The 143,290-nt window shown below is 40.8% G+C and overlaps 8 protein-coding genes across 8 annotated transcripts in view; 3 read left to right on the top strand and 5 right to left on the bottom strand.

The window, feature by feature from the left end:
* nell2a (neural EGFL like 2a) overlaps positions 1-19,707 on the top strand; it is a 97,987-nt gene extending 78,280 nt beyond the window's left edge. The window contains exons 16-20 of the mRNA XM_088006476.1: positions 4,034-4,174; positions 6,617-6,810; positions 11,675-11,851; positions 16,739-16,963; positions 18,868-19,707. Of these exons, the coding sequence (XP_087862602.1) occupies positions 4,034-4,174; positions 6,617-6,810; positions 11,675-11,851; positions 16,739-16,963; positions 18,868-18,909 (779 nt within the window). The 3' untranslated portion in view covers positions 18,910-19,707. The remainder of the gene's footprint in view (positions 1-4,033; positions 4,175-6,616; positions 6,811-11,674; positions 11,852-16,738; positions 16,964-18,867) is intronic.
* Positions 19,708-29,665: 9,958 nt separating this feature from the next.
* Positions 29,666-42,774, bottom strand: LOC106933745 (transmembrane protein 117). Its single transcript, XM_015013208.2, has 5 exons — positions 42,543-42,774; positions 40,232-40,329; positions 37,197-37,356; positions 32,745-32,874; positions 29,666-31,291 (listed from the first exon to the last, which is right to left on the bottom strand). The coding sequence occupies exons 1-5, from the start codon at positions 42,678-42,680 to the stop codon at positions 30,630-30,632; spliced, it is 1,188 nt and encodes a 395-aa protein (XP_014868694.2). The 5' UTR covers positions 42,681-42,774; the 3' UTR covers positions 29,666-30,629.
* A 15,843-nt stretch (positions 42,775-58,617) lies between these two features.
* On the bottom strand, positions 58,618-76,305 carry LOC148158711 (transmembrane protein 117-like). Its single transcript, XM_088006475.1, has 2 exons — positions 75,289-76,305; positions 58,618-59,246 (listed from the first exon to the last, which is right to left on the bottom strand). Exons 1-2 carry the CDS (start codon positions 75,566-75,568, stop codon positions 59,110-59,112), a joined length of 417 nt encoding a protein of 138 aa, XP_087862601.1. The 5' UTR covers positions 75,569-76,305; the 3' UTR covers positions 58,618-59,109.
* Positions 65,383-67,517, top strand: LOC106933746 (lysophosphatidic acid receptor 6-like). The gene is made up of 2 exons (XM_088006784.1): positions 65,383-66,099; positions 66,183-67,517. The coding sequence occupies exons 1-2, from the start codon at positions 66,012-66,014 to the stop codon at positions 67,172-67,174; spliced, it is 1,080 nt and encodes a 359-aa protein (XP_087862910.1). The 5' UTR covers positions 65,383-66,011; the 3' UTR covers positions 67,175-67,517.
* Positions 76,306-84,546: 8,241 nt separating the features above from the next.
* Positions 84,547-96,532, top strand: twf1a (twinfilin actin-binding protein 1a). The gene is made up of 9 exons (XM_015013212.2): positions 84,547-84,680; positions 86,390-86,470; positions 86,635-86,813; positions 88,992-89,087; positions 89,188-89,292; positions 91,304-91,429; positions 93,891-94,041; positions 94,133-94,254; positions 95,246-96,532. The coding sequence occupies exons 1-9, from the start codon at positions 84,656-84,658 to the stop codon at positions 95,411-95,413; spliced, it is 1,053 nt and encodes a 350-aa protein (XP_014868698.1). The 5' UTR covers positions 84,547-84,655; the 3' UTR covers positions 95,414-96,532.
* irak4 (interleukin-1 receptor-associated kinase 4) lies at positions 96,533-103,216 on the bottom strand. Its single transcript, XM_014976275.2, has 11 exons — positions 102,619-103,216; positions 102,400-102,545; positions 102,009-102,173; positions 100,390-100,550; positions 100,255-100,319; positions 100,045-100,159; positions 99,839-99,948; positions 99,221-99,407; positions 97,951-98,013; positions 97,678-97,842; positions 96,533-97,025 (listed from the first exon to the last, which is right to left on the bottom strand). The coding sequence occupies exons 1-11, from the start codon at positions 102,777-102,779 to the stop codon at positions 96,975-96,977; spliced, it is 1,389 nt and encodes a 462-aa protein (XP_014831761.2). The 5' UTR covers positions 102,780-103,216; the 3' UTR covers positions 96,533-96,974.
* A 26,283-nt stretch (positions 103,217-129,499) lies between these two features.
* LOC106909803 (uncharacterized) lies at positions 129,500-132,920 on the bottom strand. The gene is made up of 6 exons (XM_014976272.2): positions 132,217-132,920; positions 131,818-132,132; positions 131,335-131,658; positions 130,950-131,237; positions 130,738-130,846; positions 129,500-130,634 (listed from the first exon to the last, which is right to left on the bottom strand). The coding sequence occupies exons 1-6, from the start codon at positions 132,287-132,289 to the stop codon at positions 130,526-130,528; spliced, it is 1,218 nt and encodes a 405-aa protein (XP_014831758.2). The 5' UTR covers positions 132,290-132,920; the 3' UTR covers positions 129,500-130,525.
* A 3,365-nt stretch (positions 132,921-136,285) lies between these two features.
* On the bottom strand, positions 136,286-139,507 carry LOC106904342 (uncharacterized). The gene is made up of 7 exons (XM_088006474.1): positions 139,428-139,507; positions 139,213-139,304; positions 138,807-139,121; positions 137,580-137,879; positions 137,195-137,482; positions 136,983-137,085; positions 136,286-136,876 (listed from the first exon to the last, which is right to left on the bottom strand). Exons 2-7 carry the CDS (start codon positions 139,283-139,285, stop codon positions 136,753-136,755), a joined length of 1,203 nt encoding a protein of 400 aa, XP_087862600.1. The 5' UTR covers positions 139,286-139,304; positions 139,428-139,507; the 3' UTR covers positions 136,286-136,752.
* Positions 139,508-143,290: the final 3,783 nt, after the last annotated feature.

Below are 143,290 nucleotides of genomic sequence, written 5' to 3'. Positions count from 1 at the left end.
TAATTGCAGTCTATCTCGTACTCACTTGTTCTCTCTTTCTTTACCTCCTCCTCCTTCCTTTTTCCCTTCCGTCTTCCTTGACCTCCTCACGCTTCTCTGTCTACACGTACACAAGGTATTTCAGTCATTTTCATGTCTTCCCCATCACCAGGGCAACGGCGGTGTCTTAGCTTCTGACCTTTCCAGTGGAAGAGAAACAGGCCAATTTCATTTTTTTGTTTGTGTAGTCGTTTCGTTTTCCCGGGGAGGAGAGCGGCATCGTTTAACGAGTGAAACTACCCAGCCGTCCCCGTGTATGATTGAACAAAAGGCAAAAAGCGTCTCGATTCTACGGGGACGGCGTCTCTCTGCAGCGGCCTTGTCTGACTGTCATTGTTGATGATTTAATTGCTACGATCTTCCCTTCTCATTTAGAAAGAAAAAAAGATAAAAAAAAACAAAACAGAGAAGGCGCTCTATCCCAGCTGTGCCTCCATGTAACCGTGTCAGAAGTGCGGCTGAGTTTCTCCGTCCTGAAAGCGCGGCGGCACTTGAAAAGTTGATTTGACAGCGGCGCGGCGGCATAATTGCGGCTGACAGGTTTGCGTAGATAAAAGAGGAAAGCGACAAATCTTTTGTAGAGGGTGTAAGCCTCTGTTGTTATCGCCAGACAGCGGAGCGTTTTAAATACCTGAATGAAACCGGCTGAAAATAACCCATTTTGCATATTTTTAGACATTCGCTTCATCATCGCCCTCCTGGTATAAATAGCATCTGACGGGCACAGTTGTACTTTAAACTGCTTCGTGCAGCAGGAAATGCGGAGGCTGAATTTCAGCTTGAAATTTTCCATATACTGGCAATGCACTTTTTTTCCCCTCCCTTTTTTTTTTTTTTTTTTTTTAAAGGTTCTTTTTTTTTATCATCCTGACATTCAGAGGCGGAAATAAAGTATCGGATAATTCTCTTCAGAGCTGGGGAGAATGCAGCGTAATTTTGAATGATTGGAGTGAAATACTGTTTGCTGTGGACTTTATGAAGCTGTGTGCCTGAAACCGGCTCTAAGAAGAGAAAATGAGCCTCTCTGCTGTCTTCGTGGTGGTGATTAGTGAAATACAAAAGTCATCTAGCAGAGACGGAGCTTTAAACCTGCAGATGACTTGGACTGTCCAAGTCATGTATCAGATAAATACAGAGCATTTCAAAATTGCTCCCCACTTCTTGACATTTCTCACCTTTTTGTCTTGTAAAAGCAGCAAAACATGTTGTATTTTATTGGCTTTTTCTGTCATGGATGAACACAAAACAGAAAGGGATGCATGTTTTGGAAGGTCCTCACAAATAAAGCTCTGAAAGACAAAAAAATAATCTTTGGTCTTTTACAAATCTGACACGTTAGGTTAGTTTTCATTTATAGCTTTAATACTTTGCGATCAAAGCTGGAAGTCTTAGAATGTGGCTTCACCAATCTGCAGACTGAAATTGGCTCGTCTCAAGGTCAGTCAGATTTAAGACGAGATCGTTCGAGAACATCAGCTTTGCCACAGAATCTCAGTAAGATTTAGCTACAGACTTTGACTAGGCCATTATAGCACAATGATGTTAACCCTTTGAAGACGAGGTCTAAATGGCCATCCCGGCGCGCAGTCTCTCTTCTCAGTGCGTCAGCGCTCGCTATGAAGCCATGTAGCGATAGCTAGCAAAACTACTACTAACACTGCACACACCACGAACTCTAACAGCACACTTATAGTCTAAAGCATGGCTGCGCCCTAGTCTCTTGCCATATCCAAGTCCCCCCCCCCGTCTCTCTCTGCGTGTCTCCGTTCTACCTAGCAACAGACCGTCAACACATTTTCATTGGTTGTTTCAAAATGTGGTACATTTAGACCCCACAAAATAAGGCGGAAATTATCAATCTTATTTCTGGCTTTATTTTGAAGTAAATAACCACAAAACCAATATAAAAACACACTTTTATAAAGTTTGAAGTCCGTGCTGTCCAACAGAGTTGAAATGAAAACTCGGTATGCGTCCATGTTATTACGAAGCCTTATAAATGCGTCACATGCTTGTACGCTGCACGGTGGGCAGCGACTACATAGGGTTAAACCATTCCGTTGCAAATGTGGCTGGATTTTCAGAGTCCAAGAAAATGAATTTTTCCATTTTTTGAGTTACAATATTATGAGTTGTTCCACTGGCAGATTGTTTCACTTAGATCTTATACCACTCCATTAATATGAAGGAATTATTGACTTAAAACAAGCTTTTAATATCTGGCTGAAAAGTAAGTTTGTTCTGTCTTATTTCATGTGCACTAAGTTATCTGAACTAGAAATTAAACCAAAAATGCTTGGTAAGATTTTGTTTTTGCAGTTTAGCCTTAAAATTAATATAATTGGCAAAAAAAAAAGAAAGAAAGGAAAAAAAATTACTTCTATGTATTTTAACCGTCACTATTAAATCCGCCGTTCTTCTTTAATATCTGTCTAATCCTGAAACTAGACAAAGATACTTGGTAAGATTTTGTGTTTTTACAGTCTACTGTTTGCAAAGGAGTGTATTTAGAGGTATCAGTGTAAAGGGGAGTGGAAATAAAAAAAAAAAAAATGCAAATCACTGTTACGAATATTTATTTGCAAATCTTTTTAACGAAATACAATAACGTCTGTGACATGACGGGATGCGAACAGGTTGAAGAGGCGCCTTTGCGGGTCACTGTAAAACTTTAATCTGCAGAACATTTTGATCAACAGTTAATCTGCAGCAGAATTTCTATTTAAAGGCCGGGGGCTCATTAGCCAATAGATCTTAATCCTATTACTGGCTGGATGGTGGGGGACCATGAGCCCTTCTGTCAGTCGCTTGAGGGTGTGCGGGCGGCGTGTGTGTGTGTGTGTGTGTGTGTGTGTGTGTGTGGGTAGAGTGGGGGTGGGGGGATACTTTTGCAGTACAGATGTGAAGAAGGTCATACGCGGCACACTGCCATTTTCATAATGAGAGCAAAGCATCATGCATCATGCACAATCATAAAAAAGCCATCACCGGCCAAGCAGACACATTTAATCACGGCACATGTCGGGAGCTAACATATTTAGCCCCGCCGCATAATAACAGGCTTTATTCCCTCCTTCACGTGGGTCTGGCCCCGGGTTTAATTAAATGTTAGCCGAAATATCAGAGTAATCTCTCTCTCTCTGTCTGTCAGTCTGTCTCTGCGTGTGTGCGCATTATGCTCATTGTTAACAGCTGAATAGTTCTCGGATGATGTTTGCAGGGATGCCTGCTGTAATAACGGAGAGGTTTAACGTCGGCCCGTTGTAAGCGGGGAGAAGAGTGAGCGTCTGAAAAGGAGACACAAAGAACAGAGAACAGAGAGACGAACGCAGAACGACGGGGGAGACAAACGCGGGGAGGAGAAAACCCGGAGCACTTAATCTCAGTGTTGCTATAAAGACGAGGAAGCGGAGACGAGGATTTTTTTTTTTTCCCTGAGTGCATCTCTGTGAAAATAAACATAAACTCCATCCACCGACAGCAGCCACCCAACGGCTGAAAGAAACCGTGCCAGAGCCATTTGTTCAGGGTCTTTCTTTTTTTTTTTTTTTCCACGACAGAGTTTTTTTCCCCCCTCAATAAAATAAATCGAGAGTGCACTGACTTTGGAAATAATCTGTTTACCTGCATGTCAATGCATTTTGCTACATCTTTCTGCCGGGGCGTTTTTGTTACGACTCAGTCTTGTTAGAATGCGCTTCTTGTTTCCAGTTAGTTTTCTTTCTTTCTTTCTTTCTTTCTTTCTTTCTTTCTTCTTTTTCATGCCCTGCTATCTTTTATTGATTCAGATGTCATTCTCTGGCTGCGAAATTGTCTGATCAATAAAGCCTTTTGGTCTGGATGCTCTCAAATGCAAGACAAGTTGTTTTATTAATTACGAATCAGTCAGAGTCCAGAACGCCCAAGAGGCGAGAGTGAAAGCGCAATATCTGAGTAAAAGGCTGATTCTGAAGCAAACGTATCGACTGTACGTGTCTTATTGTCTCCTCCTCAGACATTGACGAGTGTGCGGACGGCTTTGTTGAGTGCGATAGTAAATCCACTTGTGTCAACTTGCCCGGCTGGTACCACTGCGAGTGCCGCGACGGCTACCATGACAACGGCTTGTTTTCCGCCAACGGGGAATCGTGCGTAGGTGAGTTGTTCCTTTTCTTTATTAAATATTCAAAAGTTTGGTAGGAGCGAACTCCAGGTGTCCCTTTTTCTTTGACACTTGAAATGAAGAAAATATCAGGCATGGGCTGGTATCCGATTCTCACAGATCTGAATATTATGTTCTGTCAGTCTGCTGTGGAGGGTTAAAGCTCTTCTGCCACCATCAGAACCAGAGACTTGAAAACAACCTGATAAAGAAGGAGATTATCATAAAATCCACAAAATTACAGACAAGCACGAGCCTCCTCTTCATGAGACATACCAACAGAGCGTCTTCAGTCAGAGGCTTCATCAGAGTCTCTGTAGCACAGTCAGCTATAGGAGTTTGTTCTTGCCCACGGCAGTCATTTATGTTCCCTCTGGGATTAATAAAGTATTGTTGAATTGAATTGACTTGAATAGAAATGCTAGTTTTTATGGTGTCTTGGTGTTAACAAGTAACATTTTGTATTAATACAAAAATGGATAATGTTATGTAATTCAAAGAATCTCCATCGTTTTTAGCCCTTAAATAACAATTTGAGAGGAAACTAATCTAAACTAAATAATTATTAAGAGCTAATAAGCTTGAGGTAATTTGTTTTTATCAGAGCTGATAAGGACAAAATAAATAAGAACACAGTAAAATACAAGGTTTTCTGAAAATAGCGTCCAGTTACAGAGCTGTGAGACAATATTATCTCTATTAGCTTCTGTTGTCCCAAACTGTCACAGGTATTTATATAAGAAAAAGATTACATGAGTAAACCTGAGCTCTCCCTTTAACAGGCGCTGTTAAATGCTGAATGATGCTGCAAATATATGAAAAGGAAAAGCTAAATAAACTAAAAAAAATTTTTTTTTTTTAAATAATCAGATGAAAAGCTTGTTTTCAGGATCGTATCAGAGCTGGAAACTGAAGATGAAGCATGTAACAGGCAGATGGGACCATAAGATCTGAACAGATGAAGAAGAGGAGGTTTTTAGATGGTCGTTATTGCAGCTTGGCAAAGTTGAAAGTCAAATTGTGTTACATAAAAGGCAGAAATATTAGAAATGATGCTGGTAAATCAAATACTTGCAGACATAATTCAGCTTAGTGCACAAGTAGCCGTCTGTTGCTGACAAAAAAAAGTTCAAGAAAAAACTTTTTTCTTAAAAGTTTAACTTTGTAACAGGACATTGTGATAATCAAATCTCTCAACAGCCTAAGAATTCAGAAATTAATAAAAACTATTCAATCAGGAGAAAAGAAGAATAAGGTCTCCAAGTGCCACCGAGAGATTATTTTACAACATCATCAAAATAATATTTTCAGTTTGTTCTGTTTTGCATTTACAAAGAAAAAGCTGGTAGTTTCTCATCAGTGAGGGGCAAAAAATAAATCCAACATGGCTGCCGTCTGTTTCAAAACTACGTCATGACTTGCTGTTAAGTGTTTGCTCTACTAAAAGCTTTTATTTTTTTAAATCTTACACATAGTAGTATGTGCATGAAATTCAGTGAAACACATTAGTGTTAGCTTGTCTCTTAGCACAGCAGTCGCTGCGTCTCACTAGTTTTAAGAGTTGGTTGAGTTGGGTTTTGTGTAATTCCCAGATTTTAAATTTCCAGCTTCAAGTAAATAAATACAAATATTTCTCTCCTTAATGTAAACATAAAATAATTTCCGCAGTATTTCTCGTTAAAAATAGAGAAATGCAGCCACAAATTTAACCATTGTGACTGAATTCAGTCCAAAATGTGATCAGTGAATCAAATAATTTTTTTTTTGCTTGCAGGTTTGCTTCATGTCTCAATTTCAGAAATAGAGTTTTGAAATTTAGGAGGCAAAATAGTTTCCCTGACAAGTTCAGTCAGCTTCTATCAAATGTTTTTGATTCAGGGAGATGCATGTCGTATTTAAGTTCTTTTTGCCTCCCTCTTCCCTAAAAAAATGTCTCTTTTCTTTCTGAAGCCTGTTAATTTTAAAAAACAAACATTTTCTTAGCACGTCGGCAGACATGTGGAGGCCGTCGGAAGCGAAACCCTCAATCAACAGAAACACGGAAGAAATGGGCGCAACAATTGAGCTGGTGCTGCTGCTCCATTCTTTGACCCCCATCTTAGCCGTCATCTGGATCTGAAAGGGCCAAGAAAGAACGCGCATTAAAAGCACTCTGAAATAATAATGAAAAAAAAAAAAAAACATAAATGATAACAACCTGTCTGCACCTCTCAAAAGCAGAATTTGGCCAAAGTGGGTTTCTGGGTTACATTGCTGTCTCGCGCTGCAGAATTGACGCGCCTGCATTGCTCTTCTGCATCAAAACCAGACTTAATTTCTTTTTTTTAATGTCCTTTTTTTATTACTATTATTATTATTTCCAAGCAGATCATGCACAGAAACAGCTTTGCCTGCACAGAGCATATGCATGATGTCATTCCTTTGTGCTCCCTGCAGATATTAACGAATGCAAGACGGGGAGGAACACCTGCGCCAACGACACAGTGTGCTTCAACCTGGAGGGAGGCTACGACTGCCGGTGCCCCCACGGGCATAACTGCACCGGCGACTGTATCCATGACAACAAGGTCAAGCACAGCGGGCAGATATGGGTGCTGGACAGCGACAGGTGCTCGGTGTGCTCCTGCCAGGTAATAAACAGGGCAAGATGGAGAACAGAGAGAGCTTAAAGGTAGGGGTGGGTGGAGCTCTGCAGACAGAGGGGCAGATGGCGGAGCGGGACATGTGTTCCCAGCAGGCACCGGGGCGCGGGACGCTACTGTTCCGAGGTTGGGATAACCTTGTATCTAGACAGGCTGATTTCATTTAAAGCAACAAATAAAGCTGCTGTGGCTAATAATAGTGCCCCGTATTGCAGTCGTAATGACTAATTTTATGATAGCCGCGGTTGTAATAATCACTATAATGTTTAGAGGCCACTTGATTTTCATCTACAGATGAAACATAAGGTGCATGAGTGGATACGTACGGGCAAATGAGCTGAGCAGGTCACACTGATTGTTGAGTTTTGTAGAGAATATGAAAAGCAAGATCAAAATCTTCATGCAACAGCAAGTAATGAGATCAAATTTAAAGATGCCTTTCTTTCATACATTTTTTTCAAAATTAATCAGTCACTGTCAGTCAGCAGTTCAACTAAAATAAAACTAAATTATTTGTGGAAATTATGACATTCTGCAGTTGAGTTCATTTGTAAGGTCACATCAGAGTCACTTGTTTCCATATGCATCTCAGTATCTTGCTCATGAAAAGCTGCTTGTTTTACCCACAGACATGTTAAATGTCAACAAACTACTATACATGACCTTATTGGCTTACCCTGACCAGTGACCTTCTCCCTGTCCGTGAACTCACTGAATGTCATCAGTTCGTACTTTTGGGGTGGTAGTTGTTACTCCATAAACATACCAAAGGTTAGCTATTTAGCTATTCTTAGCATTAAGTATGTGTTTAAAAATGAAGTTACTGGAAGAAAAATGTTTAGATATTTATTTTTCAAAGGAAACTTAATTTTCTGTGGATGCACTCCAGCTGTTCGGTCAAATATGTTGACAGGTGCTGGTCATTTTGCCCCTTTGGTACTTTGGTTGCTTTATCTTCTTCTTCGCAGGCACAAAAAAAAGCCCTGTTTGCCACAGCATGTTAATTTGTACCCACCCTAGAGAAATTTCCTCAAATTGGCAAAGTGACCCAAAGCTGACTCCAGCAAATACCACGGAGGCTGAACGTGCTGCAGCAAAGTTCCTCTGTTTGGTCCTTTTGTGAGAGGTCAACCTCTGTCTGTCATGAAACACGCTGGATTTGGAAATGCTTGCAGTAACTACTTGGGTTAAGACAAGGGTCTGGATGCTCCACAGACATGATAAATGTCTGTGCAGCACACAGGCTGCTGCTCACCACACTAACTTTACGATGCGTTGAAACAAAGCATGTCCAATTTACATGTAGTGTTTGCTTTAAATAAGTAGCAAGCATACCCACTTGTCCCTGCAAGGACAAGTGGGTATTTTTTTTCTTTCTTATAAGAGTAAGAAAACTAGTGGAAACCCGCTTTTTCTTCCATGCGACGGAAGCCGTCCCCTACGGGGCTAATCAAATGTCACCTCCGTCCTTCGTAAGGAAGATGTTTTCCTCGCCAACAAATGACATTTGACAATAGACTGTAAAGAGACAGGGAGAGTTGTGTCTTTCTATTTTAATTAATAAAAATATATACTTATTAGCAAAGGAGCAATCATGACACTGTTACGTGAATAATCGTATGGCTCACGGACAGTAAGGCGTTGCTGTTTGTTAACGCTAAAGTGCAAACACGCCGCTGTTGGATCTTCAAAAGAGACAAAGTGAAGTGGATAATGTAAGTTCTTTGCAGCAAATTATACTTCATCTTCTGCCTCTGTGGGGGAAAAAAAAAAGATTTATACTGTAGTTTGCACTCATTCATAGTTAATAATTGAGCAGATAGTGTAACTGCATGTTCATAAAGCGGCACAAATAAATATTTTATATCACCAGTGGGTAAAATGAGTTTTATGTAATGTGTTTGCAGTGACAAACCCACAAAAATTAACAGCTAACTTTTTCCGTTCCACCCCCCCCCGGTACCTGGAGGAACATTCAGCGGCGACGGAAAAGAGGGAAAAACGAAACGCAGAATATGACTAAAATGGCTAAACTAAACTAAACTAAAAAGATAACAGGAATATAACAAATGGTTTGGTTTGAAATTTGAAAAATGCCAAGTGTATGAAGAATTGCAATGTTTAAACCCTCCAGCTAGCGTCAGGTAGCTGGTGCCAGATTATAATTTTCTGTCTCTTCATATAAGCATCAGCAGTCACTAATTAACTAACAGATACGCCAATAGAAAGACCAAATTGTAAAATCGGGCACAAACTTATTCCAGTTTTTTATTAGTTTAACATCAGAATAATCTAAGCTAGTCTGCAGCTTCATCTTTTCCACGTTAGCACATTTACAGTTTGCATTTGTCGCAACGCGTTTGAACCAGTTCATTTAACAGACAAGTCGTGTTATCACTAATCCAAATTGTTGCAATTGAGCTCCGCAATAGCCATTTAATTTGAGTTTGTAACTCCTGTACAGCATGCGTTGTTATAAAATGTCCAAACTGCGTGTGGGACGTGATAACACTCAACTGGTTCTGACAAGTTCAAAGTTAAAATTAATACTCATAAATAATCAGAGCACTTCCTCACATGAACTTCACTTCGGATCAACGCCGTGCAGCAAGTGGAGCGGAAGCCTCGTCTTGCAGATTTCGTGTTGAGGGATGTTTTCTAGGCCGCCGAGCTGCAAAAATGCACATATGAGTTCCTCAAATTTTCACTGGACGTTTTCACTGCACTGCTGCTTCTCTTTTATGCAGTTATTTTTTATTTTTTGTACTTATTTAGAGGTTTGCTTGGATAAAGCTCCCCGTAATGCTTTTGTGTGTGAAAACTTGGTGAACAATGTGGCTTTCAGGCTCTTGCTAGCCTCCTATGTCGTCATCAAAGCAATCGAAAATAACTTTTTATTTCAACTTGTGTTAATTTATCCAATTTCTTTTGATTCTCGGCAAACGAGGGAGATTGACGGGACACGACAGCGACGCTGTTTTGACGGACGAGCAGTATGTGCTGTCGCACTTCTTGAACGTTTTGATTGACTCAAGTTTCTGACGTTGTTGTTTTGATCACTTCCTGGCATCCTGGCGGTGAGACACCTGGGAAGAACGGGTCCGGGAAAAACTCATTCTGTCACCTCAGAGATGTTTTATTTCATTTTTATCGGGTTGCGGCGCCGTCACGCTCCGAATTCGCAGCGTTTTACTCGACCTAATGCCGAGTGTCTGGGAGTAGTGGAAGGCGATTATAGTGGATTAGTGTCGGTGGTGAATGATCAAGCGGCAAATTATTCATTTGATTACAAAGGAGCAGGACAGAAATGGCTCCCTAATTAAATGAGTTGTTTAATTGATTTGAGAGATTGAGGTGCTGCCTGTCAAAATTAGTGGCATTGAGCAGATTAAGAGGCAGGGGAGTAAACATGTTATTGTTTTGGAAGTGGTTGGACCCAGCTGGATATTAAATGGAGCACCGTCACTAAGTGATGGGGGGAAACCAAGGTCAAAGACCCCCAGACAATGGAGAGATAAGAATGTGTCCAGACTGAGCCTGTTCAGTATGCAGTAGACACTCGTTATTGAAAAGGCACGCACAAATGTAAAATACATATGCATTTGAATCAAGGTGTGTTGCAACTATACTGTTGAAGTCAGTGCTATCTTACACTCTCGTCTCATCATTGGTATTAAAGTCATATTCAAATGAGATTTAATGTTTTTATTAACAGATTTTTTTAGTATAGACTGTTAATAGGGAACGTGCATAAATCCGTTGCATATTTTTATTACTCCTAACGTATTTATATACTTTACTGAAGAATCTCAGAACCAGGCAGTCAGCTTTGTTCTTAAAGGGCCGGGCACACTGATTGTATAGGCAGTTTTCTAAATCCATAAAGTAGTTGTTGGTAACTAATCAAATCTGTGATTATATACAGGTTAATTTCTCTTGCACATTTAGACTGTGTATTTTTTTTTAAATATGCTTATTTGACATTTTTTTAAATTAAACTATCACATGTTTTATGTTTTAATCTGGTTTACCATAAACTTGTCTGCGAATGCAGATGAACATTTGACACATTTACATGATTATTTGTGAATCATCGTGTTAATTAATGCAGAATTGTCTGTTTTTTTTTTTTTTTTTTTAATGCAAACAAATATCCAGCCAGAAAGGATACTTATAATTAAAAATCAACATTTGTGAATCCAATCAATGTTGGTTAGTCGTTGCAGTGGCATAAAAAAACTGATTTGCACTTGAAACGCTGAGCTAAAAGCTGTGACATGTGACATTTATGCCCGTTACAAATGTATGTAAACTTCTTACTAAATCTGTACATTTAAAGAAACTTTGCATCTCATGCATGTTTTTTTATTTTTTTCAGTCAATTCATAATTGGCATGTGACAAATATTTGTGACATTTCAAGTGTGGACCTTGAATCTCGATGAAAAGAGCCTTAGAGTTTTGTTCTAGCGAACGGCATTGAATCGGTTGACGAGCTCATTCTTTTCATTGTTTGTCAAAGTCTGCCTGAACGAACGACGCCAAAAAAAACACAAAAAAAAACATTTCCATTTTGCTTTAGAGACATTTCTCTGCGTTTAAAGGGAAGAGGATTATTTGTCCAGAGAAATAAGCTAGAATAATTTAAGCAGTTTGAAGTTCACACTATTGTTTGGCTTTTCCTACAGTTTGGACGGAAACGTCGAAAGGTCCGGGTCTCTTTAACCCTCGCTCCATTATTTATCATGCACATGCATGTTTAATGACTCGACTGCACTAATGGCTCTGTCTTTTGAGCAGCCTGATGGCGTCTGTGTGTTAATGTTTAACGTTTGATTGTGCTCCGCTCTCAGGCCGGCCAAGTGATGTGCCGGCGGATGGTGTGCGACTGCGACAACCCCAACGCCGACCTGTTCTGCTGCCCCGAGTGCGACCCCCGCCTGAGCAGCCAGTGCCTGCACCAGAACGGCCTGCTCACCTACGGCAGCGGCGACACCTGGGTGGAGAACTGCCAGCAGTGCCAGTGCCTGGTGGGTTACAGTTGATGAAATATCCAGCGACGCTTCTCGGGGGTGACGGTGTGTAAAATACAAAATAAAAAATAATTAAAAAAAAAAAACAAGCGTTTCATCGGTGTGCCGCAGCGCCCACGCAAGGAATGCAACAAATACCCCGGTCTCCATGGAAATGCTGATCAAGGAGAGATGTGTGGTGAAGAGAAAGTCAAGGAGAAATATTTTGTTGGAGCAGAGTGATTAAGAGGTGAATAGGAAGGTTGCAGGGAGGAGAAAAGGGAGATTGGTTCTTGTGTGGTGCAAAAGAAAAAAAAAAAAAAGAAAAAGAAGTGATTGCTTTGATTTGTGTGAATACAAAGAGCCATCTTTGGTATAGTCCGCGTTGATGGAATAACACGTTTCACTGAGGCTTCTTCCAAGGTTGAGCATGTGTGGGCTTCCCACTGCTGCGAGTTAACAGGGTGTATGCTCGCGTTGACTCGAGAGTGTTTGCCGAGAGTGACTTCCTCGTATTCTCTGGTGTACTTTGCAGTCTGAGAACCCCTATTCTTCACGCCAAACAAAATAACACTGAAGCTCTCACAGTAAGGCTTACAGTATAGACTATTTATTACTAAGGTCAAGGGTCAAGTGAGTACACGACGGCGATTGACAGCGGTAAGACCCTCCTTCTGACTCTGATTGGTTGTTTCTGATGAACAAATGTATTTTTTTCACATGACGGTAGGTCTACAGGGAGAAGGAAGAGGAACTCGGGGTTTTTTTCACAGATTATCTGTCATGCTGCCCCAACATAGTGATAGTTTTAACATGTAAAAAAAAAAAAAACGGAGCTGGGAATCTCTGCTCCCAGAGGCTCCAGATTTTCTGTGGAGCCTCGATGAAAACCGTCCATCATTTTCCTTCTGCTTTACGGTCGTACCGCTACTTTGCATTGATCTATCACATAAAACCCCAATTAAACAAATTGAAGTCTGTGGAACGTGACTGCCGCTGCATGAAGGAACGGTGAATATACGACTCTTCTTCTGCTGAGTTCATCTCTACTTCGAAGCACTCTTGCTTTTTTTTCTCTCTCCCTCTCTCCTTCTTTCTCTCTCTCTCTTTCTCATTCACTCTTAGCTGCCTTTTAATAACAACCGTGCTTGTAGCTTAGATACTGTGACGTCTTCCCCATTCTGACAGATTTACCCTGTGACCAGCCCTGGCAATAACCACCCCCCTACGCCCCCACTAACTCCACCCCACCTCAGCCACCTTCCCTCCCAAGTGCTCTCCTGTATTGTGCTGTTGTCCTGCTGCCTGAACCCCGGGTCCGCTCTTTGGATTTCTTGCAGCGCACCATTACAGGAGTGCCTGAAAATCACAGCTCAGCTGAGAGGCAGCGGGGAAGCACTCTCGGCTGAAAATGAGATCGCTCTGCTTCACTCTCGCCGCAGCCGTGCTCACCGCAGGCACTTGTACGTGTTGACACAAACACATTTGAGAAGGCCGGACTTGCCTGCCACAACAGCGGCGCTCACGCGGGCGCACACACACACACACACACACACACACGGGGAGTGTAAACACCAGAACATACACATGTTTGGAAATGTCGCCACGTCCGCACACGGCCCGCAGATGTCCAGGTGTCGAGATCGCAGACGTTAAAGTCGGCCGATTAAAAGTTCCGCGCGTTTCCAGCTCTTGAAGGAGAAGGCAGCCGCCCTCTCGCCCCACCCGGTACCGTGGGGTGCAGTAGCGTGACGGGGACGTGAAATGAACCTTGAATGCTGCTACACTTAGGAGAGCAATGGCTGTCCAAACTCAGCGGGGACCTTAAAATACACAGCGACTGGAGCAGATGGGCGAAACATGTTTGCAGGACCGAGATGTGAAACCATCTCGCCTAAGCACATGCAATCATTGCGAAACCAGGAATAATGGCCTCTGCAGGCAAATCCATTACTGGAGACAAGGTTTTGACTTCTTGCAACATTTCTAATGTTTTTTGTTTTTTTTTCATTTAACAATTTATTTTTTTTTATCTATGTATCCAAATACAAAAAGCTGCTCTCTATTGATGATTTGATTTGTAAAATTTACAATCCAAACCAGTCAGGCTCTATGTGAAAATAAAATCATCTCATTGCTAGGTTATATATCACACATGATTAAGCACACATTTTTATTTAGTTTCACTTCTATCCACACTCCTAACCTGATCTCTGCCACATGTACCAAGCAAAAAACTTCTAAAGGAACTGTTTGACAATATGCAAAGATGAAAATATATTAAAAAAAACAATTCATTATTGTCTCATTCTACAGAAATTAGAGAACAGAAAACATTGGCATCAATTTGCTTCCATCTAAACCAATGGTGTGATATTATGTCAGTAAGTGTGGCCCTCAGAAGATTCTCAAAGTGTCTTTGCACCAACACAGCTCATTTCTAAAGCTTTAGGATCCCAGTGAACAACAATAAAAACTATTATCCATGAAAGATGGTGGCCAACCTACCAAAGTCACTCGGCGAGCGCACTGACAACTCATTTAAGAGGACACAAAGGAACCCGGAACAACATCTGAGTCACCGGAGACCTCGACAGTCTCAGTTAGGGTCAGTGTTCATGTGTCTACAATGAGAAGACCTGGCAAAAAAAAAAAGGCATCCATGGAAGAGTTTCACGGTCTAAACCTTGGCTAACATGTTGCTTTTGATACAAAAACAGCTCGATGATCCCCAAGATTTTGAGAAAAATATTCCACAGACTGAAGAGACAAAAGCGGAACTGCATTGTATGGTGTGTGTGTGTGTGTGTGTGTGTGTGTGTGTGTGGTGTGTGTGTGTGTGTGCGTTTGTTTGTAATACCTTGTGGGGACGATTTTCCTGACATATACTACGTTGTGGGGACCAATTGCTCCTTGTGGGGACCGGAGCCTGGTCCCCACGAGGGGAAACCCTGTTTTTGGGTCAGGGGTCAGAGTTAGGACTAAGGTATGAATTGAGTTTTGGGTAGGGTTAGGTATGTGATGGTTAGGGTTAGGAAAAGGGTAAAGGTAAGGTTTAGGCTGTAGAAATGAATGGAAGTCAATGGAAAGTCCCCACAAAGATAGCAACACAAACGTGTGTGTGTGTGTGTGTGTGTGTGTGTGTGTGTGTGTGTGTGTGTGTGTGTGTCCCGATAGATCTGGTCCAGAACTAACCCAGCACTTCAGAAAGAGAAGAAGAAATAATGGTGGTAGTGTGATGGTGTGGAGCTGCTTTGCTGCTTCACAACCTGGACAATTTTCATCAGCAGATGAAGCTATTCTGCTCTCTGGTAGAAAGTCCGGAAGCAGGGACCTTGAGCTAAATCGCACTACGGTTATCCAGAAGGACAATCGATGGTCAACAGGCGACCAGCAACTCTTCCTCTGAGAGTTTTAAAATAAATAAATAAATGTTTTGGAGTGGCCATTTGCAATTCTGCAAAGAAGAGTGGCCCAAAAATCCCTCCACGATCTTGTGATAGACTCATGGCTAGTTTCTGTAAACACCTAGAATTTGGGATATTTTGATAACTTTTTCTCTTATAAATAGAATCAGGAACTCCTAACTACATTTTCCATGTGCTAAGGTTATCTTGGTGTGATATTAACATGCGTTTTATGATCCAAGACACTGAAATGTGTCGGGAGACCGAAAAGTAGAAGCAGTCTGTAAGCAGTCTTTGGAGTGGGAGGGGAGAGAAGTTACGATTTTCCACCCTGTTAGAATCAAGAGAGCATTAATTTCCATTAACATGCATGTGAGCTGTACTTAAGGTCAAAGCACATAAAAAAAAAAAGCAAACATGATTGTTTGAGCCTAATTTCCAGCCGGAGATAAATGTCACCAGTTCTAATCTCCTCGGAGACATTTATTAGTATTCACTCTTGCAAACCGCTGAATGGTCCCGTGTAAGAAAGAGGAGATAAAATCACGACGAGACACAAAGAACGGCGAATGAAACGGCCTGTAGAAATAACAGAGACACCGAAGCCCTGTCCGCTGCGTCAGCTTGATCAAGTTTCCACGCCGTGACGACTCATTACTCATTTGCTTCCCAAATCTCAGCGAAGGGGCTGCCAGTCAGGGGGTGGATCTCCCACTTTGGAGTGTTTTCACAGACACGAGGCGTGGGCATCTGCACTGTGGGAGTCTGTGTTCTTTACAGATAAACTATTTTTTCCAGCAACTTCTTGTAGAACGCTGATCCGAGCGATTTTCAGTGATATTAAATAACCCCCGGTGGGACGCTTGAATCGAGCTTCGAACTAAGTGTCCGTGCTAGCATCTCCTGGCTTCTGCTGGGTTTTTCTCTCGTTTTTTGAACAACATGACTAATAAATGGCTACGGGACATGCCACGGATGTCAATGTGGGGCAGAAGTAGGTCAGGCCACGGTGATAAAAAAAAAAAAAAAAAAAGCACGAAGGTGCGGGGCGTGGGGGCGAAGGTTTGCGAAAGACAGAATAAATGATGTGTTTTTTCAGGCCAGTCGAAAAATCCAATACGACGTTCCCGGCTCAAAGTTTGCCGTGAGATTAATACGGGAACAACAATGAGACAATTAGAAAGCTGCAGCGTTTACTTCCCCAGTCTGCAAAAAAGTGCTGACTTTGTTGGAAGATTGCTTTGCTCATCTATTTTTTTTTTTTCCTTGGTGCCTTAACAACTCCCCCCCTCCCCCCTCAATCAAGTGATGATGTTCCCTCTGGCATGCTAATGCACAATGTCAGGAGAAATATGTATATTTGAATTAATGACTTGTTTAGGTGAAGAAAAAATATACATATTTTAGAAAAATATGTATTTGCTGAGATTTTTATTTATTTATTTTCTGACTCTTTCTCTAAATGGTGTGACATTTCCTCCCTCTCGCCCCCCCGCAGCAGGGGCAGGTGGACTGCTGGCCTCTGCCATGCCCGCCCGTGGACTGCGAGTTCACCATGGTGCCGGAGGGCGAGTGCTGCCCCCGCTGTGTCACTGACCCCTGCCAGGCCGACACCATCCGCAACGACATCACCAAGACGTGCACGGACGAGCACAACATCTCACGCTTCAGCGGCTCCTCCTGGATCAAACACGGCACGGAGTGCACCCTGTGCCAGTGCAAGGTGAGGCGCCCGGAGTCGAGGCCGCGAGCTGGGGCGAGTCGCTTGCTTCTGACTGAAAAGGCGGCATGCTGCGATGCAGATTTCACGCCACAGAGGCAGTTTGAGCGTTTCTATGGCCTCACTGCAGCATTTCATAGACCAACACTTACAGTTGGGGTATATTTTGGGTACTTTCCAAAGGTTTTTGCACCTTACCTAATTTTATTATTGATTTCCAAGGAGTCAGACCTTTCTGTGTTGGATAAAGCCTTGCTAGCTTTTTAGCTTAGCATAAAGCTATTACAGGATTAGGTAACACTTAAGTTGGAGTGTGCATAAGACTGACATGACACCTAAACGCATCTTTAAAACACCAAGTTTAAGTTTTATCTTGTAGCCTATGTGCCCTTGAATATGGTTGTCTAAATAATTGACATTTTGTTATAATCTATAAAATAAAAGAATGTGCTCCTTAAATGTACTAATTTAGATCAATTTTAATACATTGTAGCGCCTGGTTCACACGACAAGAGTTTAAAATTGTCGCATGTTTTTGGGTTTTATTCCGATTATTCATATTTCACATGAGAACTATCGCAAAAACCTCTAGAGGCCAAACGTGAGTTCAGAGTAAACAAATGTAGCCGACTTGGAAGAAACAATGGCGATAGTTTGTGAACTACATTTAAAGTGAAACTCACCCCCAAAATCAACTTTTTTTTTTCTGATAAACTCTCTACATGGGTTATGTAGGGTTCTGTCTTTATGTTTCTGCATGACTTCTTGTGCAGTTCTTTTAGTTCGGCATTATTTTTCCTAAAACCGCCTCACCGCCAGCCTTTTGGTGACACGGCGAACACGTCCACTGAAAAGTTGTTGCAACTGGCGTCGTTGGCAGGGATCTGAATTGGTTCAAAGTCTGCACTTAAAACATGTCATTCTGCTGCGGATACAAGACAACAGAAACGCTCACAAGCAGACGGCTCCGTCTTTTATTAAATGGAGGTGACGAGAGCACTCCTCTGTTCAGCAGTAACAGAATTATCGACTGATGCGACTAATAAGAAAATGAGTAAACATGACTATCGGTGAGCTCAAGCTGCCAGGTAGAGTAGAAACTAGTCGGAACCTTCAGCGTCGGTGTCGAGTTTAACGCGATCATGATCGTGTTCTTTCAGTCAGGACTCCTGACGCCTCAATGAGCCCTTTTCTAAAATACTAAAAGGAACCTTTACCTGAAAAAGAGGCATTCAATTTTATTTTTTTTATTGTAAAAAACAGAAACCTATTCAAAAAGAACGGCTGTTGACCTCTCACCTGTAGCCTCCGGCTCAGCCGCGGCGTCGATCCTCTTCTGCGCTGCATTAAATGAGCAGACGTCTTTACACAATTCAATACTCCGAGTGGTAGTTGTAGCATCTTATGAGAAACTGCGGCAAATAACATTAGGACGGTAAGTCAAGCTGCTCTCCGTGTTGTTGGACTGAACAGGTGATATTGTAACGTGGACGTAAATTGTTTGCCGTAGCTTTAAAGCTAATCCACTCATTCCTCCTACTTAGCCGGCAGCGAGCCTCTTATCGGAAACAAAAGGAATGTGGCAGTATTTCACAAGCAGAGCTTTACACCCTACTGACAGTCTTTTTTTTTTTTTTTTTTTGCACATAGCTTTGAACTGACATGCAGTTTTGTTTCGGCCATGATGATGGCGATCCGTGACCCGGTGGGCTTTCACATTTAAATCCCGGCTATAAAATTCCCTCGGGTCGGCCGGTGGTAAAAAAAAAAATGACAAGCCGAGAAGCTCCAAATGTCAGCTTCTGCATCATGGGAAATTAGCAGCCACTGCGTCTCAAAAAGACTTTGCCTGTAGGGTTCAAGTGTGACTGTGACCTTCCCTTCTCCCTCTTTTCTCTCATTTGCAGAACGGACACATCTGTTGCTCAGTGGACCCGATGTGCCTTTAGTCCCTGGCAGATCTGAAGGCACCTGTACAGAGTTCTCCGTGTACAAAGAGAAAAAAGAAAAAAGAAAAAAAAAAAGTAACACGGCCCCCTGTGTCTCCTCACCGTCCTCTTCACGGGGCCTGGGTCAAATAGTGTTTGCACTGTTCGGCTTGGTTTTGACCTGCTGAGCCAGATGATTGGAGGTTACAATTCAGGTCACAGATAATTGTACATCTTTGACATTCAGGTTTTGTCTCCTCTGGTTTATCCTTTTTTTTTTTTTTTTTTTTTTTTTCCTTTTTCCCCAGTTTAAAGCTTTTATTGTACATTGCATACATCACCTCCACCCATCTGGTACTTTGTGCACGTTAGGTGTTTAAAAGCAACCTGCGAACAGTCTGTGACCCACACCTGTATCCTCAGATCCTTTATACCAAATGCCAAACGGACGACGGACTACAAGTTCCCTCTGACCCGCGTCGCGCCTGCCCAAAGCGAAGCCTTTGAGCGTCGCCGATTACCCACTCCAAAGCATTGCTACATGAATCTGTAAGATATTACTATTACTGGCATGACTGTGCTTGATGTCCAGACATTTTTGCTGATTTCTATAATAACAATGATTATGAAAAATGATACCTTAGATAGTGAAAACCATTAGCATAAGGTTCTGTTGCCACTTTTAACAGTTGTCTGTATGATGTGGTGCTCTGTAGCATTTTGTTTGATTTGATCTTTTTTTTTTTTTTGTATTTTTTTCTTTTTTCCCAAGCTTGTTACAGTGTTATGGTGAAATAAAGTATTTCCATTTCCATTTAAGTTCTGGGTTGGACTTCTGTGTATGTGTGTGTCATTAGTTTTTATTGCGTGTCAAACAGATCACTTGTTAATATTATAGTATTTCTGATATTCAATACGTCTTTTCTTTCTGTTCTAGAGCGACACTTTAACATTCTCTGTTGTAATACATCAATAATCTCCTAATGTGAATGTTTAATTATTGAAACGAAATGATATAAAAAGACTTTTGCTCAGAAAAGTTTGAGCAAACTAGTTTCCCCATCTCTACTACAATTATAGTGATTAAGTATGTTGGAAAATAGCTGCGCAAAAATTTGCATCTGTCAATTTTTCTTTGATTATTATTTTTGGTTCGCTGCACCATGATGCAGATGACCTGTCTGACGGGGGTTTTTTTATTTTATTTTTTTATATATATAAAATTATCTTCTATTATCACCATTTCAGTTAGGGATAAGCAGTCTTATCTGTTATATTCTTAACATTTTTTTCTAAATTTTCTTAAACTGTCTGGCTCTGTTAGAGGTCTGGTAAGATACGATAGCAGAGGGCCACATAAGAAGCAATGGCAGGCCACATTTGGCCCCCGGGCCTTGAGTTTGACACCGTGGCTCAGGGCATAATAAACAATGCTGCAAAACCGGCCTGGTGAGCTAATTTGATAAACACCATTATGTAGCTAAATTTAACCTTTCAACCATACTTAGATTCAATTTAGCCCGAGGAGAAGGACTTGATCGATGGAACATAAAGCCACAAGCTAGCAAAAAATATTGCTTGTTTTTTTATTCTTTAGCAAAGAAAGGACACCAACTTTGACACAACTTACATTTTCAATTACATTTAAAAAAAGTATCAAGTAACAGTAATGGTGTTTGTGCTTTGCAGAGTCTCCACGCAGTGTCGATTACACCTGAACTCCTAAAGCCTTAATGAGCATTTTCCCAAAATACTGAATTAATCCTTCTCATAAAAACGAGGCGTGAATCTGGGAAAAACAGAAAGCTGTTCGGAGCGAGCAGCTGTTGACCTCACATCTGGCAGCTTCTGGCACAGCTACAGCGCTAATTCTCCTCTGCACTGTTAAATGAGCAGACATGTTTGCACAAAGCAGGCGTAGCAGCATTTAAAGCCTCTCTGACTACCTGAAGGGAACTATGCAGGCTGTATTCTCTTGTTAGAAAGCGGTGAGAATGCGAATACTTTATTGGGGCTTTTATTGATGGTTTCATCTGGAAAAATGTACTCAATCTAAAACAATGTATAAACTATTTCGACTGAACTGTCTGGCGAAACTGTTAGCCTAGCTTAGCCTCGGTTTAGCCTCTGCCAGCTAACTTATTAGCAGAAAGGAGGCTAGTTTTGCTTTAAGTGAACAAATTCATTCTCTAGTATTTACGAAAGCCAAATAACAAAACCCATTGGCATTATGTCACAGAATTATTTTATAATTTCTTACATCATCCCGAAACCTGATAAAGCTGTAGTTCACATTGGGTGGTGGTCTGTAAAGAACGATTAGGAACCTTTTCGTCTCTTTTCTACAAATTGGGTCAAAGTTTTCAACGGGATGTTTAGCTAAAACTGCTAAACATCAACCTTTGTCCTAACATTAATATCTCAGCATTTGGGATGAGGAAATATTTTAGCATCTTTTTTTAGTGTAAATATTCCGACTCGGACCACCAGAAGCTAACTTGTAGCCTCAAAGCTACAAATAGCTTAAATCAAAAACTACTTTCGGTTTGGTTGTCGAAGTTAGCAAAGATCTTTGTTCACACACACCCACCGATAAATGAGTTCATCCCGGAGTTGGCTTCTTATCCCCGAGATAAACTCTCATAATAAGACCTATCTATATTCCAACACACTCTCCTATCGTGTGATTTTTTTTTTCTTCTTCTTCTGATCCTGGCCTAAAAACTGTTTATCTCAGTTATTTCGACTCTCAGCTCATCAGAGTTGGATCTTTGGACAGAGGACACAGGCAGTAGAGAGTGTCCACCGAGGCGGCCTGCCTGCTTTGGTCCAACAGCTTCTAGCTGGTGGTGGCAGCAGGCCAGTGGGCACCTGAGTGCTAGAGGAGCAGAAGAGCAGGCCGCTCCTCTAGCTGGCTCCTAAATGTCCAATTTTCCATGGCAGCGCTGAATCGCCCCCTCCGCAACAGATATAGGGGACCCAACAGGGAGTCCACTGCAGCGCCTGTCCTATATTCACATTTAATGACCATACATATAAATATGATTTTGGCAGTGAAACAGTTGAAGGGCCAGTTTTACTTCAGAAAAGAGTTTTAAGCTAGCAACATTCATTTGCAACGCTTTGCAGTGACAATCCCCCCCTCTCCCCACCCGTCCAGAACATGTCGTCTGTTTTTACCCTTTCCGTCGAACTCTCTAATTGGTTTTCAAAAAGTCACCGCTTTGTCGAGGGTGAAAGTGTTATTTTAGCCGTCAAAACGAGAACTGCATCATGCAATTATTTTTTAGTGTTCATCTTTTGTGTTTCATCGATGTCAAATGCTGCGAAAAGATTATCAAACATTCAGAGATGAAAGCGTTTGCCGGAGTGTGGATTTTATTTTATTCTTTTTACAGTCTATGGTTGACTGACTGTTCAGACATGTTAGCCAGAAAATGGGGGAAAACAGCAAGTATATACTTTTACCATAATGACAGCCATTGGTTTGGCTTGGTTTTGGGAGATGAAAGGATGAAAGTGAACTTATCAAATATTGTTAGGGAATGGAGAAATATTTGCCACTTGAACATTTGAAGTAAAAAAAAAAAGATACAAATGCAGTTTTGTCTGCAAATTCCTTCTTGTTTGACGCAGAAGAAGTGCAGTGGACAAGGCAGAAGGTAAAATGAGATGTCTCACTACATTAGCGTAAAACAGAAATTGATTTTAAAAGACGTCATTCGTGGTACTCCTTTTTTTAAATAATGTGCCACTACTGCCTAAACAAAGTGTCCAAGTCTTAAAAGTCAGCAGCAATGTTTATTCATTTAAAGTCTGGACACAGAATAGACGTTACAGAGATGTAACATTACTGCATTTAGGTTTACTCTTCTTCTTCTTCTTACACATTAAACCTAATCCATATCATTGGTTTTACCAAACCTTTCAACTTCTGACCTCCAGATTAGCAGCGTGACAGAATAGGCATTTTCACCTTGGTTTGCTCAGACATTAAAGGTAAGGATATGACTTTTGCATCTCATTGCCAGACTTTCAACTTTTCTCTGCTTCTGTTAGTGATTCGCTTTAGTTATATCGAAACACGTCAGGGTGTTGTTGTCTGTATATAAGGCAGTGCAGTCGTTACTTGACATGGTTTACATGGTGCCTTGTACCTTCAGGCGTCCCTGGAGGCCTTCCTGAGTTGGAGAGCAATCTCAACAGTAGCATCCAGTCTCTTAATGTAAACCACAAAAGCACCGACTATGCGGCATGCTGAACTGCTTTCATGACCAAGTTTTATTGAGCAAAACTTATTTTAAACTTTTATTTTTTAAAGAAATTATCAGTAACATTTTCATACCCCACCGGCAATAACCCGTCTCTCATGCCAATGTTCACTCAACTTTGACTAAGCAGTGGTATAATTACAGCAGTACTAACCACCGATGTATTGTTTTGTGGTTTGTTTGTTTTTTTCCTATCAGTTTTATAAGTTGAACTCTCTTTTTTGGATCTAAACTTAGCACAAAAAAGTCTGTTATTTCTTCCTGTTTATTTCTTCCTTAAATTATGCCGCAATCGTGAGGAAAATCCATTTGTGTTTTGGACAGCAGAGCTGAATACGTGAGATGCAGCCATCACAGACTTGCCAAATCATCTCTGCCAATACCAAAAATCATATTCTTCCTTTGACTCCATTGGTGTTGATTAATGGATTTGATAATTGAGGTTTTGAACACATATGTAAACCTGCTGGGTGAACTCCCATACACCCTATGGGGGGGGGGGGGGGAGCTCTGCTGATAATGATTAATGGGTATGAGTATTTTTTTCTGCATTTCTCCTCGATTTGTCTCCGATTTCATTGAAGAAGTGCTGGACTGCCTCACTGTTTGTTGGCGAACCTTTTTTCAGCAGTGAGCCGTTACATTAGGCAGCTCTACATTTAGTCTCACCGAGGAACAATTAGAGCGTAGTAACCTGCTCCGCTTCTTTCACAGCGAGGGGAAACATCGTGGCAAACCTGTGGCTGGGGCGGTGGGGGGGGAATCGGTCCCCGGAGTGGCTTTTTGGAAGATTTATCCGAGCCACGCGTTCCTCTGTGAGGCATCAGACACCTGCAGAAGGAACCGATGATGAATTCAGTTTCCCCTGTGACCACCAGGGACAGACAGACACCATCTCATGATGGCTAAAGGTGTGTGTGGGGGGAGTGGGGGATGGGGGGAGGGGCTACAAGCTGGCTGGGACTGACTGCACTGATAAATTTCACATTGTCTCTGAGAGTCACAGAGCTGTCAGCGCAGAGTGATGGGCCATGCCAGGACATGATGCACTGATCTAATTGGAGGAGAGCTCAGAGACAGCGGAGGAGATTCCAGCTGATCTGTAGCTGAGGAGCATCTCCTTCGGGGATTTTTCCTGGTTTATATATAGCCGTAGGTGAAACAACAGCACGGTTTCCTTTTGCTAAGCCAAGGTCGGCTCCGGTCTTTCAGATCAGAGAAATCAACTGTGAGTAAGGGTAAAAAAGCAAAAAAAAAACAAAAAAAAAACAATAGAATTATAAAAAAAAAAAAAATTGAATTAGGCTTGAATTTTGGGATCCAATCTGAAAGGGGGACGGGAGGGAAAATAACTAACAATTTATGTTACCAACATAATTACAACCACATTCAGTAGACGGGATGAGTCATGGAAAACATTCCTGAATCTCTAACTTCTGATGTGCTCTGAATTACTACCTGGTCCGCCAAACAAGGAGCAAAAAAAAAAAAAAATCTTAAATCAATATCATATTTCTCAGCCATTTGGCTCACTTAGTGAAGGCCTCACTCAAACAACTAAATCATTCTGGCAGGGAGATTTATTTTCCAAAGCAAACAAAAACCATCAGTAAGACCTCAGGTGTTCATACACCTGCCTGTTTTCACACCACAGTTGTTGTTTTTTTTCTTTCTTTCTTTTTCCCCCTCAGGTTTTCTGAAAACACCATCTGGCTGCGGATCTTATTAGAGATCATTCAAAGTGAGGAGTGAGACAGAGTTGAGTCGGTTGCGTCAGCTACGCTTCAGAGGAAACGCAGACCAATGACTGAAAGGAACGGAGCTCCGACCTGAAAGTTTGTGTTTGTAGGTTAGTCTGTTTAAGTGTTGAAGGGTACAACTTTGACTTGTGATTTACCAAATAAAACCTCATTTATGCCAAGAGTAACTACTATTTGAACTTTAATGTAAGCTGTAACAGGTTTTTTTTTTTTTTCTCAAATATTAAAAGTCTATTCTTATTTTCAAGTCGGCTTGAATCGGTCTAAAATCCTTTTGTCATAACCTTTAGGAAAAATAATTTCCAGTATTACAGTATTTACAATACTTAAACCAAATACATATAACTGTTTTTGATCATATATGAACTTCTTATTTTTAATTTAGTGAATTCTTGTTCTATGAAGATGAGTTTTTTTAAAAAACATACTCAACTTCAGTGTTCCTTTCGTTTCAACAACATAACTTCCCACGACTCTACAGTAACGTGTATTTCTGGACAAAAACACATCGTATTGCCAAAAGTGTTGGGCTACTTGCCTTTCACGACGATCTTTAACGACATCCCATTTTAAGGTTTTATATGGCGTTGACCCACGCTTTGCGACTATAACAGCTTCAACCCTCTTGGGAAGTGTGTGTAAGGTTTACGAGTGTGTTTGTGGGAGTATCTGACAATTCTTCCAGGAGAGCATTTGTGAGGTCAGACGCTGACGTTGGACAAAATGGCCTGCCCCTCAGTCAGCTCTCAGTCATTCAGTAAAGTTGCTCCAAACCAGGTCATCTCATTATTACTGCTCTTGTTTTTGCTCTGAGCAGAGTCGGAGCGGGACCGGGCCGACTCCAAACCATTTCACACAGAGTCGGAAACACAGCATTGTTCAGTCTTTGTTAAGAGCCTCCTTCACTAAAACCCGACTTCTGAGGGAAAAACCCCGTCACCATAATTCAACGCGATGCAAACTTTACACAGTGCGTCGATGCAAACCAAACCAAAGACTCATCAGGCTGGGTTTGGTCAGCCTGAAACCACTGCAGCTGTTGCGTTGCATTGCTTGGCGACGTAAGGTTTGGATGCAGCTGCTTAACCATGAAAACTCATTTCAAGAAGCTCCCTACATGCCGTTCTTGAGTCGGTCTGAAAGCCACGTGAAGCTTGGAGGAATGTACTGTAGTTATCGGCTGCGAAAACACTGCAACCTCCAAGAAAGTGCTGGATGTCATAAACCTGAAATCAATGATGTTTTAGCCAGACAGCCACATTTATGTTCTTTGTAAACTGGGGAATACATTAAAAGGACTTTAAATTCACTGGAAGAATAAGATGAAAGATTTTTTTAGCTGGTTTAAAAAAAAAAAGGAACCTTTTGAAGCTGAAATTGTCGAGTCCGTCCTGTTAGAACAGTAGAAAACCTCCCAAACGTTTTCAAACGTCGTCGGCTTCTTAGCTGGAGATCTCCTTTACCAACCCACATACAAAATATGTAAACATTAAACTTTCTTTTTTTTCCTCACTTTTATTCACTACTCTATAATTATTACTTTCGATTAGCATAAATGCTGCCTCATACCTTCTGATTTTAGTTGTTCATTTGCTCTATGGCGGGGAAATGTTACCAGGTAATATGACTATGATTTTATAAAAATAATATAGTACCTGATCAATTTTACTTCCCCACACAATAAGAAAATGACTTAAGATTTTATTAATCACAAACCCAGCAGGGTGACTGGATGGTTCCTCCAGTCTTTTTCTTCCTTGCTCATTTCATACCTGCTATGCTACCTTGAGGATAGTATAGCAATGCGGCTTGATCAATTTAATTGATAATGTTGTTGAGGCCCCCACTTTGAAAAGCACTGGAATAAGGCAGGGAGAAACAGGATTGATAGAAATATGAAACTAAAGTGTTATAATGGGTCAAATGAACTAAGTTTGATATATTTTGACACGGCCTTGCTTTTCTATCAGCTAGATACATTTGAGATGCTATATTTTGGCATTGAAGGAATCTTTATTATGAATCATAGTGTATATTATAGAACATAACAGCCATGTAAGGATACCCAAGTTAAAATGTTACAAAAAAAAGCGTTCTCGTTGCATTTTTCATATATAAACGTTTCAACACGGCTGAAATCCATAAATAAATCTAACTTGTCCCTTTTAAGTAGACTAACTGGCTGCAAATATAAACTAATCCACAACATTGTAACTTTTTTTTTTTTTTTTTACTTTCAATCCACTAATTGCCTCTCGACTCCATATTCTTCTGGTAGCACCACTTGGACGTTCCTCATCTTGACACGAGAAATCGGGAAGGTCTGCAGGGGATTCGGTTTCCATCGCTTCTGATCAAGTCGCTAACTCATTTGCACACAGACAGAACGTGCTCGTAAACAAACCTCACCGGGGGGAACGAAACACGCAACAGACTGAAATTGTTTCCCGCCGGCATAAATCAAACGGGCCTCGAGGAGGACTTGTTTTAATCTGAGGAGGATGTTGTGTACACAGGTTACATATTCAAGTGTCCTTGTAAAGAGATAGTGCCATAATTTCTGGTGTCGCCCACATTAATTGGGTCAGCAGCTGCAAGGAGCTTGACCTACGCTGTTGCTTGGCAACTATTAGCCGAGCGTATAGAGAAAATGTAAACCAGAACGGTTGTCTCCCCCTGCTCCATCCCCACTTCGCTCCCCATCGCTGGGAATTACTTAAGATTTGAAGCCTTCCTGGAATCTTCAAATCCAGGAAGAAAAATTAAACCAGTCGGGAAAATAGAGTATGTAGAAAAAATAAATAACAGAAAACGATTGATTTATTGGCAGCACAAGACTGGACAGATATACAACACAGCAAAAGCAAGGAAAGGTCCAGTTATTGAAACAAAACACAGAGAAAGGAACAAATCAAGTAAGAACATCAGAAAAATCCAGGGTTCCCCCTCTAAAAAAAAACAACAAAAAACGTTCACCTTCTTTTAGTTAAATGCTGCAATGTGATTTGTGGCTTCTAATGTAAAAAAATAAATAAATAAATAAAAATTACAGAATCAAGAGGTGCAAAGCAATTATACTAAATAAACTGACCTCTTCATAGAATGGCCTCTGTCACCCACAGACACACAATGTGCTCAATTAAACTTCAACACAAAGAGGGACCTCAGCTGTAATGAACTCCAGTATGGAGCGCCTCATCAGTATACACTGTCATAGTACTCTGTGTAATAACCTTTCAGTAAAAAATAAAAACAACAGAAATTAAGCACATATGTTAAATATCATCTAACTGGATGTACTAAATGAATACATTCAGTCAACGTAATCATTTTAAACCACTATTTACCTAACAAAACAAAAATCATTGGCTGTTCTTTTTTTATTTGGGTGTGTTTTGCAAAAAAAAAAGTTTTTATTACTTTTTCTTTTGCTTGTTTGCTTGTTTAAACACATTTTAAGCAAGGCGTTAAGCCGTTATGTGTGTTTGGCCTTTTCTTTCGAAGAGAATCAAGTACATTTCTCGCAGGGTTAAAACACCGGATTATCTGGAATCTTTGGTCGCAAAGTTCTTGCTGAAACGTTTTAGCACACATGCAAAAAAAAAAAAAAAAATCTGTAACTCATTAATAATTTAATTCATATTTGCACTTTAAAGAAAAAAATGTCTAAGGGCACATTTTTGGACCAACTCCCACAGATCTACATTACAAAGAAATAACGTGGAACACGAAAACTCAGAAAAAGACACCTTTAAAGCGACTGTGAAGATAAATACTGCGGCTACAGAATGAGTTCAGAGCAGCAGGATGATGTGCCAACTGAATAATATTCAAAAATATATACCTGCAAAAAACCCGCTTCCAAAACCTTCAAAGATTATTTAGACATAAAGAAGCCCTGAGCTTTAAAGAAAGAAGGAAAAAAGAAAAAAAAAAAGAGAGATACCCCTCCACTTCAATAGCATGTTTATGCCAAGGGCAAAACCAAACTCCCGACTTGGTTGATATTCAGAGAAAGGAGCAGGAGCCACATTTGCAATCATCGAGCGGCTTGTTGCTTTGCTATTTCATCTCTGCTGATTGCATTTATTATCTTCGAGCCTTAATATCGAGTGAGGGGATATGAAAAGGTCATCAACGTAGATTGATGCTGATAATCGCGTCGTTTCGACAAGAGACACAACGTTTGAAACGGATTAAAAGCAACACAAGAGAATAAATTAAAAAACCGGCACAAGCCGACGACCAAATGAGGTAACAATTGTTGGTTTGATATGAGGATATACAGCAGGGATCAGTCGAGCAGGCCATAATTAGGACATCTTCCGTAGCAGTAGGCTGTTAGTATATAAACATATGAAATATCAAGGCACGATTGTAGCTGTAATACTGCTCCGGCTCTGAGTTGCTGAAGCAGAAACACTCCTCAGATATATAGGCACCCATTAGTTTAAACCATGACTGAAGTAAATTAGAAAAATCCAAGCCAGCACCGTGTCAATTAAAAGTTTGCCGACTGTTTTAAAAAGATCTGCTTCATATTAGGCTAGTTGCATCAGAACCGGTGCCAATATGGAGGCTTTTTCAGAGGATATCTTAGAAAAAATGTATGAAAACCACAGAACCTGCTCTCTTAACGTCACTTACCCGAGCACATGTACTCTGTATACTGCATATATATATATATATATATATATATATATATATATATATATATATATATATATATATATATATATATATATATTTTTTTTTTACATTTTTACACAAATTTTTATGTGTTTTAATTGGATTTTATATGGAGACCAAAACAAAGTAAAGTAACTATTAAGGGAAAAACTTAGGATTGTGTTTGCAAATAAAAGGTTTTGCATTTATATTCAGCCCCTTTATTCTGATACCAATAAAAAAAATCAGCTATAAGTCATTAATAATCAACTACCGTCAGTAAGGCCAAAATTATGCCACAAATTACCAGGAGGTGTCCACCTAAACAGGACGGGTCTAGTAAGGAGAGAAGCAGCCAAGAGAAGTTCAAAGGTCAAGTGAGAGTGATGATACGATGGCATTAATCGTGGTCTCTGGAAAAAGTTTATCATTTTATTTCACTGTTGAAATAAAGTAAATGAAGAGTTTTGTTTACAGTAGAAGAGAAAGCAAACATGTGAAAGAAGAAGATATTCTGATCATTTAAGATCAAAACTGGATTTTTGGACCACGTACAAAGTGCTACATGTGGCAGCAAATGACAACAACCCAAACCATACAGACTGGTCTATATCTGAATGGTTCGGATCAAAGCATATTCATGTGTCATAGCGACCTAGTCAAAGTCCAACCTTCAATCCAATTGAGAATCAGTGGTAAAACGTGAAAGTTGATGTTCATGGACACTCTCTGTTTTATCTGATTAAGCTCGAGTTATAATGAAAAAGAAAAATAATATTATTTAAAGTATTGACTCAGAGGGGCTAAATGGAAATGAATGCAACAATTCCCAAGTGATTATTTGAAAAAGATTCTTAAAACCCTGATTTAGTCCTCATCTTTACACTATGTTGTATTGGTCTAGCACATAAAATCCCAATGAAAGACACACAGGTTTGCTTCAGTAATGTGTGTGATAAAGTTTAGCGGGTAAGAAAACCTGCAACAATCTGAAGTCTCGGTAAATTCTTTCTGCTTTGGCGCAGTCGGAAAGTCCACGCGTTCACGGCGAGAGTCTGCGGACGTCAAAAGACACAACGGGCTCATCTTGCACCGCGTTGTCTATCACAATGCTCGGGTGCGTCTCCTGCGTGTCCATCGATATGGTCGAGTTCGTGGAAGGCGTCGCGCCGAAGTGCGGCCCGTCCACCAACAGGAGCATCGGCGTTCCCGACCGCTTCAGGCTGTCGCTCATGGTCAGGTGCGTGTCCTCCGGGGTCGCTCCCATCTCCTTGCTGTACTCCGAAGGCGATTTCCTCTTTATCCTCTCGTACGCCTTGTCTTGGTTTTCCGTGAACGTCTCGCTGTCCTGAAAGCGCCCAAACAGCCAGACGAAGAAGCCGAAGAGGACAAACGCCGCCAAGCTCGGGATGAAGGCCAGGCACTTGATGTCCAAGCTGGCCCCGATGTAACGGCTGTGGAGGAACATGTCCCGCTCCACGTACGTCTTGTTGGTGCTCGGGTTGATGTTGGTGGAGCGCCACTCGTACGTGAGCGTGCTGTGGTTGAAGTCTCTGAGCGTTTCCGGCTCCTCCACCGTGTAGATCTTCTCTCCTGGCCCAACGTACTGACCGTACTCGTAGGGCTTGTAGAAAATCTGGTTCTTCCACATGTTTAAATCCAATATAAGCACAAGGAAGATGATACCATAGTTGAACCACTTACCTTAGGAGAGAGAGAGAGAGGCACATGATTTAGGGCTAGGGTTAGGAAGGGTCAGGGTTGTTGTCCATAATTTGAGGGTGAACTTATCCAAATTAGTACTAATAATTAAATTGATTAATTTAGAAATTTCTCTAATCAACAAAGTGAATTAATTAGAGTCAGATACATGGTGATGTAAAACTAGGTTCTCAATAACCTAAATTCTTCTTGACCATCCCAACCAGTTTGCTCTGTTTTAAAGAGATCAATTGAATCTTGGTTAGATTTGGGTGACACAACAGGGAAAGGACCCTACAAAGGTCAAAACGGGTTTTGGAAAGAACAAAGCAGCCTATCAATAAGTCTCTGAGATGGCCTCAAGATCAACACTGCTGTAAGTAAGTATACTGACATTGCTTTAAAGCCCGGTCTCTGGCAGGAAATCAATGAACCTACCAAACTCTGCCAAGAACATTCAGCCAGATCCCAGCCTGAGTATATTTGAGCCCATATGCATAATTTTAACACTGTCTACATCAAACCCACATCGAGTTCAAACGCTTGGTTTTTAAGTAAACTGAAGTTGGTGATACCCTCCCCCAAGACAAATTCAAATTAAGCTCACACCAATGACGACCTCGTGTACAACTTCTGACCGCTGCTGTCCGGGAAAACGCCATCATCAGAGAGGCATGCTTTCACCGTCGCACATCAGGACTCCCTCTCGCTTTGCATTCAGCTCATGCACCGAGAAAGAGAAATCCATTTACAGGTGCTACTTACAAGATCGCTATATTACCATGAGACAGCCATCTCCTCAGGATGACTGATGGCAGGAACATGTCTCCCCAGGTATACATGAAACCACTCCCTCCCCCAACCACCACCAAAGATGTGATGCTAATAAGCTTTTAGTTAAACCAATCACGTCGCGGTGTAGCCACTTTCATCACGCTTAATGGCTATCCAATGCAACCGGGTTAACAACCTCTCGCAAAAATTACCAGGCGTTTTCAAAGTGTGGCGATTAGCTCAGGAACGTTTGCTTTTTTTTCCCTCTCTCTCTCTTTTTCTCAGCTCTCCACGGGGAAAAAGGTGGGAGGGGAGGGCGCGGTTTTAAAGGAAAAACCGTACACGTTCGCAGAGTGCTCTGGCACAGGAATGATGAAAACATAGCTGTGGCACCTGCGTGACACATCAACTACACATGCATTATAAATGGCTGCTGTGGTTTTAACAAACGAACCCTTCCCAACGGGGAGGGGAACGGGGAAACTGGAGCAGCCACGCCACGTTTTTTTTTTTTTTTTTTTTTTACTCCCAATTTGTTACGAGAAAATGAAAGGCGCTTCTTCCTCATCGACTGCAATGATGTCTTCCAGTTTCCCTGTCATGATTTTTGCCTGTTTGAAAGCTGGAGATCCTCTCCCCTAGAACGATGACACAATCTTTAACCTTTTATTCCTGAATGTACCTGTGATGTGAATGTGGTACTCCTCCTTAAAGATGCGCTTGCAGACAGGAAGCTTGACCTTCACATGTGTTGTTGACATTCCAGGTAAATTCATATCCAGGTCACCCATGAAGTGAGGAAACTCCCAGTCCTGTCAAAAAAACAAAACAAAAAAAAAAAAAAACACAATCGACCATCAATTCAGTTAACTTCAACCAGATGCGGCGGCTCGAGCAGAAAAAAAGAAAAAAAAGAAACACATTCAAATGACAACTTCAGCAGTGAAAAATGTCAACCGTGTATCATCCGTTATTGGATGCTGCACACTTCACCGAAAGTCTCTCATATTAGCTGATATTAAGTCTCGGTGGAGTCTCTTCACACGCCAACTGAGGGTCAAACAAGGTGTCGGCCGCTGCGGCGCGGAGATCACACCGAGTGTTTACAGGCTGGTGGAGTGAACCGGCGTGCGCTGGGATTTCAACATGTCAAAATACATCAACAGGCAGAGCAAAGTGACATTTAGAAGCTGCCGATGCCCTGCAGTGTCACTAAGCTACTTCCCCCACCGCACCCCGCCCCCACCCGCAGTATGAAGCTGGAAACCACAAAAGAAGAGCTGCCGCCGTTCATACCGACATGATTCACAAGTATAAGAAAGAAATCACTCCCTGAATGTTTCAGATGGTGCAGCAGCCAGGAGGGGCTCAATGTGGCAGAGATAACTACTGTAAAATGCCTCTTTTTGGATTGAATAGGGCAGGACAACGTATCGTGATAAAAACATCTCGTATCAGTCAATGTCAATAATTATTCGTTACGTTTTATTTTTGTTGTTTGTTTTAAATATCTGAAAAACTACTGACATGACCTTTTCTGTTTTATACACAGTTTTCACTCCTCTACATTATGAGGCACAGTGGCAAAACCTTAAACTGTTATTGCTGAGAAGCAGGTTGTTGCTAGGTAACCAAAGAGCGGGAGAGTTAGTTGATGCCACCCACCTTGCTTAGCTGGCCGAGTGGTTGAGAGGCTAAAGTCTTTCCTGTGCCTACATCTCCCAGAATGCTGTGCGGTTCTATAATTGTAGTTCAGTGAATTTTGTCGAATTTTCAATCAGATGTATTATCTATTGATGTTAACCACACATCTATTACTATTGATTTAGTACCCAGTCCCACACAGTACATTGAATTAAAACCAGATATCTAAAAATACTGTTTAAAAACAAACTAAGGATGAACTGACAGCCAAGGCCCTTCACCCGTCTCCTCCTGAAACACTTACACAAATGACAACAAGATGTAAATAAACATTGGTTGTTAAGATCAGCCCAGTTTTACTTATAAATAATTATTGAAGTTCATGCAAATATGTATTGTGCATCCCTAAAAGGTTTCTAAATCCTTTTAACCACATTCTTATAGGATAAAGGTGAAAATAGAATTTCTTTAATTACAAATTTTCTTTCCCTTTGCGCATATATATATATATATATATATATATATATATATATATATATATATATATAATCTAAATGAAACAGTCTGCTACAAATAAATTTGTCATTGTTACTTGTATAAGAAACAAAAAAATAACAAAAAATGAAAAGTAAAAACAAAGCAAACAGAAATTATCTTGTTCTGTTATTTGAACAAAGTCTCTGAAAAATAATGTCATGTATCTGAATCCTTTATGTGCTAATGATCTGAGAAGGGCTTTGCCGATATCTATGAACTTATAGGGTTATAGGATATTAAAAACCATCTTCCACCAACTAATGAATTTTTACAAATGAATAAATCTAACAGGGACGTACCACCATGTCCGCCTCCTGTGTAAAAGTGATTACACACCAAATACAAAGAAAATCGACGTTCGGTTGAGGAAACGGCTGGGGAAACACACAGAAATATACACAAACATTCAATTTAAAAAAAAAAAAAAGGTAAAACCCCGCCTGGAGCTAAATCCAGGCAGGACATTAATTGGCCTGAGAACACCTCCATCCATTTTTCTCATGGAGATGAGACATAAGCTTTGACGCAGAGGTGGACAAACCTCTGATGAATTCCTATCGACGGGTACGACGAGGCGACGGCTGCCGGTGCGAGGGTCCCTTACAACCCTCCCCAACCCCGTGATGGGGATAGCTGCTAGCTCACCTCGTAAATTACGGCAGTAAATGTACTTGCTGTACACCATGCAGGAAATAAGAAGGGCTGGTTGTAAGCAGAACGCTGAGAGTGGAGAGTGATGTACAGCCGAGGGCGGAGGACTAAAAACATCCCTGTGAGGGGTATTGTGTAAACTGAGCTGGTTCGTTGCATCTGCATAATCACATTTGTTAAATAAATGTGGGGAAAAAAATCAAAGTGGGAAGTAATTAGTAGCCAGAGCAGCACTTTTTTTAATACATATACACACACACATATATATATATATATATATATATATATAGTTTTTTCAATAAAAGCCGCCTGGAACTCACTTTTGGAGCTGTATTACAGATTAACATGGGAAATATACTGGTGACCTTGCGAGCTTTCTGTGGAGCGCTCCATTTGTAACACTCGGACACGTTCTCCCAAGAAACTGCTTCCTTCTGTAATTAGCACAACAAACAGACCAGGGACATATACTTAAGTAGCAACAAATTTTAGTCAAGCAGCATGTGTGTCTAATGAGTCCATAGCAAATCTCTTCCCTAGGAGTTTGGATGTTCTGTTATGATTTGTGCACCGGATCGCGTAATGATTATACACTGCCTGGTGAAACAATCCACACCACTTGAACAGTTTCACATTTGGTGATGGTGGAACCACAAACTCTAATGTATTTTATCGGGATTTAATGTGGCAGACCAACACAAAGTAGCACATAGCTATGAATCAGAAGGGAAATGACACCGTTTAAAAATTTAAATAAAAGTTATGTGCTGATAAACCTAGACAACATGGAAGGAAATGACACGAAAACCTCCGAAGGCGACACACAGCTCAACTTCCTTCTTCATAAAATGCAAACAAAAACGGAGGAGCGTCAGATATCAGCAGCTGTAGGATTTCTACTTTGTTTTTGACAAATTTCCATGAGGTATTTCTCCTTCTAGCACAAGACACGCACATTTTGTCTGTTCGTATTTACCCAGAATGCTAAGCGCAATAGTCTGCTTCCCGCTTTGCAGCAGTTCGCTTGGCATTCGCACTGCATTCGAACCGCACCAGAGTTCACTTCAACCAAACTGAGACTTAGGTTTTCAGGCGGACCGGTGTCCACTCCTTCCCACTTTTAGTTTGATCAAAGCAAACTAAAAAAAAAAACCTGGTGTGAATTCACCCTTAGTTGTACAGTCTTTCTTTAGCAATTGCTAAAGAAAGATATAAAAACAGCATTCTGAACAAAAAAAAAGTTCTAAAAACCATGTTGGGGACAAAAAACAAACAAAAAAAAATCTGTTCAGATTAAACCATTTGGTCCACATGCAGAAACGCTACGTCAGCTGGAAGACATAACACTGCAGATCACCCTGGACTATGGTACCATTTAATAGCCAGTGCTAGCGAATAAATAAAGAGGATGTACCTTGTTAAAACCAGAAACCTCCATGTTATAATGAGACATAAAAATACATTCCTCTAAAATGTTGTTCAGGTCCTCTTTTACTCTGAGTTTGAGCTGTAATTGCAAAGAGAAGTGGGGGAAAAAGTTTGGTCTCTTAAAGTTCAAAGCATTTAGAGACAAAACTCAAATGACTTGCAGCTTTCACTGCAAAGTACTGACTCTGAAAAGAAAGAAGGAGAGGGAAAGAGAGAAATACAAAAAAGAGAGGAAGAAGGAAATGAAGAAAGACATGAATGATTTGTCATTCACTTTTTTTTGCTATGGTCTCTCACATAAAAGTCAAATAAATACACTGAAGTCCAACATATTGAGGAGGTAAAAATTGGAAAAAAAAAAAAAAGTGAAAAACTCAGAAAAGGTAGCGAGGCACCGTGTCTGTTTGGCATGAAAGAGCGCTTCACTCGCAAGATGCCTTCAGCACAAAAGCATTTGTCGCTTTTTTTAGAGGTCCAGTCAAAACCGCATTCATATTTATGAGACGGTGACATAAATGGAGAACACGGGAGAAAATAATAAAATGGCACAAAAAAAAAAAAAATTGTGACTCATGAGCATTTAGGAACATAAACTATGCTCAGACGTGTTGGATCAGGTGTGGGGAAATCAGAATGGAAGGACCGAAAGGAGAGAAGGAGAGGAGAAAAAGAAAGATTTGTGACCATGCCAGCTGAGAGTGATCAAACACTTTCTCTTTTCCAGAGCTATGTGCCGCAGAGCTCCGTTGATGAATAGGGAAAAATGGGAACTGGCAAGACGGGTAGTGGACTGAGCCAAGAGACGTCCCTGTCCCCCCCACCCCACCCTCTCCTCTCTCTACTTTTTTTAATTGGCCACAAGGGAGCGTTCTACCTGCATAACAATGAGAAGGTCGAAGACCAAGATGAAGGAGGCTAGGAAGGCTCTGGAGACCTCGTCGCTGGGCAGGAAGCCGCGGTTGAGGTTGTCCCAGCTGATCCAGTCGGTGCTGATGACCAGAACCACCACCGAGGTCAAGGAGATGAGCACTGTCCTGCAGGGAAGTGAAGAAAAGTTAGTGCGAAGGGAGGAAGGGTAAGGGGAAAAAAAAGTGTGGCAAAGAGAGACAGAAGGGGGAAGGAAATCTGTGAATGGAACGAAGAGAGTCTTGGGGTGCATTCATACCAGCCTTGTTTCATCTGCTTTAATTGGACTCTAGTTTGTTTTCCTGGAAAGCCTGTTTCATTTGGAGAGGTGTCAATACGGGATGGAGCTCAGCTGCAAAGCAAACTCTTGTCCACCTATAAACCTCTCGGCTCGAATGAAGTGAATTCTGGTGAGATCACTCCAAAAGCAGGAAGCGGACTGTGGCACAGGGCATTCTGGGTAAATACAACCAAAACAAACATGTCTAATGACTGAGGCATAGCGTCAGATATATGCTACAACCACTAATGGGCTCTTTGCACCTAAGGCGTTGACGTCACATCTCCAGGAGCTAATGCGGCTCACTTTTTTCCGCTTTGAGTTACCATGACTGGTAGAAAAGACCAAGTCGTATTTCAGATGCAAAAAAACAATACTATTAACATTGTTGACTTCCTAATATAATGGGCTTTTAAGTTTTCGTTAATTTCCAAGCGATCCTGAATTAAGAAGATGGCTTGTAAATATCTGTCGCTACCAGCTAACGCCGCACAGCAAAGTTTGCAGCCTTCACTTCACTCCGGATCAGCCTAAAACTACCAGGGATACGGATGGTAAATAAAGGAGCCTCCCTGAGTTATTTCCATGGAATCACTTCTATATTCAGCCTGAAAGAGTTTATGGGAACGAGAGAGCAGACCAGAGCCCGACAGCAACTGATCCGCCTGTACATCCTGCTGTAAACACCGTCCTATCTGAGCTCTTCACAAGAAACATGCAAAGGTAATAAAACGAAATAACACGGAGACATGAAGCAACACGGTCATATTTTTCTAAAAGCAGCAACTTTGAACCTGAACAGCTGAACCAGATCTCTGACACCAGAGCTGCGCTACTGTTAAGCTATGAGGCGTAACCGAACCCCGTGAGTCTCTGACACTAACGACAATAAACACACATAATATACTTGAAAATAAGATAAATACATTGTCCGTTAGAATGTTTAGATACTTAAATAGCACATTTTACAAGAACAATGTCCGAGAATATTGCCTACTAGCATAAGCTAACGTTAATGTTAGCCACAAAGTTTAAGTAAAACTCACCTTCATGTCAGTGAATGTATAACGAGGCGAACATCTTAAAACCTTTCTCCAGCTGACTTGTTGGGGCTTCGGATCGATGTACAAAACTTGGCCAAGCCCTGCAAGCAGCTATTGTAAATGATATTTGTATTGGATCGGAAACAATCGAGCCGCTTTACCCCGAACGCGGAAGCTGAGGTGCAAAGAGCCCATATCTGACACTGCTCCATCTTTGTTTACATTTTGTGAAGGGCTTATTTCTTTTTCTGAGGTTTTCGTGTCGTCCTCTAATGCGGTTCTTGTTGCAGCGCCACCACAGGTGAAGGGGGTGAACGGGTTTGTTCAATTAGTTTGTTTCCTTGACACAGTGCAGTGAGGAAGCGAACTTGGTCCCAAATCAAACCGAGCCTACTGCACCATCAGGTGTGAAAACACCCTTAGAATAAGATGTGAATAAACAGAAAAGTCATGCCAAAATAATGTAAATCCAAACTCAACCCCACACAAATTTCCATGCATTTACATGCTTAACACAAAACCGCTCGTAGCGATTGCTGTGTTTTCTTGCATAAGTCAGCTCCATAGTCGCTGTTTCGCTGGAAAAACATCTTCATTCATGTGAAGAGAGACACGCTCTCCTTGTATTATTCTCCACTGGATATTTTCCCTCAATGTCACCCGACCATTATTGTGCTGCTGTGTGCATTTTCGCACCGCACGACGGCTGGTTGCCCTGCAGACACAGGCTGCCAGCTCGTATCCCATTTCAGCAGAGTGGGGCCGGGGGGAGATAAGTTTTAGGAGGAGGTTTTAATATTCCACAGTGGGACTCTTGCTCTCGGAGTGGCCAACCTTTTGGCAGCCGTAGCCGGCTATCCGCCGCAGCGTATCGACGAGCTCCGTCCCGCAGAGCATTTATCAATCACATTTCAAGCTCTGAATCCCAAACGACGGCCTCGTCAAATCCAGCCATCGATTGCGACAGCGCGAGCCGGGGCCGCCTGTCAATAAAGACGAGGAAAGCCGCAGAAGAATTTGTCTGCTCGGATTTCAAATCGCGAGCGAGTCGATTCGACGGAGGGAAATATTGGCGGTGGCGGCCAAACTCCCTTTGATGCGTCTGCATACTTGGCGCCGAGCGTGCGTGTCAACGTTATTTGGTTTCCCCACTTGTCCTTCAATCACTCTGTGACCCGAGAATGAACCGACGGTGAGCACGTTCAGATGTCATATCTGACTGACGGCGATCACGGAGTGAATTAGCGCCTCTGTGGACTGTGCAGCCCGGCGGTTGCATACTTATAAGCACAAATGGGACCCACTAATCCATCCCATAATGGGCGTATAGGACACGGTTTGCTGCATTTGTTTACAGTTTATTTCAGGGTCACAGCTTGTGGTAGGGCTAAGTAAAAGACAGGTTTGTGGCACACCCAGCAACCTTGCAGTGTCCATTGATTTTCACCCTGTTCTTCTAATTAAAGGTGCTGACACTGAATGAGGGCAGATTAACACGGATATTCGCTGCACGCAACCCTGCAACGGGCTGCTGAGACCGTAAGACATGCGTGCGTGCATGCACGCACACACACACACACGCACACACACACACACACACACACACCTTTGCGAAGCATCAGGCGACATGCAAACACATTTAGTTTCACCAAAGATAAAGAAATGCATGCCATAGCATACCAGAAGAGGACGATTCGATTGTTGCCTCGTTTCCAGAACCTTCTTGCAGCTTTGCCCCAATCTGGGTAGTGTTGATCCTGAAGCATCATATCTGTCACCTGAAGTGAATGAACAAAAATTCAAAATAGCAATATGATAAGAAGGGTGATAAATCATTTAGCAACTTTGTAAGACATTTTTACAGACCAATATTATCCAGGCCTGCTTTTTTTTATTTATAAAACCACAACTTACTTTTCTATGAGGAACGATTTTAGTAATTTCCACCAGAGGATTAGACTGAAAAAGGGCAAACAACTTCAGCCATTTTTTGTTTTTTTTAAGTACCTGGAGCCATTGTTTGCTTTTTGGATGATATATTTAACCGCATTATTCAGTGAAAGCAGGTCTTAAAATGTTTTTCTTAACCTCACCAGTTTCTTAACATGACAGCACGAAGGCACAACAAAAGTCCCAACTCAACAAAATCCATTTAACAACAAAAGCTGCAACACAACTAAAAAAATGCACAAAGCAAAAACAAAAAACAGCAGCAAAAGTCAACTAAAAAAAAAACATTTAGTAAAAGCTGCAACACAACTAAAAAAATGCAAAGCAACAACAGAAGACAACAAAACTCACAAATAACTTTGAACAACCTCCCAATGACAGATATTGTTTCCCAGAGTTACTACATGGACGACAGCTGACGGCATCAGTTTACGAGCAGATGGTCGAAAATCCTTTAAATCATAAAATATTTTTATTGGATGGAGCGTTGTCTCAGGATGCTTTTAATACACAAATCAACATTATTCTTTCTGCAGAGCTGCAGCAGTCGAGGTCAACTCAATAAAGCGCCTCACAGCAGATTGTAAAGCTCGTGTTGGAGGAAAGGATTTCAACCAGGGAAACAGGAGGTGATTCTCGCTCTTTGACTCTAGGAGTGAGCGTACTCTGTGGTAGAAACAAAGAGGTCTTGTTCAGAGTGCTTTATTGAGTTAAAAAAAAAAAAATAATAATAAAAAAAAACACTTGGTGAATAATTTCAGGCATCAGCACTTTTGTCGTTGCATAAAATTTTCATCCATCGCACAAAGCTGTGCATCCGTGAATCACCTTCCTCTTCCGTTTCGCCCTTCATCCCCTTTCACCTGTTTCCTCCCTCCTACTCCGACACTCCCTCTCCCTCTGAAGTATGTACCTTGGAATGCTAATGCGACGGGTGAGGGAGGTTGGCAGGTTGTCTCGGCTGCGAGCCCCACTCCTCCCAGCAGAGGAGGCCCACTCCCGCTGGAGCTCCTCTCCTCTTTCATGTTGAATAATGAACAGAGGTGTGTTCCTCCTGCAATGTGCCCCCGTCCCTCCATTGTTTTCCCTGACGCTGCCCCCCTCCTCAGATCTTTGAGATCCTCCAGGGAGTCACAGCCTGGACTAAATTACTGCGGATGCTGTTCGGATGTAGCGGGTACATCCGTCAGAGTTTCTGTTTATAGGCAGTAATCATTCCAAGCCCCACCCGCCAAGTCTGACCATTAATAAAAATATCCGAATACAATCTTGGAATGGTCATTACAAAGAGAACAGCAAATTTACTGAAATTATTTTTGTTTGGGGGGAGTCATAAATTTAAAGGCCAAAGTTTGATTTACTGAAATTAGGGTTTGTGGTGTTGCTAACTGTAGTGAGCACCTTACCTGTGGCAGGACATTTCATCAAAGTGAGCTCAGAGAAAGTCTGATTCTGGAACTATGTTGTGTTTTAATTTATATTGAAAAGCAAGAGGCTCCAAATCATAAAAAAAATAAAAAAAATCAAAAACGACACCCGATGATGATGCTGATGTTAAAATTTAAATTGGAAAGATGACATATCTGAACAAAACCTGGGTTTGGATTCAATTTGACTCCTTCACAGCTGTTTATATGCACTACTAACAGTTCATATTTCAATTAAATAGTACTCAAATGGGAGCAGGACCACAGAATCACAAATACAAGGTTTTCACATTGTTACATCCCTCTTTACGGTACCGTCACTGACAAATGACAAAAAAAATGATTTAAAAAATTACTTTTGAAGATGGAATGACTTCGTAAAGGCACGAGAAAATGACGGGTGCTTAATGATGCTGGGCTGGTGTACCTCAATAAGAAAGAGTGCCAGTGAAACCAGGCAAAAAGTTAATCTGGAGCCATGGAGGAGCTGGTGGAAATGTTGATCAGGACACTCCAGATCACAAAAACTGTTCAGGTTATCCCCACTAACCAATTCAATCCTATAAGATTGTTTAGGTTTTGAATCCCGTAAACCCTAATAACTCCATTCTTACCATCCAGGCCGTCACAAAATCTCCCATCCACGTCCCCACGGCAGCAATCTTCATAAAGCTCTCGTTCCTGATGCCCATATATTCCGTCACCATGTGAGGCCTGCGAGCACAGAAGAAGACGAGACTCAGACAGGACATAATGAATGCTGTGTATTTTTTGGAGCGTAGAAGAAGAGAACACGATGAAGAAGAAGGTAAAAGCACTGTCACAGCAAATGAGAACAAGAAAAATTGTTCTCTGCCTCTAAGTATCATGATGCCGATCGTGATGGTCAATCAATATAAACCTAATCCCGAAGAAAACAATGAGTGCTGGCTCTGCCTCGCACAAAGCCCCCAGGATTGTAAGCAATTTACCTCAATGCGGAGGAATTTATGCTACATTTCTACTCTCGTTTGCTTCTGCGGCCTTTGGCAAATTATTCATCTGTTTGCCGTATTTGTCTCGTGTCTGGTTTATTTTAGATCAACGCCAGGTTAGCGTCCACCGCCGCCGCAGCGGGGCCTGGCGGCGCCATTAGAGAGAACAACCTCCCGTGGCGTGGCGTCCGATTGGGAAACGACACGCTTTCTTCGGAGTTCCCAGCGACTCCTTCAGGTCTGTGCGGCGGGAGAAGACGAGCCGCTTTTTGTTCGGTCTCGCAAAACCCACCCACCCGACGCACACATCCCACGCTACATCACTCCATTTTCTCCAGCTAATAGCTCAGGAGGGAGGGAAAGTGGGTCAGTCACCTTTTCTGTGTGGAACTTGCCAGGGAGAGGAGAAGAGGAGGAGGGATGCGCGGAGGAGGTTTGTGGGGGGGGGGGGGGGTGGACGAGCCCTGTTTGATCTTCTGGCAGCTAGTGTCTTAGAAGCTGAAGGAGAACAGGTGGGCGCCAGCCTAATCAAACCCCACCCCGCTCCTCCCGCCGCCCCAGCAGGTCACAGTCGTGAATATAATAGATGACGATGGATGGAAGCTCGGGCCGTGCTTTCAAGAGGTCATATTTGAAGTCAATGGTTCCATTCATCTTTGTTTTTCGAGGTCATTTTGTGGCCGCGAGCGAACACTGAAATGATTCCTCATTGCACTCGAAGCTTTGGGAAAATCTTGGCTACGATCAGAGCTTATTTCCAGAACTTATGCTTCCACACGATGGTTCTTTCCTGGTTTGTTGTTTTCTTACTCAGCTGCATATATATATATATATATATATATATATATATATATATATATATATATATATATATATATATATATATATATATATATATTCACTGATGAAGCAGAATGAATTAAGTTTTGATTATTATTATTATTATTATTATTAATGCCAGCAGTGCATTATGCAAGTGGCACAGGCAGAATAGAATTATTATAACCAATTCTGGCAAGCTGATGATGCACGGCTGTTCTCACCTGAAATGTGGAGAAAATCTCCTCAGCAAGTAGAAACCTTGTTTTATCTCACAAGGCATCCACTGACAAACCTGTTGACGTTTGTCACATTATGACAAATGTTATCGTATTAATGTGACATATTGTTTTTTGGGGGGGGGGGTTGATTTATTTCAAACAAGTTTTTAAAATAAGAAAACAAGCAATCAGTAGAAGAGAGAAAACACGTGTATGAATTTTCTAAATAATTAGCTTACCACTACTGAAAAAGAGTAGGAAAAAGAGAACACTTGTATTGTTTTTTTTAAGTGATAGACCAAAACAAAGAAGTGTGGGGTTGTGAGGTACAATTTAGCTGAACAAATCTGACCAAGCTTACCACAGCATGACGCCGTCACTACTGTGTTTTACATTATGTTTGCTTGCCACTGCACAAAAGGTTTTAAATGTAGGTCAAAAAAGTTCAATGTTGGTCTCATGATTGGACTTTTTGAGGCTAATTAGCAAACTGCAAATTAGCCTGTAATGATTTTCTTTGCTCCTCGTCTCTCATACACGACCTGCGGAATTCAATGAAAGGCAAGGAGACAAAAAAGTCGGATAGAATTTTAATTTTCTCTCAACTTCAAATGTCACATAAAAGTAAAAAAAAAAAAAAAAAAAGATTGAAATTCAAGTTTTGTTTTGTTTCCTTTTTCCTCATGGGACATTTTTTCTGGAAGAGGAGTATTAAAAAATAGTGATGTGCGAAATTTAATCAACCAACAGAGTGGAAAAGGAAAAAAAAAAAATTAAGTCTTGTTTTTCAGTTGGGCGGCTTGTGAAGGAAATCAACTACACTAGAAAACAAATGCACTTTACAAATTTCCACTAAATCCATTAGGTTTTTAGTTAAGGCTCATGCATTTTCAAATTGTGACACCGCGTCATGATCAGAACTGCTCTGAGTATATCATCATCCTATACTCAAAACATCCCTACAGTTCACCTCAAACATGGGTGGGGGGGGAATCTTCTCCGAAAACATAAATCAAGTGTCATTTCCGCAGCATACGTCGAAGCGTATTTGACAGGATCTCATTGACCAAACTGTGCAGCCCGGCAGGTGACGCATAGCCTCGGTTAAGCCAGCAAATAAAAACGGCCTTGATTGGAATGGCGATTTATATCTGCATTAAGTCGGTTAGACACACAGTGGGTTGGCTCCGCTCCAGTTTCCAAGGAGATCCCGTTGGGAGTCATTTACCCGCAGCAAAATTCTAATCGATACTTCTGAAAATGCTGTCTGGCACCACACGCAAGGGCCTTTAAATCTTTAAAAAATAAAATAAAATAAAAAAAAACTACCCTGCTGCCCCTTCTCGCATATTTAATTGAGCAAATGTTACTCCAAAAGTCAGAGAGGGGTTTTAATATCTTCCCCCCCCCTCTGCTTTTCAGAGCACCTATGATGAGTTTGGGGGGGTGGGGAGGTTTCTTCGTACCGCATGATCAGAGACAGAGCACTTCTGAGTTATTCATGCCGACTGAAAATTTAATGGCCTTTAGAGCTGGATGACCTAATGAGAGATTTCGGTGTCATGAAACATCAGTACAGTAGCACCATGAATAATCAGCTCTAAATGGTTCCCGTGGCCTAATCTCGGAGTCGGTTGCCATGCGGGGGCCCGAGCGGCCGACTCGGGCGGCTCGGACCCCTCTGAGGAATTTTATCAGGTCTCCCACACTTGTTCGGACATTATGTTCAAGGACGCTCGATGCCTTTGTGTCTCGTCCCGTTCTGTCATAAAAGTGAGGACTGACACGATGCAAGAGGACACAGAGTCATGGAGTTTAGAAAGTGACCCCCGACGGATTAGAACTGAAGCGCTTTGATTGGGTTAGAATATCAAAAAAAAAAAAAAAAGATTTACTGCATTTCAGATTAGCTTGGTTGGAAGCGACACAGCTTAGACTGGGATGTGATTAATTCATCTCAGAAAGTTTTTTTAAAAAGATGTACTTCTTGATTTGCTTTGTTTTCACATATTCATAAAATATAAACATTTGAACACAAAATAATTTGAGAAATAACATTATTAAAATCTGCAAAATCCTTTTTCCTTTCCTTTTGTTCAGTTTAATCTACTCAATTCTGTTGAAGATAAACGATTTAAAGTTTAATGCTAAGAGAGCTTTCAATGCTCTGAGTCATAAAATTGCCTTATTATATAAATGTATATTTATAGTTTTTTTTTTTGCTTCCCCCCCACCATCTCTTTGGACATATGTGGCATCCCAGCTTTTATAAACCTGTTTTCTCTGTCAGAGACTGGCAGTGATTTAGTGACTGTAGCGACTGAGTGACCTCCTCTGGCCTGTAAAAAGCTGAACTCATTCAGAACATTAAATTGCGACCTTGGCTGACTCCACATTGAAATGCACTGCCCGTCTCTTTCCTGTGCACCACGGTACCCAACACTGCGAGAATTTTACAACAGTGGTTACCAGGAAACATAAAGCCGCCAATAAAGACCCTTTTTAATATCGCTTTGCCGTCTCTAAAGATGACTTAAAGGCCGATAGCTCCATTTCCCACCCCAGAATCGGCCAAATAAGTTATTAGAACTACTGCTGATCAAGTACATCGCTCCTAAATTTCCTTCAGGGCGGTTTTATATACAACATTATATCAAGCGCTTCCTTTTCCGCTGCTCGTCGTAAGTTTAAAAACCTCCATGCAGCATTCACAACATACTTTTTTTTTTTGCCATATAGAGAATTTCACAAAGGATGCAAAGCATTCAGATGAATTAATTCCACCAAAAGGTTTGCTTCCGAGTTGCTGACCCGCTTTTTTCCTGACGCTAACAGCATTTGGACGTTTTGAGGTTGGAAGGCATCTTTAGCATCACTTCAATCCTTTTTTTTTTCCTTTGAATTGCTTTGTCGAAACCTCGGACAGAATTTGGAGAAAGTTTGCAGATATCTACAAAATACATTAATTACATGCTCTGTGTGCGTTTGTTGTTTATTCAGGTAGAGCTTAAAAACTACAACACAAAAGTGAAATAAAATCTCAAGATGGAATCTGAAACCGAAGCGTCGTTCTCAGCGCGCCAGTATCGATCCACCAGCGATGGTGATGCAGCGCAGGATTATGGGGAGTTGTTTGACTGAAGCAGAGGAGCATGTGGTCGTTGCATTTCTTCAAGGTATTGAAAGGGTAGTGAAATATATATAAACATGAATATCGGTAAACATTACGGTTCCATAACAGCGATATCAATTTTGGATATTTTTACATCTGTGAATCCCTACATTAGACCAGTGAATTTTTTTTATTTTCTTAAATCAAAATCTGTTGTTGTCCAGCGAGCCGGTGTGAGCTGCAGCCTCAGCCCTAGCTGACCCCGGTGTGGTATTATGGTGCTGTAGCACATCTACTTCAAGGTTTGACACGTTGTGCACTCGGAGAAGGCATCCTGCAGATTCCCCGGCTATTTGTGTTGTGCTTTATTTTGAACTGTGGGCTGAAACCTGTATGAGGTGGAGAGGCAAAGGAAACGTTTCGTGAACAAGTTGTTGCATTTTCTTGCATAATGTATGCAATGGTGTGAAAGGTACAGTTTGGGGGACACGCTGAAGGTATTTGTAAAATCTGTGGTGCGGTGTATCCGTCTCGGTCTGAGTCGGACAGGTTCTGGGGGCTTCGGTTTTTCCACTTACCCCGAAGGTCACTCTGTGTTCTGGTGCAATGAGTTTTGTTCTCCGGGTTTGCAATGTTTCTGTTAGTTCATCTCTTAGTTATTCAGTGGGTGTCTCGCTTCTCGCCTTCTTACTGTAGCCCTTGTCAGAAACCGCATGTCCTCAGGTACCCTTGTTTTTCCACTTTCCCATTTCACCACCTGCTCCCTGTTTTTCCCAGCCAGTCTGCCAGCTTGCACTCGACATCAATCCTCTCCTTGGGCCTCGTGGTTATTTCTCACGTCCATTTGTTTACCTGATTATATGGAACCCGGCAGCATGCGCACGTCATCAAAAGTCTCTTTATTAACTTCATTTACATGTGAAATGAATCGATTCCCAACGTCCAGAGTTTAGCTTGGATTTTTAGTTTTGGATTCGAGTTGACACCGGTTTCCGCAAATTACGATTTGAAAACTATAATAACCAGAGTTCAAAGGTTTCAAGGGTTTTTGGCCTCCGTGACGCAAGTGTTCAATATTTATCGATCCACAGAAAGTACAGCGTCGTCTTAAAAAGCTTTTTGCACCTTTTGTGCTTCCTTTGAGTTCGTCTTTTAAGCACTTCACCGATACTGAAAAGCTACTTTTGAGTGTTCATGCTTGTTAGTTAGCACTTAGGTATTTACTGACTGGGAAAAAAAAGATGGAATGCCTCAGATTGGCCAGTCAGGCTGAAAATTGGCCAAATCTACTTTTGCAGGTGTTTTTTTTTCTGTACATTTCTGCTCCTGTGTTGTTTTCTAGCTCCCAACTTTTTGGAACCGTAATGCATTTTCAACTTTCTTGCTCTTGACAGCAGCTTCTAATCTCTCTGCCCAATTACAGTTTGCTTGTACAGATGCTCATATCTGTAACAAAATCCCACACAGGCAATTAATTCTTGCTTTTTAAAAAAAAAAAAAAAAAAAAAAAACTATGCTATGGCATCTAAAAGTTGTTGCCAAACCTTGGATTTTGGTGACAGAACACTTTAAATACACTTTCAGAGTTTGTGAAGTACCCTAAGCAGTTTTTGGTGTGGTTTAAAAAAAAAGGGTTCAGAAATACTAAGAACATTTTGTGCAGGTGTGTGATCATTTCCTGTGACTTTAGCAGGTGCGTGGTCATAACCGTAACACACGCTAAAAGGAACAGAAACCAAAGTGATCGCTGCTAATCTACCTTACAGGTGAACAGTTGAGATCGTCGTGATTTTATTGTTAGTTACACACTTAAGCAACCCTAAATCAGTGACATATATCATATCTATACACAGAAAATCTACAGCGTATCTGTATTTTTTCAGATTTATGTTCTAAAGTTTGTATGGCTGGGCTAATATCTATATCAGGTGTGAATATACAGAGGAATAAGCCGGCCGAACACATCTTAAACATTTTAACTTACCTAATATTTCACTCCAAGCTCTCCTTTGTGGTTGTAATATTCTATGCAATAATATTTTGATTCAGCACTGCCTATTGTCCAGCTCTGTTATTCACTCAAACCTGTAATTTCTCTGGTGTGATGCTGTGAGTTTCAGAAATACTGTAGCAACTTTATTATTAGACTTCACAAAGAAAGTATCCCTGCTAAGGCAACCTTAAGAACCACAGTCTGCCTTACAAAGTCCTTTCAAACATCGATTCTGAAACATTATTTAAAATGTTAGTTCTGCAAATGAACTGAATTTCTCCAGTTCTTTTCAGGCTTTCCAGGCTTTTGTTACAACAACCAATCTCAGCTTTTCCTCCAGTGGTAATAAAACCAACTATCCGATTGTTGGAGTGACTGTTTCATCTCCTAAGATATAATTTCCTCCGAAAAGAAAAAAAAAATCTTAAAAGGTCGTTTGCAAGCAATACATCTTGCATAGGAACATAGGAGCTTTGTGAACAAAAACATAGATTTCCTACAAAAAACGGCGGAGATCAGGTGTGCACCGATAAATCGGTTGGCCGATAAATCAGCTACATCAGATATATCTGCCTTAGCGAAGCTACAGTCCACTTCTGATCTGCCCAGAAGTGAGAAGTGGCCGATTGACAGGTTATGACTGAACATTGACAGGTTATGACTGAACATCCCAAGAGTGGGATTCAAGAGTAATCCCACTCTTGAATGTGTATCGGTCAAAATCTTAATCGGCAGGTCAGGCTTCAGAAAACTCAGTGATGAGACAGAAAACTGCAATCGGTAAAATTGTAATTTAACCAGCATACGCCTAAACTGGTCTACCGGTCACTTTATTTTAAATAGGAAAAAATATATAGATTGTTTTTTTATATTAAGGGGCTTCCACTGTAGCACATTCACCCATGGGGCCTTAAAAGCAATAAGAGTGTGCAGGTGATCGCACCGTTAGGGAAAAAAACAACTCTCTCCCTGCAAGTTTTGCTCTTGTAACACTGCGTTCAACTGCAGTGTACAGGAATGTGATGTACTTGATCTGCATATGGATGGATGTATCCCGTCCAGCTGGCATGGCTCTGTTCAGGCTTGACTGGCAGAGTCCCAACCAGTTTACCAGCTCCCTCCTAAACATCTCTGTTGCCAGGAAGTCCAGCATGGTCAGCAGCTGTATGGCTTTTTGAAGTGTCGAGAACCAAGACCGGCTGGAGATCTGAGCATACATTACTTCCAAAAGATGCCAGTGGCTGATTGCCCGGTCACATAAAAATAGATAGATAGAAGAACATTTGCAATATTTTCTAACATATAAAACCATTGTTCAGAGAGGTATTCTCTGCACTACTTGTCGCATGGTTTAAAGGGGCAGCATTGTGCATTTTCTAGGCACATAGTGCCATTTCATAGCACTATCAAGTAAGGATGTTACCTTCAGTTGTTATAAAAGTGCTGTGTCTATCAAATATGACTTAAAAGAAATTAAATTTTTGCAATTTAATGCCTTGAAACTGGGATTATGTCTCTTTAAAAATATACTCTTTCTGAAATTCCGCCTTCAGGATGTCATCAGAACAGCGTTACTCTATTAACCCTTTAACTTTCTTTCTTTCTTTTTTTTTTTTTACCAGCATTTCACTGAGATATAGCTTGTATAATGAACTAACGAGGTGTTTGCTAATTGCTGCTGGCTAGTCTGAAGGAGCAGAGTGGGGGAGTCATGGGAAAGGGCTGCTCTGTGAGGAGTTTTGCCATGAGAGACTAAGCAATTTCTCAAACATGCACAAAGAATCAAAGCAACACTGCAGGTGTATTTTTGATGAGGTAAAACTCGAAACGTCGATTTTGCGCTTGCCCCTTTAAAATACCTTAATTTCAAAGACATGAATGTAATACTTGCATTTTTTTTCCTCTGCTGCCAAGGTTGTACTTAATATTACAGTGATTCTTGAGAATAGGGACAAAACAGGTCCTACGGATAAAGCACCAAATTTGAATAAAATATACACAAAATATATTTTTTTTCAAATATCTGACTAAACTAACCTGGGTCATGTGAACACAACAATGTATATTTTTCTTGTATTTGTTGAATATTTTTTATTTTAAACATTGTAGTTGGTGGATGATGCCTGTAAAATCCCTTGTCTCGGAGCAGAACTCAATACATTATAATAGTTTAAAAACAATTAAAGAAATACTAAAATTATATATTAAGACAATTAAGTATAAGTAGTCATATAAATAATTATAAAAGTATCGATAAATTGAATTAAAAATAATTTTTAGATTTTTCCAACTCCATTGAAATTTGAAGTTTTTGTCAACACCGTCAGTCATGAAAAGAATGTAAAAAAAAATCAGGCATTATTGGGGGGCACCAGAACTTCTGAGGACCCCATGACCACTTCCTTTCTCTTCCTTTGCTAAGAGGGCTAGTTAGCTCTGGTTAGCTTATGTTATTCTTTAGTTTTTTCTTCTGTTTTATTCCTAAGTTGTTTGTCACAACCATGATGTGTCAACTCCATAACTGACAATTTACAAAACTTTGATGAAATTTTGTGAAATAAAAGCTTAATTTTGGTAAACTGTAAAGATTTCATGGACTTGATGAGCTACAATTTGGCTTCCTTCAAAATAAAATCATATAAATTGAGGTAGTTTGGCTTTTTGTCAACTCCGTCAGAGTTTTTGAGACTCTTTCAGTGAAATTGTTGTCGAATCTCACTTAAATGTGAAATTTCATCATTTTAATGTATTTTACATAAATTGCATTACTTCACATGTATCAAGTTTTTCATTTTACTCACTAGTGTTTGTCACCACCTTCAGTTTTGTGTCAACTCCATCAGATGGACTTTTTGTTGTTTTTTGTTTTAAATAATATTTCTTTTGTTTCTTGAGAAGCATTTGTCTGTAAAATGAGTAAAAATATCACTAATAGGGTATTTTAAAAATCATTTTATATTTATTTTTGTCAGTTGGTGATGACAAAGTTCTGGGTCAGGTTGATTAAAAATTTAATTTTTTTAAAAATGTTGCAACTGGGAGCCTGTACCTTAGCATCTTTACATTTCCTAAACATTATTTGTCATATTTGCATACATAAGGTTGAGAAATAATAATTAATACTTTGTCCCTATTCTCAAGAATCACTGAACAGCGTAAATGCAACTTTCTTTTATAAATCAAGTGGAGGTTGCTCATTTCCATCCCAGGACAAAGCAGGAAAAGCAAGAGGAAAAAGACCGTACCTCCCTGCTTCCCATTTCACTCAAGTCTCTTCCAGTGAAGAGCAAACGACTTCTTTAAGTGGAAGACTTTCGACTAATCCCTCATCAAACGCGGAGGCCACAGTAATGAGTCATTTTCCCACACCGAACGTAACGTGGATGTGTAGGAGTGTAGAAAACAACAAAAAAAAAAAGACAGCAGGACGTGAGAGTAGAGAGAACGCGTGGGCGCGAGCTGTGCTAAAGACGTACTGTGGGTTTGCAACCTGCAATCAATCGGTATCGGTACGACACGGAAATGGGGAAAAAAAAAAAAAAAAAACTCAATTGAGGGGCGCAACTGGTGATTTATTTTTTCTTGTCGCGCTATGATCGTCTGTTTATTTATTTATTTTTTTAATTAATAGAACCGCCCTGCAAAAGGTCAGGACAGACCATCAATATCGCAGCCCGTGCGAACGATTACGAAGCGAGCGAGCGAGCGAGCATTTGTAATGCTTGTAGCGCCGATGATTTATATCTAACACGAACAAGACGCAGAGCGCGAGTGTGGATTTTAGAACTGGAGAAAACAGTTTTCATCCTGGGAGAAGATGTGGAAGCGGTGGAGGACTACAGCTCGCAGCCATCTGTCCAGCAGCAGCATCCGAGACAGCAATGTATTAAAAAGAAGAAGAAGAAAAAAAAAAGAACGACAAGCCAGCCAGCTCTGTGTTGTGATTGTTGCTCAGTAGGCCCTTGAGCTTGTTGCATAAACACAAACATAAAAAAAAACATACTGAACAGACACCATTCACCCTACAGAATAAAGGTTTTCTTTCTTTTTTTTGAACATATGGTGAAACTAACATAACATAAAATAAAAAACAACATACAAAGCCACTGTGGACCTTAGAGCTTAAAGTGGTTCAGCATTTGTAAGATGGTGTAAGAAAGTACACAAAAACGGATCCGAGCAAAGATTCTAACCCATATGACAGCTTGTTTACGACGAGATAAAAGCAGCACAGCAAAAATAACACAAATCTGCCACGTTTCTAAGCTAACGGCCTGTTATTCACCCATTTTTCACACACATACACACACAAAAATAAAAATAAAAATAAAGGGCAGCTCACAGAACTCACTGTTCGAAGCACGTCCCTTGTGGAGGGAGCAGTGCAACAGGAGGCATGTGAATACCGCAACATGCTATTTATTTAACCCTTTGTCCGCGGCATTAGCCCAGCTTAGCGCCAGACAAGCAAACAGACAGACGAGGAGGGACCAGCACACATGCAGCACAAAGGATCATCCAAGCAAAGACAAATACACTTATACAGTGGGGTCTAATCCCGCTCAGGCGAGCACTGCAGTCAAAATGCCACATCCAACACTCTCTGCTCCTCATTAAACGCTTCCACTCTCTGCAGCCCACAATCCATCGTTTAGCTTACAGCTCTTCCCTCCCGCGCTGACAGATCTGCGTTGTGGAAATTAATCGCAAGAAAAATCAAACAGCTTTAGGTATAGTTTGGGATGTCTGAAGTAAGATTCTGTTAAAAGGTTATAACCACTAAACGGAAGCCTTGTTTCTTATAAATCCAGATTAGTTGGACTGAGTATTGCCAACTTCTAAGAAAAGAAAGAAGCTTTTAGGCTGTCAATTCCTGGGGTTTTAATTTTTATTTATTTATTTATTTATTTTTTTGGGTTCATAACCTTGTGGTCCACTTAGAAGTCCAGAAGCACCACAACAATAGCCAGTGGAAATGTGACTGTCTGCAGCTAGGAGGGACTGCTGTGAGAACACTGGTCTACCTGTGAGTGCTTTGGGATGGGGGAGGAGCCAACTGCCACACCTCCTGCTTGTTGAGAAAGGTAGTAAAAAAAAACAACAAAAAAAAAAAAACGTCTATATGCTTACAGGTCAGTTTTCAATTTAATTTCCCTTTGATATTAAGAAGGTATTTCTGAATTTGAATTAAGTTCAACAGAAAAAGTTACCAAATTTGTTGCTAGGTGCTTTTTGAAAAAATAGTAAACGTTGCTAAGCTGCTAACACTAGTAGGACTTAAAGGCTAAAGCTAATTGCTAACCTGAGAGGGGCCAAGACCAAAGTGCATTTCTACTGTTGTAAACAACTCTCTCAAAAACACTGTGGCGGTTTAGCTGATGGACCCTTTAAGGACCTTTCAAATGTCGTCACATTTGTACTGGGTTGCTCTTTGCAAAGAAGTTTATTATTTAAAGCAGAAAATAAAGGCAATTAACACCAATTGTCTTTCTGCGTAAAACATTCAACTACTCTGGTTTATGGTCATCGTCCATTTGGAACACCCTTTGACCCCCAAGATTTACCTTTCTACATCTTGATTCAATATGTCCACATAATGTTCTTTTCTCATAATACCATCTACTTTATGAAGTGCACCATTTCCTCCTGCAGCAACACAACCCCACGACATGATGCAGCCACCCCCGTACTTCACAGCTGGGATGGGGTCCCCGGGCTTACAATCGTCTCGGTTTGTCCTCCAAATGAAACGGTGGTGTTAGTCCCTGTGTGCTTTTGCAAACTGCAGTCTGACTTTTTAAAGTTTCTTTTGGAGTAATGGCTTCATTTTATTGTATTTAAATAAACTTTTACAAATAACTTCAAGTCTGTTTCTGCCGTTTCTTTAAACAGAGTTCATGACCGGTGAATTATTTATTGGGATTCCTAGTTTGTTTCGAGATATTGATAAAATCTTGTCCTGTTCCTGATCACCCGAGGTCACGTTCCGTCTCGTCACATGAGCTGGATGCATGCTTTCAACCTACGACAGAGTCATCTCTGCAGACAAGAAATTAATTGTTCGTAACATTTCAACAGAACATCACTTCAATCGTCCGTGCCCTGCTCCCAAGTCTTCATTAGATCCACTCAAACTTCCCAGCTCCCCTCTCTCCTTCTACGTTCACACACTTTACGTCCTCCTTTCCTCCAAATTAGCCTTGATTAATGTATGCACCACACACAGGGCCACCTTAATTAAATAACACCACCTAATTAGGGGCTGATTTTGGCTGGCAATGGTGCCGTAAGGCGGCGGAATGGGAGCAAGCGGTGTGACGGAACATTCATGAAGCCCCGTCGAACTCCCTGGGCGGTCACACTCCTGCGGTTTCACACAAACAGCGCCCTACTAATCTGACAGTTGCATTAAAATGCAAATAGTCCAGATGTGAGGATTTTGGTAACAAGTGCGGATTACAGTTCCCAGGCCCCGTCACCGAGATCGGACGTCTTTTCCGCCCCCGCAATCCGCAATGACATAAGCCAAGGAGCAGGTAGTTGGTGTTGACCTGGAAGTGGCTGTGCAAATATTGGCCCTACATGTGTGTATAATTACACAGGCTGAAAATCTCTTTGTGCTGAGCGATAACGGCGCCTGATGAATCCTTTTTACATCGCTAAACAGGAATAAATACTTGTCATCCAAAAAGATACACAATCTCTTATCGGTGATTGTTTGCTGCCCCGGTGCCGGCGCGCTTTATCTTGGTTTCCTTGTGCATGTATCTCTGGGTTTAATTAAATCAAGCTCAAGTCCAAATGAAAGGTCAGAGAAAATGAAAGCATATTAATGAGCGCAGGGTGGCCGCTGGGTAGACGGCATCAGGCTCGGGAGACAGAGGGGTTACAGACACAAACCCAATCCAAACTATTCTACCTTGCCACCCACACACAAACATATTCCTGCAACTTGGAGAAAGTGCAAAACAGGAACAGTATGTGTGTGTTGGGGAGAATGTGTGTGCAGCCACCGGGACATCATCCCCCTTGCAGTGCGGCATCATAGATTGATGTCAGAACTTGAAACTCACGCCAAAATACCAACCATTGGCAGCAAAGATAAATAAATACTCCACAATAGATAGATCAATGAGCTCAAGCAGCACTAATTCCCATAGAGGCACTGCTGCAGCAACAAAGGGGGATATTATACTTTTTCTTTGGGCTGTGACAAAAACTACAATGGCTTCGCCTTGGGGTGCGGTGGAAGCCGGCTGGACAAGAGAGGAGAGGGATGCAAATAGGGTTTGGACGCAGATCAAAAGACTTAAGTTTCACTGCATCATCAGAGCTGGAGCCCTTGTTCTCTGTCCCTCCCTCCCTCCCTACCTCCCTTCCTTCCTCCATCACCTTTTAGCTCACTCTGCTGCATTAATGCTGCTGCAGCTTAGAGCCAGTTTTTTCCACAGGCAGCGTCCTGGCAGAGGGTGGACGCTGCTCTTACGTGTCGGTCTTGAACAGAGATGTGAGCGCTAATGGCTTTTGGCAGGGTCCGAGTCCTCGACGGACAATCTGTTGGAGCGGAGCGAGGACGGGCAGGGGGGGGGGGAAGAGGGGAGGGGAACAGGAGGTGGAGGGAGGTGTGGGTGAGAGCACATTGCAGAGATGAGTCCGCTTGCTCCTGGTGGTGGAGCAAGTGTCCTCTTGCTTTACAACAGCGCCATCTGTCTTTGCAAAGAGAGCTACACGGGTGCTGCTGCTGCTCTTAGTGCCTTGTCACTTTACGTTCAACAGTTGGCTCTTGCTGTGTGGTGCCGTCTGTGGCAGACAATGCAACTGGATCATGCAAAACATGCATATCAGAATATTATAAATGAGATTGTTTGCCTTTGAAAGTGTTCAAGAACAGTACCATGCAGAAGTATTCACATCGTGCCACATTACAACCACAAACCTTAATATTTTATTGGGATTTTACGTGATAGAAGAATCATAAAATAAAAGATAAAAGACCAAGGAACACATGAGACAAGTAAGGGATCAAGTGGTGAAGTTTGAAGGAGCATTAAGTTGGTAAATGGCAAACGGCCTGTGCTTGTATAGCGGTTTATCAAGTCCAGAGGACTCTAAGGTGCTTTACACCACATACAGTCATTCACCAATTCACGCACACATTCATACGCTGTAGATGAATATCCCTGACCAAATCACAGAATGGCACTAAATCCATAGACTGAAAACCTGGACGTCATGCTGAGCATCCAAAAGGAGCAACCAGAACAAATGTGCGTACCTATTGCTACTGGACTTTTACAAAACAAAAGACAATATCCTACAACCGCTAAAATCTGACACCTCTCTGTCCTTATTTATATTTTACATTTTATGAAAAAAGAAGCTGCATGCAGTGTCTTCTTCAGAGCTTTTCATGTTGTTTCCTTCAGTGGTTCTTGGCGCAGCGCCACCACAGGAGGGGGAGGAGAGAGAAGGGGTTGCTGAAAGGGTTTGGTTGGTGAAGTGTGAAAGTGAACCGCATCAGCTGAAATTGTAACAAATATTGGTCCCCAATCAGACAGAGTCTACTGGACTATTGGGTGTTAAAGCACCCTTAGTATCAAGTACAGGTGTGTTAAAGTGTCCCAGTCAAAGGCCAGACTTAGTTTTATTTAGAAACTATGGCAAAAGTTGCAAACTGATGTTCAGTAACCCCCTCTCCATTTAAATCTGTCTGTGCTTGAGCAATTTGACAAAGAAAGATGGGCAGAAATGTGAGTCTCTAAGACTTGCAGCTGTAATTGCAGAGGCAGGTGGTTCTGCACAGTAACCGGCTCACATTTTCTGCAATTGCCCAGCAAGATATGTTGAGCTTTGCATTTTCATAGCAACGCATTTCAAACTCTGAAAAGGTTCAGGAGCTGCGACTATTCCTGCAAGACACCGTAAACCTCCGTGTTTAACGGTTCTCTGGGTATCACTGAATAAAACCCTCTTAAAAGAAATGCACCATCAGTCTAAAAGTGGGTCCATTTCTACTTTTTCTTTTTCTTGACATTTCACAGCTGAAATAGGAGTCCGTACCGAGATAAAAAGGAATCCTCTTTGTGACAGAAGCACTAAGTGCAACTGCAAATGTAACTTTTCCCTGAGCGAGCAGCATCCATCGTCCCAGCGGACCTGCCCCTCCCATCCCCCCTCACTTCCCTTTTTCCTGGCCAACTAGAGAGAAAGAATGAGATGGATGCCGGTGTCACGGAGCTGGCCAGAGTGACAGATGGCCTGATTATACAAACTCATCCCTCTGGTCATAGAAAATATATATATATATTTGTAACAAAAACCCGCCTGTAAGGTAACATCCTTCATCTGTCTGTACCTTATAAATATCCGAGGCTTCTTGTTAGTATGGGGAAAGAAATAAAAAAATCACAGAGGTACGGATAGATCCCATTACAGTCCTGGCCGCTGTTGTTTTTTTTTTTGACAGCTTGTACCTGGAGAGACACCTGCCACAATGTTTGGTCCTGGGCTTTTTATGCAACCCAAAGGAGCGAGGCGGTAAATCATCTCGCTCTGACCTTCAGTCTGGCTGGCTGACTTCAAGGGCATGTTTTCTTTCCTTTGGATGGAAAGATGGACACGTTGCAAATGCATAAACGGATTCCTGTCATGAGCCTGATGTGCGGGTGTCAAGCTTCGCTGTGCACATGGCAGTTTCCCAGCAGGTAAAAATCTGGGCCAGCAGGCAACAAAAATTTTCTTTTAAAATCTTCTGAAATACTGTTATGAGCCAGAGAGGTGTCTAAAGAATTAAGTATGATCATTTGAATATAAATACAGGCTCTAGAGGTGATTTTTTTTTTTTTTCCAGGATTAACCAGCCCTGTTTCGCCTATTCCTGCGAGTGATTGAAAGTCTGGGCTGATTAGTGAGACCGATATCGAGTCTCTCTTCGGGCGAGACGTTAAAAAAATCAATCAAGCAACCTGAAAGGAAGCACACGTATCGTCCTAACAAATGAGGAAGAGAGAACTGAGGGAAAAAAATGGGGCAAACGAAAAAACAACAAGAGATTAAAAGGTCTTACTCCATGCTTCCGGCCATCAGCAGGATGAGGTTGTAGATGTGTGAGAAGATGAAGAGGAAGAGGATGGTGCTGAAGAACATGGTCATCCAGGAGCCATGATCCTCGCGGAACATTTTCAGGCGCAGGTATCGACCTAAAGGGAAGCACGACAAGGACAAGGACGCTGTCGTCAGTAAGCAGGTTCAAAGAGCGTGTCAACACGCGACAATGGAGGTCGAGGCAAATGAATTAGTGACGGAAATCAATGATGTCCCTCTCGACTGGGTGGCGGAATTTAGATTATACATGGTGGTGATGTGAAAATGCACAAAAAGATGTCTCCTCAGGCTAATTTTAGTATTTCTTTGTACAGATGGGGTTCACGCCTTGGTAGATCGTGATTTAAGACATTATTTCAGATTCGTGGCATTTCTCCCCAGAGTTCTGCCCTTGAATTTAAATTGTGGGGAAATATCTTTCTGGCAGAGCGTGAGATACTCAGATCTGCAGCCTTCTGCTATGAATATATAATCAAACGAGCAGAGCTCAACATGACAACTGGGTTCGCGGTGCCGCCGCTGTTCGCCAGTTGCCGCGATCTCATCCTTGTGACAAACGGTAAAAGAAGGGATGTCTTTAAATCAAGGTCTCACATTTTGTTCTCTCCTAAATGGAGAGCATAAATCAGTCAAAGATCTGGTAAATGGCAAATGTGGTGCAATTAGACGTGCATAATGTAATCGCACAACAGCTGTCGTGTCCTTGATCAGCCACCCACACGGCTCACAGCACGCGGGCGGACCGACAGTCTACATTTACCACCAACACCAGTCAGACCTGGGTCAAATGACCCCGCTTCGAAAAACAGTGAATGAGAAACGACAGAAGATGAAGGACACGAAACTCAAAGGGGGACTTTTTTTTTTTTTGTTGCAATTCAAAAGATTCACAATAGGACCAGCAGTGTCACTTCAAAAGCTCAAACTCTACGTGTTTTAAATAATGGAAGGAAATGTTGTTTGGGCAAGATTTCATCAGATGCATGAACTCTAGCTATGATGTATTAAGAAGGTCTAAAGCCTTTAAAATTTATTTCCAAGCTTTTCAAGTCATAGCCGCTTTTTAAATCGTCCTTTCACTCCATGATTGACATGTCCGTTACGCCCCGTAATCAACTGAAAGGAGATAAGCAACTAATCAGAAACCGGTAACCACAAATCACAAGGAGCAATACTTAGATTAAGAAATGAGTGTGAACCCATTGTTCTACTTCAAACAAAGGACCTAGGCTTTTGGCTATTGAGAAGCGATTGCTTGCTGGAGGCGTGGACTCTGTTGAAGTTCTGAACTTTATGTAAATGCTCATATCAACGCGCCAGTTCGACGCTATGAAGCTTACCGGAAACTGCGTGCGCTTTAAACAACCATCCAACACGGCAAGTAGAGAAGTGGTGAGGTGAGGTAGATAGGTGTTGATGTTAATTCAATATTTGTACTCATAGCTAGCACGAGCTTCAGGTTTTGTTCCCTTCCTCCGCTGCCATTGCTAAAACTACAGGTGGACTACTATTCTAAAACAGTGCAGAAAGTCACTGCAATCGTTTCCAAAATCTCCTTCTGTTCGTCAACTGACCCGGTTGAAATTCTAATGGAGGAATCGAGCTTATTGGGAGGAAGCCCAGACTGAGTTATGAAGGGAGATGAGAATTGAATAAAATGATGTAAGATAGTAATGGCCAGACTGGGATTTTAGTCAAAGAGATGCTCTTGGACTAGGGCCTATCCATCCTTATGAGCAGGAGAAAAAGGATGAATTGTAACATGGGCTGGTCATCTGTCTACGGCACCCTGAAATTCAACCAATGACCGCTAGAAACAGCTCACAGACAAGTAGGTTTAGACACTGGATGGATGAATAGATATATTTTGAAATTATTTTTCCTGGAATCTAGGCTAATAGATTGTTCTCCAGTTGCTTTACCAGGTTGGTGAAACCTGGTACCTTCAACAAGAGGACCAATCAAATAAGTCATACCTAGCTGCCATGGGTTTGTGGAAAAAATATTTATGTTAAGGCAAACATAAGTTAAAACAAAAAAAAAAACAAAAACATTGCTAGTAGGGAAGCAACTAGCCTTCCCCAAAGACTCTTCCTGCTGTTTGGAACTAAAAAAAATAACATTAGTACTCAAATTTAAACATAACTCATTTAAACAAATTGCACATTATCATGGATGGATGGTCTTTTCCTCAGTTGCTTTCAAAACAATAAAGAAGGAAGTTTATTTTATTTAGACTCTCTGATGGAGGGGGGGGGCAAGAAAAACAAAGAACAATTGAGCTTCAAACTTCAAAGCATTTGACAATCACTTTCGAAAGTTCCGCTTTCATGCAGCGAGGCCTGGTGTTAATTAAAAAACCCCTCTACGCGTTAGCTGGGCTATAGTACATGATTCTATTTCTGCCGCTTATTAGCGTATTGCTCACACAGAAACACGGCGCGCCGCATCTCTGCCAGCTGTGATCCGGTGCCAGGAGCGTCCATTTTCCCAGGAAGAACCCTTTGTTTTTCCTCTCCTCCAGCTCAGTCAGCATCCCTTTCAGTGAAGAGCTCCTCGGAGGAGGAGCGACTGCGCTCGTGTGTGTTTGTGCGCGCAAAACACCGCAGCGCGCCAGAGACAGCAATAGCAGAATGCTCCATTTATTTTCCCATTACAGCCTGGCTGCTTTCCTCTCCAATAGCTTTACATGCTGTTAAGCTTCCACTGGCTTAATGTTAATTGTTTATCTCCCCCCCCCCCATCCTTCGTGCAGATACCTCAGAATAAGGAAATGTCTGCTGAGGTTAAGTGCTCTAGTAATTAGACTATTTTTGGACGACTGATCTGATGTCAAAATTGAAAGTTTACCTGTGCGGCAGACGACTGAATCTGTAATATTTACTTGAACAGCAATGTTTAATTTGAGGATCTTGAGGGTCAGAAATCAAAGAGGCTGAGTTTTAAGCCATGCATACGTCTTGCTCTGTGATTCTCCAGGACTCATCACAGTTGCATAATTGAGTTGACTTGCATGGGTGAACTTAATTGCCTCCACAGCCAATGAGCCATGGCTTAGATGTTGGTGCACACACAATGTGTATCGGCGGATCTGACTTTTAAAGCAGCTACATACCACAATCGACCTGGCCCACACACACACACGTACTCACACTCCTATATGGGCAAGACGTAAACAGAGGTGATTCAAGACCACTCAGCCAAAGCTTGGCTTGAGTCACTGCGCCTCCCTACAGTAAGGCACCCCGATAAGGAATGATTCATGAGTTCAGTCTCACCGCGAAGCTCAGCCCAGATGGGAACAACAGCAGCAGTCACAAGACAAATGGAGTGGACACTGACCCAAACACAACCGGGACACAAAAGGGAAAAGAGGCACTTCTTATCACGCGTTTACTCTCACACAATGCAAACTACAAATATAAAGTCTTGTTATCAAAGGAGCTTGTCACATATTTGCAAAGACTGGGTTTTAGAAATGACTTTCCAGTCTGTCTGAAACGATGCCACCCTTAAGTGGTTGCTAAAGTCAGAGGTGCAGCTATGTCTCCCTCTACTGGTGATACTCTGACACCACAGAGATCGGTTCAGACGCCTCGTTATAAGGCACGTGCTGGGAATAATGGTGACTGATTTTGAATTGAAAAAAAAAAAAAAAAAGGTAGCCAGCTGGAGGTATAGCTAATAATTTCTCCATGTTTAACAGTTAGACTCAGGGATGGGTATTGATTACAAATATTAGGCAATCTTGAATGTTTCTGCCCCACCCTTCAATGTACTTTGCTTGAATCTTACTGGAAACGTCAACACAGTCACACGTAATTGAGAAGTAGACGTGAAGTGAAATATTGTGTTAGATTTATTTACAGTTAGGTCGTGAATGCAAATCCATTTTATTTATAACGAACACTTGAAAAACAACACTGAAACATTTCAAACCTATATATATATATATATATATATATATATATATATATATATATATATATATATATATATATATATATATATATATAAATAAAACATTTTAAACAAAACAATAAAAGCAGAACGAAACCAAAAATTTGAAATGATTAAAGCAAAAGCCAAAATGACAACAAAACGGTGAAATATAAGCTGAAGCGGAGAGGTACCGGAGAGCAAAATCCGGTTAGTTGACGGGCAGAAGCATCTGAATGAGCCGTGAAAGAGTGGCCAGATTGACAGCATAAAGTGAATAAGAATAATTTAGTCAAGCGTGGAGCTCATGTTTTGACGGGACAGACAACCTGACGTAACTGAGAGAAACTTTTCAGCAAAACGCTGCAGAGTTTTTTCTTGAACTTGAGATCCACTCTTGATGCAATTACACAAATCTTTTGCGGTACGTCTCCATCAGAGTAACATATATTTTTTTTGCCACATGATAGTTCAAGTGTAATAAGAACGTATGGAGAGCAAATATCAGTCTTTCAGTGTTGACTCATATTTTCTGTTGACGTCTTTCAGACTTGACTGTCTGAATCAACATAACACATTAATAGGTTTTCCTAAATGATAAACGTTTCCGCTGCATCGTTGGCTGTTGCAATCTTAGTATTGTTGACCTGCTGAAAGCTAAGTAAATTTTATTTATATTTATTTTCTCAGACAGTCACAAAGTGCTTCACAGTGAAAATAATAAAAACTTCAAAAGCAATAAAAACACAAAACAATTATCCTCATACACCTTCCCATCAACTCTGATGAGATTCCCCGTTCAAGAAACGCAGCAGTTTGTACCACAGCAACAGTAAAACAAATGGCTGAATATAAAACGCAGGTTCAGATTTCAATTTAGAAAAACATTTGAAAATGATAATTTTCCTTCCACTTTACATCGCAGCTCTTCTTTTTTGTTGGCGTATCACAAAGAATACCGATAAGACACTAAAATTTGTTAAAATGTGACAAAATGTGAAAACAAGTGGAAGGGTTGTGAACGCACACGATCTGGTTAACAATGGCACACACATGATGAACAAGCAATTATTTAAGTTTGTTTAACCGGTGGGACGGATTAATCCTCTGTTTACTCTTTTGGACCCGCTCAGTCTCTCATACGCACAGGGAGACACAGAGATACGCAAACACACACACACACACGCACACACACACACACACACACACACACACACACACACCACAGTCCCTGCGGTAAAGCTTTACACTGTACAGCTCCAGATTAATGTGAAGCACACAGCCGGTAAAGAAGGACTGAAGGCAGTGTGTGAGATGTGATCGCAGTCTGCGTTCACATCATGACGGAGCTTCTCAGCTGCAACGCGAACGACACATCTGAAAAAGGTCGGTTCGGTTCAGTTCGTACTTCCCTCGATCAGATGCCTGGTTTTGGTACATCTTTAACGAACTACATTGCAGCCTGCTACCGTATGAAAGCCGTGTTTAGACAGGGATGCGTGTTCACTGCCAAAGCCCGTTTCAAGCGCACGCAGACGCGTGCTGTCCGCTAATTAAGTGAAAACAGTAGCTGACATGGATCAGATCAACAGTCCCTCGGGGTTTCAGAGATGCGCGCGGGGGGAGGGGGGTGCGAAAAACCGCGCAATCGCTTCCTGGACACGCCGCTGACGCTCAGAGGCTGTGGAGACGGCTTCTGTAAACACACGACAGAGAGAGAGTGGGTGCACTGGACACGTTTCACAAAACGTACACAGAGAGTTAATAAAACGGACTGAACCAGCGCTCATCTTGGAGCAGTTATATCACATCATAAAATAAACAAGACGAATTACTGGATAGAAGCTCCGTGCGCTGAACGTTGGAGGTTTATGGCTCAGACTGCAGACGATTAAATTTTTTTTTTTTTCCAGCACATTCCTCTGCTTGACATCTTGCCCGTCTGATCCAGGCCATTAGTGGCGAACAATTTGATGCTCCAATTAATCTCCTGCTTAATGAAGGGGGTGATGCGTTACGTTCTGCAGTAGCAATACAATGACTCACTTCTGTTGGATTCTCTAAAATGGGGACATCTTTACCTGACAGACGGAAAGTAAAGTCTGAACCGTCCCCGTTGGACAAACTCCTTAAATCACGTGAGTTAAGGCTACGAGTGACATGTTCAAGGTGTGTGACCTTGAACAAAAATATCACATTCTTACAGCAGCACAGTAGGCGGGTGGTGTGTTGAGGTAAAGCAACAGCTGCTGAAATCTACTGCAACATGTTGACAATTAGATACTTCTATTCATGACACTTCTGTTTAATCAACTTTGTTTTGAAGGTACTGCGTTGCTCTTGACTCCATGTAGGCATACAGGGAGAGCGTCTGTCGTTTTGCTGGTACTCTGGTCAAACGAGAACAAAAGTCACGATTGGACTTTAACAAGAATGTTGTGATTGAACTTTATTTTACGCTGGATTGTCCGTCAATTGCTCCCATAGCTGCTGCAGCGCTAAAATCACATTTAACAATACAGTAGACTGACATTTTCAACTGACTGTAGTCAATACAGCTTTTTCATTGAAACAGCATGATTTCCAACGCGTAGTGCATTAACCAAGCAAATACCATCCGTATGCTTTCCTGATTGGAGAAGCGGTCAATCGTATTTAGGTATGGCTGCATGTGATGCGCCGTAGGGGCAGAATGTGTCAAATTCTTAAAGACAAGCGCCGCTTGGGCAACACAGTTAACAATAAACGGCCCAGTGTCTCCAGAAAGGCGGTAGTCGGGGTTAGCTGCGAGGAAACATTTTTCTCTCTCCGTACGCGACTCCTGCACCTGCTGCTTGTAGCACCTGCTGGTGTTTGCACACAAATACACATTTAGATTTCAGAGAAACGACGACCGAGATCAGACACAAAAGGAGTGCAAAATGCTTAGTCTTGCAGTCGTTAATGGGTGTTACGCGCCAGCCTGTCTGCCGTCTGCTTTGTTCCACCAGTCACTGAAATATAAGGAAGGTTGTACATCCAAAACGTGTGTCTCAGTGTTATCTCTGTTGCATAAATTACTAAACTAGTAACACTAATTTCACTTCTTTCAGTTGAGATTCTTCAGCTCCTGAATCAATCTACAGAAATCTGCTGGCATTTTAAAAATGACCTGTGGTACCGCTACACCCTGTTGTTGCTGTGTACCTTCATCCTTCCTGCGGGGATGCTGGGAAATGTGGCGGTGCTGCTCAGCTTCACCTGCCTAGGAAAAAGCTTTAAACCCAGCCACGTTTTCCTGTTGAACCTGGCTTTATGCGACTCGGCCTGGCTTCTCACTCTGTCTTTGACGGTTTACTTCAGATTCCAAATCTCAAACCTGGACAGTCTGCAGATTTTCGGCAAAATCAAAAGGATCTCCTTCGACGTGAACATCTACGGCAGCATCGTCTTCATCGGTCTGATCAGTTTTGACCGCTACGTGGGCACGGTCCATCCCATCAGCTCTCTTCGCTGGTGGAACGTGGGTAAAGCCAAGATCTGCTCGGCGTTGACATGGCTCGGACTTCTTCTGGGCATCACTCCAGACTTATTTGTAGCCACTTGCGAAAACTCCGACACGTGCACGAGTCGCGTCCACAGTCTTTTCCCTCCATTCAAAATGCTCCTCATTATTAGAACGACGCTGTGCTTTCTGCTCCCCTTCAGTGCCATGCTAGCTTTTTCCACAATGACCATTCGCGTTTTGAGGCGCCGCTCAAGAGGAAGAAGGAACAAGGAACTCCAGCGAGCGAGCAGGAAGCCGCTGCAACTCGTCGCCGCAGCTATCCTCGTCTCTGCAGCCTCTTTTGTGCCTTATCACATCTTGGCCGTCGCTCTGACGTTCATGCCGGCTCGTGGCTTGGTGAAACCGTCCGACTCCAGTTGCCTCTGTGCAGCTGTGGAGCTCTGTGAAGCCCTCTGTGGTTTCAGCAGCTGTCTGGACCCTGTGCTGTACATTCTGGCTAGTGAGCAGTTCAAGAGGAAGATGCAAACCTTCAAAAGAGAGCAGTACAGGAGGCTGTGCTGTAAGGAGGGTAGGAGGGTTGGGGTTATTGACGAATGAGTATTAAATGTTTAGCTTTTCTGGATATTATCCTTTGAGGCAACGCGGTTGTACAATTGTTCCGTTATGTGAAGTAGTAACTGCACACCACAGTCATGTGAAGAAGTATTTGCCACTTTCTTGCTTTTTTTTTTTCGTCGCAAGTAAAGTTTTATGAGTATAAAATGAAAGTTCTTGTCAAGCAAATCGGATAAAAAGGACAGCTTTTCAAATGATTTCATATGCAACCTTTTCCAAAGCAAAATATGTAAAAGAAAAAACCTGGTTAGATCGTGAATTAAGTGTAATCGCCTGATTCCTGCCAGACTTGGAACAAAAATATAAATAAAAATATATTTTTTAATTGGTTTGTCATCTCTTCATTTGATGCTGTTCAAATACACACTATGCATTATTATGTCCTACAACAATATCCTTCTCTACATTTAAAAACTTATCTAATGTCTTATCTAATTCCAGAAGATGTAGAACTGGTCATTGCTTTTAGCGTTTCCGGGTAGCAGGTACGCTACACGCCTAAATGTCGGGTCATCACTCCAAATTATCGATTTGTTCAATTCACTGACAGCTCTATAAAATCCAGCACCTTGGAACGCAGAGTGCTTTCTACTTTAAATTTGCTCCAAAACAATGCGTACACAGAGCTTGATGGAATGGGACTCTGTGACTTAGCAGCTGCAACCAAGCTTTTTGCATCATCCTCTCGACGTTTTTAACGTGGCTTTATGATGGCCCCTACCTATTCCAACATGACTGTGCACCAGTACACAAACCAACACTCATAAGGATGGGAACAAGAGAGTTTTGTGTAGCAGAACTTGACCTGACAGAGCACATTTGGACGAGTTGGAACAGAAAATGAAATCCAGACGGTTTTGTCAAACATCAGTGTTAGAGATTTTTTGGTATTATCATTTTGTTATTACTTTAGTTCATATTCAGTCTCTAATGTTAATCAACATTCAGTATTATTGTGATTTTCAGTTTAAAGTGTTCTCTTCCTTATGTGTGTATAAACTGAGCTGGAGGTCACATCTGCCTGTTCGTCTTCATGTGAAACAGTTATCTGTGTTTTTCCCAGACCTTGAATTATGTTTCCACAGTTGCCTTCTTATCAACCGGAATACTCCTTATTTTAGAAACGGTCTGTGTGCAGTAGTATTTTGTCTCTGCTGTCTTCCTTACCTAACCTCCCTATTTTTACTTGATAATAAAAGACAACCTGTAACCAAGAGTCTTTAGAACGCTCAGTGAACGGCTCGGACGAGCAGTTTGCTGAGACTTCTCCTTTTGCAAAAGCTTGGTCATAAAATTCATATATGTTGTCTGTGGTTCTTTTATGAAGGTTCGAGGAAAATACCTATCAATCAGTGTCCGACCTTATAAAAAACTACATACCTGAGAATGGGATGTAAAGATACAGCAAGACACACATTGCAAACCTTCAACCCAAAGCAGCCTTCACTCCCTACGAGTCCTAGAAATGTAAACACAGATCAACTTTAACTTTTCAGGTGTACTGAATATTGAATAAATCTCAAACAAGGGATGCAAACAAAGCCACTCGCCCCCGTTTAGCAGCTGCCTTTAACATATGGGCCACATCAGAACATCTTCTTAGCCTGCAGAGTCTTCTGCACCCTCTCTCGATTTTAAAAACAACAAAATAACAACTCTGCCTCCTTTGCATCCCCAAGGAGGGCCGGGTCCTTCTTGTGCCTCATTTCTGTCTTTAACTTGGGATGAAAACAACATCCCTATTCATCATGGCGCACATTTACATCACCGCGGGCCAGGGTGGGGCGCGAGGGCTGCTGGCAGACACGACTGATCTCCCCAGAGCTCGACTCCTCTGTTACTAAGTACCTAGATAATAAATCAAAGGTGGAAAGATGACAATGGAGCTCCCTCCACAGGGAGGCTGCTGCCGAGCAAAGATATGACGAGGGGCTACTGGGCCATGGTATCTGTTCCATTAAGAGGTCTGCTGAACTGTTTCATTTTACTTAAGTGTTGACTCCAGGCCAAAAACAGAGACAGGTTCTGGTAAAAATATCATTTTCTTTTTGGCTGCTGTCCACTTTTGCTACTCTTGCAGTCTTTGTATTTGACAGCGTTGCTATGGAAGCCCAAAAGCCACAGCTAAGTACATAAATAAATAAATGTTGCTTCGTTGTACTGTTAATTAATTCATACTATAAAACTAATATAATTAGTTTTATAGTGGAAAAACAACAACAACAATACATGCAATAATTTTAGTGTTACTTCTATGGCGATTTACCAGGTCAAAAGACTTGGAGAGATGGACGGTGGAGGCTGTTCGAATCGCAACCCACTGATTGCTCCGACCTTCTGTTGCCACCGAAGAACCACTTCAAGGTTCTAGGGTGGCCCAGCTCACCTTCGGATCTGAACCTGGTGGAAAATCTTTTAAAAGGGAGCCGACATTGAAACGCAACACAGAAAGTTGAAAGATCTGGTGCACATCTGTATGGATGAAACCTGGTCAAGGACTACAGGAAACGCCTGGCCTCTGGGCTTATAAAGAAAGATTTCTGTACCGAGTTTTATTTTTTCTATTGTATCGAAAATGTATTTCATGCAATAAAATGGAAATTGAAAATCATACAGTGGATTTTTTTTTTTTCGAGGATACAGATCTCACATTTATCCTACAACAACAAAAATTACAGACCTGTTCATTCTTCGGGAAACGTAAAAAATCTTCAGGGCATGAAACACTTATTTTTTCCTCCGCTGTGTACAGGGAAAAAAAACAAACAAATTCTTTAATTTTCTCACCCACACAGCCACCTCAACAAATCAACATATTTTGGCACACAGTTGCTATACATAGATAGGCTTTCACAGCCATGGCTTCCTACATAATACCATATGACAGAACCCAGATGGCTTCCTGTAGGCTACAATCATCAAGACCCCACAGAGGGAAGCAACAACAGGGTCAGCACACTCCAGCACAGCAGAGAACACACACACACACACACACACACACACGCATTCACACAGAGCACCGCAGAACATCCATTTGTTATAGCAGACCTGACCAAACGAAGGAGGCTTTTCACACAACTTTGACCTTTTCTTGTGCTGAACACAGTATGAAGTGACTCATCAAAGAGGAGACAGAGCAGACAGACTGAATGCAAGACTCGGTGAAAGCGAGAATTTAATAAGATTTAGAAAAATATATGTGACACGACTTAAAAATGATCACTCGGTTTACCTTGCAGAATCGCCCGAAGCCTTGGGGAGGCATTAGAGAATACATCATGCCAACGTCTTGGAGACGAGGCAGCACGAGAATCTGTAATGAGAAGGGCTTTCACTTTTCACATGAAGAGGACGAGATAATCGTTTACTGCAAGGCTATACGTGTAACCCAAAACTCTCATGATGAGGTGGCGCATCTTGAAATAATAATAATAATAATAATAAAAAAAACGTATTTATGCTAGATTCGATGTGCAGAAGCCAACGTCGGACATTTGACCGGAGAGTGATTGTCGTAGTCAGAAGTGATGGAGGCGCCCCTTGAGTTTTTATTGGACAAAAAGACAATATGGAGCCAGAAGAGACTTCTGATATTTAATTTAGAATACCATATCTGCCATCTAAACATCTCATTCTCTTAAAAAAAATGACTTTGCTAGATTTTGCCAAATGAAATCATCTCCTATCTTGGGGGGACAAGTTATAGTACAGAGATCTCATGGATGGTTAACATAACATATAATTAGACTCAATGTTTTCTTTGAACTAGGCACTTTTGCAGTTGGCTGTAGCTAATAGTTTCCTTCCTTATTTTTGGAAGATTGCAAACTTTCAGTATGGAGCATCTCTTTACTATACACTGGTAACAGTGAATTGTTTTATGTTTTTATCTACTAGTTCTTGTGTGTAAAATCTCGGCAACCTACCGTCACGTCTTTCACCACTCAAGAAAAGCTCAATCTGAAAACATTGCTAACCTGGACTCATGTAATCTAAGGCTGCAAAGACACAAACGGCACAAATGAAGATAAGCTTCTCACGAAACCGGCGAGTATTAAACCTCAAGACAAATGAGTTGTGACAGCCATACTTCCGCTTTTTTTTTTTTTTTAACCAGAAGTAGTCGGCTAGCGCCCACTCAATAAAGATCACAAATTGCCTTGAGTGGCTGTACGGAAGAGGTCGTCCCTTGAATCTCAAATGTCCTCTCTTTAAATCACAGAATCTGTCACAAGTTATTCATCATCAACAGTTCATTAGATTTTCCTCCACGAGACGCAGCAGCAAAACAATATGGTGAGCGTCTGCCTGCTCTACGGCTGAAAACGACACAGGAATACTAAATCTGGGCATGTTGGAGAAGGAACCTGTATCATTTCTGGCTAAATATTTGCCAGACAAGTATAACTCATCATAACTTTAATTGGGGGTGGGAGATTGCAAACAAATGGTTGCACCATTCAAAAACAATGTTCACCGATGAAGACATGTTCAGTAAATTGGAATATGTGTGTTCAGATGAGGCTTGTTTGTCTGATTAAATGCAGCTAAACACCTTTTAGGGAAACAAATAAACCAAAAGTTATTACTTAGCCACAATGAAATAATTAGCGGAGTGATGCTATCAAAAATAATGATAGTGTATCAACTGTATGGTGGTGGCACCATCATGCTGAGGGTATGCTTCCCTATCAGTATTAGGGGATGGAAGAAATTATTGCATTTTCCCTCAAATTAGCCGCTGGATATTTGAAACTTTGATCAAATTGAGTGCTGGAGAACAACACGCCAACATACATATCAAAACTAGTTATACTGATCACCTCAATCCTACTGAAAATTGGCAGAATGTCCCTGAAAGTTTGGATGGTTGCAGGTGAAACGACGGATTTACATGAGTGAGGTCAATATTCAACCAGAATCCTATCAGAATCTTCCTCCAAAGTTTCTGGTTTCTCTGCAACCTGCAAAAGGACAACACCTTGTAGTTAGAATTTTGACCCAGTCTGGGTTAAATATAATTGTTGTGGTTGTTGCATGTTGCTTCGTCATTCCAGTTTGGAAAAAAGGATGGTTCAAGTGCAAAGAGATTGTGTGAAGATAAGATAAGATAAGATAAGATAAGATAAGATAAGATAAGATAAGATAAGATAAGATAAGATAAGATAAGATAAGATAAGATAAGATAAGATAATTGAGAAGCGTTCGGTAACGAGGTCAAAGATGGCTCATGAGAGCAATCTTGAGTTTACACAGCAGCCACTCAAATGCAAACCCTTGGATTTAATATCTTTAGCAATTTGGTAGCAACTTACGCTACATTGAAGACAATATTTTTCCCTCGTCACCTAAACAGCACAGCTAATTTTCACCTTTAAACGGTGTGTAAACCACAACAGGCTGGCGAAAGCCAAGATGACTAATGGTGAGTCGCCACAGTTGCAGCCAAGATGCACAGTCTTTGGTAAAAAATACACAGCATGAAAGAAAACTGATTTTGAAAAAAGAGGCCCTGAAACTTTTTTTTTTTTTTTTTTTTGTAATTTTAAGCATTGCTCTTTCAAAACATGTAAAATGGGGAGTGGTCAGAGCCTGCAGTAAATACAGTGGAACACATTTGGCTGAAGCACTGGCTGTATAGAGTGCAGCATTCCTGGCTCACCTGGGTTGGCGATTACATAGCTGATGCACCGAAATGTTGCGCAGGACGTCTCTCGTCTCTCCGACTCTCCACGTCTGCCTCTCTGTCTAAGTCTCACTTCACCCATCCTCTCTAAATCCTCACAGGGTGAACACATTCACACACGGCACTGAAGAAATATCTCAGCTCTAATTAATTTTACAAAAGACGCCCACACGTGAAAGCACAAGTTGTCTGACACCAAAAAACATTAAAAAAGGAAAAGCCAGCTGGGGTTTGTTAGGTCTACAACGCAGTTTTGTGTGGTTAAGAAAATGTTCTTTAAAAAGTAGCCTTTTTCTTCTTACTGTGGGTTTTAATATTGCTTTAGCTATCATGTCATTATGCATTGTTGCCTCTCTGTCACGGTCAGAAAAGATTGAAATCCTTCACACAATTACCACTCCCCGTCCTCCAATTATTGTCATTAGTAGTTCATCCAAAGCACCCATTGAGCTCAATAATATTACTGTCTAAGTGAAGCGTGATGTGAGAGTGAACCATGTGAATGAGTTCAATGAGAAGTTAAAAAAAAAATTGCTGTTCAGTTTGAATAAGTGAAGCGCTGCAGAGATTGGAGCCACAGCCTATTTGAGAGGACAGGAGAGGTTTGTGCTGGAAACACAAACTCCTCAGAACTGAAAGTTGGGGGTGAGAGAAAGAAATGACAAGTGGCTAACAACAACAGAGAGGAAATCTGATATAGAGGCGTGAAAGGTGAAGGGAGGGAGCTGGAGGAAAATATCTGGACCGGCTTCAGACTGGCCATAACGACGAAATCTTCGGGTTTAATTTCAAAGAATAGTGAATCAGAAAGATACACAGATTAATCATTTGTCAAGCTTGGGCCAGTTCTAGTCAACTTCAGTTTAATAACTATAATTTAACTATTTTAAAACAAAGACAAAAATTACATGTTGCTGACATGTTAAACTGTCACCAGCATCTTTTATTAGCAGTTAGCACAATTTAGCATGTTTAGCATTAGCAACTTTAAAACATAACATTTTTGTGTGCATTCACCAGGGAACGTAGCCCCTTATTTTAAGAGTGAGATTTAAAAAAGGCTGTCAACGTTTCCAGATATAATATGTTCCAGTGCAGACAGGCATAGTATGTCTGTTAAGTTTGGTGCCAAATCAAGTCCTTTCACAACTCCAACAAAATGACCCAGAGGTGGGTACGAATTCACTTCATCGCTTTTTCATATCCAAAAGCGTTGAGTTTGATACAACCGAAACTGCAAAAGTACCATCTAAATTTTATCCACCTGAATAGGTTTTTGATTTTCTTTCAAAACTTTTACCAACACTTTGAAACAAGCTAACTATGAGGGGGATTTTTTTTGTTCCCTTTAGAACCATTGAATTTGTGAGTTGCCGACCAACTCGTCACCAGTCAAGATGAAGAATCAGCCAATTCAAGTTTCTTAATGCATCTTTACTTTAAGAAAACGTTGATCATAAATGTAAATTTGCTAATTGTATTTCAAAGACATGGTTCAGTGGAAAAAAATGTTGTGCTTCAAAATAATATTTCAGACCACTTTTTTACTTTTCAAGCACGACAAATTTGGACTCCAAACTAAGATTAAAGCATCTGATTTCAAAGATGAAATTAAAAGGTTTGTCTCAAAATGTTCTACATACTTTCTTGCTCTAAAGGAGCGTGCTTAACGGCTTGTCTGGTTTAGTTCCCATCACTGATTGGACCATTTATAAATTACTAAATATTGATAGGTTGTCACCATATGCTGATGACATGAGCCTTTTGTTCCCAGTCTCATTCAGATCAAGTAAAGACAACGCTGGCCTCAAATGCTAAACATGAGGCTTCAAAATGGTGAATGAAGAATAAACAATGGATGAAATAACTCATTTGTACTTCCAGGACAGAAAGCATTGCTGGTTTGTCAAAGCAAGCATTGTCTGAGAGACAATACTGATCCATTGGTGTCGTTGCACTGACCCAAGCCACATTTCTGGCACAGAACAAAGCAAGTTCAAATGTTTTGCTAAAAGGCGATTCTGAATGCAAAGGCCGAATGGCAACTCACAAGTCTGCATTACAAGCGTCTCATAATGTTAGTCCAATTCTCAGTTCGTTTTCATGAAATCATTGATGCTAAGATATCATAAGAGCTTGCTCAAGGCAAACGTTTTTGTGAACTGAACGTGTGGCAAATTACATCACCTACAGGACGTGTGTGAAGATGGGCAGCAATCAGTTTAGCAGATGAGTACAACATTTTATCCGAGACTAGAATATATCTTAAAAACACATGAAAGTACAAGTTGTTGTTTTTTTTTTTTACTGATCAATAGTCACAACGAGAGCAGCCCAGGAAGGATGCTTCCTTTCTATAGTAAAGCCATTACTCTGCACATTCCAGTGCATTACCGAGCGCATGACTTACCAAAGAGCTGGCGGTGGAATATAAACTTCCCGGCTAACAGGCCAGTGATAATGGCCAGGATCCAGCACATTACTTTCAGGATGTTCCACCCGAGGCCCGGGTACTTGTTGAACAGGAAGGAGAAGCAGTTGCCCACCACAATAATGTGAGCCTGCGTCTGGCTGTGGGAGATGGGGTCCTCGGCGAAGATGAGGAAGTTGAAGAAGGTGACGAGGTAGGCCACGATGAGACGCGACCACGGGTGCTGGAAGTAGTAGCGAAAACAGGCATCTATTTCCATCCTGCTGAAGCCCCCTCAGCCGCACAAACACCTAGAGGAACAACAGAGACGGGGGGGGGGGTGCGGGAAAGAAGTGTCTCTTTCAGTCGGATTCAATTACAATCACATCAGCGAGAGCAGATTAAGGAGAAAACACCCCCCAGGTTTTAGTTTAGAGAGCTGAATATCACTGATGGTGTATGTGGATTGGGTTAGCTCTCAGTTCAGATAAATCAGTTTAGCAGCACCATAAATAGTACAGCATCCATGAAAAGAAAAAAAAAAAGAAACCTGCACTATTCTCCTTGTATTAATACAAAAATGTCACAAAGAGATTGGGATCAGACACCTAAGTGACACCATTACCAAATCGTTCAAAGGAGGACTGTACCTTTCTTGGATAAGATGGAATCTGCAGAGCCTTACAAGCTCTCCAAGCTATCAGTCGCAGGTTTTTAAGAGCTTATCCTTTGAGCCTGTCAGATCTGTGCATCGCCGAAAAAACTGTAGCAGCTTTATGCAGAGGCTTTGGAGGGAACACCTGCCAAACACACTCCGAGCGAGCGGCCAGCCGGCCCGCCTGCCCTCTTCTGATTCCAGCTCCTCTCCACTGCAGGAGAACCCGCTCCGAACCGCTTCTCTCTGCAGCCCGCCTTACTGACCTGAATGTTCCAAAGCGAGTTCCCTGCTTTTGACATCTTTTCCTAAAATACCCCTCGCAGCGGAAATTTGGGATGATATCACGGCTCCGGAAATAGAGCTGCCACGGTTTTGAACACCCATGTGGATATTGAATTTCACCGGCACCAAAGTTTGACTCGTCACGAAATGCCAACCCTAAGTGATACTAAGCGGCTGGCGCCCACACTGCAGTGTTCAAGACAACATCCACTGTTGGGGTTTTTTTTCCAACAACAAAAACACAACCGCGTAATAAATATATGTTGAAATGTTATAATTTTCTTTAAGAAGTGAATTATATTCTGCTTTGCATGCATGACATCATAATGACATCAGCTCCAGGATGGATCTATTCAGCTAGCAAACATTATATAGCTAGCAAGGGGGGTTTCTTCAGAAGCTTGCAAGTTTGAGGTAGAGACTGAGACTGATGACCTTCATCCCATGATGCATATGGCCATGACTGACCAATCTGAAATGATGACACTGTTCATCTTCAGAACTTTAGATTGTACAAATCCTAATATTTTTTTTTATTGTTTGAACATATCATACAGGCCATATTGTTTTTTTTTATTTTTGTTATAACAGCTTGGGTGTAAATCACTGCTAAAGATCTTTCAGAATTAAATCTGGCAATTCAGGTCTGCCCTCGTCCTCGATGTACTTTCACGTACTTTTAGGTATGTCAGCAAAATATATGTTTGTTTGTTTTTTTTTAAAGTCAAACTAATTTTAAAAAGCAATAAAGTGAATTGCAACTAACACCAAGATCATGTTGAGTTAGAGCATATTTCTAAAGACAGACAGAATTCTGGAGTAATTTATATCCCTGAATGAACTTCAATACCTCTGGAAAGTTGTGAAATAAAATTCTTGATTTTAACGATATTGGCACGGAAGGTGAAACAATCTGTTATAGTCCTTTTAATCAGTCAAAATCAGTTTGCTACTCTCGAATATGAATGCTTTACAGTGTATAGCCAGTGACAGAGAATATCCGGCCTTAAAACAAAGAGGTCACATTATCAATGTAGCCAACACAGTAAACTCCTGATATTAAGTCAAAACTATTTCCAATTACTGTTGGACACCAGACCATGCACTAGGGGAGGTGGGGTTGAGGGTAATGGCGTAGTTGGAGACGTAATCGCCAAAACAACTTTTCCAAAAAAAAAAAACAACAACAAAAAAAAACAGTCAGCCACAAATTCGCCAATAACAAAATACCTAGAGTTGTATACAGATCACAGATGTACCTCTTGGTTAACTTAAAACAGGAATAAATAGAAAGGGAAACGCCCCTCTCCCCCCACAAATATCAAATTAGTTGCCTTATGTGACGTCATCGGGGGCATGTGCAGGTTTAAAAGTTTGTTTGGGTGGGCTGATTTGTATTTCGACTACATTATGACTTACAGCAAACCGAGGAGAAAAACTGACCATCGCTCGTTTGATAAGTGATGGTCAGTAGAACAAATCATTTAAAGTTATGTTCCCAATCTAAAGCTGTAAGTGAAAAAGGTGGATCCAGACAGGGCACACATTGGTAGATATGGCATGACAGCATACATTGGACAATTGGTAAAGAATAAAAGTAATAAAGAAAATGGGCATGTCATAAGTGAGTTATCCATACATTAAATTGACCGTAAATTGACTGTGATGTGGCAGCAGTCATTTATCATTTTCCTACTTATGATCACTGAATATGATCACATTAGTTCCTTTTTTACTCATGACTGACACTCGGCAGGTGCTGCAGAAAACAGACACTAAATGAGCCATCTTTCTTTCGGCTACCTCTGGTAAATCCTAACTATGTCACATCAGCCACATTTCTCGTTGGAAACGCAACATCCTCATCCAAAATGTATGTGATTACACAACCTAAACGTGTGTGCCTTTGCAAAGATGTGGAATGAGCGAAATTCGGCCAGTCTGAGAGCGCAGTGAGACATCATCTGTTCCCTGAACGCACCTGCACCTCCACGCCGTTCTCCTCTCAGTCGACAGCCAGGACGAGCTGCCCTCCTCCCGCTCGGCTCAGCTGCCACATCAAGCCGACAGCGGCGCTCTAATCACCCAAAACACGGGATGATACGGTGGGTTTGGTTTGGAGAGGGATTATCCATGTGACCTGTTGTCAGCAGCGTACGGTGGAGTCTCCCCCAAATCCTCAAGCCATGGTGCCCCCCGGCCCGTGAATACGCCGGGCGGAGATTCCGCAGCACATCCCCCGCCCGATGGAGCTCTTTAGCGGGCACTCGGTGGGAAGCTGGCGGTGGCGCCGCCGGAGCGTGGATGGAGGAGGTCGGCTCCATACAGCGGACTTAACATTATTTTCCACGCAATGTTATCCACCAGAGTCGAGCTGGAGCCAATACAAACACATCACATCCGTTTACCTCTTTCAAAATAAATGGAAACCAGTATATATTTCTTTTTTTTTTTTTTTTCCTTTCTCAAAACACTTTTGATAAAGACTTGTTTTGACATTTGAAACATCGGGAGGCCAGTACACGAAATTACTTCTTAACAAACGTATACTACAAAACCTATTATCTGTTTCGTATTTAAATGTCAGAAAGTTTATATTTCTTCCGGATTGGTCCAATCACCGTGCATCACTAAGATGCTGGCCGTAGTTCCGATGAGATTTGGCTGATATTGAAAAAAAAATATTAAATGTTTTCAGACAAACGTCGACTAGAAATGAATCTAAAAAATATGGCATTGACCAGAAGAGAAACTGTATTAACAAATAAATAAATAAAAACGTGGACACAAAGTTGAGAAAACTGGTCACTGATGTTGCTTTTGTCCCTCCTTGCCTTGATGTGCTTTTTTTTCTTTGTGATATATAGGCTATATATATATATATATATATATATATATATATATATATATATATATATATATATATATATATATATATGTGTGTGTGTGTGTGTGTGTGTGTGTGTGTGTGTGTGTGTGTAACTCTTCCTACTTGATTGTTAGTCACCTAGTACAGAATGTTAAACTCTTCACAATGTGGCTTCTTTGACTGCTCAAGTGGTCCGACAGGCTCCAGCACTCCTCAGAATTCTTTATTTTTATTTATTTATTTATTTATTTATTTAGATTTGATCGTATAGTTTATACAATAAAATAGTTAACAAATCCTCAAAAACAAAACAAAACATTCTTATTCAATGAATCGTTAAAAAATAACATCCAATAATAGAAACAGTAAAATAACAGACAACTGTTATACCTGTTAACAGTTAAAACATATATATATGTGACCTTGGGTACAGCTTTGGATCCTCTTTTTTACCAGATCACTCAGATAAGTTTGTAAAGATGGACAGAGGCACTGCTGCAGATTACAAACGGTTTATTGAATTCACAAATGTTTCATGTACAATAATAGTCAATTTATTATACCAAATGACCACACTAAAGGTGGAAGTCTATGCTGGCCCTGGGATCCTTAAAGCTGAATAATTAAAACTAGATAAAAATTTGACTGTTTGGGGGAGGAATAATAAGAAAACAAAAATACAACTAAATACACCTAAGTGTTCCCCAACAAAAGCGCACTCACACAAAAATCCCTAGTGAATACAAAGGAAAAGAAAAAAAAGAAACTCCCCTTCCACTAGTCTCCTCAATATAAATAAAACAGCCTAGGACCCAGGGACAGCATAGGTCCCAGTTTAAAACAAGTCAGCGGACTACAATAGAAAGTCTCTTTCCCTAAACAAACCCCCCCCAAAAAAAAGAAAAATTCTTTTTAATCAACAATAAACATCTAAAAATAAGTAAACTGAAACAAAAGAAAAATTGAAATCAAAACAAATCAAAAACTGAAACAGTAGCAGGCCAACCTTCTCTAAAGTGAAACCAGTAAATGTTGCTCTTGACGTCACACTCTAAGGTGCGTTTCCTGTGCACAAGTTCTCAGCCTGCATCTGATCATCTCAGCGATCTACCTGCTTTTAAATGCAAATGCTGATTACCTGTCTCCCTAACAAGCCAGCTGCGCTCTGTCACAGCATCTTCCATATATGGGCAAGAGGAAGAGGGCGCAGCAGCACACATTCAGGGGAAACAATATGCCCCGGCTACATATATATATATAAATTTATTCTTTGAACCCACCTAGTACGATACAGAATAAAAAACTCTTCACAACTCTTCCTGAAAAATAAAAGACACGGTTAGTGTCGTGACTGAGTGATCAGCCACGAACACCAACCGGCGCAGCTCCCACTCATAGGGTCACATTTTTCCAGCCCAACCACAAGAAAACTTTACAACTTATATTTGTAGATGTTAAATATTCTTACAGTATTTTGTTAATTGTTGAACTAGAAAAATATGACCCCAAGTGAAAAAAAAGGAGTGAAGAGCTGCCTTTCTCGCACCTACCTCCACCAGCGCTCCTCAGAATTCTGGAGCGGGAAGCCGCGAGAGTGCCTGAAGGACCCGTTGCATGCGGTCACTCATCACACCACTAGGTGACTCCAAACATATGTGTTGATTCAAAATCTCATGAATACATACAATTATTATAATTATTTTGGTTAAAATTCACATAAAGATACATATAGGCTTTTCTCTCTGTTACACCTAAAAAAAAAATTCCCTTTTCACCCTCCGTGGGTGGTCTCTTTCATCCTCTGAGCTCGGGTCCTCTACCAGAGGCCTGGGAGCTTGAGGGTTCTGCGCAGTATCTTGGCTGTGCCTAGAACTGCACATTTCTGGACTGAGATATCTGATGTTGTTCCTGGGATCTGTTTGAGCCACTGCTCCAGTTGGGGGGTGACTGCCCCGAGGGCCCCGATGACCACAGGCACCACTGTGGTCTTCACCTTCCAGGCCTTCTCCAGTTCCTCTCTGAGGCCCTGGTATTTCTCCAGTTTCTCATGCTCCCTTTTCCTGCTGTTGTAGTCACTTGGTATTGCTACATCCACCACAACGGCTTTCCTCTGTTCTTTATCCACCACCACAATGTCCGGTTGGTTCGCCATTACCATCTTGTCTGTCTGGATCTGGAAGTCCCACAGGATCTTAGCTCGGTCATTCTCCACCACCTTTGGGGGTGTTCCCCACTTTGACCTCGGGGCTTCCAGTCCATATTCTGCACAGATGTTCCTGTACACTATGCCCGCCACTTGGTTATGTCGTTCCATGTACGCTTTCCCTGCCAGCATCTTGCACCCTGCTGTTATGTGCTGGACTGTCTCAGAGGCTTCCTTGCACAACCTACACCTTGGGTCTTGTCTGGTGTGGTAGATCTGAGCCTCTATTGCTCTGGTGTTTAGGGCCTGGTCATGTGCAGCCAGGATGAGGGCCTCTGTGCTGTCCTTGAGTCCAGCTTTTTCCAGCCATTGGCAGGATTTCCTGATATCAGCCACTTCAGTTATTTGTCGGTGGTACATCCCATGTAGGGGCTTGTCCTCCCATGATGGTTCCTCTAGCACCTCGTCCTCTGTTCCCCATTGTCTGAGACATTTGCTGAGCACATCGTCTGTTGAGGCTTTGTCCTTGATGTATTTATGGATCTTGGATGTTTCATCCTGGACAGTGGCTCTCACACTCACTAGCCCTCTGCCTCCTTCTTTACGGCTTGTGTACAGTCTCAGGGTGCTGGATTTGGGGTGGAACCCTCCATGCATGGTTATTTGCTTCTGAGTCTTAACATCCGTGGCCTTTATCTCTTCCATTGGCCAGCTAATTATTCCGACAGGGTCTCTGATTACTGGTAAGGCATAGCTGTTTATTGCACGGATCTTGGTCTTGCCATTGAGCTGGCTTCTCAGGACTTGCCTTATTCGTTGGAGGTATGTGGCTGTGGCTCCTTTCCTTGTGACCTCATCGAGGTTGCCATTTGCTTATGGTATTCCCAGGTACTTGTAACTGTCCTCAATGTCTGCTATTGTTCCTTCTGGGAGTGAGACCCCTTCTGTGCGGACGACCTTCCCTCTCTTTGTAACCATCCGGCCACACTTCTCTAGTCCGAATGACATCCCAATGTCCGTGCTGTAGATCCTGGTGGTGTGGATCAGTGAGTCGATGTCTCGCTCATTCTTGGCGTACAGCTTGATGTTCAGGGTTCAGGCCTATGTAGAACAGCAGTGGGGACACATTTGAAGTTTTATTAGGGGTTTAGATTCGTACTGTTTTTTTGCAGTGGGTTCTTTGCATGTATGGCGTTGACATCACATCCACATGAGCAAAATGTGGCTTTTTTGCTTCCGCTTTGAGTTGCCATGGCGGCTAGAAAAGACAAAGTCGTATTTCAGAAGCAAATAAAGCAATACCATGAACATTATCGTCTTCCAAATATTCCCCCACCAGGCTATGAGTTGTTGTTTTAAAATAGGGATTTTTCTACACCAGTGACAGTAGAGACAGATTAAGCTAAAGGTTTATAGTTGAGACATTGAACTGACTGAGGAGATGTGAACCAATTGTGCCGTCTCATCAGTTGCCCGTTGGCTTCACACACTGTTATTTCTGAGTTTTGATGCCTGATCCTGCACATCAGATTTTCTGTAACTTGACACTTTTGAACCCAAACACGCAGCAGACCACTGATGGACGACCCCAGCAGCTCTTCCACCGGGCTCAGCAGGTTTTCTGGAGGAAACCCTGGAAGCTTTCCCAGGTAACGCTTCCTGATCTTCCTGATCATTCTACGCTTCTGATCATTGACTTGAAACTTTCTTAGCGATCTTTCTTAAGGAATGCTGCAGGTATTTTGCTGTTTATTGAAGTAACATTTAAAAGTGAGTTTTTGAAAAGTGATTTCACTCTTGAGTCGTTAAAGGGTTTGACTTGGAGCCTGCACCTGTCCTGTTGTCGCCTTCCCATCCTCAGTTTCCATTTGCATGATTTGTTTCTCAGTTTCATCCAAAAACCTGGCTGAATAAAGTCTTATATCTGGTGTTTTGTAAACAAAATTGTTCTTTAAAAGAAAGGTTTAGTTGAGACCAGAAACTTCATAATTTCTTTTACTTTGTAGTTTCTGTTTATTTATTTAGGATATTTTAAATGTCTTCCAGTTCCAGTGTTAAATATTCATTAGAATTTAAAGTTTGAGAACAAAGAGGACTTCTTCCCTTCGGTCCTTCACTCAGCAGCTTCTTTCTTCTCAGTTGGGTTTTTATTGTCCATCACAACATAATAAATGTTGATGAAAATAATTCATCTCTGATTTCCTCTTTCTCCTTTTTGTTTGTGTCGAGTACGGAGAATTTCATCCATCCTGGTCCCCTCTCTCCATCCATTCTAGTTTCCTTCATTCATCCATCCATCATCCATCCATCCTGATTCCCTTTCATTCCTGGGAATTATGTGACCATTTTGATTTCTTTACAGTTCTCACAGTCTGTTAAAATAAAAGTGAATAAAACCAGAAAATTCTGGAACAAACTTGGACTAATTACCTTGTTCGTTTGAGAGTATGCTCCATTCACCACAAACATCAAATACGGTAAATATGTTTTATTAAGTACTTAACAAACAAATGGCTTCTACCACAATAATTATGTGAAATTAAATTAATTGTCTAATACTTAAAAAAATAGTTTGGTGCTTTCTGACATCTTGCTTTGAGCTCAGAGTCTGAGAGGCTTTTCCCGCTATCAAACATATTACTTACTTTGGTCTCTTATTTAATGGAAATATTGGTGTTGATGAGACTTTCTCCAAAATGATAACATTTTTCAACCTGTATAGCTCCACTGTTGAAAATGAGGCTCTAACATTCACAAATGAAATTGAAATAAATTCCAGTCCAACATCTGGTTTGAGGTGATTCCTTTGGGACCAGCTGAAGGAAAATTATCCTAACTTCAGAAGATGTGCTTTTAACCTAACAGAGCTCTGTGGTTCCTCTTAGAAGACAAAATGGAAGCTGCAGGATCTTCAGAACAAACAGGTCATGATGCTGCTAGGCTTACTGATTATCCCTCTGTCTGGACACAGGATCAATATAATCACTTTAAAAGCAAAAATGAATGGTTATATGCCAGACATGGAAAACTGGGATGCCATGATGTTCAGAATAGGTTTTATGGTGTATCGAGGTGTCAAAATTGCCACCCAGTAAGGTAAGCTGAGGGAAATACAGCTCTATTTTGTAGCAATTCAAGAGCTACTCAACTTTTATCGCTTCGGAAGAACACTTTTTATTTATCAATTTTCTTTTTTTACTCCAATGTGACCAGGCGGGCTCCGTAAATAAGTTCTTTTTTTATTTCCCATATAAGTAAGTGAGTAAGTATCCTCAAACAGTAGGAAACGGCAAACGGTAGGTCACGTGACTCCTGCAGACTCGGGGCGGGTCTCTCGGCTGTAGTTCACTTCCTGCTTCTTCTCTTCGCTCTCGCCTGGTCAGCTGCTTCATTCCTCTGTCCGACGACAGACACAATGTCACATCAAACGGGCATTCAAGGTAGGGGTTATTTCTAATTTCAGTGCCTCACTTTTGCCTGCTCCGCTGTCTGAATTTGAAGCTGAGCTTCAAGCGCCCGGTGCAGTTTGTTGCAATCAGAAGCTAGCGTCAAGTTAGCTGATCTGTCCCTGCTAGCTAGCCTAGCTAGCTTCAGTGATTTGTGCGACCAGCTGTGCCGCTCTGGACTTTAGGAGGACTTATTTCCGAGCGTTTTGCCTCTCCGTAGCCGTCCCAAAGCATTTTCTTCTCAAAGTATTTCTTGACGCCGCTTTGAGGCAATTCTCTCTCTATTTTTTTTTTAATCAACAAACTGAAACCCTGTGAGGTTAGTTCAGGCTCTGAATCAATGGGCGACGCCTTCATCTAAAGTCACTGCCGGTCTGGCACCTGTCAAGGTTCCAGTTATTATCTGAATTGCACGGATATTATGCAGTGTTGATGGAGACCTTTCAGATTGGGCGTGACCACCTGCTACACAAGATGCCTACGCAGGTAATTTGTTTAGTCTGCATTCACAAATGTATCCACATGAGAGAAAAACGTGTTGTAGACTAGGCAAAGGGGAATATTGCACTTTCTACTGTTTTTATGAACAGCGACTGGCTTATAGAGATGTTCTAATTTATCCAAAGTGAAGCTTATCTACGTCCCCTCTGTTAGGGGAAACCGATTATCTAACCCGTAGAGGGCATAAATATGTGACCCATTCAATAAAGGCATTGATAAAGCACCTGTTGGTGTGTGCAACAGGAAACGGACGTCACACACATTTGTCTGCCAAACGGATTTGTATTGGAAAGAGTTAGTGAATCTGTGTTTCTGCATTAGTTATGTTGTTTGAATAATAATGATGATAAAAAAAAATATCACCAGGATTTGCAGTTAGTCATTGAGAAGCTATTTTACCTGTTGACCTCTGTGCTCGGACATAGGTCAGAGTTGTTAGACTTACAGTAGGCATGAACATCTCGCACAGTACGACTGCATTGTGTAAAATATACCACAATTTCAGGGAATTGGCACAAAAATTAAACCGTGTACAACATGATCTACTTAAACAGAAAAGTAATAATCATAACTAGCACTTCTAAGGTTCTTTACATTATTGGTTACAACATGTCTGATAATATTCCTTATTTTAATACAGAGGACCTTAGTAAAACTATAGAATCACCTGCTAATCTTTGTATTTTTCAAGTAAATGTGCTTATTGTGTAAAATATTGCTGCTCTTAGGGCAACACAAGTATGACAAACTGACATAAGCAGGAAATATCTCCTTGAGTGAAGCTGACCTTTCTTATAAGCAAGGCAAAACTGAACATGAGAAATTTGTGGCATCTGTTTAATCGAAGTTAAAATCAGTACGATAGAAAGTTTTTGCAGTTTTTGTGTACGTTTTAAAGCTATGGAGTGCGTTGATACTGTTAGCTGACCGATGTCTGCTTTTCCGTTTATTGAGCTCCAACATAGATTTGTGTATGAGCAGTCATTCATGGGCCTTCGTGCCCAATAACACTGACTGAAATGAACCGAAATGAGTTTGGTTGCAAACTTTAATGCACTTTAACTGGAGTAATCCGTCATTTGGCTGTTGCTTATACCCGACGGCTCGAATCAGACTTTGAAAACCAACAACCGGACTAGGCTGTCCCTTTCTGCACAGTTTAGCTCTTTTTCTAAACAATATCTTTTCCATCTTGTTCCAAGCGGGGAACGACGTGAAGGAAATCTTTGCCAACGCCAGGAGCGGAGACCAGTATCGAGTCTTGAAGATCGTCATCGAGGATGGTAAGCAGAGAACCTTGTATTTATTTACAACCTTTTGTGCCAAGAAAAGGCTGAACTCACCCCTCTGCCCAAAGGTTGTGTGTCTGTGTGTGTGTCTGTGTGTGTGTGCGTGAAAGAAATCTCTGTGGTGCTTACATTTCGGTCTGCAAACATCTGCCTTCCAGAGCAGCTGACACTGGGCGCCACCAGGAAAGCGTCCAAGAAGTGGGATCAGGAATACGATTCCTTAGTGCTGCCGCTTCTGGAGGATGCCGTGCCATGCTATATTTTGTACCGTCTGGACTCCACTAACAACCAAGGCTACGAATGGATCCTCCTCTCCTGGTCACCAGACCACTCTACTGTAAGACAGCCGCGCCTGCTGCCTTTAATGACTAGCTTTCCATTCTTCACAGCATTTGTTGTGCTCTGCTTTGGGTATAAGAGGGGTGGAGTTGACCGCATCAAAGCAACCAGCCCGTGTTTGATTTCATACCTTCTTAGTCTTAAAAGCTAAATATGGCTTGATTATGGTGTTTTTCTAAATAACAGGCTACTTTGCCTTTTTTTTTTTTTAAGTTATTCTTTCAGTTTTTAGGGTAATGTATGCAGCCCAATGAGGTTTTGGCAACCGACTCAAACATAACAAACTCGTCCCGATTTTGTTTCATTTAGACATCACACGGGAACATTATGTTTCCGTGGCTGTGGAAAGGAACGTTATGCAGCATGAAGATGCAAGGTGCAAATATGTTTGTAGCTCTTTGTTCTGAAACTCCCATCTGGAGTCACAAAGCTGAGCTTTAACATTCCTGTTCCTGAGCATAAAGTGTCAGGTTGAGGCTTGCCTAGAAGTTGCTTAATCTCTTCACAACCTGCATGTGCATGAATGCTGCTGATTTTACTGAGCTGGAATGGTTTGTTTTCACTTTGGGTATATCCATCAGGTCAACCACGTGCATAGAGCTTCAACCCGTTATTTTGATGTCAGAGAAATTTGCCTTTGTAGTTCAAAACTCTTGGCCATTGTTTTTAGTGGCGTCTTCAGGAGTTTCTTGTCTTTTTATTTTCTTTGATTGCAGGAACTGAAGTAGTAAACCAGTTTATAAGGCTGCAAGCAGGATAGCAGTGCTAATTAATAAAACTATTCATGAATGACTTTACTGTAACAAAACAAAAGTGGTAATTTTAGCAATTAGTGCAGTGTCTGTCTGATTTTTAAGGGTGTGTCCAGATTCTTGAAGTAAAGCTCACTCGCCTTAACCTAAACCTGATGTTTGGAATAAATTGCACTGAATAGATCACTGAGTTAATCAGTGTTTACATTTAAGACTCTTAATTTTAAGAGGTCTTGCTACATTTTCCATGGGTCTTCAGTTAAATTTAGTTCTGCTTTTTTTTTGTACTTTTGGCTTTTTATTGTATAATATATTTTATTAGTATTTTTTATTGTAAATATTGGCTTTATTTATATTAAGAAGCTTTCATTTGGCGTAGCTCTCTCTTTAGGCATTAGTTTACGGTGTGATAAAAATTCAAATACTAGACAATTCACCTGAGACTGGCTTCTGTGTAATTTGTGTAAATTAAACTGTAGTTATGCTAATATTTATTATTTATTAAGGTAACAAACCTAAATTGATGTTAGTAGGTCTTAAATTTAAACTATTATAGTTTTTAAAGGTCTTTTAAAAAACTTAGAATGCTTAGAATACAGAAACTGATGAAAATATTTAATCTGTTTAAGTTAATATAAGCTCAGCTTCACTCCTCGATAAATCTAAAGCAAGATGTTCCAGGGTAATTTTATCCTGCAAAATGAACAGCTACAGACAAGTGAACATTACACACACACACACACACACACACACACACACACACACACACACACACACACACACACACACACACACACACACACATGCAATAATAATGCTGCGGTCCCTTCAGACTTCAAGATGCATGAAGGTTGCTTTTATTTTCCAGGTGTGGAAAAAAGAAAATACTTTTAAGTTTCCAGACATTCTTACCATTTTTTCCCAAAGTTTGAACATTTAATGGAAAATAATTGAGTACTGTTTTTTTTTTTTTTTTGATCTAAAAGTTTGTGTTTAACATTTTAGCCACCAGTATTGTGAATTTTAAGAGACGCACCAGTCGACTGGTCAGAGATCCAAAGCTGCCATGTTTCCCTTGATTGGGAGGTGGTTGCTGAATTTGTTTTGGTGTTTTCATAAATGTGTCATTAAATGTATCAATAGCACCAAACTTTATTTTTGATATAAACAATGATGGGAGCGGTAATGTTATAATGTTAGTAGGTCTTAACTTTGTGGATTCCACTCCCATCATTGGTTGGACTTTGTCTTCTATTTAGCTTTTATCAATCAATATACTTTTTCTTTGCTGTTTTATAGCCCTAAGAAAAAAATAGTAATCTGTCACATAAAAAGCAAGCTGAAATTATTTTTGGTCAGAAAAATCCTGATCCGACCCCGACTTTTCATCATAATAAAAACATTTAATGCTTTTATTTTTCCAGGTGCGACACAAAATGTTATATGCTGCTACCAGGGCGACACTGAAGAAAGAGTTTGGAGGAGGGCACATTAAGGACGACATTTTTGGAACCACAAAGGTTTGTCGTTGAACCTCGCATGAAGTTGTTGTTTATTTTATTTCTATTTTTTTTGTTGTTGTTTTTTTTCTGAATCTGTAAATGCGGTTTTTATTTGCAGGAGGATTTGAACTTCAGTGGTTACAAGAAATATCTGACCTCTCAGGCGGCTCCTTTGCCCCTCACTGCTGCAGAAGAGGAACTGAGACAGATCAAACTCAGTGAGGTAAACACCAAGAATCCCAGTTTCACACGCGAACACACAAAATCTTGCCAAGTACTTTTGTTTTTAATCCTAGTGCAAGTATCTTTGTACACTTGAAATGAGACAAAACTGACTTTTCAGCAAGATATAGGAGTCTCAGGGGGAAGGGTGGTCTGGGAGGCTGAAGCTCGGAAACTTTGAAACTGCAGCTCCAGAGGAGGAGCTGCGTTTTAAAGGCGGAGCTAGGTCCACCCAGGCGCTTTACACAGCTGAATGGTTACCGTGGGAGATTAAAAGATTTCTCAAACATGCATGAAAGCATCAAAGCAACACTCCAGGTATGACCTTAATGTGTAAATAACATAATTACCTCATGTAAAGCTAAGAAAAGTTGATTTTCACATAATATTGCCCCATTTAATATTGATGAAAATGTACTAGTTCTACTGGCAGATTATTTCACTCACGTCTTCCAGTGGAAGTAGTACCTTCAAATCAATATTAGCAAATTATTGACTTAACACAAGCTCTTATATGTAGCTGAAAAGTCACTTATTTTAAGTGTGCTAAGATATTTGCACTAGAAACTACACCGAAAATACTTGGTGAAATCTTGTGATTTAAAAAAAAAAAATTTCTTACAAAGCATCTGCTGGACAGCACTTGTATATAAGGACATAATGCAGTTCTCTTGTCCAGACTAGTAGGTGTAGTTTAGGCTGTTCTTTTAAGTCTAAAAGGAAACGCCACTCACTGTATCATCTTCACACTCTAGACTTCAGCAGTTGAAAATAACTGCTTAGCTTCGTGCTCCTCCTCCTCTTCCTCCTAATCACATCTCCTGTGTGATGTGAAACCCCCCCTAAACCAGAACCTGGCTGGGTGAAAGTATCAATGAATGCCTTTCAAGCGCACAAGGTCAGCAGCATTGCAAGTGTGCAGATGCTGGCCTGGCAGTATCAAACATGCTGATGGGCTAGAACAGCAGGATGTTGGCAGAGATCACTCTCATTAAGGCTTTTACAGCTCACACCCTTGTGTCCATTAAAAAAACAACAAAAAAACCCCAGCTCAGATACCCAGTAATAGGGCTTGTTTAGTCGAATCCAAAAAATAAAAAAAAGTGGCTGAAGAAGATGTCGTCGAGAGTTCAAAACTAAATCTGACCTCAAGTATGCAAATGTCCAAGCTCTGCAGTGGAGAGTGATTTCACTCTGGGACACAAGTGAGCTCTGTCGTCGTGCTTTGCCTTTTGTTGTGATAAGAAAGATGAATGCGGTAACGTGATACTGCTGATGTAATTGCCTCTACTTACCTCGCAGACTTGAACCTTCACCGCGTCTACAGGGGGAAGTTTAGGTCAAGTTTTTGACTTGGAGTCATTTTTCCTGAGTTAACAGCATTTTCTAATTGCTGCTCTCCCAGCCTGTCACATAAACAACAGCTCTCTTCCTTACCATATATGGAACTGTTTTTAGTGGCGTAGCCTCTCTTCAGAGCACTGTCAATTTAAAACTGCAACACAAATGGGAAGTGAGGTTTTTGCTGCTGGTCCCGTTTGGCCAGCTGTCGAAGGAAGATGAAATGTCTTTAGTCTGTACCATCCAGATGCAAAAGCTCTAAAAATATTTAGCATCTTGCCTTGACTTTTTACCAGGCAGATGGGTAAAAGAAACACACAGTCGTGTTTGGAATGTGAAGTAGCTGCATTTGTGCTCAGTCATGTCTGCGAGGCTTTCCAATTTATAGGATCAGACCTCTAAAAATAGACGCAATCTATCAGTGTAATCCTTTCTGCATTTTCAAGTTCTCCGTTTGATTTGCTAAAGGCGCCTTGCCACTTCCAATACAGACTCCTCATCTGTTATCAGAGTGCCTCAGCTTTTAAGCAGGACGGCTCAGCAGGTTACTGTGTGTTTGTTTTTTTTAAACCCATCTAATGAGATTGTTCAGTTTTAAAGTGCTTGTTGTAACAATGACTTAGAAATCAAATAGAGGGTGAAGCCTAATAACCGGCAGCTCTTGTGCTCAGGTCCAGACGGACATCAGCGTGGACACCAAGCAGCAGACTCTGCAGGGAGTGGCCTTCCCCATTCACAAAGATGCTGCTGACGCACTGGCACATTTTAAGGAAAAGAGAATCAACTATGTGCAACTGGTGAGTTCCCAACAGAAAACGATGCCCTGCTAAAGTGGTCATTCCTCCCTTTCACATTTTTGTCATGCGATTGTTGTTGTTATTGGACGGTGAGCGTCTGTGAACACGGACCTTCAAGTTTGCCACAGTTATCGCAGACACGATAATTAATATTGCAGGAAGATAAATTATCCCAGTAATTCCTGTGATAAACGATAATGAGGCCATTTTCAGGTATCCTTTTTTTTCTCTCAGACAAATTAATTTGGCAAACAACACTTTACACTGGAACTGGAAGATATTTTAAATATCGAAAAACAACCAAAACCGTAAATGAAATGGATTGTGAGGTCTGTGTGAATAAAGTTACCCTTTAAAAAAATATGATTCATAAGAATGAAAATTCTCCTTCTAATTTTTAATTTACCATGAAATTAACTGATTAATTGCTTATTGCTACATGCTTAGCCACAGACTCTCTGAACTTTGACTAGGCCACTCCAGCACACGACTGTCTTTAAATCTGAACCATTTATTATATTATCTAATTCCACAGCAGCTGTTGCTGTTTAAGAGTCGATGTCCTGATGAAAAGAGAATCCGCCCCTCGGTTGCACTCTCAACAAGTTTTCTTCCATTTTTGCCTTCATTCATTTTACCATGACCTCAACAGCATGATGCTGCCACCACCATGTTTCACTGTGGGGTATATTGTGTTTTAATTTACTGTCATATTTGGCATGTTGGCTAAAAATGTTCGTCGTTCTCTCCTTTAATATAAGGCAGATGCTTCGCTGTTAGCAGTTGTACCAAGCTGTTTTTATTTTCAAACAAGAAATTAACCAGTGCGCTAAGAAATGGTAAAAGCTTGGGGTTTTGATTATTATTTTTTTTGCCTCATCCTGCTTTAAACTACTCAACAACTCTATCCCTGACTGTCTGTCCCTGGGTCTCTGTGAAGCAGTTTGTTTTTCCGTCTCTTACAATGGTTGTATTTCTCATGTTCCTTTTACTTCACAATTATTGCTTGTTTTGGTTCTGGTCTGTCAGAAAAACCCTCACAAATACTTAGATAAGAAGGTGAGAGTTCAACGGTGAGGAACATTTCTGCAAGGCACAGGGAGTGTTACAACAGTGAACTTGCTCCTTAAATACCTCACACTTTTGTTACCTTATAAACAGAAAGAAGCATTGCTGGTCAGGAGCTGCTTTTGCTTTTTTACAAACACAATGAATCAGTCTTTTTTTTTTTTTTTTTGATAAAACAGCCTTTGTTTCATTGCTCATTAAAATTCAGTGTACCCATGGCTCTGATTAGATCAGTCCAAAGAACAAAGGAATAATTGAAGCCTGTTATTCTGCAATCTTCAGAGGCAAACGGATATGTTTTAGATTTTATTTTTTCTTTTTATTATTCCTTTAAAACAATTCTCCTGACCATAATATAGTTAAGTGTTTCACTCCAAAGAAAAGGTTTCATAAGTGGTCTTTAATTGACACTCCTTAGGTTTTAAAATTCAGTTTAATTGGTTCGCTCTGTAGGGAAAATAAACATGAAGTGACGTGAGCAAGCTGTGAGAACTTTCCACCTTGAGTCTGTTTAAAAGTTTTCTTTCATTTTTGACCCACCACAGTTGGTGTGTGAACCTATCCCAGGGCAAGCCCCTTTTTTGTACTCAAACATGTAAGTAAACATGTTTGGTTACACAAACACACACACACACACACACACACACACACACACACACACACACACACACACACTCTGCCCCCCAGATGCTCCTGCAAAAACATTTAATTTCATTTGGCATTCAGGAATAAACTGACTGGGCATGTAAATAAGCAGTAGAAAACCAGTTTGAATGCAAATGACATCTGTGTGTGTGTGTGTGTGCGCACGCGCGTGCGTGCGCGCGCATTCTGCCCCCCTGGATAGGCCACCCAGAACAGAGAGCAGGTTACAGATGGTGATTCTCTCAATATTAAAGTTGTGTGATGAAAAGAGGAAGAGGACGATGAGGAAATGGACTGTAGACGCACAGCAGTCTGAAGACACCTATTTCTTGTTTGTTTTTCTAGTAACCTTGACAACAGAGCTCCGGTTTAGGAAGTTGTTTGCTCATATTTTTTTTTTTGCATAAAATCTTTTACCCTTTGAAAAATTATTTCCCCTTAAAAACGTTGCACATGTGGAAGGAAAATCCAAACTTTTGGAGCTCTGTTCATTAAAAACACTTTGTGTGATGACCTGGGATGGGTTCTCCCTTGCGGGAAAAATGAGACTTGTCGTCATCGGAGACGACCTCAAAGCAGAGAGGTGTCAAAATGAGATTCTGCAGTCAGTGAATCCTTCCTTCCTCCAACACAACCAAACTGGTGAACATCCAGTCCAACTGGCTTCGCCTCAGTCCTGGTTTTCTTTTGGTTACCGTCACTTTTTCTTACACCAACTATAACCCCTTTCACCTTCCTCTGTCAACAGGAAATAGATGCTGAAAAGGAAATGATTCGCTTGTGCAGCACTGAGCCAACCGAGTTGAAAGACCTGCCAAAGAGAGTCCCCAAAGATTCTCCACGTTACCACTTCTTCCTGTACAAACATTCCCATGAAGGCGACTACTTGGAGTCTACAGGTTCGCTGTTCTTTACACGTCGCCGTTGCCGACGCTCCGCTTGGCATCTTTTTTGGCCCTAATCTCTTGTTGTCCTTTTTCTCTTTTGCAGTCTTCATTTATTCTATGCCAGGGTACAAGTGTAGCATCCGAGAGAGGATGCTGTATTCCAGCTGCAAAAATAACCTGATTGACATGGTGGAAACCAAACTGCAGATGGAGATCGAGAAAAAGGTGAGAGATGAAGACGTCGTGATTCACACTTGAGCTAATCTGTGCTTGATTCAGAGGTCCTATGCATTATTAGAGTTGAGCTTCCACACTTTTCTATAAATTCACATTTTCAGTTGTCTCTTTTTTTCTTTTAGCTTATTTAGAAAGAGCAAAAGTATGAATTTATGGCAGATAGTGCTATAGTTGAGCTTTAAATATGGATAAACTACACAAGATGGAAGGATGTCAGATGAATAATAGATGGGATGGAAGAACATGCTGAAAGGTTTTATTTATTTAGCCAGTAGAACAGAGAAATAGTTCTGAAAATCTATTTTTCTATGCTCTATTCTTGCCCAAACTTATCCAGACCTGGAAAATTATTTGACCAAATCTCAGATTTTTTTCAGACTATATCAAAAAACCTGAAAATGGTCGTCATAAAGTAAGAGATTAAGTTTGTCTCTGTATCATAAATTCTACATAAATCAATTAATGGTTTTCTTTTTTTTATAGTTTGATCCTTTATTAGTGAAATAAATATGAAAACTATATTAATACAGTTTTATTAATATAGTTAATATATAATATTAACTATATATACTATAATATCCAACTTCAACTTATGGTTGAAGTTGGATATTTTTTAAATTAACCAATGCAATCGGTGTAGCTGATTAAATCATAATTGAAATGTAAATTTACTTTTAATAATTCAGTCCGAAATGTAAAACTCCGTATAGGTTTATCAGAAGGATCTGACTATTTCAAGCATTCATTTCTTTAATTATGGCTCTCAGCTAAAAATAAATAAGTTAAGTTCACTGCCTCAGAAAATGAGCCATTACCATGAAAATTGATTGAAATAAAAACTTGTAACAAATCAGCATGAGAGCTAAATGACTCCTTTGTTGGATTCTAAACAGCTTGAAATGGCAACTCCACCTTATTTATAGACTGACACTGACTTGCCAGGTATTGTTTGTTTATTTATTTATTTTTCCTTTCACAGTTGGAAATTGAAGACGGGACCGAACTAACAGGCGAGTTCATGTACGCCGAGGTGCATCCCAAGCAGCACGCCTATAAGGAGCGCTTTGCCAAGCCCAAAGGCCCAGCCGGTAAGAGGGGAGGTCGCCGAATCACCCGGCCACCCGGCGAGGGAGAGGAGGAGGATTAAAACACACCTCCACCCCACACACCCTAAATCCTCCACCCCATAACGTGTTCCACAGTGGAACATCCCTGTGATGGGCGACGAAAAAATTGTATTTGACCTTTTTTTGTTGTTGTTGTTATGTTTCTGTTTTCTTTTCCCAAGAACCTCAATTTTTTCTCACCATGTTACCCAACTATGCACGCCAAGGAGAACTGAGCAATGACACCCTTCAGACGTTCCATTTGTAGCTTGCCAAATGGAAACGCGCATCTTAACACACTCACAAGCAGCTTAACTGTAACTCAAGGGGCCCAAATAAAAGTTGAGGTATTTGCTTCGTTGCCAGCTCTAACACTTAGTGGAAAATAAAAACAAAAAAACTTTCAAGCACGACTAATGTGAACTCGCGCCAATATAGAAAAAAATGCTTTTTTTTTTCTTAAAAATTCTTTTGAGTTCATATTCTAATTCCTAAATATCATTCCTTAAGTCTGTGTCAAGAATCGTTTGGGTTTTTTTTGTGTGTGTGTTCGTCTCCTGCTGTTTGCACAACAAGGTGCTCCAAAGCTGAAAAGATCTGAATTATTCCCACGTTGTCGACTCCATTCGTTTTAACAGTGCATTTTTATAAAGACAAAATTCCTTCTTTTTGATATAACTGTGGTTTACATGGGGGAAGAAAAAAAAAAGAAATCATCTGCTGAGAAACTTATTTTTCTATGCAAGTGCTGTAAATGTACATATTGTAGCTGTGTGACGCTCTATGATTAAGAAGCGGTCCGTTTTTGGTGATTGTCGGTGTGGATTTCAGTGGAAAAGACCGGGCTTCCAGAAATATTCCATCTATCTTGTACATCTCGCATTTCACCGAGAGGAAGCGAATAAAAACCTGGTTCCCACGGAGGAAGGAATGCCAAGCTCTTATCGGATAGAAAAGGGAATACTACCTTGACGGAAAAATTGCCTCATCCACTGGTCTACTGATTAATATTTGGCAAACTACTTAGTTCACCTCATGTGAAGGGAGAAAAAAAATCCCTTTATATTCATCGTCATTAGAGAAAACGAATAATGTTTGTTCTTTGTTTTCTTACAAATCTTTCTTTTAAAGATGAAAAATAAAATATTTAAATCAGACAATTTTGGTCCTTTTTTTATTTCTTCAAAAATAAAACGACTTTTTATTTTATAACAAAAATTTAGCTTGGAAATTAAAAAAAAAAGTATTAAAATGTCAGTTTTCTTCCAACTCATATCCTCCAAGTATCTTTAAAAAGTCATGAGTGTGATGCTGTGGATGGGAAGGATCTCCAGTAGCAGTCAGTCTTGCAACAAATCTGGCGATGCCTCTGACTGGAGCTAATGCTGTAAGATGGGCTTATGCCATGCTAATGGCTAAATATCTGTGTAGCAGAGCTCATATGTCCTGTTGGGGCTCCTCTTCAAATTTTCGTGAATATAATTCAAGTAGGGAAATATGTTTTAATGCTAGATTTCTTTCTTACAGTCAAAAGGCAGAAAACTTGTCAGTCTTTACTTTGGAACAGACTCGGTAATGTGAGCCTCTCCTTTCCCTCCATGCCTACGATTCCAACGAGATGCTTTTGACGACGCTGTGAATCTCTGAAACAACCTGCAAAAAAACAAAAAAAAAAACAGAATTTTACTTTAAAAAGCTGCAAACGGCTAAAGCAGCAGAAATGTTTTGCGTTTCATATTCAAAGCTTCACAAAAGTATGCAGACCTTTCTTTACACATTTTGTCACATTGTAAGCATGACCTTTACTGGATTTTGATACTTTATCCAACAAAACAACACATAGTAACACCTTAAGGAGGAAATTATAAAGTTTTCAAAATTCAAAACAAAAATAAATATGAAAATCGTGAAATGGATTTGTATCAATCTCTATTCACTCTGATACTCCTAAAGTAAATCCAGAGGAACCAAATGCCTACCAAACTAGTAAACCAAGTCCCACTGCTTAATTTACTCTCTGCCTCTCCTCCAGAGATGTAGAGATTCGTAGCTCTTCATCTCGTGTAAAGAGTCTGTAAAAGTCTGAATACTGCAGTCAGGGTTCACCTTCCTGAAGAATGACGACCCTAAACGTACAGCGAGGGCGACGGCGAATGGTTTCAGGTGAAAAACAACATGACCACAGGGGAACACGGAGTTGGGAGCAAGATCGGTTTATAATATCGGCTTCACGTGTAAGTATCGGCCGGTCTCCCAAAGTACGGAAACTGGCGCCCATAAATCATTGCGCCTCCACTGACTGTACCTGTTTGATGAACGGCCGCCTGTTTTTCCTGTCGTCCAAGCAGTTGGAAGCCAAGCAGTAGATGCTCTCCACCTGGCTCAGCTCCCAGTCTGTCATCTTCCTGTCCAAAAACTGCTCCAGGGTCAGATCTTCATCTTCATCATCGATGTCGTCCCTGATATCCATCTAAGATGGGGCAAACGGGAAAGGCGGACTGAGTTTTTTTTTTTTTTTTTTTTAATCACTGATAGCAGCTTGTTTCCCGCTAAAGTAAAAGCCTTGTGCGTAGCTTACCAGGAACTGGGGCTCCTTGTTTTCATCAGCTGGCGGAAGTCCAGACAATATTTCTAACAGCACCTGTAGACAGCAGAGCCATGAGGTTAATTACACGGCTCTGGGCAACAGGCAGCCCCTTATTTCCTCTCCATGCGCCCCGCATCTTCAACCACAACAGCCCCACTCCCACAGCTGTTCAGATTAAAAAAAAAAAAAAAAAAAGATGGTGAGCAATACAGCCACTGGCATCCCTCAGAATGAAAAAGGAGGAACTTCTCCAGCAGGAAACTGCATTTTAATGCTGCTGCACATCCACTTTAAATGGAATTGGATTCGCTAACCTGGGAAAGCTGCTTATGGATGTAAACAACCCGCCTTGTAGGCTTTTTTTTTTTCATTACAAACAGAAAGAGCCCTGAGGTACCAGTGGAGAGGATTTAGTAAACCCTGCATATGAACCTGTGCAGAGAGAATCTGTAAATATTATAATAACAAGGGGGGGAAAAGGTAATTTCAGACAGATGCAAGGAAAAACACAATAAGACCACCAGCACAGTACCACCCTGAACTGGAATAAGAGTGAGTCGCAACTTTTTTTGGAGTTCTTTGCTTTCAAGGCATGAAAAAAAAAAAAGATCTGATCTTTACCAGGCTTCAAAATGACTCGGATCTAACAATAATGTCTGGACACAACAAGCTTTGTTTCTGGTAATTAAACAAACAAAAAAAAAAAAGTCACAGATGTAGTTAGTAGTTGATTTGCGGGTTTGTAGATTGTTCCACAATCCATTTGGGCTGAGCTTCAGACTTTGATTGGGAAACTGTAACACCGTGATAGTTTTTGCCTTTTCAGTCACTCTGTTATGGATTTGCTGCTGCTGCGCTCGGGATCGTTGTCTTGCCACTGCTGGACCGACGGCCTCACGTTTGACTCAAGAACTCTGTGCCAGACAGAGGAGTTCATGAAACTCTGAATCAACTGCGTCACCTGGCATACGACTCTCATAAATGTCTTGCATGCCTTTTTAACGCACGCCATTAATGTGACTAGATATCACCACTAAATACTGAGTGAAAAGAATCTGGTCTTGATTATTCAAGCTAAACTAAAGATCTTTGAAGTTTCCAAAAAAGAAAGAAAAAAAAGAGAAAAGAAATAGTGCTTAGTTTGCCAACTCAACAACCTTCGGTCAAGCTTAAAAGTAAGCGGTAAAATGAAGCCGTATTTCCTTTGTGCATGTGTGTGTGTGTGTGTGTGTGTGTGTGTGTGTGTGTGTCCGAAGCGTACCACTCCGAAGCTGAACACGTCAGATTTTGGGGTGATCTCTCCCCTCAGAGCCTCAGCGGCCATGTACGCACGGGTCCCCACGATCCTGTCCGTCCTCATCGTCGTAGACGTGTGCTTGGCCGACGCTCTTGTCAGCCCAAAGTCGGAGATTTTCGCCACAAAGTTCTCATCCAGCAGGATGTTTGCACTAAGAGGGTGAAACAAATAGGAGTCACAACGAGCAAAGGGGAAAAAAAAAACATCTTTGTTTTCGCTCAAGTTGCAGAAAGACGGAACAGATTTGTGACGTTTATTGTGGCGAGTTGAGGGGAAGATGCAGTGGATCGGCAAAGTACTGATGCTATTGGACGTTTTCTGCTATAATGTGTTTCATCAGGATTTCATGTGGCAGACCAAGACAACGTAGTGCATAATTGTGAAGTGGGAAGAAGGTGACATGATCTATGTATTACATTTTACAAATCTTCTGTCATTTGACAAAATGAGTACAAAGAGTTTTAAGCACTGTAGATCTTCAGTCTCAGAATTTGAAGGTTGTGCAACTATTTTTTATTTAAAAAAAAACGAAAACAGCTATCAGAAGAGATGAATATTACACAAAGACTGCAGCCGTCGCACCTTTTAACATCTCTGTGTACGTGATGGTTGCTATGGAGGTACTCCAAACCTCTAGCAGTCCCTTCTGCGATCAAGCACCTCTGTCGCCAGGAAAGAGGAGGACTACCGTCCTATGTGAACGAAAACAAAAGCTAACTCCTCTGCATGGAGGCCAGATCAGCTTTTCTGTATGCGGCGGACGTTTTTTTGTTTTTTTTTTCTTTTACCAAGCAAGCGAGTCGATCCAGCAAAGATCCGTTGGCCATGAAGACGTACACTATACACATCTGCTGCTCGTCGCATGAGAATCCAACCATGTCAACCAAGTTCTCGTGTTTCAACCTGTTAGGAAAACATTTTTATTAAAACAGAACTTTCTTACGTAGACGGAGGAGAACAGAAAGCGTCACATTTTACGCCGACGGACACAAACTCACACTTTCAGAGTCTGAATCTCTTGGTTAAACTGATCTTGCAGCTTGTCCAGAGGCATGTCATCTATCTAGAAGGGACATCATATGTTCAAGCATGTGAAACAGTGTGCCCTCTTCTACGTGGACACTCTGACTTACCAGGTTTAGTTTTTTCACCGCCACAGCTCTGTTGTTCACGAAGCCTTTGTACACGGTGCCGAAGCCCCCCTCTCCGAGTCGGCTGCCGCCGTTTGAGACGGACCGGTCGTCAAAGTTGCCCGTGATCTTCCTCAGCTCACTGTACATAAAACTGGAGACGCCTGACAAGGGATGCACAGAAAGTGGGTCAAAGGAGTCACTGCTGCCACCTGCTGGTCACAAATGTAAAAAACGTACAACGGTTTAAAGTTGCACGGCCAAAGTTTCGAGTGTTTTGTTCCTTTGTTACGTTACATAAACTATAAAACGGGTTCAGTTATAGTTGTGTTGGATAACTACAGACGAAATATTTAAGTGGGGAAATATTCAAAGTACTTCAGTAGAAGTTCCTGGCAACAAAAACCAACAGTTTAAAAACAAAAGACAAAATACACAAAGTAAAAATTTCCATCAAGATAAGAGATGTTTTGATTTAGCTTCACTTTGTGTAATAAGAAGTAAAAATGACAGAATGTTGAAAGTGTTGTTTCTGTTATTGCAATATTTAATTGTTTTTCATGTCAAATTTCATTAACTAAAATAAGCACAAAGATAACAAAAAAGTCGCTCAAACTGTAGTCTGATGCTATAGTGCCTTGTGAAAATATTCACACCTTTAGAACTTACATTTTTGTCTCACAACAACAAACTGTAATATATTTCATTATGTGACAGACCAACACAAAAGTAGGCGGTGATTATGAAATGGAATTAAAGCAACCAGTTAAAAGACAGCGCCCCCACACCACCATACTGCCACCGCCATGTTTTACTCAGTGTTGGCGTCTCGCATGTAGACCAAAACGTTCAACCTTTGGACTCAATCTGACCTGGTCACTTTCTTGTTTGATGTGTCTCCTACATTAGCCTGTGCTAAACTGCTAATGAGATTTCTTATTGCTTTTTTTTTTTTTTCAAAAATGTTGTTTTCTTCATCTTGCTTTTCTAAAACAACAGATTTTTGCAGTTGTCAACTGATTCTTTAAATCTCTGGTACTAGTCCAGATTTACCATTGATGCCTTGGGTTGTTCTCTGAAAAATACCCTTCTTTTAGGTTCACAGCTTGTAGGGTTGCACATGTTGAGCTGAACAGTGAAACGTCCAAAGCTTTGGGTGTTGTTTCTGTAACACTGAACCCTGCTTTAAATTTGTGGGTGACTCGCTCCCTGATCTTTGTGGTGTATTTCTTGGTTTTAATTATGCCTTTTTGTCCTCTAATATTCTCTAACACACCTCTGAGGCTTTCATGGTAACAGCTGTACAGAAATTCAATTACTCATAGCTGGACTTTATGTACTAATTGGATGTTTTCCGAAGGTATCGATGTACATTGGATTTCCTGGAAGGTAAGGTGAAAACAGATATAAAAATACATACAATCCTTTTTAGTTTTATAGTAGTAAAAACATTTGCAAAAGACGTATCCTTCTCGTCCCACTTTGTCAAGTTTGTCTTATCCCAAAAAGTAATAATAATAATTAAAAAAAAACAGAAGTTCAGACTGAATAAATACTTCTGCAAGGCATGCGGGTGTTACGCGTTTACAAGTAAGTGTTTGGGAATAACATTGAGCACACACCTGTGTGTCCCGTTTGGCTGTTTTCGCTCAGTACTTGTGTCTCCGGTGCTGATCCGGCGGGTGGAGGCTGACTCTGGGTCTCACCCAGTGGCCTGGTTGGAGGGTGTCTGTCAGGAGGTAGTGGTAAAGGAAGCAGGTGTGTCTCTGCCGATGAATATTCTTCCCCTGTGTTCAAGAAGATAAATATGGTGCTGTGTAAACAGTCACTGTTAAATTATTATTGTTATTATTATTTTGTAATTACCCAGAAAGAAAATACTGTATGATTTGTTTCCTAATTCTGCACCGAAAGCTTTGATATAATGTAATTTACGGAACAATTTGTAGGGGTTTGTGGTAAAACTTTCAAATGAAGTTCAAAATTATGACATTTACAATAATAACTCATTACAAGGTAGCAGGAGACTGGCAGCAGCCAACAAATTGCGGCTCTTCAAAATATCCACCAGTTCTCCCACTGTGCAGTTGGTGGTTCCCCAGTCATTCAGCAGCTCCACGGTGGGACTCTTCCCCTGCGCCACAAGACCTTCAAACCTCCTAAAAACACACAGCGACAGTGTTTTATATCCCATTTTGAACACGGAACGAACAGTAACGAGAGCTGACGTACCTGACGTGAAGCTGGGAGTACCTCAGCTCCCCACTCGGCTTCCGTATGGACACGATCACATCCTTCCACCTGTCCTGAGGGTCCAGAAAGTCGGACAGCTGGCGGCGTAGACCGTAACTGATGTTGCGAATGTAAGTAGCGGAAGTCAAAGAACTACTCATCCCGACAAAGAGTTTCTGGTGATATCTGATAATTTGATTTTATCTGACCGTCATGTTGACAAAATCCAAAGGTAAAGGAAGTGCGGAGACAGCGCTGCTATAACCAGATAAGCAGCACATTAATATTTGTCCCTTACAGTGAAGGGAAATGTGCCTTTCCAATATTGAGCAACTTCCCCAAACGTAACACAACAGGGCTGGTCCACAAATAGTCCCACCTATAATGCGGAAATACAAAAAAGAACAAAACAAAACAAAAAAAACACTAGTAAAAATTAGACACAGTCTGAGCTGGCTCTTTAAAAGTTATTTATAAAATAACTCCTTCGCTAAATTACTGTTTTTGTTATCGTTTGTAATTAAAGCGGAGAAGAAAGAGAATCGGATACTGTAACGTTTCAAGGCACAGCGTAACAGCGCCCTCTGGTGGGGATTATTTGTAACTTCCCTTTTTTCATGTCAAAATGCATTCAGGCAGCAAGGGGTTTAATATACACTGCTCAAAAAAATAAAGGGAACACTCAAATAACACATCCTAGATCTGAATGAATGAAATATTCTCATTGAATACTTTGTTCTGTACAAAGTTGAATGTGCTGACAACAAAATCACACAAAAATCATCAATGGAAATCAAATTTATTAACCAATGGAGGCCTGGATTTGGAGCCACACACAAAATTAAAGTGAAATGTTCCCTTTATTTTTTGAGCAGTATATAAATACGTCTAATACATCTGTTTTAGAGCACAGAAAAGGGGGGGAAATGGCATATCATTAGAGGAGAGTAAATAAGACATACACAATTTCTATGTACAAATTTTGGTATTTTAAAGACTAAAATAATAATAATAATAATAATAATAATACAAATGCATAATATGATTCCCTGAGCTGCTGCAAGGATTAGTGGGTTTAGAAGTTAAATGGATGGAATATTGTTATTGCAAAAATAAATTGAGGCAGAGGAAATATTTTCCCAAATGTAATTTTATTTCTACATTAATTGAACCCATTTCTTACATTATGCAATGTATAGCTGTTAGAACATAGTAAGAGTTGTATCTTTTATGGATATTTATTTTAAAATAAATTAAAAAAACAGACATTTTTAAACCCATATTTATAGTATTTGGAGAAGCATTCATTCCTATAGCGAAGATTTATTTTCACTGTGGCCCTTTGTAGAAAGATTTGAGTGATTTTATAGCATCAGGTTCCAAAACATTTTTGCAGTCAATTAAGTTGTTTACCAAGCTCCATGACAAGCAGAGGAATGCTGAGATTCAGTTGAAAAACAGTTCACACCAGCTATGAAATGATTTTTTTATTACCCCTACGAGACCACGACACATGCTACGATAGTCATATTTTTATATCATAAGTCTTTTATGTTTACTTTCATGCCAGCAACAATACGGTGTGACAAAGATGGATGATTCGTATAATTCAAGTCCTTTCTGATGAAAGTAACCATAACGGCCTGCTGTATATTATTAAAAAGCAAAAAAAATTTTTTGTCACTAATAGGTTTTCTTTTCCTTTGCTATATAACATGCATAAAAATAGAAACTTCTTCATATTTAAATCAACACGTACCTCCCCAGAGGTTATTACTGATGTGAAAAGAAGTACGGAGGGAGAAGACAAATCATGAGACAAATCGCGTTCTCTGTGTTTCTGTATGGAACTGTACGACACAGGAAATACTCGGATGTGATGGTCTGGGAAGGGAGGACCCCTGCAGTTCAGAAACAAAGGCAAAGGTGGGAGAAGTGCCAGAATGACTCAGTTCAGATGAAAGAAACTCTGCAGGTGGAGGAAGTTAGATTGGTAACTCACATGATGTCCAGGAAAACCCCCAAGGGATTCCTTTGTTGTGTTTTGTCCACTAAGTTTTTGTCTTAAATTAAATCACCTGTTTTTAAGTTTTAGAACAACAAGAACAGATTTTGTACAATAAAAAAAAAATAATTTAGTTACAATCTGTCCAGTATTACAGTATATGAAACCCAGAGAGGTCTTGTCACATGGTTACAGTGGTATGAATTCAAACAAAAGAGGCACTAAGCAATTCCATACTTTAAATTATAAAGCAAAAATAATCTCGTATTATTACTTTCTTGGACATCTGTCTATAAACATTGGTTTTACGTTAGTGTGCCCCCCACGTCCCCCCACAAAAAGAGAAAACATTTAGCGTATATCGTGCAAAACAAAGATACAGCTGCTCTGATTAATTAATAGTCTTGTCGTGAAGTGTAACAGTTCACCCAGGCTCGTGGGAGGTCTCCCGTAGCGGAATCCAAATAAGCAAATGAATGGGAGAACTCTGTTGGGGACAGAGAGGAGCGATGGGGGGTAATGGCACCAAATCGGGGTTCAACAGAAGACCCTGTATGTCCACTGCTGGACACTGAAAGCTCACTGCGGGGAGTCTCTTCTCACACCACATCACAGCTCATCCTCCGCCTCTCCAAGACCAAACTTTGGGAGATCAGCCGCATGTTAATAGCTTCAGGGTAATGTTTCATTGGCTCCATTCCATTTTTTTCACTGAAGTCATAATAACTGATAAATGTTCACATAATAAGCAGGCTGTAATTTTCAATCTGACAGATAGATGGCAGCCTGTAACTGTGCATGTTTGAGCAGAGAACATAGTAGATGTGGATGCCAACATCTCCAAGGCATAAAAAGCAAAATTCTGAACCAACTGTATTTTTATTTAAAGTTTCAAACAGCGTTTCAGATCGTTTGCAGTGATCCTACAGCCCTCCACGCACGAAACACGGGACTCAAAGCAGCATTTACCTTTTGTTTTCTTTGGGAAACATATTTTAAAGATGCGCCAAGCGATCAGAAGAAGGGTTCGTCACAGGAAAAAAAGTTTGCACCAGTCTTTTTTGGCAGTGCTCTTCTTTTCTTGCGTTCTTTGCCTCTCTCTCATACAGATGCGCTCACATTTACCTGAGTATAAATGTAAAGCAAACTTTGCACCAAACATTGACTGCAAATAAACTGTGGCTTTTCTGAAAAGTTTCTGAATGGGATTAAGCAATCTTCTAAGTATCAAAGTTTTTTTTATTTTATTTTTTATTTTATCTGCCCTGAGCAACTAACCTGGCAGCATCTGTGGCGTCTCACTGCTACGCAGCACTAGATGATTCTGACTGTCGAAGGTTGCTCTCTCTCGTGCTTCCTCTGAAATCTCTGGCCAAAAAAAAAAAATCCAAAAATGATTAGTTCAGCTGCATGAGAAAGAAGAGCACAACCTCTCCTGCTTTGCTCACTTCTTGCATCCTTGTTAAATAATTGGACTCTGGGATGTTTGGCAAAATACCCTCAATAGATTAGCTATAATCATGAAAAAGTAATAATTTCCCCAAAATATATAAGCAAAACTTAACAAATTATGGTACCTAATTATGGTAATTATGATAACTCAGTGGGATAGGAATGGCATAGGAAAGGTTAAGCATGTTATATCTGGCTATGCATCCAGATTTGTTGAATCTGTACTTTTTAGCTAGTTTGAGAGTTATATGCTGTCTTAAAATGTCTAGAGTCTCAAATACGTCAGATCATTTAATGCAAATACTATTTTATGAATCATTAGATTCTCATCAATCATACATTGGGAGACTGTTTACAAAAAAACCGATGACTGTGTTCATGTGGTATAATGCTGCGTCCCAGTTACCTAGGAAGTCGGGTTTGATGTCAGACCCGAGGTAACGGCGTTCCAGTTAAAACGTTTGGATTTCAACATGGTGACACCCATATGTACCCCTTACAAACATAATTTTAAGCTTCATTTTCCATACGACAACATCACATTTAATTTGTTCAGTTCAGAGTTACAGGAACTGTATGTAACATTGATTTTATATGCATTTAAACATGTTTCCAACACATTTTGCTACTACTTATGCGAGGGGCGGCCATACTGAAACATCAAGTAGGCCTTGTGACTGGCCAACTGCTGCGGCTCGTTGGAGTCGCTTTCCCATTCTCAGTGGGAAATCCAACTTTGGAGGACGTTGCAGTTGATTTTTCTGACTGAGAAGTCTGAATTTCCCAGTTCGGACTACTGACTGCCAACAGAGCAGAAGACGTAAACCTTTTTCAATCAGAATAACTGTCTGAAGTAATAGATTGTAAAGACCTATGAAATAGGATTCACTTAAACTGTTTCCAGTTCGCTTCTTCCACCATTTTGCTTTTATAACACAGAATTGTATAGAGAGATGCTTTAAATGTTCTCTTCTTTGTGGCGCATAAGCCTCATATCTACTTTAAGCATATAGATAACCTTTGACTTCCATATAAACAACTAACCAATGCCAATCTGATGGCAGTATAAAGAAAAACCCAAGACTCTTAACATTACAGTTGTTTTAAGGTGGAACAAGTTTGCTTATGTCTTTTCAAGAGAGTTATTGTCTGCAAGTAAGAAATAACCTCAAATTGTCATGATCCGTGTTTCTCTGTATTTATTTTTAAGGGTTTTCTGTGTTCAGTTTCTGTCCTGTGAGTCTCTGTTGTCTCTGCGTCTTCCCCGTTGATTGATCACAGGTGTGTCTAGTTACCCGATTACCCTCCCTGTGTATTTAAACCCACCTGTTGTCTTCGTCTCTTGTCGGGTCCTTGTCTATGATAGTTCGGCTGCCGGGACAGTTGAACTGTTAAGTCCTGTGTCGGCTTTAGCTCGTCGCGTCAGTCTTTCAGTTGCTACCGGTGCTGAGGTTCTGTGTTTCCGCTCTGCCGTGCTGCCTGAGATCTGGACTGTTTTTGAGCTACACTCTTCATTAAATTAATCATTTTCTTCTACAACCTGGGTCTCTCCTCACCACCACCAACCACTCTACATGACAGAAGGACCCGACCAGAAACGGTGAGGAACGCGACCAACAACATGGACCCAGCAGACCGTCGTTACCTGTTGAGGGAGATGAGGAAATATGAAGATGAAATTTCTAAACCATATTCACCATTCAGCCGGCTCAACGCCGCCATACATATGGCGACCCAGCTGGACAGGTGGATCCCGCTTCTCCCTCAGCTTGGCTTGGTGGAGTTTTTCAGGGAGGTAGAGCTGGAGTTGCAGTTAAAGCGGTGCTTGGCTGCAAGATCGAAGCCAGCCCCACCGGCTCCAGCGTCTGCCACACCTCCACCAGCTGCAGCCCCTATTCCAGTCCCTGTGCTGGGGTTCGCAGCCCTCACGGCCCCACCTTCCGAGCCTGCCGCTGTTGCGGCGTCTGAGCCGCCAGTTTCCCGTGCCCGCTGCCGCATTGGAGCGGCCTCCCGAGTTTCCCGTGCCCGCTGCCGCATTGGAGCGGCCTCCCGAGTTTCCCGTGCCCGCTGCCGCATTGGAGCGGCCTCCCGAGTTTCCCGTGCCCGCTGCCGCATTGGAGCGGCCTCCCGAGTTTCCCGTGCCCGCTGCCGCATTGGAGCGGCCTCCCGAGTTTCCCGTGCCCGCTGCCGCATTGGAGCGGCCTCCCGAGTTTCCCGTGCCCGCTGCCGGTGAGCAGCCGTCCGAGCCTCCTCCTCCTGAGTTTCCCTTCGCTCCAGCCGGCCACCTCATCTCTGCTTCCTGCTGCGGCGACTGCCGGAACCGCCTCCGGGACTCCGCTTCCTGCGCCGGCGACGCCCGCCGGACCTCTTTTGAGGGGTCTGCCTCCTGGTTCTCCGCCCACTCTGTTGGGTAGTTTTGTTGTGGTCTCTGGCCCTCCTTCCGTCGCCCCTCCACCCGCCCTGGTTGGGTTTTGTTTTTTTTTGGACTCTGCTCAGGTTGGAGGTGAACAGCAACGAAGGCCCTTTGACGTCTCAGTGGCGCTAAAACACAACTCGATGGACAAGCGGCAAAGAAAAAAAAAATACAGCCTGTCTAGAAGAATAATTTTCGCTGTGGTGACGTAGAATAATTGATTGATTTGGCCTTCGTCACGGTTCATGACTCCGACATCTTGCATTCTCTTCTTTCGTTCTTGCATGTGCCAAGCAAGTTTACACAGAAATGCCAAAACACTTGAAAGATATTTTCTTTTTGTCTAAAGACGCGTGGAAGAATTCAACTCCAGGTGGCCAGGGACGTTAATCTGACCTTGTCTAGACGCAAAACAGTTTTTTTCCCCCCCCTCCTCTTTTAAGGTTGACAAAATCCTAATTTAAGATTTGCTGATCTCTTCTTTTCTTTGGTTTTCCCCTCGCATTGTCACCCGGTAAGTCTCTTGAAAACGCAGACCTTTCGTTGGATAAACAACCCAGGGCAAAGTGGAGTGGCGGCTCTGATTACTCACGACGAGCTCCGTGGAAATTTCAAAGCAAGTGTGGGATCCGGCTGCAAGTCCTTGAAGATTTTTCCCAGCTCGTGAACGAAAAGAGACCGCCAGAGGATGTTTATTCTTTAAACTACGAAACAAAAACTCAGTCTTATTTGTTCCTCATTTAGAAGCTGTTGATGGACAAGGTATGAGGGCTACACCGAGAGAAGAGTAAAGAACGGCGTACATGGCGCCATTTACTTTTAACGCTTTTTTTTTTTTTTTTTACGTGTGATGCAACAGTGCAAAACGTTGCCTTAGTATAAAGTGATGCACTAATGTGGAAATTCAAAAATATCTATAGCCGTCTTTATTTCTGCTCTTGGGGTACAGCCAATCACCACCCAGGAAAATAAATTGCCCTCTTTGATTGGCTGCTTTCCAAACCCCAGTCAATAGCATGTGAAGTTGTAATACTCCTCAGCATTTCAGCTTCCAAAGCTGCATTTTCTTTCAAATATTATAGATTTGCTCCATGGGGAAATCTAGCTGGATTTTCTGTGAATAATTTGGAGTTTTGTTCCACAGAAAAAAAACACAAATAAAACTGAAAGTTTACATTTTCTGAAATTAAAGATCACCCACCAAATTGTACCTTTGTTGTCAGAAGAGGTTGCTATAGGATTCTGATCCCGTCCTTTATTCATGGAAGTGTTATTGGGCAGAGCTGTGAGCCCAATGAAGGAGAAGTGACTCTCATACAGATGGGTTTTATCAGGATACTTGTCTGGTGACATAACACAAGATTCATTGTAGCTCTTAGCTTTTCTTTGTGAAATATATTTTCAAAACTCCAAATAGTCTGAAAGACAAGTCATCATGAAAAACAAGTCCTCTCTGTACTATTTCTTTCTGTTCTTGATGTTTTCTGGAAAAAAAAAACTGAATACAGGATAGAAGAACAGCTGTTGGGGGCTGCAAAAGACTTCAGACTCTTTGCTGACTCAACTTCATTCGGCAACAACACAAACGGTAATTACTGCAGATCAAAGCATGCAGCTCTGGAAAAAATTAAGAGAGCACTTAAAATGATCAGTTTTTCTGATTTTACCTTTTATTGGTATGTTAGAGTAAAACAAACTCTTGTCTTGGAAATTCCAAGCAAAAATTTAGCATTTATTTGCAGAAAATGAGGAATGGTCAAAATAACAAAAAAGATGCAGCGCTTTCAGACCTCAAATAATGCAAAGGAAACAAGTTCATATTCATTGCTAATCTTTTAACTCAGGAAGAGTTCAGCAATCAATTTTTGGTGGAATAACCGTGAGGTTTTCAATGGGGTTCAGTGCAGTGGGCTCTTAGTTTTTATTTTGTTTTTTTTTCCAGAGCTGTACTGATGAGTTAAAATGGCCCAGTCAAAGTTGAGACCAAACTCCAAACTCTTAACTGACACAAGACTTTAAAACTGGTGTTCATTGATGTCCTCCATTCAATCTGAGCTGCAAATTGCACTTTTCATATTTTACTTGACATGATTCTTTAGAAAACTCTTATTTTCACACAATTTTACGATTATTTGTTTTACTTGACAAAATGTAAAACTGATAATATGCATTACTCGGGTCACAACATAGGGCAAAAACAATATATTCCAAAGATGAATTGATCCAGTTGTTTAATAGCTTAGCTTAAAACATGTTAAACGGCAAGAAAAAGATGTAACATTTTTTAACCGTACCCTAGTTTCTCAACAAAACGAAAATTGATTTACAAATAAATTAGTACTGAATTCATCCAAAGTTGCTTTTCATGTTGCTTGCAACGTTTTCTTCTAGCGGTCGTTTGGAAAAACTTGTTGCATGCGGCAGGCTGGTAGACACTTCAAACATTCCTGAGTACTTTACTCAGCTGACTTGTAAATTTGAGGGTTGTCATCACAAGCCAAAGTACACATTTCTTTTTTGTTTTTAGTGTCTACATAGCTCAGTGAAGAGTCTACCCTACACATATGGAAAAATGAAATCTCCACTATGTAGTTTAAAGGACAAAAAAAAAAAAAAAAAAGACAATATAGCAAACTTCCTCTCAAAAACCAACTTTTCTAAGAAGTGGCTGCCTGATATGGCCTACTGCAAATTATCAGTGGGAATCCTTTTAACTTCAAGCCCTGTCTTTTGGATGTAGAAGATTGCTACATGGTGTAATTGAAGAGTAGATCAAACGCGGAGGCAGAAGTGGTTGCTTTAGGTGGATGTCAGGTCCTACACACACGCCGTACACCGAGAAGGTTCAGAAAGGAAACAATCCTACAGATTACAGGTTGAAGGGCGTTTCCACACACACATGCACACACATGTTATGTACGAAGTAGGGATGATGGGCCATATGAATTTAAAAGTTCATCTAAATGTGTTGTGGAATTTATCGAGACAAGACTAAAGAGTAACGATAAAAAATATTTTTAAAAATTCCCCTTGCATTGAGAGCCTGTGACTGCATGTCACTGGGGTCAAAGCCCCACAAACACAAAAAGCAAGCAAAAGTAAATCCACAAAGAATAACTCAACAATTATGAAGTAGAAGGCAACTTCAGGAAACCGCTTATATTAAGTGGTGCAATTTTATGGCTAAACAGCGATAACATTTCTGAATTCAATCAGATTTCCCCTCGCGTGGAACCCAACAGGAAAGAATTGTGAAAGTTGCGATCCCAAGAGGATTATAAACTTCTGGTGGATTGCAAATATTGCTGTATAATGATGATTTTCAAGCAAAATTCATTCAGGGAGCTTCACAGAGACTCGGCTGGCATCAGCATAAGCACAGACAAAATCTTACACGTGGGCTACAAATGGCACTTTTCTCATGTCAAGTCACTCCTGTACCAGAGGCAACATCAGACATGTCTTACATGGACTAAGGGGAAAACCTTGTACCTTTCAGTGATGTTGTTCCTATAGGTGCATGATGTTGTTTGTCACTGTGGTTTTTCTGATGTTTCTTCTCTTTCTGCAGGTGTAGAAGCAGACTTCTGGGATGTTATTTTGTATTCTTTCTTTATCCCTACTATAATCTCATCTTCTTTCTCTTTCAACTTTTTCCCCCACATTTCCCTTTTCTTGAGTGCTTTACTGTCAGACAGAGCGCATAAGAAAAAAGAAAAAGTGATAATCAAATCAACTGGAAATGTGACAAAGACAACACAAAGAAGCAAATGATGGAGTAGAAGCAAAAGATCTCAAAAGCGGAGATAGATAATTTATTTTACGGCTTGGGACACACATGAACTGCAACCAGATGAAAGGCAAACAATCCCTTTTCAAAAATATCCCATAAGTTTGTTGCTATTTATTTTTTCTGGGGTTGGGAAATCAAAGATGTCACTCTAAGGAATGAAACGCAACAGAACATAATAGTTCCAGAAGATTCTACATCAATAAAATCTTGCCAAAAATACCCAACATACAACATATCTGTTAAAGAAAGCGTGTTTTAAAATGAACACGTTAGAACAAGAGCACGTTAGGGCCAACATATGTTTTGCAGTTGTTTACACATCAGTCTGAACATGTTTGGCCTAAATTGATGTCTCGTTCATAAAATTTCCACACTGTGGCCAAGCCGAGTTTACGTGCGCTCGTTTCGGTTTCATTCCTGATAGATCGCGTTTGTGTGTTTGTCCTTAAGGTTTACCTTTCTTCGTCCCACCACCAACTGCCCCACACCAGTCATGCACATGTACAAACACCCACATTGATCCCTAACCCTTGAATCCACCCCTACACCCCGTCTGTCATTGATAGAGTACAGATGCTATCAGAAAAGCATGCCGTCAGGTCTGGGGGAATGCGGGATAACACTGTTTGCTCTCTCAAACATTCTGGTCACCGGTTTATTTGCATTTATTCCTTTTTGGGAAGAAGTGGGAAGGGGAGGGAGAGCCCACTGGAGTTAGATGGACCTTTTTTCTGTTTAGGATTATGAGAAAGTGTGGTTCCTTCAAAAGATTAATATAAAGAGATAATGAAGGGTTTGTAAATTTTGAACCTGTTTTTTTCTTGCATGCATTTCTTTTTCTAAAGCAAATCATAGAGAAGTTGGACTTGTCAATATTTCCAATTTGCTATTTTGCCACTATTTGAAATGGAGATAAGCGCTTTATCTTTCTAAAAAACTTTCTTAAAACTGTGCTAGATATGGTCAGATTCTTTTTTTTTTTTTTTTTGAAAGATGCTTTCCTTTCACCTAATTGTACAGTACAAAAGACGATTACGTCTGGTACTCTCTGAATATATGTAAATGTCTGAATTTAAAGAAAGTTACAGAGAAATCGCTCAAAAATGCTAATGCTAGGTTTTAGTTGTTTTTTTTTTGCATTTTGCAAATTTGGTCAAAATTAACTTCAAACAGAGAGGAAACATGTGTGTGACTTTTTATTTGGTATATGAAAACTGGTTTCTACTGTAACAAAGGTATAAAAAAAAAGGAAAAAGATCAGTTAAGCTGCAAAGGACTTATCTTGTCTGGATATGTTGCAGACGCAGCAGGAGTCTCTCTCCACATCTTTTGCAAAGTGATAGCTGTGCAGTGCTAAACCTGGGGATGTGCAATGGCAGCTGGAAAACTATATTCTCACCCCAAGAACGGAGCACCTGCAGAATGAAGAAGACAAATTGAGGCATTTCTGACAGCTGCCAAACTGAGCTAATGTGAATTACGATACTTGCCAGGCCTTTACATGGGTCACATATTTCAAGTTTGGTAGAAGTCACAGGTGTCACGATTGGTGTGGATGAGGACGCAGACAGACCCAGGTTATGCTGAAGATGAAGATGAGTTTAATAACGAAGATGCTCTACAGTATAGTAGTGATGGGCTATCTGAATCCAGGCTTCGAGGCTTGTACCGAGTAAAAAGGGGGGCGTGGCCGATGAAGCCCCGCCTCGAGGCTTGTGTTGTCTTGCTGAAAATCACGTGACTGGCAACAAACTAGGCCTCGCATTGCATGGGTCACGTGACTGCTTCATCTTGCGTGTCGGTTTTCAAAATAAAAGCGCGATGAGCCTTGCTGTGTCATGGGTTGTTCATTTGGTCACGCATCAGAGGATGATATTTGTCTTCAGTGGCCAAATAAAATGAACATTGACCAACATATTCGATGTGTATTGATGGCACTCATCAAAATGTATTGTTTGTTGCTGGTTTTCTCAATTGTAGATCATGTTGTTTTTTTAATAACTACATTTTTGTGATTTTATGATGTAAATCTCTTTGAACTGCATTGCTGCTGAAACGTGCTACACAAATAAACTTGATTGTCTGAAATGGAGCCAGCAAGAGGAAAATCTGACATCTGAGAATACTTTGAGATTATCCTCACAATAAAATTCTTCTTAGATAACAATAAGCAATAACCCGACGAAGAACACAGACAAGAAGTGAGACTAAATACACACGGGGTAATCAAGGGAATGAGACACATCTGGGAGACAATCAATGGGGAGGACAGGACAGAGACTCACAGGGAAACAGAATCACACAGAAAAACTCAAAACTAAATACAGAAACACGGATCATGACAACAAGTAGCATGGAGACTTTAGCATCAGTTTAGCAAAAGTGAAGGATTATGGTTTGAGCGAAATGATTTTTAATTTTTTTTAGTGATGTAGGAGTTGTTAAGAGAGGAAAAATTCTTGAACTTTAAAAACTTTTTGACTTGTTAAATCCTCTCTTACGGCCGGGTTCAGAAAAATGCTGTGCACAAAGACTGAGATCACACAGAGGCCGTCACAATAATCAGCATTTATTCAAGACAGATGCATACTATCACCAGAAAAGCAGATCACATAACATCAGAAACCTCAGAGCACAAACAACACATGAATTTACCTGAGAGAAAAAGACAAAAGATGGAAACGACAAACAAAAAGCAAAGACGTCTCTGGAGGAGTTGCAAGAGCAAAATCTGATTTGTTACTTCTGTGTAGAAAGTTTTATAGTAAAAGGCGTATTCTTATCTTTAATTTATTCAAATAAGGCGTATCTTTGCTCATCCAACCAGGAGCTATCTCTGACCCTTTCTCTAAAGCCAGAAACTCCTACCGTTTTTACGGCCTTTCACAGATGTCTGTGAAAAGCTGGAACTTCTACTGTATTGTTTTCCCACACAGACAAAAGGCAGTTCAAAAGATCCTAGCAAACCATCTGCTGTAACTACAGGTAAATTAAAGGTCAAAAAGTCAGAATACATGACTAATTTCAAAACCACAATTAAGGTATTTGAATCAAGACATGTTAAGTTGTAAAACTAGCTTATTTTAAATTTATTTTCTTAACAGAGTCATCCATTCTGACAAACAAAAAAGCTGGGGTCAAAGGTCTAGGGCTCTGTCTCTGTCTGCATCAGATTAAAGAATCCAACTGCTGTAAATCAGGAGAACAATGGAGTTTGTTTGAAGCATAAGTTAAACAAAATCTTGGCAAAATCACTTAATGCAAATTCGATTTGAGTTTAAAAATAATTCATTTTCAGACTGTCGAGGGCTCTGACCAGTTTGGCTTTGCTGATCAATCTAATATTTACTAATGAGGATAATACATCTTACTTGCATAGCTCTTTCCTAGATATTGTAAGATGTTTTTTTTTTTTTTTTTTACAGAGGGACAGCAATGTAAAACAATGCAAAAAAAAAGACAAAAAATGGTGGGCTTTAACACCAAAAGCTGTTTTAAACAGGTTGGTTTCTTGAAGGTGTGGAGACTGGAGCAAGTGCGGAGCGGTTGAGTTCCAGAGGGTGGAGGTGGTAATGGAGAAGGCTTCAAGTTCGGAGCCTGGTCCTGCAAGGGAGGGACCAAGGTTGGCATCCAAGAGAGCATAGTAGAGCAGGTGGAGCAGGTCAGTAACGTATTGAGGGGTCAAATTATTTTAAATTGAATGTGATGAGGATCTTAAAGTGGATGTGCTGAGTGACGAGGAGTCAGTGGAGGTTCTGCAGGGTGATGTGTTTGCGGGTTTGGGTGAGAAGGCGGCCTGTGGCGTTTTGGCTACTTCTGCAGTAACTGATTGTGGAAGTGACAAAGGCTTGGATTACAGCAGCAGAGAGGGTGAGAGACGGGTGGAGTTGTGCTGTGTTTCTGGGATGGAAGAATGCAGTGGAGGTTATTTGTTTGATGTGTGAAGAGTGGAGCTGACTAAGATTGTGGATGAGTTAGGATGGAGTGGGTGTTGTCAAAGTTGAGGCCGAGGTTTTGAGTAGATTTGGTGAAACTTTTTGGACCAATGAGGATTTTTTTTTTCAGTGAAAATTGTGCCTTCATCCAGATTTTATTGAGACAAGCAACGGGAGAGCACAGTGTGGAAATTGAGGTTTATGGATGTGGTGGAAATGTAAATCTGCATGTCAATGGCGTAGCAGTGGAGCTGGAGGACATGACGACCGATGATGTCAGCAATGGGAAAGATGTAGGACATGAAGAAGAGGGGACCGCGCAGGAAGAAGAGTGACTCAGTGTACCCAAAGCAGCAGCGCGGTCTAGGAGGTGAAGATACCGAGAAGGCCAGAATCGGAGGAAAGGAGCAGATTGTTTGTAGCTTGAAGAAGAGCCACCTCGAAGCTGTGCTTTGAATCTGGACTTGAAAAAGACCAGAAGATGTCCTGTTTTTGTTTTTGGACACTAAACAGGTCACCACAACGTTGATCACTGATGAAAAGTGATCGGGTGGGTCGAACAAATGTGATTAATCATCTTTTTTTTATTTTTCAAACAAAACTAACAACACATTTTTGGTTCACCTAAAGCTAATGTTGATTGCTTTAGTATTTAAAAATTGGCTTTTGCTACACAAATGGGATTTCAGTTACATGAAATTACATATAATCTAATTGCATATAATGCTAAAGGCTTTATTATAAAGGATTCTTGTGTTATTGGGAGAGTTCGCCTTGTTCACTCATGCTGTCATATTTTCTACCTGTAAAGGTTTGCTGATGCCAGGATAAAAATATGTCACCCTTATGTGACATATTTAAATAATTATGTAGGGATTTTAGTGGATCTGTTCTTGTTGCAACTTTCAATAATGTGAAAGTAGCTCATATATTTAGTGCTTCGTTTTCTCAACAACTGAAAAAGCAAGAACAATTTTCCTTGCATGTTAATGAAACACAACTCACTGAAACTAAAGAGGATAAAAGTCCAGTTTTCGCTGCAGTTCAATTGGTGTCACAGTAATACCCATTTAGAATCAACACATTATTAAAACGTTTTACCTTCTCTGCCACAAAAAAAAAAAAAAACTTTCAATGCCTATATATGTCTGCCCTTTGTTTCCGCAGGGAGATGCATGTAGTGTTTCCATTGTCCCTCTTGCGATTTCACGAGTGATGTAATGTGAGCTTGCCACCAGCCTGCATTGGTTTCTCGCTGTTGGTAGAACCGCTCGCAATCTCTTTCTTTGTTTGTTTTTACCTCACATCGGATGAAATTCCTGCCTTATCTTAATCCAATAATTACTCAAACCGGGATGTTTAAGCACTTTCTTTCCTTTATTATCAGAACCCATCAAACAGACAACTGCTCTGTTTGATGCCAGTTGTCACTGGAGAGGAACAAAATCCTAGCCTTGGTTTTTAGATCGACTGAGTTTTCAGGATATGTAAACATGAGAGTAAAGTCTTATCCCAGGGGACAGAATGACTGCGTCTGATCTCAGGATATACTGCTGACTTAACAGGATTAGGCCAGCACTAAACACTAGGGAACTTTCTTTTCATCTAGCCTCAAGATGTTGTGCGTTTGCACTGGAAGCATTTGACATTCATCTATGTCCCATTTGACTCTCGGCAACAAAACGAGTTTGGTTTGCAGTACAAATTAGAGAAGTAGGCTATTGGAAAAAATAGCCTCTTTGTTAGGTGACATTGTCATTAATAGCATTTCCCGTGTCACCATGGTCAATAAAAGGGATGAAAATTGTATTAAAAATCATCTAAAGGCAGTACTTCTCAACAACATGGCTGTAATGTGACTGTGTGTTTATTTTTCTTGTTCAAGCATCTAGCATATCCATATAGGAAAATTTTTTTGTGATATTAGCGCCCCCAAGTGCGGGCAAAAAATATGTTAGGTTGCCTCGAATTCAGTCTTTCAGCACACCGAGTTCAGTTAAATCTTCATCAGCCCAGACGGAGCATCTGCACAGCGTAGCATGAGATTGAGTAATGTTATTATTGGGTCTTTGCTGTGACATTTGAGTGACGCATGTGGAGAGTATGTGTGGTGTCTCACAGCTGCATTGCTCATGCCATATGTTTTTTTTCTTCAGCTTGCATGGCATCTAATTTTGGAACAACCACCCTGATCAGAACAAGTGTTTTTTTGTCTGACACAATTTAGTGGTTGCTGATATGAATGCACACAGTAAGCCAACATAGAATAAAATGTAAACGGAATACAGAAAAAAAAAAAAGAATAAACAAGTGATTCTTTTAGTTTAACACATCCAAATTAGCATAATACAAACTAAACTGCTGAAATGCAGTTTATTTTTTATCCTCTGAGTACCTCAAAGGAAAAAGTTTAATTTTCTGGCAGAGCAGCACAAATTCATGCGGAGCTTTCTTTTTACTCTACAGTGGAGATGAAGGGTCCAGACGATGGCTTTAAAATAAATTTGATGGCCTGTTAAGCCGTCAGAACTAAAGCCTTATCTGCCAAAAGTGCAGCTGCTTTGTTGGAGACACTCAAATAGTTTGAGTTTCTGTCTTTTTATCCTCATGTTTGCAGACTTTTTCCCCCCCTGAGTGATTCTTGTGTGCCTTTGCGGCGTTATCTCGTTTCTCTGCTTGCACATTCTTTTCTCACCTCAGTAACCGTGTGGAAGGAGGTGGAAGTAGTGAGTGTTTTGGGTAATTAGCTAAAAGCCCAAATGAAGGCACAAAACAATGGGTCAAAGGTCATCAGTGTGCAGCTCAACAAAGCCCTGCAGATTCCACAGCCGAGGTGGATTTCAGTGAGTGGAAAGGTAATCTGTGAGTTCACGGTGTGGAGCAGTTTTAAACTTCTTTTAAATCTTTGTTCTAGTGATAGAAAATGTCCTGTGTGCTTTGTTTGATTGCCTTCAATGGCAATTTTATGTTTACATGCACCAAACATTCAGTACTTTGGTCTATATCATAATGAACCCCAATTACTACCGAGATGAAACTTGGAAAATGTTCAAGTTTCATCGGTACAAGGACTTTCATTCGAGTAATTTTCACAATTTCTGTTTTTTACTCTTGTTTGTTGATGAAGGCTGGTTTATCTAACCCCACACACTGTTTCACATCTGGGCCCACCAGGCGTATGAGCTGTGTGTCTTCTGTGACGAGACAGCAGCTCGATTTTTAGAAGCATTTTTTAACCTACAAGACGAAGAAAAACAGCAGGTGAGTTGCTTTGTTCATCTGCAGCCGATAAGAACAATAAATAAATCAAGACATATGTGGTGACTAACATTTGGAACAACCCTGTGTTTTCACTTCATCAACAGGAAGAGGAAAATCCTCGCCTCATGTTGTTGTGATCGGCTGCGTTTATCTACCAGCGAAGAAAATGTGGACTTGGGAAAGAAATCACCGTCTGTACTGTGAGCTGATCAGCCAGGTGTGATCTGAGAATAACGAATAATGTAGTCATGTCCTTTTGTGATTGAGAATAATTTATGAGTACATTACATGTTATGTAATCTTTGACCACTTCCTCAGCTGACAACAGAACATTTCCGCTTAAAAATATTCAAATCCATAAATAATCCACTTTTGAAAAGCTCAGATAACGTCAAATCGAAACCCCTGGTTAATCTCTGTTTTCTATTTACACTTCTTACAGTAGTGAAACAGGAAGTTTTGGTCACTTAACTTCAGGACTGCTGCTTTGCTCTTAGTGAGAGACTCCGCAGGTGTGACTGTTGCGTGAACCTGAGCCGAGTTTCAACGTTCTCTCCAGATTGACTTAAAACGTAAAATTCCAAATAAATCCAAGTTTCCTCTTTCTCCTCTTTCTTTTAATGAACGTTTCTGCCTCACTGTCACGTCCAAATTTTAGTGGTGCAAACGGCACAGTCTAAATTGTGGGAATGCCCAAATCCATTCATGGTTAATGACGGGTGTGGAAATTGGCTTCCTGTTTGAACACGCGATCTAAAAAAAACAAAATGGCCAAGATTTAGGAAGGATGTTTACACACGGCTTTGCAGCTCAGGTTATGAAAATGTATGTGACACGTATTTGGTCGTCAATCAGCGCAGACCCATTGGTGTCTGGCTGTGGCCGACCTGGAACATTACACAAAAGCCGAGCTTTTTCCTTCATTCATTTGCACTTGCACGCCGACTTGTGAAGTCAGAGAATGTACAGTGCTGACATGAAGTTTTTCCACGGCTTTAAAATTCCACCAGATGGGGAGGAGGTAAAGAAAAGTGTATGGAGAGAGAAGAGGGCGTGGGAGGAAGACTCCATTAGCTCCTCAGGGGCTTTCCCTGCACCTCTTCTGCTCTTTGTGCTGCGAATAGCATCACTAAAGTCATTATTGTCTTAATTGGAACAGTTCAGCATGATTCCCAAAGTCAGGTTTACGATTCAGAGGCATAAACACGAACGACTATTGTTTCCGACACGGCCTCGGGGGGCGACAGGGCCTGCACGCCATGTGCAGAGCGGAGTAAACACCTGTTTTCACATTTCCCCAGTTCGCAGCGGCGTGTCCGCTCTTAAAATTTGAACGAGAGTTTATTGTTTTTCACCAGGGGCCCCCGGAGCAAAGCCTAAGAGCCTCTGCCATGTTCGCCCTTTCAGACGTCTCCAAAGACAGCGCAATGTTTTGACTTGATGATGCAGATTATAATTAGGAGGTGCACCAGTGGGACACCATGTTCCCTCAGAAAAGACCTGAAAGAAAGTACATTCCTCCCAGCCGGCTCCTACGGCTTTGACGTAAATTAAAAGTACATGTGAATGAGCAGGCTGATCTGCAAACAGCTGGAGCTTTTCCAGCCTCCGTTGCCTCCGAGCACGATGTTGCTGTACATTGCGACGCAGGATTCCCCTCGTGCTCAATGAGAGATGGAGCTACAGGTCTCAGCTGGGGTCCTATTCCTTTGATTTAGTTGGGAAGAGAAAATGTTAGCAGAATGATAAAAAAACAAAAGAAAAACATTCAGGCCCCCCTCCTCACTTGTCTTGACAAAGACAAATTGTTGGCTTTAGCAGACTTTTAATCAAGGCTGGAGAAAGCCGAATGCAACAAAAGTGTGTGCCAGCAGACCACTTTGGAATATCAACTTGAGGTTTGGATGCTTCCCTCGGATGAAACTGAATGATCCTTTCTGCCAATTTACTGGCTGCTTTCTGCTTTGCGTGATGCTGCGCTCTTAAAAAAACATTGCTTTAAATAGTGACAAACAAATGTCCAAATGGGTTCTGGCACTTCCTTTTGAGCAGCCGAGCTCATTTTAATGTGAATGAAGTCAGCTCCTTGAAGCAGTGGTTCAGCAGACTTGGCTTGGCCACCTGTAGAAGATGAAGACGGCAGAGCACATGGGGAATGGTCGATGTGTCTCCATCTTTTTTTTTTTGTTCTTTTTTTTTTTTTGCTTTGACAGGACGGGGAGCTCCTGCCTGGGCCCACCCCCTCTGACATCAGCCAGGCCCGGCAGTCCTGGGAAGTTGAGCATGTGAGCTTCCCCAGGTCATTAGGGGGAGGCTTGAAAAGACTGTCACCAGGAAGGAGATAAGCCGCGAGGGGCGCAGTAATAAGGCTCCGAATAATGGCTCCTCTGTAGAGAACTGCCGAGGACACAGACCCAGGGATTAAAGCGAGGCTGAAAAGGAGAAAGTCAATGGACCTCCACAAAAATATGAACCACAGCGCTTTGGTGAATAGATGGTGGTGGTGGGGGAGTTATCAGCATTCTGGGGGCTCCTTCCCTGGGCCCCATCCAGCTCAAGGAGAAGGGAGGTCTTCAGTTTGTGGAGTCTGGGACGAGATTTAAAAACAGCGAATTTCTGCTGCGGTTGCGTTTAGCGTTGAAAATGCCAAGATAGACGCAGCGTCACATGAACTTGTTGAACTTTCCTCTATTGGTAGTGCAAGACCATGAATCTTTTATGTACAGGTGAAGCCAGATGTTTACACATTTTTCAAAAACAAATTCAACTGTGGAGCACATAATCCTCCTCCGTCCTGAATATGATGTTCATGTTTACTTGAAATTGTTTGAAAAGATGTGGTACCTACTGACATCTTAAAGTTGCACCCAAAGATAAATATGACTAGTGAAACTCAACAATTACCTTCCTTTGACTTCCTCAAAGTCAATCCAGGAATTATGAAATGACCTTTAAATATTTGCAAAGCTGTGATATTATCAACTTTTCAAAGCTATAATAGAAAATAACTTTTGTCTTTAAAGAAAGCAATAAAAACAATCTCTCCATATTGTAAGATCAGAAAAAGCTTGGTCTTATTCAGAGTAAGACGGTGAGGAAGTGAGGCTTTGTGTGTTTTTCATCCAGATTATGTAAAGATCTGGTTTCAACTGCATGCATACATCGTCTTCCTGTGCGTTTAATCTATTTGCAATTGTTAACGCTGTGAGCGCAGACATGTTCCATCTTGTTTATACTTGCTAAAATGTCAATGAACCTTTCTGTAAACATACAGCCCAAGTAACGTGAAAGTACAGTGTGAACTTTTCACATCAAGACACAGAAAGCAACAAAATCAGTCACACGTTTCTATCCATTGCATAATCACACCTTTCAGTTGTCACGACAGATTTCCAATGATTTCTTGTACTATGCCATTCGGTAAGAATGTATGATGCTACTTCCTTACCTTTGCACTTACTCCTGATCATATAAGCTAGGTCAGATTGCCATTGGCCTGATGCAGCCTCTGTTGCATGATTTCCAGTACAAATGGGCGAGGCATGTTGGCTTCATGCCAGGTGTTGAATGGGCAGAAGTCTTACACAGCCCCCTGATCTGTAAGACGAAATTCAATTTCTGGAGACGTCCAATGACTTTAGGTGAGAAGGCTGCAGGGTAGAGTCTGTTTGATAGTCAGTCTTTAAGTAGTGTAGTCGATGCAAATGTTACATTGCCACAGCTGGGTCAATGGCCCTGAACATACTGCTAAAGGTAGAACGGGACAGCTTAGACAAAAGCATATAAAGATTTGCTTTTGTCTAATGTTTATATGCCTTGACAAAGGCATGTAAACTTTTGTAAAAGCAAAAGTTGGTGACATTTGACATAAACTCATATGTCACAGTCAAATGACTGTGACATATGAGAATGGCACAGTCATAATTTAGACTTAAATCAAGTTAATCATGTGTAGAAAAACTTGAAAATCTGTCTTTCTAGATCCAATATAACTCAGCTGGACAACAAATGGCAAAAGTATAATTCCACAAATCTTGTTGAAACACACCCCAGAATCATGTATCCCTTTCCCTCTTTCACAATTAATATTATGTGCTGCTTTCTGTTGGTTTATCACAACGTAGCTCAATATGATAATGTCATCTGATGCTGTGAAATGAACAAATGCGAAAAAGTTCACGAGGTATAAATGCTCCTTGAAGGCACTGTATCCTTGCATAAATGAAGATGGAGGTGAAACCTGACAAATGGTCTCAGCCCTTAACTGGGTAAATAAGAACTGCCCCGCAAGCAACATTTGCCCCTTTCACTCAAGTCCTTCAGTCCAACAAGTCTGTTAGCAGAGCCTGTAAAAAGTCAACCTTCCTGTTCACCCCGCTGTCACCTCCCACACCGCTGCCTCCTGCATCATTGTCCCCCCATCAACATCAATGTCACTGTCGTCAACACGAGCCCACCCTACCGCTACCCTTTACCCTCACCAAGCCCAGCCCCTGGGGTTTCGGTCGTCGATTGTCCTGGGATCCTGCTGCGGAGCTGAGTGCTGAATCAAAGCCCTGGCTTTCCCGCAGCAGGAGACCCCCTTGACTCTGACTTGCTCTAAAACCCGGCAACAACTGGACTTTATTTCCCCAACACTCTGGTTGGAGTTTTTCCGCCACCCCCTCCGGCCCCCTTCAATTCCTCGGCCCCACTCTGTGGCCAGGAGCAGGCCAGAGGAGACAGGCAGGTCTGTGAATAGGCGCAGGGGCTGAATGGGCATTTCTTCACACTAATGGGTGGTCCCTTTACCTCGGGACTGGAGTGCATGGAAGCACCCCAGTCAAAAGAGCTCTCATGCAATGTCACCTCAAACAATAATCTGTAAAATCTCTCTAGATTTGGGACTTCCTGGGGTTACAGTCTTAAACTCACCTCTGTCAGCTTTTGTCTCTGTTGCCCTTTCTGTTTTGGTCTCCAGTCCTTTCACCAACCACAGTTTGCTTCCTTTTAGGGTAAATGTGTCTGAGTCACACATTGCATCTGAGACGTTCTCACTTGTTCAGTAAGCCTCAGCAAAGAAAAATCCACAGTATTGTCATTATTCCTATAGAGGCATATCCCAGTAAGTTAGAATAGTAAAAACGATGGAATATTTTAGCATTGTCGCATAAAGGGTAAAACTCCAAACACAGAGAACGATATATTGTAAGTGACTATGAGTGTGCATTTTGATTATAAATAAATATTTAAAATTCAAGACTGATTGGTGCTCGTCTCAAATGCCTGATGGGAGATGTTGGATCTGAATAGTTTGATTCCCTTATTGTATGAAATTATCGCTCAAAAACTCAATTATAAATCCAAATTAAATGAAAAGAAAAATAGATGTATGTTCTAAAAGACTTTGAATCGCTGAGCCGCAGTCCAGTTGTTCTGAAGTTTCTGGAGTGGCTTAGCAATCTGGATGTTGTAGCTCGTGTGTCCTGGATATGTTTGTGTGCGTGGCGCCTCTTATGACACTAACTCAGTGATTCTCCTCCAAACTCTTGAGTTTCCTTTCCTTCACAAGGAAGTGAGAACATTTCTGGGAACATTTCTTTAGTAGCTAAGTTAGAAATTAGGTTTTTACTACCTTTAAAAGCTTAATCATTGAAATTAACAGAAATAAATGCTTGAAATATATCCCTCTGTGATGAATATGTGCAATATATGAGTTTTACTCAAAAATTAAAATTGAAGATACGGAAATAAATAACTTTCTGATGATTTTCTAATCTATCGAGGTGCCCCCTATGGATTTGTTTGAAGTGGTCGTTCATTGTGTTAGCAGTTGCTCAGGTGTTTCCCGCCAAGTGTGAGGAGTTCATTTGAGTTACATATAAACTCTGGTGAAGTGTGAGCACATGTCCTAAGGTTTGTGTCGAGCAAACAAGACGCGATCACAATGCAGCAGGACCTCAGAAAGGACCGCGCCAGACAGATGTGTGCTTGTTATCTAACTGCAGGGACACGGCTCAAACAAGGGAGTAGGGCACTTCGCGACACTGACACCGGCTGCAAGGAGAGCTGCCTTTGATCAGCGTTTCTCTCAGATCTTTAGCAGCTTCCCTGGCATTTAGGCTTGTTTACACAACTCCAGACTTCAGTAAGCAGAAAAACAAGACCTGAAACGTCTATTTAAAGGGCCGGGGGGAAACAGGTACATCGAGGGAAATAGGTGCACTGCGCTTCTTTTCGTTTCATCTCCCTCGATGAGTTTTTGTGTACTGCTAAAGTAATAAAAATAAAAAAAAGAGAAAAATACGCTCGTAATTCTACAATGAAACGGTATGCAGGTTATGGTTCCTGTCACGCTTAATTCAACAAATTTCAGAGTTCAAATGGACTGAGCCAAAGTGGTCATAGAAGCTTTAGGACTTAGCGTAGGAGAGAGGAGAACCGGATGGAAGCTGTGACCCCGTGCTGAGCTCCATCAACGGCACAAAGTTCCTCTATGGGGGTAGGTGGATAAATGAAGACCACCTGGACTGGGGTTAATCCGCCACAAACACTATCCCTCTCCTGAGTACTGCTTCATGAACTCATGGCACAGGATTTAAAACAGGCCTGTGACTTTTTTTTTCCCCCAACCTCTTCTGCTCATTGATTGGAGTCTGGATGGAGGAGGAACAGAACTTTTTCTTTTGTGTTTCTGATGTCAAGAAGCATCAAATGGGTCATACCTCACGCGTTCAGGAAGTAGGTTGGAAGTTGTCGGGTTTACATTGATAATATGTTTATATTCTTACATATTCAATTCCCAGAGTCTGTCTCGGATTAGATTCGGGGATCTGGAAAGTTTCTCATACGTAATGGTTTCCTTCACCAATGTAAGGAACTCACCGATGTAGCATGTGCTCAGACAGTTGTGTGGATGAACAAGATAATAGGAAAACGATGCTAACAACAGGATGCAGAAATAGCACACTCACAAAACAATCTGTTAGACTTTATTTAAAGTCATGTTAAAAACGTTCAGAAGTCATAAGTGGCTAAAAGGTTGATTTGGCTGGGTAGCTGAGAGATGGCAGAGTCATTTTTAAACAACTCTGAGACCTGGAAAACTCTGGGATACACCATCTTCCGACAGTCTAATGTAAAACCTACAAAATGTTCTTCACTCTTGGCCGCCCGAGGATGGACTGATGAGTTTCACGCAGACTCGACCGAACGCCAACCTCACATTCGAACACAGAGATAGTACGGCTGAAATAACAGAAACAACTCTAACAACGGTTTCTTTTTAAATTTCTACATGCTGATGATATTCCAACTTGTGTGAGCATTTTTAGTTTGAGTCGATTTAAATGGTTAAAACCAAGTAAAAGCAGACAGTGTACATCTGACTAGCTTGTTAGCGTCTGCCACGCTGAGAGTTTATTTACTTTTCAACAAGCACACAGTCATTTAAAAAGGAACTGTTATGAGTAAATAACTTCACAAAATCTCACTTTAAAACTCTGAATAAACTGCTTAAGGTTAAAATCAAAATTTCTTGCTAGTAAATTTAACATTAGCTTTCGCACTGTCACAAAGATGTAAAAGTTGCATGAGTTTATGCAACAACATCAAAACTTCCTCAATCACAAATCTTATAGCGGTCAGTAAATTTTGCTAACTACCTGCTCCTTTTCAAACAGATAATATAAAATTGCATGTCACTTGGGCGTGACAACTGGTTTTAATTTTTATTTTCTTTTTCTTCTTTCTTGATTTTACTTTTGTCTGTTCAAAATAAATAAATAAATGAAATAACTATATTCATTCATGCCACCCAGACAAAAACTTATATGGCCATAACCCTCCGAATAACAATGAACTGACAAACGTCACACAATACGATAACATGTTTAGTTGAATTCAAATTAAAATGTGCTGGTAATACTTGTTGTTAAAATGAACTAATGTTTCTGGACACTACACTTAGCCTACAAGCCAATGTGCTAAATTAAAAATTTGATAATTTTATTGGACACAATTAAGTATTACCCAAAATATTTTTTTTATTATTTTTTTTTTTTCTCATAAAACATTACTGTTCACCAAAACGATGGGAAGCATATTTCGCAAATGAGTTTACACACAATGAACATTTTTCAAACACATGACGGATCATCCGTTTCAAGTCTTTTAGTTTTGTATGCGATGCTTTAAGGACTCCACACAGTGTACACGAATTACAGTGTGTTCTTTGTCTTGTAAACAGGGCAGTGGGTGTGCAAACTTATCTGATGGTGTTAGAGAGCAATGAATGGATTCTTTCAGTTTGGTAAAGCTGGCGAGGTTATTTTGTGCTGGATAATAACTGTTAAATCTGGGCCTAAGTTGAAAACTGTTCATTTAAGACCATGATAAGTGGGTTGGTTAATCTTTTTTTCTTTTCTTTAGCAGTTGTCAGCGTCCCCCATTCAGCAATTAAGTCTTACTTCTGTACCAGAAATGTTTCTGACTTTCTTTCAAAGATGGCAGCTCTTCTATAGGTGTTAAAATTTGTAGATTGTGCAGCTAATAGCAGGTTCTGTTGACAGATTCTCACACCTGAGCTGTGGATCTCTGCAACTCCTCCAGAGTAACCATGGGCCTCCCGGTTGTTTCTCCGATTAAAGGTTTGTTTTACCCGTCTGTTGGTTTTGGTGTTTGACTATTTGTTGAGCAGATTTTACTTGGGGGGCTGATTTTATAATGAAATGCACAGAGATTTGTGAAAACATGAAAACATTTGAGTGGCTTTAAGCCTGGCAGCACAATAAAATACACAGTCGATTTTGTACATAATGTTGTCGAGTTCAGCTTTTGCTCCTAATATGTCATGCTGTTTCCCCTACATAGAAATACTTTGATTTTCACAAAGCTATCCAAAGTTTCATCAACAAACACAGGACAGACGTAAGCAAAGCCTTCTTCTGCTTTTACCCACGTAGTTTCAGTTTTGTGTTTGGTCAATCCCCACTTTTCCACAACAAGCCATGAAAACAGAAGTGTGAATGAAATCTCAAACTCACCCTTCACCAGGCGCTCGAGGCGACACTAATTTTAGACGTTTCAGTATCTCTGACGCCAAATTATCAGCGAAGACGCCGCCCCTGGACTGCACAGATCTCTCGTTCTTCACTCTGGGACATTCGGGTCTTTGTCACAAGACACCTTGGTTCATTAAAAAGATGCTCAACAGAATCAACAGAACATTGTGGCATGAATGTTTGTACCTAAAAGAAGGACTTCAACTAAGAGCTAGATTGTTTTCACATATCACAAGGCTGTGTTATTGTTTGGGACATTTTACACACGTATTTATGAAACAAACTAAACTGACGAAGGAGCTAGAGAGGCCGTGTTTTGCTTTGTTATTTAACGAACACAGCATTTTCAGTTTTAAGAGTTTATTGATTAGAGATCTGACTGTAAAATCTATTTTGCTCTCTATGAACAAAGGAAAGTGAGAAAGTGTCTTTGTGAATGCATCCGCCTTTTATAGCACGACCCTAATTAATTGGTAAAGGATTGAAATGAGGCGAGGAGCTGAGATAATCCTTGTTGCACGAGGACTATCTCAGCAGCGAGGTCAGTGCGTAGGAAAGAGGACGAGCCACACTTTCAAGCAGACACCAAACCACCAACATGCAGCTATTAATCCCAACTTCCTCTCTGAAAAAGCAGGTGTTTTTCACAGAGAAAGCCTTATTTTTCCTAATAATTATTATTCCGAGAATCGTTTCACTTGAGTTACTGTAACAATTGAAGGTTTGCTAGAGAACATGTCAGTAATAAAGTGAAGGACAAATTTTAAACAGGGAATTTATTAATGATATATGGTGGTGGCAGCATAACGCTGGGGTTATGCTTTCCCTTTTTATGGAGTTTGTTGAAAACCGGGGCAGAGGTTCCTTTTGCGGCAGGGAGACAAATCCAGACACAAATCCAAGTGAGAATTTGTGGCAAAATAGATCAACTGAGCTTGATCTGTCGGTCGATTGCATCATGAAACATCAAAGTCAAAGAAATGTGCTGACACAGCTTTATTCACACCAGATTCACATGGGGTACACTGCAGAGTTTGGGAAGGCCTGATGACAGAAAAGAGTCTTTTTCCAAATTATGGTGCGTTGTCATGAACATCTGATGAATTTTATCGTCTGAATTGCCAAAGCTGTGTTTCATCTTGACATTTAAATTTGGTAATCACTGAGTATTACAGAGAACAAGGAAGCAAGATGGCCAAGCGTTAAAGGTTCAGATATGTGACTTTTAAAAAACGTGTTTCTATGTATTTGTTGAAACTGTCACTATGTCGTGACAGTATAGTGTGAGACAGAAAACTGCCTTCTCCCAGTAAATTAGAAACAACCAATCAGAGCCAGGAGGAGGGTCTAAGCGCTGTCAATCATGGCACGCACACTGCTGTGTTGTATCAGAACCTGGAAATATTTGTCATGTTACAGTGAGTTGTTACTTTGCCGTTAACAGATTTAGCAGCGCTTTCACGAGGTTGAATGACAGCGCTAAGACCCTCCTCCTCCTCCTCCGAGCTCTGATTGGTTGCTTTTTTTTATTATCGGGGGCGCTGCAATTCTTCAGACGGCAATACCAGCGCCGGGAGGAAGTGGAGGAGCCTGGTCTTCTCACCTATTATCTGTCTCGTATTATACTGCCACAACATGGTGACAGTTTCAACAAATATGGAAAAAACAAATAATAATAAAAAAAAGTCATAAAAGTTAAACTCTTGATTCTATTGGTCTGTGTCTGTCTGTCTTTGTAGGTTTGTGGATTCAAGCGTCCTTATCAGATGCCTGACAAAGTTCATCTTCCTCCTTTTTACCTGAATTAGTAGCAGCTCTTTTCGTGGTTCTCGTTAAATGGTTCTCATATTTAAGGCTGTCATAAACATATTTGGCATAATGGGGTATATTGGTCACTAAAACGCATAATTTAAACAGCATTTTTTAAATACATGGCATGTACTTAATAAAATAAAACAAAACATGACATGTTACTTCCTGTTATTTACAGGGCTAAAATTGCATACTTCATTTATTTTGTGGGGAAATAGTGCTGTACGCTTCCTCCATATCTGCTTTTCTCAAAGTCGCGTAGGTGTCTGCTTCTTCACGCGATTCCTTCCGCTGTTTTCTGCTCCTGCAAACACAGAAAAAAAATCTTCATTCTTCACATCCAAAGCTTGCTCTGATAATTCAAGATAGGCAGTTCATTTCTCACTGAAACATATTTCTATCCTTACCTTTGGTAAATACAGATGAAAACAGCGACAAAAACCAGGTTCAGAGCGAAACACACTCCTGTTAGCCCGGGCAGAGCTGAGTGACACCCTTCGCTTGATTCTGGAAAAGCTAAAAAAAAATTATCAAATTGCAGAAGATTAACAATGAAGGTTTTTCTTTTGTACCTACGAACAATAGGGATAAAATGAAAACAAAACTTTTGATTACTCACAGTTCACCCTGGCGGGCTCTGTGACGTTTTGAATCGGGATTGGACTTTCCACCTCACCAAGTTCATTTCTGCTCATGCATTTGACAGTGGCGTTGTGATATTTCGCTGCAGGCATGGTGAGGGTGCTGCTTACTCTCTGAGCGTCACTAAAACTGGTCACCGAGTGATCTGTGAGGGTTCCCAAAGGCCAAAAGACTGGTGGCAGAGGATTGCCCCAGCTGGTGCACACACAGACCAGCAGCTCCCCTTTCACTGTGCAGTGAGAGCTGTTCAGGATTCTGGGTGAGACTGAAGACAGCAGAGGAAGAAACAGAGAAGGGGGAAAAAGAATCTACATATGATTAAACTATGAGCAGAATATTTTATAAAGGCTGTAATCTCTTACATTTCACAGTCAAGGTGACAGTTGTCTCAGCAACTTCGTGACCATATGTTGCCGTACATGTGATGTTGGTGTTGTGATCATCCGCCGTTGGATTGACTAATATATATTTATAATTTTGTTTACGTCGAGATCCAAATCTCATTTGCCACCGCGTGTGATCAGAATCATCAAAGTAACTGTCTTTCCTTCTAGATTGTCCATCAGCATTTGTCCATTTCCAAAACAAAAACACTTCACCAGTGCATGGCATCGGAGCCGAGCAGGTCAGTTGGGTACGTTGTCCTTCCACCATCAGACGAGACACAACAATTGGTGTAGTTAACGCTGCAAACAACAACAACAACAAAAAAACAAATTAGCATTTTGCACATAGGTTGCATTTTTATTGAAGCAAATCATGTCCAAAGTCATCTGAATCAAATGAAAAAGAAAGATCAGAGCAAAGTAAATGTCTTAATCTTTGAGGCAAGAGTAATCACTCACCAGAAACGGAAATGTGAATCCTTTTAGGGAAAACAAACGTCTGATTACATCCCCATTTAAGTTTGACGCCGTACTTGTATTCTCCAGATGGAGGCGTAGTTATTGAGAAAATATCCTTTACATCATGATTCATGTTATTGACAACTTTTGTATCAACAACATTTGATGGATCTCCTTTAAATAACATCTTCTTGTACGGGACTGTGACTTTGTCTCGAGGAAAAGTCACTTCATGTGGGATCCGAATACAGTCAGTAGACTGCACTGTAATGTGCTCGGTTACATTAATGTAAAAATCCGAGTCATCGAGAGTTTCTAAAGAAGACAGAAAGACAATATAAATTATTAATGTTCTGTCAAGTGCTTATTACTTATTTTATTAATTTTGTTTAAACTTACCGGGGATACACTGAAACTGGCAGCTGGTGGTTCTTAGAAGAATCCATAAAATTACAAGAAAGGTCAAAGCCATTTTCCTGTCTTGGTAAAACTGTTGGAAAGTAGTAAAAAAAAAAAAAGTAAAATTAGATCTCCAAAAAATAATTCCAGCTTAAAACGTAGAGATGCAGCATGTAGATCTAATGCACCACAAAGGTCTTAATAAACTCTTAATGAAGACCGTTTTATCTCCTGAAGCCGTATTACTTCAGTGGAAGTGATCTGTTACAATGAGCTGCGAAATATTGGACTGCCTGTATTCATGAAAAAGGGGAAGGTCTTTCTATCGAGAAGAAAAACGCATGTTCTATTTAAGTCATTAAAAAGTTTCAGTTCTTTTCAGTGACTAAAATAAGAATAAAAGAATACCTGTGAAAGCAAATATATAAGAGCTACAATAAAACAGATTTGATCAAAGAAAGTTCATGACATGCTTTAACGGTCCAGTCAAAGTCCAGACCTAAATCTAGCTTTGAGCCTGGGGAAAGACTTGAACATTTTGGCTTGCAGTTATCTCCTCTCAATTCAGCTTGGCTTGAGCTGTTTTTCTAAAGAGGAATGAAAACATAAAAAATCTGTCAGAAAAAAAATGCAACATAAACAAAGAGTCTTACAGTTGCAAGTTCCAATATATGCATGCCACACTTTTCAGTTCTTTCCATGTAAAAAGGCTATGAGTCCTTTTTCTTATACTTTATGTTCATTTATCACATAACCCCTAAAATAAAAGATTTGTGGTTGTATGTTTAAAGTGGTGTGAAAAGCCTGACAGCATCATAGATGAGAAAACTTAAAGAAATGTGCAGACATCCACTTTATTTACAGTAGTTTGCACCAATAAAATTATCTACAGATTACAGGATGAATATTACGCCATAGTTATGTTCAGGGGTGAAAGTAAGGGGGTACAGAGGGGTACTGCATACCCCCAAAAGATTTAGCGGCGGCACGCAGTACCCTCAAGAAAATGGAGCGGCTGTCTGCTGTAAAGAATCAACGGGTGCACGCAGCCGTGAGTGCGTCCGCTGATTAGACATGACTGACTGGTTATTCTAACAATGACCAGTCTAAAACAGTGGGTTTTAACCTTTTTTGACGTACCAAACCCACCAGTTTCATATGCGCATTCACTGAACCCTTCTAATAAGTAAAATATCGCCAGCGCTGCTGGAAACTGAGCCAATCAGTGCTCCTCCGCAGCACTGATTGGCTCAGCAATGTAACGTGATCCTTTGCAGCAAGTGATGGCAAAGCGGGGCGTCATCACGACTTTACACAGGTGTGTCTTTACCTCCGCGGCAGAGGCTCCGCCGAACCCCTGGGGTTCGATCGAACCCAGGCCAAGAACCACTGGTCTAAAACACGACTTAATAAGTTAATAAATAGCTTTTTTCTCACTTCATATTGTTTCTGAACTGTTCGTGATATGCTAGACCCTCAATTCTCCACCTTTTGCCCCCCTCGGAGTTCGAAGCTTTGTCAACTGCCAGCCTTTAAGGTAGTCCGCTACAACATTGTTTGTTACAAAATATCCAAAGTAAAAGCAAAGAGAGATGAACTAATTGTATTTCATGTAATTAGGTTCAATTACAACAACACATCGCAGCTTGAGAACACCGCTATGACCAGAGATTTCATTTAATTTAACATGAGAGTGCTTGCGCGTTTATCTCCAAAACACAGTGGTTGCCAAGGGGATTGGTGCGTTCGATTAAATAGACTGGGTCATTTTGCAAAGGTGGTGCAGTAATACTGAAAACCTCCGCTTGCTTTGGGACAGGACGAACAATAAATCATTTACCATCTACAAACCTTTATATAAAAACCGCGAGAACAACTAAATTGTTAAAAAAATTCAAACGAAATCGAAACTTGACCAGCATGCAGAGAAAAATAACGTCCTTATTCAAAAGAAAAGATAGGGAGACCGGAGCTGAGAAGATACCCGACAAAATAAAAAAAAGCAGCTGATGAAGATTTTGAGCAATCCGAGAGTCAGGGTGAGGAGACGCCACGTCACGAAGATGAAGTGGAACAAACAGGTCATGATGCTAGGCCTACTCATTATCCTTCTGCCTGGACACAGGAACAATAGAACCAGATTAAAATCAGAAATGAATGGTTATATGCCAGAAATGGCAAACTGGGATGCAGTCCATGCCATGATGTTCAAAATACACACACACACACACACACACACACACACACACACATATATATATATATATACAGGTGCTGGTCATAAAATTAGAATATTGTGATAAAGTTCATTATTTTCCATAATGTCATGATAAAAATTAAATTGTCATATATTTTAGATTCATTGCACACCAACTGAAATATTTCAGGTCTTTTATTGTTTTAATTTTGATGATTTTGGCAAACAGCTCATGAAAACCCAAAATCCCTGTCTCAAAAAATTAGAATATTATGAAAAGGTTCTCTGAACGAGCAATAAAAATAATCATCTGAATCAACAAAGTAACTCTAAACACCTGAAAAAGATTCCTGAGGCCTTTAAAAACTCCCAGCCTGGTTCATTACTCAAAACTGCAGTCATGGGTCAGATTGCTGACCTGACTGCTGTCCAGAAGGCCATCACTGACATCCTCAAGCAAGAGGGTGAGAAACAGAAAGAAATTTCTGAACGAATCGGCTGTTTGCAGAGTGTTATATCAAGGCACCTCAGTGGGAAGTCAGTAGGAAGGAAAAAGTGTGGCAGAAAACGCTACACAACGAGAAGAGGTGACCGGACCCTGAGGAAGATTGTGGAGAAGGGCCGATTCCAGACCAAATTAAATTTTCATCTCCATAAAACTTTTCAGCAGATGGAAGCATGAAGTGCTCCAAAATCTTCTGATAGCTGCTGCATTGATCCTGCCCTTGATAAAACACAGTGGACCAACACCAGCAGCTGACATGGCACCCAGACCATCACTGACTGTGGGTACTTGACACTGGACTTCTGGCATTTTGGCATTTCCTTCTCCCCAGTCTTCCTCCAGAGTCTGGCACTTTGATTTCCGAATGACATGCAAAGTTTGCTTTCATCCGAAAAAAGTACTTTGGACCACTGAACAACAGTGGTCCAAAGTGCTGCTTCTCTGTAGCCCAGGTCAGGCGCTTCTGCCGCTGTTTCTGGTTCAAAAGTGGCTTGACCTTTGACCTGGGGAATGCGGCACCTGTAGCCCATTTCCTGCACACGCCTGTGCACGGTGGCTCTGGATGTTTCTACTCCAGACTCAGTCCACTGCTTCCCCCAAGGTCTGGAATCGGCCCTTCTCCACAATCTTCCTCAGGGTCCGGTCACCTCTTCTCGTTGTGCAGCGTTTTCTGCCACACTTTTTCCTTCCTACTGACTTCCCACTGAGGTGCCTTGATATAACACTCTGCAAACAGCCGATTTGTTCAGAAATTTCTTTCCGTTTCTCACCCTCTTGCTTGAGGATGTCAGTGATGGCCTTCTGGACAGCAGTCAGGTCAGCAGTCTGACCCATGATTGCGGTTTTGAGTAATGAACCAGGCTGGGAGTTTTTAAAGGCCTCAGGAATCTTTTTCAGGTGTTTAGAGTTACTTTGTTGATTCAGATGATTATTTTTATTGCTCGTTCAGAGAACCTTTTCATAATATTCTAATTTTTTGAGACAGGGATTTTGGGTTTTCATGAGCTGTTTGCCAAAATCATCAAAATTAAAACAATAAAAGACCTGAAATATTTCAGTTGGTGTGCAATGAATCTAAAATATATGACAATTTAATTTTTATCATGACATTATGGAAAATAATGAACTTTATCACAATATTCTAATTTTATGACCAGCACCTGTATATATGAGAGAGAGAGAGAAATTTTTTTGTCACAGTACCCCCAAGAATTTAAAACTACTTTCACCCCTGGTTATGTTACACAATGATAATGTGAAATGAGAGTAAGACATGAGATACTGAGAAGATCTGATGTAAAAAAAGAACAAAACTCAGTATGAACTCTTACAACAGCTCAACAGTTCCTCACTTTCAATACTATTCATTATGATTAAAGTTTCAATATTTATTCACTTTTGTGTAAAACACATAAAGTAGCCATCATACTGTTTTTTCAAAACAAACCTCTGATGCTGTCATGGAGTCAGGCCTGGTGCTCCACAGAAATTACAAACAGGCTGACTTAAACATCTCTTGAAACATTTTGAAGGCTGTTTGTTTGACAGGATTTCATTTAGGAGCATCAGAGTAAAATGAACTGAATAAAAATTCACATCACACTTTGTAGATATGAATTTGTTGAACATGTATCATTTCCTTTTTATTTTATTTTTCTTGGTCTATGTCCTTGTAGATCATATAGAAGCTTCGTTGTAACGTAAATTGCATAAATGTGAATATTACTGAAAAGCTATTGATAGAATATTTATCTGCTGTACAATTTTGTTTTGCATTTTCTTTGCTCAAGTGCCTTGAAGCATCTCGGTAGCAAAAAAAAAAAAGGACATTGGTTCACACTTGCAGGCTTCGTTTGGGTTTTGCGGAGATGACGCTGTATTCTTCCTCCACGTCTGCCTTTTTCAGAGACATGTAAGTGTTAATCTCTTCGCTCTGTTGCTTCTGCTTTTTGTTCCTTCTGCAAATAAGGAAGAATTTGCAAAATGTTATTCGTTTTTTTTTTGTTTTTTGTTTTTTGTTCCGACAAACTGGCGTGGGCTGCTAAAAATCAAGTTTTGTCTTACCTTTGACAAATGTGGATAATCAGGGCGGTAATGAAGACCAGGTTGAGAGAGAAACACAGCCCAGCTATCCAGGGAAGAGCTGAATCCATCCCCTTCCTTCTGCCTGGAACAGATGGAGGAATCAGTTTGGCCTGGATTTAATTAGTGCAACCTTTTTTTTTTTTTTTAAATCACAACCATGCTCCCAAACCGCGACTGCATGGGATACTCACTGTTTGGCTCCGCGCTCTCTCCAGAGTTATGGATTATAATTGAGGTTTCAGCCAGACCGCGTTCATTGCTGCTGGTGCATTTTACAGTGGCGTTATGGTATTCGGACGCAGGCATTGTGAAAGTGCTTCGTACTGTCTGGGCAGTCCTCACGCTAGTCACTGAGAAAGCCGTGAGGTTTTCCGAAGGCCAGGAGATCGGTGGCAGAGGATTCCCCCGACTGATGCACACGCAGACCAGCAGCTCGCCTTTAACCAGGCAGTGGGAGTCATTCGAGATCTTAGGTTTGACTGAAAGAAAGACGCACAAACAAAAAGGAAAAAAGTAAAGTTAGTTATGGAGAGCAATATAATGAGCCATAATGTGTCGGTATGTCAAACTTCTTACATTTCACGTGCAAAGTGACCGTTGTTTCCGTGCGGTCGTTGTCGTATTCGGCCGCACACGTGATGTTGGTGTTGTGATGATGTGCTGTGGGATTAATGCGCAATGTGTATCTGTATCCAAAAATCAGCTGATCAAGTGTCCAGTAGCGATAGTCTTCGAGTACCGTAGCTTGTCCGTCGGCCTTCGTCCATTTCCAGGAAACTCTGAGTGCTTGAGAGCACGGCTTGGGGACGCTGCAGATCAGCTCAGAGCGTTCCTCCGTCAGAGGAGGAACCAAAACAGTCGGCTTTGTTGCCAACGCTGAAAGTGAACACGTTTAAAGTGAGCACATTTAGCATGATGCAAGGTTGTTTTATTGAAGAAAGACAACAAAAAGTGGTATTTTTTGTTGTTGTTGTAATTTTAAGGCTCTAAAGTTTAACGCATTATCACTGTGTGCAGACAAAACAAACAAACAAAAAACACAGCTGGATTAAATTTCTTCTTTTTTTTATTTCAGTTCAGTTTAAATGTACAGTTTACAGCACTTTGAGAGAAGGAGGGGAGCTTCAACCAAAGACCCGGTCAAAAATGGTGACAACGAGCCTCGGCAACCTAAACTGACTTCACTGAACATCTTTGACAGAATATAACAAGAAATAGTAAGTTAATATATTTTCAGCTTAGTTTAGATTTTTTGTTCCTAGAAATAGATTTAACAGCTAGTATAAGCGCATAGTATAAGCACAGTCAAGACCAAAGTGGTCTCCCACTGTCCTAAACTATCTCTAGTCTCAACCGCATCGTTGCTCTTTAATCAAAGGCTACTTTATGAATCTTTATGTCGTTATCGCAGCTCAATTTGGTAGTTATTTACCCAGAATTCTTTAAAACATGAGACACAGGGAATACTGATGAAAACTAGGTTGTTGGCTAGCTTTGGTAAATTTACATTTTGTTTATAGTAAATGATGATTCTTCACACAGGAAGTGGAGGGAGGATGTGGTGCACCCTTCATGATCTTCCTGTGTGAACTTTGTTAGCTTTAACTGATAATTAATTTGCAGGGTTAAACTAATGAAAAATTGTAACGAACAAATTTTTATGAGCAAGTCAGATTATGGTCAAACCCACAGCCAAATTCAAAGTGATGACTTTTTTTTTTTAATTTTTTTTAGAAAGTACAGAAAACCCCCCCCCCAGCTACCACCAATAAACATTTAGCAACAATAAAATCTATTACTTACGTAAAACAGAGATGTGGACTCTCTTTGGGAAAGTGTAAGTTTGATTACACCCCCATTCCAGTTTGAAGCCATAATCATATTCTCCACATGGAAGATATTTTATCCAGAATAAATCTTCTTTGTCAGAATCTGCGTCGTAGACAACTTTTTTATCAACGACGTTTGACGGATCACCCTGAAATAACATCTTTTTGTACGGGGCTGCCACTTTGTCTCGTGGAAATGTCACCTTGTGTGGGATTTCGATGCAGTCGATGGACTCCACTCTGATGAGTTCTGTCACGTTGACTGAAAACTTTGTCTCATCGACAGTTTCTGTGGACAACGGAGAAGATCGTTTTCTGCTTGTATTAAATGCTGAAGATTTCTATTTAATGCTACAGACATTTACAGCACAGTTTCAAACCTGGGATGCAATTAATTTGACAGCTGCTGGGTCCGAGGAAAACACAGAGTATTGCAAAGCGGAGTGAAGTCATTTTACTTGTGATGGTTTGCCTGTAGAAAAATGACAGAAGAAATATTCTTGTCTCAAGACAAACAGCTAAGTTTCCGATTAAATTATGTAATTTTTTAACGTAACATTTTTAGGCAGACATTTTACTCATGCATTTCACTCACCCCTATAAAAATCACCTCTTATTGCTCGTTGCTGTCCTCTGAAGCAGTCAGTGGTTTCATTTATGGGAAGGGTCATAAACTTGCTGAACAGTCAACACTTTCTGAAGAAACGGAAGTTGGTATCACATGGGTCCTGTGAAGTATTTATGTCAAAAAGGAATTCAAAGAGGAAGCAAGACGGAACAGTTTTCTTTCAAAATATGGCACAAATGTTGAATGTGATCTAAATGTATCCCATGTACTGCAGCAGAAGCCATTAATTTGATGAGTTTAGTTATTGTACTAATATTAATAATAAGCAATATCAACAATATCCAACAAAATGTTAATTTACAACGCGGTTCAAATTAGTTGAATTCGCGTCACAATAAGTTTAAGCTGATTTTATCCTTAATAAACCTCAATCTTCACAGTTGGATCTATTCCTGATGTTGGTTGAACTTTTTAGAAGAGATGTTCTTTTTACTGTCATGTTTTGTTCTGAGCTGCCATCATGTATTTAGAGTGTTTTGACAAATCACTTTACCGTGATTCTCTTTTTACCGACCACTGGATCAACAGGTGATTCTGAGCAAAACTGTCCGGTTGTCTTGGAGTGACTCCCTGCCAAGAGCGGTCTGCGGCAAAGCACAATCAGAATGTGACGTGATATATTTTTTGTTTGCGAAACCGAAGGTTGTAAATCTTTTCTGCATGAAGCGTTTGCAGCTTGTGCTGGAAATCCGAGTTTGAAGCGGTCGTTCATTTCTGAGCTCGGGAGACAACTTTGTAAAGTCTAAAACTCCAAATGGTTAATGCCGTTAACAGTTTGGATGAGGGCAATTCAGAATGCCCCCGTTAAAATGTGTACATGCACATTTCCAGCAAGCATTACCAATATTAAGCATTCAACACTTCAATATTTTTTTCCAGTAAATGTATGTCTGAGCAGGCTGTTGACAAAAAAAAAAAAATCACCTATTTTGGTGAAAAAAGAGAGAGAGAGAGTAATAATATTAATCTGCAAATACATTTTTTTTTAAAAATCCTTAAATTATGTTTTAAGGTGTAATGAGTCAGGGAGTAAATACTGAACAAATCAATAAAGCTGCAAAAAGGCGTCTTGTCCACTTTTTGTTTCTCTTTCCTGTATCCCACCAGCAGGTCTGGTTCCAGAAACAAAGAGCTCTTTCAAAATTCACCATATTGGCGTAATATCCTCATTGTGTCACAGTTCTTGGGTGTTAGTTTCCGTTTGTATGTGATCATCCCTCTTGTGGGTTACTTAGGTTTCACAGGTCTTACCAAATTCTGTGTATTTCTCTGTTATCGTTTCTAAGGTGTTGCCATATTAGTTAATTTATTTAGGTTTAGTTTCTCTGTTTATTTTTGTGATCTGTTTCTATTATATTTCAATTACCTTCTCATAGACTGTTGTCAGTTTTGTTTTTATTTCCTTTGGTTTTCTAGATCTAGTCCTGTTTCAGCTGCTCTGTGGTAACTAGTCTCCCTCTGATTTTTTTCTTCTTTCTCCCTGCCCTAGCTGCACCACATTTCCTCTGGTCAGCTCCTCTGGTTGCCACTTTCCACACCTGCCAGAGTATTTAAGCTCCTGAATTTTCATTATTCTTTGTTGGATCACTATGCCTGACCTCTGGTGTGTCCACCTGCCTGTTGTTTTGTCCAAACGCCACATTTTGTTCAAAACCTGCAAGTTTCTTTATAGTTTAAGCTTTGGAATGTGGCATTTTGAGACAGGAATATAACTTTGCAAGGCTGTTTTTTGAGCATGTGAAACGACACACTTCATGTAATTTGAGGAGGAATGACTAGACAACTCTGCTGAGATATCCTTGATAACCATCTGAAGATTAACTTGTGGTGGATTTTTAAAACGGATCCCACAAAAACACAAACAAGGAAACTCAGTGGTTTTCACAGAAAGTGATTGAAGCTGCTGGTCTGACTTAAATAGGACTGAAAATCTAAGGAAAAAAACTGAATAGAGAGCGTATATGAGTCAATAAACTAGTTAAAAATCACTCTTGAACAATGTTAAGTCCATGTTCAATACCTCTATGAACCTAACATTCTGGAAATCTCCTAATCTATTTTTGACCTCAGTGTTATTTTGGTTGTCATTCACAAATAGAGCAGCGGACGTCCTTCCTGTTGCTCTTAGCAAAATATTACTCTACTGAGCAATTTCTTCCGTTTTCTTAAAAAACGCCCACACACACACAAATCAGTCAGTGAGATAAAATCCATATGACATGCACCACATCATAGTGAATAGCTTTACCATAAGCCGGCATGTGGTCGATATCCGTGACAAATATTAAAAGTGCTCTGACGAAAACCGATCCTCGCTGATTTCAAGCCTCATGCAGGCGATAATCTGCCACAAAGAAGGAATGTGAGTGGGTAAGGGTGTGTTTTGTGTATATAAACAGAACGGATGTCACCTCGAGGCTTGAAGCCATTAAGCGGCGAGCCAGTGGAGTTGAAACCCCCTGAGCTGTGGGATATCTGACCATCACCTGTTGACCCTGACCCGAGTCAACTGCGGGAAATTAGAAGTTGTTAGCATAAGGTAGGGAAATGGCAGGTATGGCCCTTAGCTGACAGGGGAAAAAAAGAGTAAATTAAGCAAGGGAGACCTTAAATTTCATGAAAAACACTTGCAGACTTGAATGTAGATGAGGGGACTGATATCAAGCCGTGGCCTACGAAGCTAGAAGCTGGAGGCAATTAGCTAACTTGTCTTTTGATCAGTAGGAAAGGTTTACCTTCCTAGTCACAGTTTCCAAATCCACCTATAGCTACAAAGCAGCTCACTCACTAACACACTCTCATTTGTTTAAACTTAATAAATGAGACCCAGAGGTCACTTAGGGGGGTGAAGGTAAAGCTCATTGTTGTATTATGGTACAGAAACTCATTTTGGGGGGCTGCTGGAAGTTGCTCTTTGACTGTTTGGTTTATTTGGATATTGAGTCAAAACTCCACAAATCTTCTGGTACGTATCAGTTTTTTAATTCATTTTAAGGTTTAAATGCTTTAGTTCCACCCTGTTAAGAGACAAAAGTTGTCCAACAGCGAGTGAAAGTGAATAAACGGTGAAGTTTAAAAGGAAATGAAAAGTGTCCTGGAACTGACCCCCGCTGATGGGTGATCGGGTCCAGTGCTTGGTATTCTGTTCTGAATCATTATACTTCATTCAGCTATGTGGTTACAATTACTCAAATTAAATATAGGTCAGAAATTAAAAAAAAGAATATTAATAGAATCCAATAGAAAAATCGTTCTGTGAAAAAGTGAATAATCTAGTGGGAAACTTAGCTGCTCTATTCAGATTCAAATAGAAACAGAAATAAATGCAAATTTAAACCTGAAATGTTCTAAACATTAGAATTTCAAGCTATTTAGATATGACTATATCATTGTTGTTAATTTAATTTTGTGGGACTCTGGATTTCTGGACACCAACTCATCTGACCATCATTATATTTATACTCAGCTGTTTCTCTCACAACTAATTAGCTCCCATACCAGCAGTGTACACACATGTTTATTTAAGGCAGAACTTAGATCAAACACACACACACACACACACACACACACACACACACGCACACACACACACACACACACACACACACACACACACACACACACGCACACACACACACACCCCAATAACATTTTGTTAAAATGTATTTTAATAAGTTGTTTGTTGACCACCAGGTTTACAGAGCTATCAAGACACTTTTGGAATAACTCTGAATATCTGATCACTCTTTCTTGGTATCATTTATTCAAATTGTTGTTTTTCAAAACTTTTTGAGGGCCCTGCTGGATGCTGCTCCCTCTTTTTTGTTTGG

The sequence above is a fragment of the Poecilia mexicana genome, unplaced genomic scaffold (genome assembly GCF_051168715.1).
Source record: "Poecilia mexicana isolate PSO_F unplaced genomic scaffold, ASM5116871v1 scaffold_6, whole genome shotgun sequence".
Lineage (NCBI taxonomy): Eukaryota > Metazoa > Chordata > Actinopteri > Cyprinodontiformes > Poeciliidae > Poecilia > Poecilia mexicana.
This window is presented reverse-complemented; position numbering and strand designations above follow the sequence as displayed.

Bases quoted from the DNA above. Each gene is read 5' to 3' on its own strand.
- twf1a (XM_015013212.2), top strand. From the start codon at position 84,656: ATGTCACATCAAACGGGCATTCAAG. The intron at 86,814-88,991 runs GTAAGACAGCCG...TTATTTTTCCAG, and splicing joins GGTCACCAGACCACTCTACT to GTGCGACACAAAATGTTATA. The intron at 94,255-95,245 runs GTGAGAGATGAA...TTCCTTTCACAG, and splicing joins AGATGGAGATCGAGAAAAAG to TTGGAAATTGAAGACGGGAC.
- LOC148158711 (XM_088006475.1), bottom strand. From the start codon at position 75,568: ATGGAAATAGATGCCTGTTTTCGCTACTACTTCCAGCACCCGTGGTCG. The intron at 59,247-75,288 runs GTAAGTCATGCG...GCTTCCCTTTAG, and splicing joins ATTCCACCGCCAGCTCTTTG to GTCGATACCTGCGCCTGAAA.
- LOC106933746 (XM_088006784.1), top strand. From the start codon at position 66,012: ATGCTTAGTCTTGCAGTCGTTAATGGGTGTTACGCGCCAGCCTGTCTG. The intron at 66,100-66,182 runs GTTGTACATCCA...CACTTCTTTCAG, and splicing joins GTCACTGAAATATAAGGAAG to TTGAGATTCTTCAGCTCCTG.
- LOC106933745 (XM_015013208.2), bottom strand. From the start codon at position 42,680: ATGTCCTGTCTGAGTCTCGTCTTCTTCTGTGCTCGCAGGCCTCACATG. The intron at 37,357-40,231 runs GTATGCTATGGC...ACTTCCCTGCAG, and splicing joins AATCGAATCGTCCTCTTCTG to GACAGTGCTCATCTCCTTGA. The intron at 32,875-37,196 runs GTAGAACGCTCC...TTTTTTTGACAG, and splicing joins ACCTTCTCATTGTTATGCAG to GACTGGGAGTTTCCTCACTT.
- LOC106904342 (XM_088006474.1), bottom strand. From the start codon at position 139,285: ATGACTTCACTCCGCTTTGCAATACTCTGTGTTTTCCTCGGACCCAGC. The intron at 139,122-139,212 runs GTTTGAAACTGT...CGTTGTCCACAG, and splicing joins TCAAATTAATTGCATCCCAG to AAACTGTCGATGAGACAAAG. The intron at 137,880-138,806 runs GTAAGTAATAGA...GTTCACTTTCAG, and splicing joins AGTCCACATCTCTGTTTTAC to CGTTGGCAACAAAGCCGACT.
- LOC106909803 (XM_014976272.2), bottom strand. From the start codon at position 132,289: ATGGCTTTGACCTTTCTTGTAATTTTATGGATTCTTCTAAGAACCACC. The intron at 131,659-131,817 runs GTGAGTGATTAC...TGTTGTTTGCAG, and splicing joins GATTCACATTTCCGTTTCTG to CGTTAACTACACCAATTGTT. The intron at 130,847-130,949 runs GTGAGTAATCAA...ATTTTTTTTTAG, and splicing joins AGAGCCCGCCAGGGTGAACT to CTTTTCCAGAATCAAGCGAA.
- irak4 (XM_014976275.2), bottom strand. From the start codon at position 102,779: ATGAGTAGTTCTTTGACTTCCGCTACTTACATTCGCAACATCAGTTAC. The intron at 102,546-102,618 runs GTACGTCAGCTC...GTGTGTTTTTAG, and splicing joins TACTCCCAGCTTCACGTCAG to GAGGTTTGAAGGTCTTGTGG. The intron at 100,160-100,254 runs GTGAGTTTGTGT...TTTTCCTAACAG, and splicing joins GAGATTCAGACTCTGAAAGT to GTTGAAACACGAGAACTTGG.